The following is a 144179-nucleotide window of genomic DNA, read 5'->3' as shown; positions in this document are numbered from 1 at the left end:
CTTTGCCCGTTCGTGTGTAAGAGCTACCTTTAATAAGTTAATAGCTGTTTATCTGCTAATAAATTTCATACAAAAATTACCCTAAAAGTGTTTCCAGAAAGCAGTATAATTCATTATTTGAGTGTAATTTTGCAAAAATTTTCCGGGGGAGCATGCCCCCGGACCCCCCTAGAAAACACGTGCCTTCGGCACGCTCTATTCTCCCACGAGTTTCATTGCTTCCCTTGCTCAACCAACCAGGATACGCCACTGGTTCAAAGTAGTCTAAAGTAGATAGAGTAGCCTATCATATGGTACGCTAGTGTTACATTTGATGAGTGTTGTGTTCTTATTGTGAGTAATATTGCGTTTTTGACAATAGGCCTATATTTGCAAAGGCCAAATTTGAGGAAAATTTTGTTTGCCCTCCCAAAATGTTTTACTTTCCTACGACTATGACTTCAGGGCTCTTTCAAGGAAATTCAGCTCTATTTTGAAATTTTAAGGACTTTTAACTCTCACTAACGCCATTGGATGTCATTTTTGTACATTGTGCATGTAAATGATCGTATATTTATGATACTAGTGTTTTTTTTCAGTCAAATCTAGTACTTTTCCATGACAAGAGAGTGGCAACATTGGTTTACTGCAGGGGTGGGGAACCTGCTGCACGCGGGCCGAATGCGGCCCACGTGACTGTTCCATGTGGCCTGCGTCAAAATTTCTTTACCCAAAATATATTGAAACGACAGCTCAAAAAAGAGTGACGATACATTGAAAGCAATGTACCAAAACATTCTACTGCTCAACTTTTATCAACGCTACATAAATGCTGATGACTTTCCAGTCATGCGGAAACATGCTTTGAAATATGTGCTTCTGTTTGGAAGCACCTACCGTTGCGAGCAGTTTTTTTCCAAATTGAATCTAACAAAAAGTCGGCTTCGCTCCAGACTGACTGATAAAAACGTGGAGATGCAGTTAGGAGTTGCAATGTCTTCCGTGTCAGCAGACATCACACGACTCACCAAAAATAAAAGCTTTCAGCATTTCCACTAGCTGTGTAAGTGAAATAAATCATTGTCTACTTCGCTGGATTTTTTTCTGTAAATAAAATTTCGAAATTTTTAGTGGGCCCGCCTGTGTAATTTCTCATTTTATGTGGCCCGCAATACTAAAAAGGTTCCCCACCCCTGGTTTACTGCAACTAGTTAGCGACTGATAATATAATTAATTCAAGCTATTGACGGTGCTACTGTTTTTAGTTGAATCAGAATAAGTGTTACTGTACTGCGTTAATATACTGTATTGTTGAAGTCTGCAGCAAATTCATCTGTCGTTGGCCTATGTGGCCTACTCATCACAATTCATGGTAAGCTTAATATCCTACTGCAACCTTTACTGATAGGCTATGTGAATTTAGTGCCGATGGCGTAGTGTAATGAGAATCTTGGATCAAGTATGAGCTCACCTATGTGAATTTAATAGCCTACTATTTTACTGTTTATATGTTCAGTTTGGATCTACAACGGTAGAATTTCAATTGTTGGGTTTCTCCATGTGCTGTTCCGTGCGCCACAAAATAGTCGGTAAGAAAATAAGAATCCATTATAATTCGTCATATGTAATTCCGCATTAGGCCTAATTCGTAAGTTTTGTGTGTTAATCGTTGTTGTTGCGGTGTTGTCACAGAAACCTTCTTCACTTCACCTTCTGCTTGTTCGTCGTCGCTGTCGTTTCGTCGACAGTTGAACACAATCACTGTCACTCTGAGTGCGTGTTCGTATGTTAGGCTACATAGAAGCGTTTCGACTATTGTGGCCAGTCCTCGGAATTGCAGCACTCAAGTTTCGAAGGTTTGGTTTTAGACTTAATGGTTTCTTACATTTGTTTATTTATGATGAGCGTCCAAGGCAGTATATTCCACTCGAGGATGCGTCGGCAGCCAAGAAAGCTGAGTTCGATGGGGCCACAAACACTTTGCAGCAGTCCTATCTGCATGGAGAGCAGCTAATGCTTCATCCTAGTACTAAGTTGGAGGTATTCCGCTCCTACTGTTCCGAAAAAATCAGGAAGTTGTCAATCTGATTGGAGATGATAGGGAAACCGAACGCTCCCTAATGAAAAAAAAAAGGTTCAGTTTGACACTCGTTGCTAGGAGTGGTTGGGAAGAACAGCCAACTTACCGGCGCCATCTACGTCCTGCAAGAAGTCTGGTTCGTCACATCGTTTCGTGAGCCTACGCTCTGGAAGCACCCGCTCGGGAGCAAGCTCAAGGCAACGTGAGGTACTGATCCAACTGAAACTGGCTCAGCGGGGAAGGCTTCATATTCAAGAAGCTCGGATAGAAGCTGAGAGGAAGAGCAGACAAGCTGACCACAAGATTGAAAAGTTACAATTGGAATTGCAATCTCGGACAGAGGTGATGAGTGACGCTGATTCATCTTACGTCACTGTCGATGAAACTGGATTCACGTCACCTGGTCTACCAAACAGCAAGGCGAATGCTTCCTCCCGTTTGACAAAGATACCCTCTGTGCAATTTCAAGAGACATCTCCTCCCGTCCTTTCATCTCCTTATGCCATTAATGATGCTAAAGCTAACAAGCCTAATTCCACGTTCCCTGCAGCACGCTGGACTTCTGAAATAAATATTAATTCGCCAAGTTTGGGTTGGCAACTGAAAACAACTAAACGTGACTCGAATGAACCCAATTGCAAACCTGTGTCCCATGTCGGTGAACAACCAGAGTGCTCCTATCAGCAGCCCCAACTACCAAGTAGACATTTCTCTTATAGTGACGAACGTTTCTTACCACGACCAGAAATACTTTCATTTAAGGGTGACCCCTTAACTTCCCAAAATTTTGTTCGGACGTTTTACACACAGATCGTCCTGCTGGTACACAGCGATCAAAGGAAGTTGGTCTATTTGTTACAACACTGTCATAGCGACGTAAAGCGTTAACAACTTCCTGAAAATTTTTATATTTGTTTCCCGTTTAATACCGTGCAAAAGCTGCAGTAAAAGCACATCATTTCTGCATTATCATCACTAGTCAAAATTGCTTCATAATGCGAGTAGTAGGCTACCACTTCTCACGCCACGCCCTGTTTTCAAAACCACATAAAAGCTTTTTTTCCAGAAGACTCACTTTGAAGGTAACGCATATGGCGAGCTTGATATAGAGATAAGGCGTTAGCCTATATGCTTTCTTAGACACTAGTTTATTTTTCATAATTTCACATTTTTAATACAATTCAAATGAAAATAAAGTTTTCGGTGTCACTGGTTGTTAAAAGAAAGTAACGAAATCGTCCTATTTTACTGAGATTGGCCTCGAGTGGGAAAATGTAGGGCAGTTCCCTTTCACAAAAGTTAGGGGTGACGAAGATCGTCGCCAGATCAACTACATGATCGAACTGAGAAATCCAACGATCTGTTGAATATCTAATTCTTGCATTGCGGTAGGCAAAGTTCTGTTAGATAAAATTCGATGTCTCTCACAACAGTTTGTGAGTTTTCCGATACCTTCTGAAAACTGCTCGGAAAGGGTTACCACCTTTTATTAAAACATCTTCAAATATAATAAAAGTAACATTTAAATTACATAGAAACCCATCTCAACCCTTTATCTATCGGTTTCGTGTAAAATACCATTAATTTGCAACAACTACAGAACGGTTTCTAGAAAGTCGTGAGTTGGTTCATGAAATGCAAAAGTCGTCTTCACAGAAACTGGGATGATAGAAACACAGCTCAAGTTGTATGAGAAGGCATAGCGGAAAACATACTCGTGTAAAACAAAATCACTACTCATAGATATTACAATATTTCAAGCGTTGGTGTTTTTAAAAGTCAACCTTTAAAATAGTGAATGTGAAGTACATAAACACAAAAAAAAACAAGCACCAAATAACAAACTCAATGCAAGCAAAAAAAACAAAAAAACATGTAGTCAAAAACTTAAAGCTAACATCGATGTTAAACGTTCAAATGTCGAAAATATATTCACACTTGTCGTTTCTTTCACGTTCATTATTCGGCTACGTGGTAGGCTGACAACAGAAAGTATCGAATTGTCACTGCGTTTTACTCATAGTACCATTAGAAAACCTTTTGTTTAGTATTAATCAACAACACAATGTACTGAGTTATAAAATAACTACTTTCAATTTCATTACATCTAATAATATTATAAACTTTAAAGCAGCCTTGATTTGAACGAGTTATCAAAGACTAACGTGCCGAAACCACAAAAGTAAAACACAAAAAAGACAAAAAGCAACCACATTCCGACAGCCAGAGCCAAAAACTTAGTTTGTTTAACATTAGTTCAACGTCTGCGGACGTCAAAACTTAAAAAAATGGAGTTTCTGTCTAGATATAGGCAGAATACGATGCTGGTGTTGAATCTTCCATATACAGTGAAAAAACAAACTGAGTTGACAATGCAATAAAGATAAGACCAGCTTGAACAAACTTTCATCACAAAATCACATAAAAGAAAACCACTCCATGTCAGATGCTTATTAGCTGAAGCTAACGAAACGAAGCAGTAATTGACTCTTATAAAAAAGACGTAAGAGCGCACTTTGCATATGCCGTATATCGTAAGTGCATGAACAGTCAGTCGTAAGATGCCAATAAACATCATTAGCATAATATGCGATTTTTGTGCTTAACAAACGAAAAGAGTTGTTTCATTGTAACCGACTAACTGTAACCGACTAACTGTAACCGACTTTCATTGTAATTGCTGATACTGAACATAAAGTCCAACAATCCCATGACGTGGAATCATTCATAAACAATCGCAGAGCATTTCCAACAAAAATGTCGTCTCTTTTTAGTCGGCGAGGCGTAACCTTCAACCAAAGTCTTACCATTGCCACCCGACGGAAGCATTTTATCAAAATACATCTCCACACGTGCAAGTGGCATGAAACTGCTCATGATCGAATCCACACATTAACAGTCGATTTGAAAACAAACCTACTGACAATGAGTCAAAAGCATCAAACTGTTAAAATAACTCGACGACTTGTGTAAAAAAGCAACAACCCCTATAAAACCTACTTCAACAAGGTAGTTCTATCTTTTTTCAATCAAATATCAATTTCGAGCCTAAACGTAACCAAAAGTAATATTTCAGACTGAAATTGACATTCGATCAAATAAACCTAAAAAAACTGATCGAGAGAGCGCAATGCATTTTCTACCGATTCTACAAAGTAACACACTATGTACAATGTGCATGCTGATCAAGCGAAATGCTTGGATTGTTTGCATAACGGTAGTAAAACTATACTAACCACACTGAAGTACAGTAAGAGCCAAACATTGCACAAAAGTCAGATAAAACGGAGCGCATTGGAGCTCCACCACCAATGAGGAATATGCCGCTAAAATGGGAAATAAAATTAGACATATCAGAAACCGTTTCAGTCGACCAAACCAAGTTTTCTGTGACATGGCGAAGTGGGAAAGTAATTTGGCTTCCAGCCACGAGAGCCTGGTTCGATTCCTGGTTAAGCTGGTTGTTAAAGAAAGGTGACGGAAAAGAATCAGTTAACACAACTGTGATTTTATTGCATCGAATGCAACGAGAACCTCACCATCTTACTCCCGATAGTCGGCAACCAAGCATTAAACCATCTTTACTTTTTCTGTGGCGTAACCAGTAACCCGACCCACTAGAATAGACCCACTCTCCTATTTTAGAAAAACCACATAGCAGTTTGTTAGAAATAACACCCGAAAGCAAATCAACCATGTTTTTACATTGATTCAAGGTCTGCAGACGTTGAATCGATGTAGAAAACGGTTGGTGCTGCCTGGGCGCAATCCTTGGCCAATAGAGTTACTTCCGAAATATTGTTTTTGTGGAGAAGATAGTTTTCTTTTAGTACATCTACTTGATGTATAACCCAATGTACCGTTCCTTCCACACAACTCAAGATGTGTCACCCCCACCAAACTTCCACATGACCATCAACAATACGGGGCGCTTTTGCGCTGCAATAACTAAAAGCTTATTTTGAAATAGCCTTCGTTCAACAGCTCGAAGCGAATGTTTTTATTCTTCAGCCATTCCATGACTGCGTTCTTCACCCTCGGTATTCCTGAGGCGCTGTTCAAACCTGAAAGATCAAAAAATAAATGTTAAACAGGGTTTCCATTGCTCTACCGCAGTATGACTGCAAAATCCTGATATGTATAATAAAAAAATGGACTTAAGCTTTTGTGTGTTCCATTGAAAGTATCAACCTCCATAAAACTAAATATTACATTTTCATTTCCAAACGTAACAACTTTATCTGCACCTCTCCCAGTGATGACGAATAAATGACGTGGGCCATCTCGAACGTCCTGTCGTTGGTTGATGACGGATCTCAATGTGTCGATGGCTTCATCGACGTGGAGTCCGTGAAGATCAAGTTCGTTGGGAGATCTGCCTTCGTTCCTGCGATGTGCCACAATGTTGTTGGGTTGACGAAAAACATTCGTTACAAGACGTTGAATTAATGATACAGATTTCATTCATCGAAAAAACAGCAAAAAAATGGCAGTTTCAGCCTTGTGAAAAAATTTATTCAAGAAAATACTTCGTTTAATAAAATACACTGTCGAAATTAATAAAACAAATTAAAAGAAGCGCAATAATCAAGATGCGATAGCATACTTTAGACGTCCTTGTTCTGAAAATGTATATGCGACAAAAACGAAAAAGTATTGACTCACATTCGATTGTACGTAAGTGTGGCCGCGCGCTGATTGGCTTCTCGCAGTCGCTTCTGGTGCTCATTGGCTTGTTTGGCGTAATAGAAGGCGAGAGCTCCTTTCTTTTGATGATTGGCAATCGCCGCCTTTCTTTGGCACTCGTGGATTTGTTGTCTGAGGAATGCGGGGTTGTCAATATTTGAGGATTGATAAGTTCAAAAAAGTTACTTCAAATTTCAACAAGCATGCCTAAATTGTAGGCCAAGCATACTAGCATCAAGTGAAGATCAGTGTTATACAATATACATCGTACGATTTACAATTGTACTTCCAGAAGCCTCGTAGAAAAGAAGCGACTAAATAACTAATTCATCAATGCCAGCGGACACCAAACGGACATGACTAAACTGCAAGATCAGAGAGCTAGTAGGCCTATTGAAACATCTCAAACGAATACGCAAATTGCACAAGCTACTGACTTACCTTTGAACGTTTGCCTCCCTCCTGATTTCATCGTAACTGAGGTTCGCCTCTTCCAGGCTGGTGGGCGCTCGCTGTGAATCAAACTTACCAGCGACATTTCTCTGCAACGTCTTCCTGAAAATCTAAAAATAAAACAACAGTATTAGCAAATGAGTTACATCCCACCCAGTTGCACAAGTCAATTGTCCCACTGAACAGTTTCCAACAATATTCTAAAATTAAAATTGAAGTTGTTGATCATAGGTACCCAGATATTTGCAGAGTAAAAAAGTTTGGAATCATAGCCTGAAAGGCCTGAAGAAAGCCATAAAAAATAAGCAACACACAGCACTACGAAAGTGACCTTCGGGCTTTCTCCAGCTTTCTTACGAGACAGCAACGCGGCTCTTGAAGGGCTTGAAATCAACGAGCTGCTCTTGTAGAACAAATCCGCTCCTTCATCGAAGATGCAATTGATGGCGAACATCGTGTTTTCCAAGTTAAAATTATTCTCCTAAAAAAAAAAACATTGTAGTTTAACAAGCAAATTTTCGATCGACGTTGCATTAACAATATCTATCAATACAAGAAATCTTACGTTGAATTAGTTTGAAAATTGGTTAAAAATAGAGTAACCTGTTCAGACAATACAAACATACAGAAAATATCTCATCAAGAAGATGCGGCGGCAAAGAGTGGTACATTTCATGAAGCTCTTCTCGCTTTAGTTGGGTGGCAAGTTTCATATTTGTGAACTGAAACAACACAAACAGTTGATGAAAACGCTAGTATGAGTGCAAGACTAACTTTCACAGGAATGAATCCTCCTGCATTATTATTTTATCAATTTAAAACGTAATGCCCTAGCAAAAGCCCTGCAGGGTTTTACTAGGTCTTTCTTATTCATAAGAGCGCTAACATTGTATATTGCATAGCCCAACTATAATATTTTTTGCGTCTTAAAGACGGAATGGCCCGTTTCGGAGAAATCCCGATTCGGAGACAGCCTTTTTTGGAGAAAGCCCTTTTCGGAGATTTTTTGAAAATTTAATAACGCCTTCTGTTTATGTAGAGAATTTTGTTTTTTATTCCACATTATCGTTTCTTTTGCATTCCGACAAAGAAAAATAAATTAAATTGAAATTTAGCGAAAAATTTTCGAACTATTAAATTAAAATGTTTGCTTGACACGTATCCTGCGTCGCCGTCTGTATGCAAACTTAGAATATATTCGAATCCTCAATTATTAGAAAATTCTCATCCCTAGTTTAACTAGTCAATGCAAAAACGCCGAAGATGATTCAATCGATGTCAAATAATAACACAAACCAAAAATAAAAGTTCATGCGTCCATTTGGAAATTGTGGCTGATACCACATAGGAAGTCCACATGGACTGAGGTGGAACATTGCTGTGCCCATCGAAGCGAACGACAAGTTTCTTGATGCGGTCGTCAGCATCTCTACATTTTTTCAACTTTCGTGGCGGACTATGACCGACTATTCAATGCGAAACATAACTACAATTCTCCAAAAAAGGCTGTCTCCGAATAGGGATTTCTCCGAATCGGATTCTCCCAATAGTAACACTAAGCAGACCGTCTTAAAAGAGGACGTTGACAAGAAAAAAAAATATTGAAATGATGATAATTTTCACACAGAAACAGACTGAAAATGCAAAGTTACAAATAATTCAGTATTGCCAAATAGCTGGGCAGCCGTTTGTGCCATAGCAGAGAGCGATTTGTTGAGCATTACAAAGGATTTCAGTTCTTAAACGAGCTTTTATAAAACAGTACTTCAAATAGTTTTATATCGAAGAAGTTAGCAGTTCAAGAGTACCTATAACCAACACACTACGCCAAATGAAACTTGAAGCTTTTGTGATTCTGATATGTCATACCTGACTTGCCTGACGCTGCTCAGCTTTTTCAGCTGCCTTCTCTTCATTGATAATCTTTGTGAGCGTTTCCGCGTTCTTTGTTGAGCTAACTGACCATCGGCTGGATGCCGGGCTTTTGGAACGTTCAGGAATGGCCAACTTGACATTGGAAGTCTTTGATCTGTGAGGAAACGTCACAAGCCTTTAAATGACAACCCGACTGGCTTATCAGACGCCTGCGCGTGCTATATTTTGTGTCAATAATAATGTGCAATTCAGGCTCTTGATAAACCACGAGGGTCTGCACAAGCACAAATAAAAATTGTATCCATTTGTAACTTTCACATCGCTGATAACTCACAAACAATAGCAGAGGTTAATCACATGAACACAACAAAATTATTGTTCTGTTTTATGTAGATATGAGAGAATACATTCCTACTACTTAAACGTTAAAACTCACTGTGCTTGATCTTGGCCAGCATTTTGACGCGAACTTGATCGTGACAATGAAGAGTGTTCTTCTGCCTGTAATCTACAGAAGTACAAACGCATTAACACAAGCCAAAAAAGCTGTTAAAGAATCGTTATTTATCTTAGCTGAGCAAACTTGAGCACATTTTCTTACTTTCTGGCTAACGCTTCGTCCTTTTTGAGCTGTGCGATTTCTTCAGGAGTTTTTGAATGAGCAAATAGCTCACAAAGTTGAGGTGTATAAAAGTTTTTGTGGTAGTTTGAATTTGGCGGCAATTTCGGACCAGGATCTTGCTTGTCATTCTAAAACAAAGATAGAAGAGAATAAGTAGCTTGGCAAGAAACAACCCGTATTTTGCACCTCAAACGCAACCACACCCAAAACTGTTGGTGCAATCCTGTGACGTCAATGTGAGATGAACAAGACCAGGTCAACGACATTGAAGATATCTTACTTTTGGTTCTTTTGTTTTTTTATTCAAAGTCTTCTTCCAAGAATCGTATATACTTTGTGCAGTGGCAAGATCGATATCTACCACGCAGTCTTCCGGGATGTTTTCAACTTCACCGAAGCGATCGACCAAATTCAGCAGAAACTCCACAGGCAACTTTAGTTGAAAGGAATCTTCTACAGTAAAACATTTCAAAAAAAATGTCATAGCAAAAATATCGTTTCATCTCAACAAAGAAAAGCGATATGACTACAAGTAGACAATGCAGATAAGAGCGCCACTAACTGCATGCCATGTTCAAGCATAACATGTCGTGTACTGCATGTACCAGCGTCATGTATAGGGGGCTAGAAATAGGGGTCACAGCATAGGGGGTTTCGTTTTAACAATGGATGGTGGATGAACGGAGAGCTATATATGATTTTGTAACAACGCAAACGTCACAACAATTTGACATCATGATCACAAACTAACCTGGCTCGGGAAGGCGGCTTTCGTTTGCTGCTGCGTCAGGGAAACTGGCTTCAGATTCACATAGAGTGTCATAATAATCATCCAAACTTAATGGTGGGTCGGAATCTTTCTGGAAACCTAAGCACAAGTAAAATTGTGGAAAACATGACAAAAAGGCCACAAATTTTGATAAAGAGTAAAAGTATTTTGTTTGATGTTTTAAAAAATTAGTATGAAAAACCCTTAGTTTTGGCTTTGTGCCACTGTGGTTCGAAGACATACCAAAACGTTAACACGTGATTTTACTTTTTAAACGAACTTAAAACTTTGAGGTGTGGTTGGTTGGAAAAAAATTTACATAAACTAGCTTGGCAGTAAAAATGGAAAAGCGATCTCGAGGTAATACTGCATAATCCAGTATTTAGTACACATACCGGAAAGATCGCCATCTGTTAATCCAAACAACGATGACTCAGCAATAACGTCGGTGGTCCACTGAAGTTGCTTGTCGCATTGGACATAAATGGCATGTAAGTCTTCTGAAGAATAATCGGAGAACAGAAGTCGAAGTGTGTCAAGATCATCGTTTTCGTTTGTATTCTGCGGAAAAGGTAAAAACAGAGTGAAGAATCTCATGCGCTCTGTTGCGCCCAAAACATATCGTGTGAAAAGCCCCTAGCAAAGCCGATTTCAATAGACGCATCTCGGTCAGCAAATAAGTCTTTTTCTGCAGACGTTAAAGCAAAGTAAAAATAGACGGATTTGCTCGTTAAGATGGACCAACCAGCACGCTTTTCCTTACCTGCTCAAAGTCTTCGGTAGTTGTGCTTTTGTCAAATGTGATTTTCGTAATCTTGATGGGTTTCTTTGAAGAAGCAGGTTTGAAATTAGCAGAATTAGAAGACAGAACTTTTATGCTTTGATCTTCTATCAAGCCGTTGTTGATATTGCGAACAAGCGACAAATCTACATCTTCCGTCATGGTGGCAATTGAAAAAGTTGACTGTTTGACTTCTTGCCCTTCCTGCGATGTTGTGAGACCGGTGGAACTTCTCGTCGACTCGATGTCACTGATGAAGGAACTCCAATTGTTTTCAGAGTGATCCAGGGATTGAAGAAAATTGCTTTCTTTTTGTGTGGAAGCTTTTTTACTGTTTGTACTGGTGATCTTTCGAGGTAAACCGCCTGAAAAAAGTCGGAAAGTTATGATAATAGCATCTAATTTTCACTTTCACTGCTAAATCGAAACGTAACAATCTGTCAAGGTGCACCTAGAGATGCGCCATCAATAGAGCATGGGTCGAGTTCAAACCCGATGCAAAATCATCGCAAACAGATTGTTGGTAGCATCAAAATTTTAATGCACCGTAAAAAAGTACAGGATCACAAGAGATCGATATACACTGCATGTCGGCATCTTGTCAGACTACCCAGATAGCAAACAGCCGTCTGCAGATTTGCTGTCTGGGTAGGGAGAACAAAAGACACTGAACAATTGATGACAAACAATTTGTAAGTCACCATGAACAGTTACACTAGATTGGATTACCAGCTTACTTGGTTCATATTGTTGTTTATTCTTTTTCATGGCTGGCGTTTGTTGATTCACTACTTAAGGTATTATTCAAGATATACAAGATTGCATTCAGAAGTGATGCAGACCGGAGACTGTCTACGCGAATTTTACCTTTAGTTCTTGGCTGTTTTTCAACGTTTACATTTGGTGAATTCAACGTTTCTGAAGTGCTTCCCTTTGTCATCGACGACGCACTTGCTTTCTTTCCAGCAGCAGGCTTCCTGTTTGGTGTGTTGTTGACGAATTTCCTTGCTGGAGTTTTATTTTTTTGAGTTGAATGGTCGCTGCGACCAGAGACATTTGATGTAGCTTTAGAAAATGAGTCTGAGTGACTTTCTTTCACAACAGGCTTTAAATCCTCGTCAAGCTTAACGTGAAACCCAGGTGGTGCAGAGGCAGGCTTTGATTGTGCACCAGTACTTATATTACCCGAATGTTCATTGCGTATAGGCTGCATTGCATTCTGTATTGGTGGCTGATTCAAACATTTGATCTGGTACTGGCGAAACAACTCTGGTCCGAGAACGCGCTCAACCGTGACGTTTTTTTCAAATCTGTCCAGAAAACAAAACAACAAGGATTGATTACACAATTGAAGAGGATAAAAATCTATCCTCTAGATCAGTGGTTCCCAACCTGGGGGTAAATTACCCCCGGGGGTAATATACAATAGTTTGGGGGGTAACGCGGCACCACTATCACGCTAAAAAATAAATTTTGTTCTCCATTATGAGCAATCACTGCAAAAAAATTTTCACCTGAAGTGTGAGCTGCAGTAACAAACAATGGTTGCCACCAGGGGCAGCTCATATAAAAGGCTGCAAAGGCTTTTGTTTGTGACGCCGCAATGCATTTAGTATTTTTGTGGCGTATTGTATTCCGCTAGGCTAGTTACCACAATTGCCAGTTCCGCGGTTTTCCTGCGGAATTGGGCTAGTACATGCTAAAAACAATATTCCTTTTCTTGCAGTTATTTTTTCTAAAAACTTACTGAAAAGTAATGAATAAAACGATATAAGCCTACGGTAACTAGTAGCATAATAATTAATTTTTTTACGAAGTGAATATTAAGGGTAATATGCTATAATAGCTACGTTTCTTTGGGTAACGGCTCGAAAAAGGTTGGGATCTAGATTCTAGAATCAGACTGGCATAGATTTTCACGGTGTAAGCGACGCAATAAGATGTATTTGACATCATGCAATGTCAAGGTGATAAGTGATTAAAGCTAAGTGATAATCGTAAATTTGTATTTAAACGGTTAAACTTACTTGATTTTTGCAATTCAACAAATTAAAACGCTTTAAATTTTACAATTTTTTAAGTCATCTAATTCTAAAACGAAACTGTTCTTATTAAAAATAAACTTCGTTAAAGAGAAAATTTAGTGTATTGTAAAATGTGATTAGTTAAATACTATAAGATGTATTCATCCACACACCTTGATAGCATGTTTTCTATAGTCTCTCTTGATACGCCATGAGAATTCTTCGTCGCTAACTCACGTGCTAAAAATTATGTGTGGTGTTAAAAATAAGAATTAGTGGCCACCAGTCAGTTGCTAACCCCACTGTAGAAATAAGTCAAACACTCAGTTCTTGCCTATCACGAACAATTTATCTACACTTTGATTTCAAACAAACTTCACAAACAACACACGAAACTGCATAAATTCAACGTCAAGTAATTCCTCTTATGATCAGCTAAATATAATCGTTTCTTACACCTATTATTATTTACTGATATAGTGAACACGAACAGGATGCTTACAAAATTAACGCCACCATCACTATGTTTCGTGGGGGAAAATGCAGAGATATTACAACATCACACGATGCATTGCACGTCCTTGGTGCCGTTAACTTTTAGAATGTATATTGTATACCAAAGGTATGCTTGGAGTAATAAAAATGCACAAAACACCTTTGTATCTCCACTTGGTGTCAGGTTCGGTGATGATAATTTTGTAACCGTAGTCCACCGCCATCGTCATGTATGGCTTCATCTCCCAAGATACCAAGTTTGTGTTGTCGATGATAACAGGGCTCCTCTCTGCCACATACGAAAGAATATGTTACCTCAGTTAGCAAAAATCGGTCCTTTTTTACATTAAGTGAACGTCCACAAACGTTAAATCAATGAAAAGGTGTCATCATGCAAGCTGAGGAAAAGTAAAATTTCAATTCACTAATCCCGACTGCAGGACTTTCCACAGAAATTCGATTGCGACAGGGACAATGTAAATATATTGACGATGCCAAATTGCAACATCCAGAGCAATTAAATAAACATTTACCAATGAAATGAACAATTAAACAAACGCTGTGTTTGCGATATTTAGACTTTCTTGAGCGATTATGCGCATTCGAAAGAGTTTTGAAACATGGAATTGCAATAAGTCGCGCGTAAAAAAGCAAACAAACACAAAATAGTGGACAAAAATATGTTACATTACTTCCTCACTTTCAATGTGTGCTTCAACATCGAAACGCAACTTCAGGTGGTCTTGCGAGTTTACAAAAATTTAAACAAAAGGAATAAAACATCAAAAATTCATCATACTTTGCTTTAAACAACGTTCGGCTTGCTTTCGATTCCATTCATGAGCATCAGAAAGCAGTGTTGGGTCGAACATATATCCTCTGTTAGTTTGGAAGTAATCGTCTGTGCTTAAGATAACTCCGCTTGTGCCTGCAATTGAAGAAAATACCACCATTTCGATAGAGGTATTACACTGATCTACACAATTTTTCCAGCATGAACTTTGAAAACTGATTTCAAGGAATTTTTGGGTGTTGATTCCGCATCTAACCTATTGCATGAAATCACAAAGATTGTAGATTGGCCTATGGCAATGCTTGTCCAGTAACCTTATTTAAGCTATTTTGGCCTATTTAACGTTAACCTTTCGCTATAGCACTGTAAATGTTGGTGGCAAACGCAACGCCTGGTCTTCCACTTTTGGCAAAAATAATGTATTTTTGTTATATCTCAAAATCTGAGTTCAGATTCGGATTCAGAACCCCAAAATTACCCCAAATCAGTTTGCAAAGTCCAAACAGCAGAAAAAAAATGCTTTTTTGTAGACCAGTGTTATTGACGCTTTCTGTACAAGTAACACACAACATAAAAACATATACAGTGCTGCATTTAAGTTTAAACGATGTACTGTATTTTGTTGAGTAGGAGGTTTCCTCTTGGTATATTGTGAATGAAAACGGCTCGATTGCATTAGCGATACAGATCATGTCAAAGTTTATACTAATGGGACTAACGTTGTTGTTTAAAGATCTTGCAACAAGACATTATGTGAAAAACAAACTTACCACGAAGTTGTCTCGCTTTTGTTGATTTTCCGCTTCCTGATACTCCACGCAAAATGTACATTACATATGGCCATAGTGTGCGCTCATTATGAAAACTTGCTTGATATCCTTGCCTAGGTGTACCTCCAACGTGACTTTCACGAACAGGCTGTGTTGGATCGGCATGACCGTAGCTTCTAAAATACAGCCTTGGTGCCGGTTGTCGCCATTCTCCAGGTTCGTGATAAGCCGAGGGTGACTGACGCCACGATTGGTTGTCAGAATAACGAGAATTATAGTAAGGCATATTCATCCGCCAATCAACGGCTTGAGTGTGTAAGATTGGTGATGTTTCAGAAGATGAAGAGTTGGGTTGAATCGGTCCAACAGTGTGTAGCGGATTCTGTAATGATAAGCACGTTCTTTGAAGAGGTGGAGGATGATTAGAGGTTGTGGAATGCGGAAAAGTGAAAGTATTATTTGAACATCCGTTTATTGTAAGGGAAACTGCTGATAAACTTGAATCAATCTCCAAAGTTCCTTTATTCACTTTGTCATTTTCTCCAGATGGTGAATTTTGATCAGAAGATGCAGCAATGGAACTTTGGAGAGCATTTTGTGGCGACAAGCTAGTTCCGTGTGACGTTGATACTACAGTGGTCAAAGTTTTTGTTTCAGGGTTTGGATGAAAAGCAAATTTTCGTGGGATCACAGATGCTGCAATGTTAAGAGTTTGTTTTCTGGTGTCCGGAGAGTAGATTAAAGACTCTGGAGTTTTGGTCAGCGAATGTTTCAATATCTTCGTCTGAGAATTTTTCAGTTGCCTGCGTGACAAACATAACACTAATCTTCAAAATGTTAAATAAGGCTAAGGCGATTTTTACCCAAAGTGAATGCACATGAAACTAAACTAACATTAATGAACTATATAATAAACATAAAAACTAACGCAAATGAAACAAAAACACACATATTAATTAATGAAACATGTGTATGTAACTAACATACACAATACACATTATCTAAACTGAAGTAGCATAAGAAAATAAAGAGACAATAAAACATAATTATGAAAATTTTGCCTTGTGGAAACCACTTCGACTCGGCCAAGCGGCTATATGTTATCGCTTCCATCATAGAAATAAACCATTAAATATACAAGAAATATCCTACTTTTCAAGCTCTTTGAAAATTTTCGAAGTTTTTACAGAACTTTTCACAACAGGAATTCGTTGATGATTTCCATTAAAACAAAGCCAGATTCCATTATGTTTTCCAACAGACACGTAAGAGGGCAAGAAAGAAAACTTTGTAAGGGTTTCGTCGGTTGATTTGCTTTGTAATTTCGTTGAAACTAGGTTGTCAGCACAGTCCTGCAACTCGACAGCTCGGTCAGATTTGCTTAAAGATTGTGTTTTAACTACAGAATTCAAACAATTCTTTTCACTTGAAGCCTAAAAAACAAAGGCTTAATCTCAGCTGTTTTCATTACAAAAATTCGATAAAACTAACAAAGATTTCAGAATACTGCATGCGTGAAAACTGCAGATGTTTGAGAAACGAAGATGCTAACACCAGTTCTGAACGTTGACCTTACGATTGAAAATTTCGACCACCAAAAATCCAGTAGCCTAGCAATTGCAGCCTCTACATTCTACAAGTATGCGAAACTGCCAGGATTAAGCTCGCAAGAAGCTTTTCCACTCCGAGGATAAAAATTCAATCGAATCAAAAACTTAAATCACTAAACGGCACTCCAAAACACAAGCAAACAAAAATTATATTCGTTTGCTTCGCAATGATTAATGCTAAAGGAAAAAAGCAAGTGAGCTAGCATTAGAATTTGAAAGGTCGTTTACTTTATGCAAAACAATGCACTCAAATAACTAAAGTCTTTATATTTACCAGATGACGCAAAAATTGTTAAATAAGAAAACATCAAACAGATGAATACCCAATATTTCATGGATGAACGCTTTGGCAAGTGAATATAATAAGAACAATTACAAAACAATTTATGTCGATATACAGCACAGGCACATCACATTAAAATAGAGCACTACTTGTGTCAATTGCAAGCATTAAGACGTACCGCAAGGTCACAAGAACTCTTGCAGCATGAAAAATTAACACAACTGCACTAGTCACTACTTCAAATGGTAATATGTTTGTTGATGAACGAAAACTATGCAAACCAAAGAGCAGTGATTCTTTTATAAAAAAAAATGCATTAGTGATTAAGGCACACAAGTTATTCCAAACTAACAGATTTTTTGAAATGAAATCTCATGATAAATTTGGCCTGATAACAGAGTTGGTATGATGTAAAATGATTACTTTCAACCACAAAACAAATAACTAGAATTAATAGAACATAGACATTAGACAAGTTACATCAATCAGCGGATTTGATGATCGCTACCTAGTACCTATATACGTGTAGTTTTACATTGTGGTTAATAAACACAAATGCCACACAAAGGAGCTATACAACATAGCCAACGTTGATAACATTACTGTAATTACAATAAAGTGGCATGATTCTTTCGGTCTATCAGCCGAGTGTAGAATGGAAGTCTTGTCATCGGATGTGTTATTCGATCCAGAAACGTTCGTCTGGTTTTCAAGAGCATCGTAGGTCACAGAAGAAACACCAGACACGCCAGCCGATTCTTGTTTAAAGTCCGGTCTGTCTGAATGCGTTGCAACTGTCACACAAAAGTGGATTTAGATAGATCTACAGCATTTACTATGAATAGTATGAACTGTGTACACTGTAGAGCAAGCAAAAGCTTAGTTTTTTAACTTTTGGACTACACTCTTAACAATGAGTTAATGATAAATTTGTCAATCAACTACTGCTCCCAACAGCTCCGTGAATAACCAACAGGATGTGCAACGAAGAAAAGCCAATATCAAGCTAAGTAATTCCTCTTAGCGTATGTGCTTGAGCAGTCTACTTCTTGGACAACTCTCTCTTTCAATGGTAGCTAGTCAATGGAACTTACACTTTACCAACAAGCGAAAACCTCATAATATTAACGTACAATAAACAATCTAAATATGTAGCTCATAGAGTGTGAAAATATCAGGATTAAGCTACGAAAAAGTTTTTTTTTTTAATCTGAGTATAATAAGTGAGTAGGAAAATACAAGCCATGCACACTAAAAATACTGCATTATCAACACATTCTATTTCATGTATGTTGGAACCATGGCGACCTTTATAAACAGGCCATGACAACATGCAGCTTAAAAATTGACTGAAGGCCGATCTGTAGCGGACTAGAGTTTGACACTTGTGCTGGAATCCAAAAAGTGTCTGGTACACTAGTAATAGTAAATGGGAAAAAATTGTTATTTTTAAAGATAATTTTAGGAGTTTTGCAGTGATTTGAGATTCAGTGATTACACTTTGGTAACTTAGATTCTCAAAACTATCATTTCAAAGAGATATAAAGTCAATTTAGTTTAAATATCAAAATCGAAAATACATCGGTCTTCAATCAGGCCTCCAGTCTGCATGTTGTCAAGGCCTGTGTAATTGTGTATACATATCGCTGTGGTTCGTAGCTTGTACTGGTTTGTTTAAGAAAACTGTGATGAGAAATCAACAGTGGTAAAAAAAATATCTGCACAATGCAAGATAGAATAGAAGTCGAGTCAAACAGGCTCGCTGCGAGATGTCACGACGACAGCTCGGCCACGGTCAATTGTCTCGCATCAAGTCGGCCGCGACAGAATATCCTTTTCCCACAACAGAATTATTGGCGTGTTAGTGCTGAGGAATTTTGGTACAATGGCGTCAAAAAGTAGTACCTCTCTGGAAAACGTATATTCTTTACATAAGTACGCAACACAAAAAGTGAAACATCAGTGTAAAAAACAAAGACACAATAGTTGTAGTTACACTGCCTAGAAAATACATTTAAAAAAGTATTAGCACACTATAAAAACATCAACAACTGCTTTGGAAGCACTACAGTTTCTTACCAGGTACTTCAAGTTCTGTGTCTTGAACAGGTGAATTTGCTACTGTTTGAGTCAATATAATCAAACTTTGTAGAGCATCATTGACTGTAAGTAACAAATAAGTTGGGTCAAAGTTTTCCTAATTTGTATTGGACATCAACTACAAAATTAATAATCAATTAATCGGTACATGTTCGACTTATACCTGCATCATAATAAAGAAACATCTCGTCACTATTAGGCAGTTAAATAAAAACACTCCAACAAAAAAGCAAATAGAGTAAAAAGCAAAGACACAAACGAAAGTGTGAGTTCATCCCTCAAAAAATCAGGACAATTTGACAAAGGCTACTAAACGCAAACCCACTGAGAGGAACAGTCTGGCACCAAGCGGAATGGCCCGTTTCGGTGAATCCGATTCGGTGAGTCCGATCCTTTAACGGGGGATTTTTTCAATTTTTTTTTTAAATTATCGGGTACCGTAGCCTAATTATCATTGCCGTTTTAGGGTTAGGGGTTAGGAGTTAGGGTTTAGAGGTTAGGAACTCACCGAATCGGACTCACCGAATAGTAGCAGACCCGGCACCAAGCTAGCTACGTCAAGATGTCACGTACCACCTCTTAATGTCATCTTTTTAACCAGATGAAGCAATAGAGATTAAAAAAGCTTCTTGATCAAGACAATTTTTAAGCATTTTACTGCAACTATTTTATGTACGGCAAAATTTATTGATGGTTATTGAGACATTCTTTTAGTAATACTATTCTTTTGATTGCACAGTTGGCAAGATTACATAATATGCTTGTGTTGCGATGTGTTGCTGTTAAACAAAAATGATAAAACGAAATCATTGTAGGTCGATGAGGTTTTTACATGAATAAAAATACAACTGTAAGATCATGATATTGGTGTAAAGAAAAGACACAAAATGATCCAAAGGTAAAAGCTACAATAATTTGTGATGAATAGTATTCTCAATACACTACTTCTTGATTAAATACCCTCACCATTCTATCAATTAGTAAAAACAATTTAATATAATGAACAGTACTATAAACCAGAATATTTAAATCGCTATAGAAAAAATATTCATATTTTGGACAGCATATTGAAATTATCCAATTGTGATCCACATTAATTGCTAAAAAACATTGGTCACGCACTCTTGACATGACATCAACATTAAATACGCTAGTGAGGTGTTTCAAGGCATGTAAAAATGAATGCAGTACGGTACCTGTATTCTGTACAAGTGAAGTCTTTGAGATAAGTCATGCATCTCAATTACACAAAAATTATATATACCTCGAATACAATACCGTACATCCTGCATTACTTCACGACTAGTGAATGATGTACAATGTACATGTTGAAACAAAAATACAAAATAATCATGATAAAGCAATATGTACTGATATTTCTACACATCTATGAGTCATAAACAATACACTTGCTAGTGTACGCTCAAAAGTGTATTATAATCATAATTTTGTTTATTAAGCCATCGTACATGTGTTTGGTTAGCAATGCAATATTTAAATAAACAAAAAACACTTTCGATGACCAAAATTAGATATAAAAGCACTAAACTTGTGTGACACAAACACTTCCAACATAACACAAAGTTCCCAACTGCCTGCTTTAGAAATGAAAATTAAACTATGAAACAAAATATTCAGGAAAAATATAACAATACTGTCATTAATTATGTTTCTTGGCCAGAAACATGAAGCATAGAAAGCATTTGATGTTATCACAGCTTCAGAATGAATTTAACTGTAGTTGTAACTGCGATTAGTGAATTGATCAGCATCAAATAGAAAAGCAGACACTTGTTGGTTCATTCTTGACATTAAATTTTTGAAAGCTGTAGCGCTATTTTACAGGTATCTTCTTCCAGAAGTTTGTGTAAACCCTTCAACTAGTCAACCATGATGTGAAGATGACTTGCTGATGCTGTTTGGGGTTGTCATCATTAACACTTCCAACTTAACATCAGCAGGAAAACAAGACATGTCCATATTATTTCTAATGGCAAATGTTAGACACAGCGTTTTCAATGATGGACAAAAATCTAAAACATGAATATCATCATGGTCATGAAGGTTTTCTTCATCCATGATAATATATCTTACTTCGGTTGAAGTGAATGACGGAAAGTTAGGATTTGGACTTGTACCTCCAAATACATACAACTTGTTATTGTGCATACAGCAACATTGTCTGCGACGTGGCACTGGCGATGTGCCTCCAGTTTTGACCATGCTCCATTTTTTTTCTTCTGGACTATATTTCCACAAATCATTGAAATGCTTACGTATGGTAGAGTTAAAGCCTCCAAATATGTACAAACATCCTTGAAAAACAAAGGCTGAATGACTTCTTCTGCCACCAGGGTTAAGGCTTGTTGAGGTGACTGGTTGGAACCATGTTTGCTTCTCTGTATCAAACACCTTCAATAGAGGGTCATAGATCTCACTGCCAGAATGGTAAGGGCCGTTCTCATCACTCCGACCACCAAACAAATATATGTATTTTCCAAGAGCACTTATAGTATGAAAATCTCTCCACATAGGATCCAAATTGTTTTCATAGCAAACACGATACCAAACATGAGATGGCATTTGTAGAACATACATCTCATTAGAAAAACAATCGGCTATCTCTTCATAACCACCAAACACATATATATTGCCATTCACAACACACATAGCATGACCATCTCGACCAGAAGGACTATCACCTTTCAGTGGATATTTTTTCCATTTAAGTTTGCATGTATCAAAGCTAAATAAATGATTACAAGCACCCTCCATATCATTACGACCGCCCCACAAGTAAGCCACTTCTTCAATAGCAACAGATCCATGACCATATCTCATGTATGGAACCTGTGCTAATTCCTCATCTGAATTGCAATTAATGACAAGTTTCATCCATCTGTTAGTATATGTGTTGAAAACATGAACATCAATTGGACGTGATATCATATAATCATCATCCATGCAATATCCTCCAAACATAAAAATCTTATGCCCGACAACAATTGCTGAATGATTGACCCGTTTTGGGCCTCCATCTAGTGATATAATCCACTGAGGTAGCATCTTAAAATATCACAAATACCATCACATACAATATAAACAACAATTATTAACCTGAAAAAATATGTTACATATTCAGGCAAACTGTTTGTCACAACACTTTAACAAACATGAAAACAAAGAAACAAACAAAACTAAATTAAAGAATGTAAGACATACATCAACATACAATCTTTGCTAGTAAGATTAAATCTATGAACATTATGTTCCAACTTCTTGCACTAAATAATTCTACTGTAGTTAATGCAACTCTGAAGCGTTGTTGCTGTCCAGTCAACAATGCACCAGCTTCATCGATGCAATACATACTTTCAGCACTGTGATTAGTCAACACATTTGGTGATTTTTGTTCTTATTCCTTTGTTTTTTTGCATTGTTTTTAATGTAATACGTAAGATTGCTCCATAGACACTTCTCTTAGTAGAAAGAAATACATTCTTACTACACCGTGAAGATTTTATCAGTAATTGTTCTGCAAATCCTTTTTTAATCCAAGTGGATTTTTAATTAACAATAAATAAAAAAGAATGTTTTACTTATAAACTGTTTATATAACTTTTAAACAAATATGAAAATGTTTTTGTTGTTGTAAAATCGACTACGTATTGCATAGTCAAGGACTTTGCTATTGCAGTTTTGTGTGAAGAAGTGATTCAGATCACATCAATCCTATTTTCTACACATTTCATGGCTTTAAAGAGGCCTGGTTAAAGCTTAGTATTTGATTAGTAATCCAAATTATAGACAGGCCTCGAAATTCCGGCGGTCATGACCTCCGGAATGACCTTGAATGTCTGCCGAAGCCGACTCATTGGTCGGTCATAAATGACCGCGCAAAATTCTTGACAAAAATAAAGCTAATGCAGCAAAAATATATTTTAAATTTGAATTGTTACAATTTTTGTTTAACGCGAACAAATACGGAGCTGAAACGATAATAGTACAGGCAATTGCTTTAAAGATCACATTAGAGTGGCGTGGTTAACGAGCTGATGGCAAAAGTAGCCATTTTTACATCATTTCAACGCCTTGCAATGTTGCCTTGAAATAAAGTTGTCTGAACTTTTCGGCAGGATATGTATTCTAATTTTAACAATGAGGATTATTGTGTTACATTGATCGTTTGTTAAAAAGAAACGTCACAGAAAGCAAGTCTCAGCTGGGTTCCGCACGTGCTTAGGCGAATGTAGCGACCTTATTCACGCTGATACTGATAGAAATAGAATTTCTGCACAGAAGGGAGGGTGTTAGACTAACACTATTGAGTCACCAATGCGCATTTGTCTGGACGGTCCTGACATGAAGATTTACAACCCCGCGCCGGCAGTAATCGCTTGGCACAACGATTCTATAACGCGAAAACCACGGAATAAGTGAACGTAGTTGCTTTTGTAATAAGGAAATTTGGATTGTTGTTTTCAATTGTGTTTATTGCGTGATTACACGACTGTCATTAACGCACTGATTTATTTGCAAGCAATCTGCTCCAGTATACTTCAGGGTTAGTTAATTAAGCCATCAACCATTGCAGAGTTATTCTGTTGTAGAAAATCTTCTTCTATAAACACGACTACACAATACTGTAGTGTGATTTTGTGCAAAATCTACATGTAAAAAATATGTCCGGTTGAGATATTAAATGTCCGCTGAAAGGGTCAGTCCGGTAGGACATGCTTGACCGCCGGAAAAAAGTACAAATTTCGAGGCCTGATAGATATAGGCTAGCTTCCGAAACACAAATCCTCACTAGAAAAAAGGGTAATAAAAAGTTCATCAGTGTACTAGTATAGCCTACATCAGACCTTTTTCTTATTAAATTATGATGGAGTTTCAGATACAAGAACAAGCTGAAACAAAATCCAAAGCTTTCGTGCAAAAGTAGATTTGTAGGAAAGAGCACAAAATGAAAACCCAGCAGGTCTTCAACCATTTTTTCATTACTAAGCCATCTCCTTTATAATTTTATTGTTTGCAGAGTAGAGCATAACACTAATTCAAACTGCAAGTTGCACCAACTAGTTTAAGCAAAGGTTTAAAAAAGAAAGGGAGTATATTTACGGTACCTTTTACCATGGTGTGCAATCAAAGCACTTTGATTCATGGCAGATTTACAAGATATATACAAAAATTCTAGTTTCAAAATTGGAGAAATTTTACAATCTGGAAAAATTCCCAGGTTAGGTTTCCTCTCTGCCAAGACTGAATTCTTTCACATACCGTACATCATTCTCTCACATAGTCATTAGGCTCTCTCTAAATACCTATTGTCAGAGCTGCAGGATGTTTTTAACTAAAAACAGTATTTATTCTATCGAAATCAATTTGAAATAATAGGAAATTAAAGAAATTAACAATACCACAAGTAGCAACTGCTAAAAATTTCCCGTACCGGTAACTGGAAGCAAAACTAGCCCAGTTATAAGCAGGCAAAACTCACGGATCTGAACCCTTGAAAATTATTAGGAATTGCCGAAAATAATGAGCATTTTCAGGAATTGACAGACATTTAAAAAAGTTGTTAGAAAATAATTGCAACCCAAACCAAAATGTGCAAAACTTGTGCTATTGAAATTGGCAACCCTGACAATGGTCGAAAATGACCAACAATGGGTATTTAGAGGTACCGAATCTTTCACATTATCTTGACAGCACTCACATTTAAATCCGTTTTCAGAAAGAACCATGAACACCACATCAGCATCTAATTGTGGAAACATTTCTTGGGCTTGAAGGAAAACATAATCTTGGTTTGAAGTCATGGTTGAGCAATGAGAAAGTAGGGTATCCTATTTTTAAAAACAATATAAGAGGGGACCAAGTGAAATTCTTGAAGCATAAAAAACTTGAAGATGTGAGCTATGTCAAATACGTTCTTTGTATTAGAAAACACACAACCATTTTGTTTTTGAACATGTCCTCACGTTCAAGTGTTGTTATTTTTACTTTCTTTTTAGACATTTGTTATATCATGGCAAATATTAATTTTGATAATGAAAAATAAAATAAACCTTGAATTAGCAAAACCAAAGTCACAAAATTTCTTAGGTAAAGATGCAGCTTTTAATTAGAGTTCTCAAGGTAGTGATCTGTTTATTTTAAGCAATGAGCAACAGTTATTTACAAATTGGTTTTATCACAATACAAAAATAACAATATTGATATTGAATATTTATTGTTGTTCATACTGTTCAACCTATTTTAGAAACTACCTGTATTCTATTCTTGTGTGATATGTATTGATGATGCAACCAATTTATCACCTTGACTTATCTGCATTGCTGTACCCAAAAAATAAGACAAACAGTACAATTTCTAAACTCTTTGGTTTAGTCTAACTTGAAATTAAACTAAGGCCTTTTACAAGTAACGACAGGGTCAGTAATCAGTAGGCTAATGTGCTGGTCAGATCAAAATAAACATGTTAGTAATGTTAAATAAATACTTTTTTGGCAAAATAAATACTTTTTTGGCTAAATAGATTTTGGCTAAATAGATTTAAATTGGGCAAATTAAAAAATAGATATATATATAATATAAAACAATGAAAACTATTAATACTACAAAAAGTGCTCAATGCTAGCAAAAAGGCAAAGCAGAGCAAATTAAATCAAATATAGTTATTATAATACTATCTGAAGCCTTTACAAATTGTTTCACCTAACGGATCATCAGAAGGTCTTATTCAAATAGAATTCTATTTGATCAAGACCTTCTGATGATCCGTTAGGTGAAACAATTTGTAAAGACTTCAGATTGTAATAACTATATTTGATATATAATATATATAATTATGTAAAAACAATACTTGTTACATCATCGTTTAGAATTGAAAAACTGAATTTACAAATTCACAGTTTCCCGAAAAGTGGGAAGAAGTGTAAGGCATGATCTGTTTACAACTTCAAATCACATTTTTGTCTAAATGAGGGGTTTTCAACCTGGGGGTTGCAAGACATTTTTCCAAGGGTCATGAGACACCTGAAAATCCAATGTATTTTTGTATGATATTTTTACATGAAAAGAAAAAAAATGTTATTGCAAAAAGCAATAGAATAAGACTGCAAGCGGGATTGACTGCCTCTTTCAGACAACACAGTGCAACATGGAATGAGTGGCTTGATAGCAATGTCAAGTCGCAGATTATTATCAACAAGGACTTTCCCAACATAACAACAGACGGATGCAACCTAATTCGTACCATGAACAATTCGTACCCTCAGTTCGTACCTTGAAAAGATCAAGAGAAAAAATTAAAAAAAGCCGAAGTCGCTAATCGCAGTTTCCGCAAACATTTTAAAAGGGTTAGGGCAGCGTTTCTCAACCTGGGGGTCGCGAAGGTCCTGTCATGGGGGTCGCAAAAAATTCCGAAAAAATGAATTTTTTTTGCAGCAATCACTTTGTATACAGTAATGTCATAGCAAAAGACTAATTGGTTGCACTGTTACGAAAGAAAACGCGTAGCTCAGTTGTAGGCCAATTTATCATCGTTTGTTCAAGTCGAACGAATGAACTGAGTCAGCCTGTTTAACAGTCTCAAAACAAAAAACATTTGTCTAAATCAGATTTTAATTATTGTGCAGTTGCGTTTAGTGAGTCAGGAGTAAACGTATTTCTGTGTTTATAAATATTTCAGTTCTATAGCCTACTCAGGACTGCGATTTTTGCTTTTTTCGGTGACGAGGTCACTCGACACGCGCCATCACTATTCGACAAACGCCGTGCCTTACGAAAAAAAAAAAAAAAAAAGGAAAAAAAAAAAGAAAAAAAAACTGAGAGTCGTGTCAAAAACGTCGTCAGGTCGAGGAACAATCGGGGGGGGGGGGCATCACGTGATGCAATCATAAGAGTGCTGACTTACATAAACTTTCTTGCGCCAGGTACTTCAAAGCTAGGTCTAAAAGCGACGCTTCACACGAGAAACTCCCAAGGCGTAAGCGCCGCTATTTTGAACACTGCGGGAGAATGCTTTGATCGAAGTTCCAACGCCTGGCATCAAACATTTCGCCACACACGTTTTGTGCTATTCGACACAACGAGTTCTTTTATAAATAAAGTAACCGAAGTAGGCTACTTTAATTTTCAACGTGTTTGCCAGTTTGGATTTATGTCTGACTTATGCACTTGTTGTTCCAAAATAGCAGAAATATTTTGCAATGTGAATAAAGAATAGTAGACAGATAAACACGGTTGCAACTTGACTTCCATCCACTAAAAGGGTTTCTGTGATTACGTAATGGGCGATTTTGCGTTCACAAAAGCACACAACCCAGCTGGCAAAACCCGTCGTTTTTACATTGATTCAACGTCTGCAGACGTTGAATCGAAAAAAACGAGAAGCGAAAAATACACTAGAGTTGTCTATCATGAGTCAGGACCGCACTGTTTGATTTGTAGTGATGTAATAATACCAAAAGTAGCGATACGCACGCTGTTACGTTAAATAACTCAGGGGGAAAAGTAACTTAATTTTGGGTTGTTTCAACGTTCGAGTCAGCACAAATCTATTTAATTTTCCTGGCGGGTTACAGTGCGTACCCAGACAGCAAAAATCATCATTTTTACATTGATTCAACGTTTACAGACGTCAAGTCAATGCAAAAATAACGAATTTTGCTGCCTGCGCAACAATGCCCAAGAAGAAATTTACGTTTGTTTTACATTAATTCGACATCTAGCAACTTTGAATTATCATAAAATAACGTTAATTGTTCAACCAGGCACCGGTAACAAATTAATATCTCACTGCGAGATGATTGCCTCGATTTACGTTTACACTAACATAATTTCGGCACAATTGAGATACAGCGAGCAAACACGAGTCTGTTTGATAAAGAACTAGCTGTCAGAATCGGAATCATAAGACGCTGTATGAGAGGATGAAGCTGTCGCATCGTCACTGGAATACTTGAAGATGCAAAACTGCCCGTTCATGAACGCGCAATGCCATGTGATCAGAAGCATTGTTTTTCTTCTGCCAAAGAACCGTTTATCCAATTTTGTACTACTTTTTTAACTTGACCCCGTAGCTTTTCTAATTCCGATTTGTTTCCGTCATAAAATTCTTTACAAATTTTGCAAAATATCACACTAACTTTTCCTTCTGTTTGATAATTAATCTATAGCAGGTAAATTCCACTTTTTAACTGTATCTTCTTTCACGATGATTTATATTCGCAACGACACCGGTAAACAATAAGCATTCGATGAAAGAATAACTTTTGCGTAACAATAAGCCGGTATTTATAAGGTTGCAAACTTTTTACAGTTCACAAGAGCATTGTCAGCGCATAAAATAGCTTGTGTGATGCTCTGGGCTACCGTCGTGTGACACGCGATGAAGAAGCGCATAAAATTTCGTTTGATTGAACATTAAAGCATACGGCAATTATCGCAGCAATCCAAGGTTTGTTGATTTGGCGACGGCAATGTTTTTGTCGTTGTAGATGGAATCACTCAACCAGCGTGCGATTAAAAACTTAAAGTAAGTGACTCTGATACCACACAACTTGTGCGGTAACTCGCGGCCAAACGCTTATAATTTGACTCTTGTGACGTCATATTACTATTCCACAAACAAGCGTAGAATTTTTGGTCGTTCGACAAGAAAGAAAAAATCGCAGCCCTGAGCCTACTTACCATGGACAAGAAACGAAAATATTTTAAAGAGTATTTTACTTCATGTTTGACATTAGCCTACTTCCATAGTTAGCAACAGCATTGAGAAGCCACAGTGTGTCTTGTGCAATGAAGTTCTCAGTGCTGAATTTATGAAACCATCAAAGTTAAAACGGCATTTACAAACAAAGCATTCCAATCACATCAGCAAGCATTTGGAATTTTTTCAACGCCATGAGGCCGGTTTGAAATGCCAAACATTAAAAGTTGCAACATTCAGCAGTTCTTTAAAATTAAATGTTATTGCAATGTATTTTTGTGCTAATTTTTATAGCTTATCTAATATCTATAGAAAAGAAAGCAGGAAGGGGGTCGCAAGCTGTATTAAACACCTAAAAGGGGTCGTGAACCACAAAATATTGAGAAACACGGGTCTACGTCTTTTAGGCGTTGGTCTAATAGGCGCACACACTGTGGCGTCTGGATATTTAGGTGCGGAGCACTGTGACGCCCGTTCATTTAGGTGCTATTCCTAGTAAAGTCTGTAGATTGTATCAGCTTGGCAGGTAGGGGCGTAGGGCAATGCTTTTCACACAAAATATTATATTGAACAGGAAAATATATTGTTTTTTTAATGCATGTGCGTTGTTGGTCATGGCTTCAGTGAGTGAAGTTGCTTAAACTGGCAATGCTTTTTCACATAAAATGTTACATTGAACAGAAAAATATGTTGTTTTTTTTAATGCGCGTGTTCAGCATTTATTTGTTGTTAGTCCAGGTTTGCACCGGCGAAAGCTTTATCAATAAATTATTCAAGTTTCCAAAAATGTATGAGATTGAGTTCACTTTTAGTTAGGTCAAATAATAACTAAACATCAGTAAAAAATGTACCGTAGGCTGTACTCAAGCGGGCGGTAGGCTTAGTTTTCCGTCAAAACCCGGACTAGGTTTAATAACGAGCGAAGTCTCACCATTATGCTTGCAACTTGTAGCCAAGGTGTAGCCTATATGCCCTGTAGAAATGTATTCATGTGAACAGTAGTAGAGCGTCTTACGCGTTCTCGCCACATGGCCAATCCATCCCGAACAGAAGTAATTTATACTTAATCTAAATTACCAGACATTTTTTACACAAATCTGTTGTATTTACGCGGTAAAAACATGTCATGTGATCGACGTAGACGCACAATCTTGACATCAAATGAAAGCATACATCTTCAGCTATCCGAAGATGCAAAGCTTTGCAATAAAATTTAAAACATTCTATGTACAACTAGCAACTTTCCAAAAGGTATTTTTTCTAATTTCTAAAAAAATTAAAAATTGGCAGAAAAGTGTACTTCATTATAATTTTTACTACCCAAGCATGATACAATAATATGAAAATATATGTAGTTTAATCGAATGCCAAAACAATTCTGCACATGAGAAAAAATTTACTTCGTTTCTGCGCGCAATGCTTTAGGAGGTACAGCAGAATGATTATGGAGAAATTTGGAAAATTTTAAGCAAAAAGTTTACGTAATTTAGCCTACAGTCTTTTTGATCGAGAAATTCCAAAGTAAGGGGTTGCCTAGCCAGTTTTGACTGCCAATTCCAATGAGTGAAAGAAAAAAAATCCACTGTGTCCCCATCTTTAAGAAGTCCTCATCTGATAACTGCACCGCCAAAATATTTTTTTTAATTAGCCAAAAAAGGACAGGCAAAGACTATGGATCTGCCATCATTTACATTATTTTTTTGCTTGAAATAGGCTACCTTTTAACCTTGGACGTAGGGATACTTCCTTGGTCATCATGGCAAAAATCCCAAGACGTGTGTATACGTCCGTGGTCGCGAAAAAGTTAACTAAAAATGAACTCAATAATGTTCGGAAGCTTCAATAATTTATTGATAAAGCTTTCACCAAAGCAAACCTGGACTAACAACAAATAAAACAATAATAAATCAATAAAACAACAATATATTTTTCTGTTCAATGTAACATTTTGTGTGAAAAGCATTGCCGGTTTTAGCAGCTTCACTCACTGAAGCCATGATATAATTTTCTGGCAAGCTGCCAAGCTGATACAATCTACAGACTTTACTAGGAATAGCACCTAAATGACCGGGCGCCACAGTGCTCCGCACCTAAATATCCAGACGCCACAGTGTCTGTTAGACCTATTAGATTGTCTGTGCGCCTATTAGACCAGCGCCTAACTGTCAGCGCCTAAAAGACTTGCTCCCAGAAACACTAGGTTAGGGTATCGGTATCCGCAAACAAACAAACTGAAAAGATCGCAATAAAAAAATAGAATATTGCTGATCGCAGTTTCCGTTTTTCCGCAAACATTTTAAAATTTCTGGTAATGATCCTAAGAGTTTGCCGAAGTCGCTGATCGCAGTTTCCGCAAACATTTTAAAAGGGTTAGGGTTGATCAGAGTTTCCGCAAACATTTTAAAAGGGTTAGGGTGTTTCCGCAAACAAACAAACTGAAAAGATCGAGAGAAAAAAATAGAAAATCGCTGATTGCAGTTTCCGTTTTTCCGCAGACATTTTAAAATTTCTGGTAATGATACTAAGAGTTTGCCGAAGTCGCAGATCGCAGTTTCCGCAAACATTTTAAAATGGTTTAGTCTTTAGGGTTAGGTTGATTGGAGTTTCCGCAAACATTTTAAAATTTCTGGTAATGGTCCTAAGAGTTTTTGTTTGTTTGCGAAAAATTTCAAAATGTTTGCGAAAACTGCGAATAGCGACTTTGGCTTTTCAATTTTTTTCTCTTGATCTTTTCAAGGTACGAACTGACGGTACGAACTGTTCATGGTCCGATTAGGTTGCATCCACAAAAGACGATTTGGCTTAAAATGTAAGAAATTTGTATGCAATCGCAAAAAAAATGGTTAGCAATGTGTTTGATGGTGATAATGACACCCAAGAGGAGCTCGTATCTCTCAGAAATCACTCAACAATGGAAAATGCATTTAAAAAAGGGCTGTCTGAGTTTTGGTTAGCAATGGCTAGTTTGTATCCCGGCAATGCAAGCACGGCTATCGCTTCCAATGCCCTTTCCATCGACCTACCTGTGAGCAGGTCGATGGAAAGGTTGGCTTCTCTTCACTTCTGAGAATAAGGCCAGGAACAGACTAGCAGTAGAAGCAGGTCTGAGGTAGCTCTTACAAAAGAGTTCCACGCATTGACAAGCTTGTCAAAAGGATATATACTTATACAGCACTAACCATCTCGCAAATGCTGATTTCAACAAATGCACAATAGATTGTGCTAGTGTCATAAAAAATAAATCTGTGTTTTTTAACAGGCAGTTGATGTACGCAAGTCAGTGAACCAGTAAAAGTGCGAAAGTACAGAGCTCTTTTAATCAATAATTTGTATCCTATAACCTAGTTAAGCTTGATCAAAAATAAAAATTATCAGAAGAAATGTAGCCTAGGAATGATATCATAACATTTTGATTTCCCAAGTTTACATTAGAACCGCAAAACAAGACATAGACTTGATGTCGGCATAAATCAAATGTAATTGAATTTTACATTAATTATACGGTACTTTTATAGTACTACTATTAGTAGGGTGGAGTGAAAAAATTTTTTTTTTGACTTTCAAAAAGTGGTCTTGATATTTGGCCCCAATTATCAAATGAAATACTTCTATCATGATTTTGGGCTCTTGCACCCTCTAGTGGCCGTGCAATTTCACCAAACGAGCTGAAAATAGCTAATTTTGCCATATCTCGATAACCGCTTATACTAGAAAGCTAGTTTTTGGCTTAAATGCTGCAGAAGTAACATGTTTCTATCTTATTTCCATAGAACTTTGTCTTAAAAATGTACAGAAAAAAAGTTACAAGCAAATTATTGATTTTTAGACCGTCACTAAAAGAGTTGATTGGTATTACCAAGTTTGCAACGCTAATTTGTAGGTATTAATGCATGTTACAATATGTTATTATATATACATTGACTTTTATATCAACCTAGCAACATTTTGCTTTGGAGAGGGAACGATTAAACTTTCATTGTATTGCATCATTCAATGAATATCAGCTTTGGTAATGTTGCATCATCATAAGTTGGTGGATAAGAAGGTATCTTCTTGTTTAACTCTACAAGAAAGGATAGATCGTTCAAAAGTGAATCAGTTAATAGCAGCTTACTCTAAGAAGTAATATTATAACTGTGTGTTTGACTTATTGCAGATATGTAGTTTATCATAATATGTACAAGTAATTGAGCTGGTTAATTTAATTAGCTGAAACATTATGCTAACAAGAAAAAGATCCAAGTCTGTTGTTGCTTGCAAAAAGTTGCACGGTGGAGAAAGTTTTCAAGTGTTGATAGTTTTCGTTCTGGATTACTCCCAACTAAAAGACAAGTGATTGAACGTATGCTCAACTTTGATCACTTTAGAAAGTTGGAAACGGCTCGAATAGTTGCAAAGGAGCTACATGATAGATGGGTTTGGTGCAATGTATTTTCCATTCATGAGTTGAGTATTGCACAAAAAATCAATCAACTGATGTTAAAATTTAGTGATTTAACTCGGTATCCTAAACAATCTAAAACATCAGATCGTTGTAAGGAACTGGAAACCACTTTCTTGCAAGATGTTGATAAGCTTTTTGACATCTTTTGCTGCGATGAGAAACAAAGAAAGCAATTGAAAAGTCAATATGGCTTAAGGATGGCACCAGATGATTATGCATTTTATGAAGATCAAAAAGCAGAACGCGTAGGAAAATGTTTGGGTGAAGTTGTGCCACTTTCGTCAGCTGATGAAAGATTTGGAAGGCAGTCAAGATCAATCCAGCATCGTGATGTTTCTAACACAGGTGCCAGCACTTTATTGAGCAATTCAATTGTAGTTCAAGCGATTCAGAGTCCATGCAATCAACATCTTCTGGTAATAATTCAATTTTTACGAAAGAATCTCAATCATCAAACCAAAATCGTGTAAAGTGGACCAACTTGGCAAGAGTTTGTGAAAGGTATAATCTATCGGACCGTGCAGGAGCTGCTGTTGCAACTTGTGTTTTGCAAGATGTTGGAATGATCAACAAAAAAAATGATTCATTTGTGGTAGATCGTAGCAAGTTACGAAGAGAGAGAGAACGGTGCAGAAAAGAAATACAAGAAACAGAAGCAGAAAACTTGAAGCTTGTAAATGGACTCTACTGCGATGGAAGAAAAGATGCCACTTTAATTATGGTTAAAGCACCCACTGGTAAAAGCTATATGACAACAGACCTGGAGGAACATTTTGTTTTAGTAGGAGAACCCGGAGAATATTACCTCACTCACTTGTCCCCTCCCAATGGAAAAGGTCGTGTTTTGGCAAAAGAAATATTTGAGTTCATTTCCAACACCGAACTCTGCACAAACTTAGCTGTTGTGGGATCAGAAGGTACAGCATCAATGATAGGGTGATTCAATGGCTGCATTTGTGCAATGGAAGAACTGCTACAAAGACCACTTCAATGGGCTATCTGCTTGCTTCATGCTAATGAGCTTCCTTTACGACATGTTTTCACAGAATGAGATGGCACTACAAGAAGCCCAGATAGTTTTAGTGGTCCAATCGGTTCAAAACTAGATGGTTGTGTTCACTGGCGCCGACTTACGGGGTTACGGGGTGGCCACGCCACCTCGTAACCCCTGTGGCGGGGTGGCAGCCACCCCGTTTAGGTTACATTACTTACTGCAAATAAATGTAATTTGAACGGACGTTTAAATCTTTTTTTGGTCATTAGTTTTCGCTTCAAGTCAACGTAAAGCAAGAGGTGAACCAATACAGTATTGCGAAGAAAATGATTGTTTTTGTCACAAGCATGATACTCGCGTAACATCAAGCAAGCTACGTGAAGATTACGCAACACGTGACTACGAGTTTTTTCCTTGTTGTTGTTGCGATCGTTTTATTTGTTACTTGTCATAAGTCATGTTACATTTGTTAGGTTTACAATGGGATTTATTAATCAATAAAATACGATCTTTCCCTTGCCTCCCTCAAAAATCTTTTTTGAAAATTTTTAAACTGCTCATAATATCGCTATAAATTATGCCAGCTATAAAATACTTGGAAATAAAATTATCTCGATGATTGATAGCTCCACCCCCTAAATGAATATCTATTTTCAAGTTTCATTAAAAAAATGCAATTTTTGAAACTTTTTGAGTTTTATTTAAAAAGTGCACTTAGTAAAGTAGCAGTTTTAACGTTCTGCAAATTTACACGTTTACATGATTCTATTCGGGGAAAGCTACACCCCCTGCCAATTCCCAATAATAAAAGCAACCTTTTTCAATTACTCAAGATTTTGCATTTTGAATTATTTTCCGATTTCAGTTGGAGTGTACTGTACTGTGATATACTTCATGCAGTAATATTACGTGTCAATGCGTGACAAACTGTGAGGCGGGAATTTATTGGTCTGACATAGGAGTTGCTTGTTACATCACAGAAAAAATTACGAAAAGTCGTCCAGTAAAAGTTTTTGCCGACATTCCAGTTTTATTCAGCTTAAAGATGCCACCGAAAAAGCGTTCAAAGTTGCAGCCCTCCATTGAGTAATTTTTTGTTGCGTCTAGTCAGGATTTCAGCCAGCATGAAAGTGACCAAACGCCTGAACGAAACGAAAGTGTGCCACTGCCAAAAGGCAGCACGAGCAGTATAATCGCTGTTGAAGGGAGAAGCTATCAAAAATCATGGGAGAACGAATTCCCGTGGCTAGAATATGATAGATGCATACGATAGATTCTATCAGTTCTGTCCAAATGTTAAGTGTCAGAGCAGCAACGTAACAATAAAATTCACGACATACCTTCTGTGCTTTGTTTTAAAGTTGCTTTGTAAATTATCGAGCTACAAATCAGGTGTGAAAAGACAATTTCATCTACGAAACACGCTTAGTAAAAATCAAACAAAAACATGCAGTTTGAAAGTTTTTAGGTTGCCATATTGTGCTATCCGCCACCCCGTGCAAAAATAAAAGTCGGCGCCTATGGTTGTGTTTCTGAATGGCCAGTTGCTAAATTCAAAAGCATCTCAAACCCTCACTTTCCAGAACTACCTCAGTGTGTTGTTGAAGACTTGAGCACAGATCAAAAGTATGCCTATCAAATGTGCACAGCTGTTTTGATAGGTGTAGTTGAACTAGATCTTCAATATTTAGAGGTTGGGCCGATTGTTCATTCAAGATGGTTGACTCTTGCATGTCGAATATTGAGGTTCTATGTGGGACAGAGTGAGCCATCAAACAATCTGAAATATCTTGCACAATTTTGTATGGAGGTGTATTTTCCATCGTGGTTTGAAATCAAAATGCACAATTCCATCGTTGATGGTGCTAAGAATTTCTTTAATATTGTTTTCCGTGTCACAAAGCTGCCAAATACACGAATTCGCACCATTGCACTATCTGTGTTACAAAGAAATGCGTATTTTGCACATCCAGAAAATGTTTTGCTGGGAATGCTTGGTGATAATGATGAAGGCCTCCGAAGACTTGCAGTAAACAAGATTACAGCTATGCGTAAATCAAACGCACAATACCACATTCCAATTGACAACTTTGAAGGTGGATATGTAAATGAACCCAAACCTCAAAACAGCAACATTGACACCAACATCAGATTGTTCCAAATTCCAGTTATCAACATCAAGGCTAAATCTTTCCACCAAATTGTCAACTTAAACCTCAAAGATATCGAACAGCCGCCAGCAATCAAAAACTTGTCAGACCTCGAGCTGGAAAATCTGAGAAAATCACTATTAAGGCTCAATCATCCTTGCCACAACCAGGCAGTGGAAAGACATGTGAAAGTGGTGACTGAAGCATCTGCTCATGTATCTGGATTCAAACGCAGAGATGGCCTCATCAGACAAAAACTAAAGTCCCGAAAGCTGATGAAATTCTTCAATACCAAACACGATTTTAATGTTTGTGCAGACTAATACTGTGAGATACTGAAATTACCTTTGAAATTTTTGTGTTTTCAATAGGCTATGGAGTTGTGTGATACAAACCCTACAGCAGCATGTCGGCAAGAATGTGAAGGACTGATTCACATTAAGTGCTTTGACTCCGATATGACACTTGAAATACAAATTAGATATGCAATTGTGCACTAGGGTGGTCCTTAAAAATCATTTTTTTGAAATTTACTGCTCCTAACCCTTAAAAAGTTTCGTCCTTACAAAAAATGAGGTCTTGCAAAATTTTTTTAAATTTGAAGATAATTTAGAGGGTGCACAAGACCCCTCAAGTTCCGCATCCCCCTAAAAATGCAAAATTTGGATATCTCGAAAACCGCTTGAGCTAGAGATGTGCTTTTGGTGTCTAAAGATGCAGAAGACAAGGTTTTCTATATGCCTATCTAAAGTAGAAAAGCAGTTATTTTGAAAAAACTACTTTTTAAGGGTTTTGCATGTAAGATTCTCAGTTAAACAATAGTGTAGACCAAAAAACATAATTCTGCAATTTACTTTTCTAACCTGTTAAATTGTGATGTTACAAGTAAACAAAAAACAGTGTTTAAAGTGACTAGAAATCCAGCGACCTAGGCACTAGGCAGCAGATACACAATGTTCATAATCTTTAACAACCTGTAAGTACTGTTTTCATGTCCTTAAGTCTAGCTGAGTTCCGAGCTAATGTAAAACTTCATGAAATTCATGTAAAACTTAAAGCTGAGTTCCGAGCTAATGTTCCTGTGGTTGTCAACTGGGATGGAAAGCTTCTCAGAGACTTGACAACCAAACAGCATGTCGACCGCTTGCACTTTGCAGATTATTGTAACTGGTAATGGGGTTTCTCAGCTGCTGCAAGTAGCAAAATTGCCAAACGGAACGGGATCAAAACAAGCAAAAGCTGCTGTAGAAGCTCTCAATGAATGGGGCCTAAAAAGAACAAGTGATTGCGCTATCATTTGACACTACTGCTTCCAACACAGGGCGAAAGCTTGACTCATGTGTTCTCATTGAACAAAAGCTGCAAAAAGACCTATTGTATCTAGCATGCCGCCATCATATTCATGAGCTGCTAGTACAAACAGCTTTTACCACAATCATGGGAAGCATTGCTTCACCAGATGTTCTAGTATTTAAAAGATTTCAAACACGCTGGGAGTTTATAGACACGACAAGGTTCGCCACAATAGCTGAAAACAAACAAATAGCTGCTAGTCATCGATGTGGATTTAATAGCTTGGGCTGAAAAATGTTTAAAGGAAAGAAAAGAGTTACGATTTACTATTCCTCCGAGGGGTGTTCATTTTATGACTCATGGCCCAATGCATAAAGAAATGTCGAAGATTTTGTACTCATTAAAAGTTTAGATGTTTTATGACCAGTTTAAACTTACAGAAAGAGAAAGGAGTGGGCTCTTGCAAATGTGTATTTTTGCTACAAAATTGTACCTTAAGGCATGGATAGAATCTCCTGCTGCGGCCCCGAATAACGATCTAGATCTTTTAAAGCATATTCCAGTATTAACACTGCAGTGTCGAATGCTGTATCATCCACGTTTTCCTCCCACCTGTGGTATCTGTCTGAAGAACTAGCTGCTCTTGCCTTTTTTGATCATTCTGTGTCGGCCCAAACCAAAAGACTCATGGTTAAAGCAATACAAAAGCGGGAAGAAACTGAGGATGCCCCTTAACGACTGACCATCAATTCTGCAATGACTGATCGACTGGAGTTGTCTGACCAGGTTAATAAGGGGTCATTGTCACTGTTCAAAGAACTGGACATATCAACTGAGGTTATGGAACAGGATCCAGAAACCTGGGCAATCTGTGATGCTTACTGTGAGGCATCAAAGGTAGTAGACACTCTAACTGTCACAGATGACCACACTGAGCGAGGTGTAGCTCTCATAAGAGGGATATAACCGCATCCTCACTCACAATGAAGAACAGGTTCAGTATCTGATGCAGGTGGTTGCAGACCTTCGGAAACGATTTCCAAACTGCAATAAAGCCACTTTAGCTGACAAGCATGTGTTGGCAAACAATTAACAATGCGGACAGAAAAATTATGTGATTTTTTTTATGCCAAAGCAATGCGAAAAGCTAGTTAATTTTGCGGTCAGTGATATTCTGATAAAGCCCAATAATTTGTCATAATGCTAAGCTTATGCTTTGTATGATATAGTTTACTGCGCATTTTTTTTCTATTTTTGATTACAAGAAGTGATTTTGTAGCTTTTTTCAAAAACAAATTATCGAGTCTCAGAATTTAAGTGAATTTTCTCGTAAGGACCACCTTACCCGACCCTGTTATTTGTGCAAGGACCACCCTATTACCCTACAACACATGTTTGCAATGTTCTATTTGTTTACTTGTAACATCACAATTTAACAGGTTAGAAAGGTAAATTGTAGAATTGTGTTTTTTTGGTCTACACTATTGTTTAACTAAGAATCTTACATGCAAAACCCTTAAAAAGTAGTTTTTTCAAAATAACTGCTTTTTTACTCAAGATAGGCATATTCAATGTTCAGAAAGCATATAGAAAACCTTGTCTTCTGCATCTTTAGACACCAAAAGCACACCTCTAGCTGAAGCGGTTTTCGAGATATCCAAATTTTGCATTTTTAGGGGGATGCGGAACTTGAGGGGTCTTGTGCACCCTCTAAATTATCTTCAAATTTAAAAAAATTTTGCAAGACCTCATTTTTTGTAAGGACGAAACTTTTTAAGGGTTAGGAGCAGTAAATTTCAAAAAAATGATTTTTAAGGACCACCCTATTGTGCACACAATGAATTTAGTTTATTTGTGAATTTCTAAAACAAAACTATATTCTTCAATATCGAAGCCGAACTGCGACAGTGTGAATCAGCCATTAAAATAGTGGGTTTCCCGAAGTCCATTTTGAAATTAGACTGTTTTATTGATTCTTTGATTGCTAAGATCAAGTGTATTTACACTAGAAGGGGTTTTCATTTGTTTGAGTAAGTTTTTAAAAGTAGTTCTAATTGATGGGGTTTGTTTCATAGTCATAAAAGATCAATCATTATAGACTTTTGACATCGCACCCACTGCATCAGTACTTGATTTTGCTTTAAAAAATCAATAATTTGCTTGTAACTTTTTTTCTGTACATTTTTAAGACAAAGTTCTATGGACTTAAGATAGAAACATGTTACTTCTGCAGCATTTAAGCCAAAAACTAGCTTTCTAGTGTAAGCGGTTATCGAGATATGGCAAAATTAGCTATTTTCAGCTCGTTTGGTGAAATTGCATGGCCACTACATTTTTCCGCAGTTTCCACTAACCGCAGTTTCCGCTTACCCTAACCCTAACCATAGACTAATCTATGCTCTAACCCTAACCCTCGCTGATCGCAGTTTCTGCAAATATTTTTCCGCAGTTTCATTTTTCCGCAGTTTCCGCTAACCCCAACCCTCGAGTTTGTTTGTGGAAACTCCGATTAGCGAGTTCGGCATTTTTTAATTTTTTCTCTCGATCTTTTCAGGGTACAAACTGAGGGTACGAACTGTTCAGGGTACGAACTAGGTTGCACCCTTTTATAGGAGGTCACGAGACTACGTTACTTTACTTAGACTACGTTACTTAGACTACGAGACTAGGTGATAGCAGTGCAAAAAAGGTTAAAAACCACTGATCAAAATTTACAGGACAAGCAGTTGTACGTAGCTTTTGTGAGCTTCACATACATCGTTTCGTTTTCTACTGCATCTCCCACGGTGTTCTTGCTTTCTCTCACAATCTTCAGGATTGGAACTCCACCAAAGTGCTTGGTCGCCTTCTCACAATTGTGTTACATCTACATAGTTTTGCGTCTGTCTACTTTGTTACGTGCCGTCTATATTCAATGTGTTGTGGCCATGTATGTTTAATCACTGACAAATTTCTTAAGCTGGAATATCTTGTCTATGCTTAGAGAAGTATCCTTCCACAAATAGACTTCAATAGGTTTTCAGACATAACTTTACCAGTTCATTACTTTTATTGCATTCCCCGGAGCTGGTATACAAGTCCCCCTCCACCACCCTTGGCAACTCATGACAAAGAGGAATTGATCAAAACATGTGAATTGAAATGTGTGAACAGTGCAGCAAAGGTAAAGTAGTTTCACCCTATATGTTTGGTTGAGTCCTGTCTTTGTCATGAGTTGCCAAGGGTGGTGGAGGGGGACTTGTATACCAGCTCCCATTCCCCTTGCCTTCCTAGTCAATGGACTGGGCATCGAGTTTGAAAAGCAACTTCCACTGTCGAGTGTCGATTGCCATTCATGCACCCACAAATCGGCTACGGTATCTCTTAGATGAGCTTGAACTCGCAATAACATTTTCTGGCTTTTGATTTTTTATCAATTTTATGGTCTCAATTTATCAAATATTCAGCTTTCTGTTACACGTGGTGTTTTATATGTACGCTGTTGTTCTAATATTCTAAAGCAGAGGTGACGAACCTGCGGCCAGCAAAACAATTTGACAATCGCTCATGCATTAAAGACAAAAGATATCTCAAAGCTGTTTCATGCCTTCTCTGGTACACCTTTCCTTTGCTAGTTGCTACAGGTCGAAGCTGACAGATGAAAATCTTTATGTGCAGTTGAGAGTTGCCACATCGTCTGTTCGACCTAATATTGAACGGTTAGTCAAGCAAAAAACTTTCTAAAAATCCCACTAATTTTTGATTGATTGATTGGTTTATTTTGTTGTGCAATATTATTAACAGCAAAATCATTAAATGATGCAGCACGCTTCACGAACACAATTGAAACAAAGAAAAATAACAATGTACACTGCATGTACACTGCTATGCAACAAAATTCAATGCTCAAATGTTATTTTTTAATATTTTATGCTTCAATGCTGCATTAGATAGCTTCAGCTGTATGATTCGCATGGGCTTTTGTTTGTTGTTTGAAAAAGACAATTCATTAACTGATTTTTTGTTTCGAAGCATAATGGTCGAAACATTTCGTCAACTTGAGCAAAAAGGATGTGGAGTCAAAAAAAGCAGAAATCATACTCATATGAAAGCAAACGCTTGAACTGGAAAATTAAACTTAGAAAATTAAACTGTCTTTAGTGCAAATACTGTTGCTCTATCCTTTTTGCTCAAGTTGATTTGTTTTTACTTTTACTGCTGTATGTTTCGATTCTGCGTAAGATGATTTCAACTGTGTGGGTTTTATTAATTTTCTTTGCCGTTTGTTACTTTTCATGAATAATATCTTGAGTCGCTTCTAAAAGATTTCATAGTAGGTTACGATTAAGAAGTTATGTGGCCCGATAACTCATGTGTAATTGACAAAGTGGCCTGTGACCCGCAAAAAGTTCGTCACCCCTGTTCTAAAGCTTTGCAAATTGCAATATGAAAATTAAAATCAATTTACCTTTAAAATCAATTTACCAAATCAAATTATTCGGTAGGAACATTCTTTTTAACTCAATTTTTAGATTCTTCAATTGGAAACTCTATCTTTTGCTTTTGTGATTTCTTTTCTTCAATTCAATTTATTTTTCTTTGTCAGAATGCAAAAGAAATGATATTGTGAAAAAGAAATACAGTAACAAAACTAACAAAAGGAAAAGGTGAACATTTGCTTTCTCATTGCTTTAAGAATTGGCGCTCCTGGAACAACTGGAGCGCCAATTCTTAAAGCAATGAGAACACGACTGAACCCAACATCACAAAAACAAACTAATATACACAGTTACACACACATATTGAAATTACGTAACGGACTATCAAAACAAGGACTATTTACAGATTTCATACAGAAATAAAGTGTTCGCAGCAACGATATTAAGTAGCCTATATATTGCAGAACAAATACATAATATGGCAGCTCATTATATATCAAGATAAAATAGTTAAAAAAGCTTTGTTTTTTATATTAATTTCCTGCACATGTAAGAGCATAAAAAGCATGATGATATAGCAGCATGATTCTGTAGCCTTAACGAAGTTGCCAGGTTTATCATTCTTACTTGATAACCTACTGTATTAGAAATAAACCAGAATTTAGTTATAAGAGTTAATCTTGTTTTACTTCGTGTGAAAAATATCTTATGTTATCACAAACACAACCAAACTTGTAACAATGTAAGTTTTTTTACTTCTTTTACAGTTGAGTTTAATTATTTTTTATTTGTTCCATTTAATTTTTTAGAAGTGAAAGAAAACTCTTGGTATATCGAAAAATTACAAAAACAAATATGAACAAAATGAAATAATTTAACAATAATTGTGCTGTATAGAAAAACATTTCAAGTTTAAATTTGTTTTTTGACAAACTGCAAATGAAGAGTAGGCTACACACTCTCAATATATTCAATCCAATTTAATTTATTTTTCCTTGTCGGAAAAAAAACAGCAATGATAAAGTTACCAATAGTTTACGGGAACAAACCAACAAAAGGAAACGTATTATAAATCGTATTATATACCGTATTATAAATCGCACATTATGCAGCATAACTTAAAATAGTTGTTTTTCTCAAATATTAAATCTTGTAACACTGAAACATATTTGACATTGTTGTATCAAGTTGATTTATACCTAAGATAATCTAAGAAAAGGTCATTTTTTTGTGTCTAAGAAATCTAGCAACTCTAATTCAAATAGGTAAGAGCAAAATAAAATGGCTGAGGGAACTGCTTGTCTGCTTCTCTTTAATTTTTGAATATGTATATATCTGTTGAGTGTGAACTGCTAGTTGGTCAATTGGTTTTGATAGGATAATTTTAGTTAAAGTCTCGAGTAGTTTGACATAAACAGACAAACAAGACATCTTCATTGTGCTGGAAACAAGTTAAAGGCTAACTTTTCGAAGTGCTTCATTTCTATCAAAAACTTGTTATTTCAAGCGCATTGTGTTTCTTTTTGTGTATGTAAACTTAGGTATATTTCTTTCGTGCCTCCATTAAACATTTGGGTGCATACAACGATGCTTTTCATATGTTGCATGGCTTACCTCGCTATGCTAGTGTTCGCACTATTCAAATTGAACAAAATGTCTTGACCTTTGCTCATCATCATAATCCATCGTCGGTTTGTTCCCCACTAGTGGGGGTGGCCGATTGTTTCCGCGCAGCAATTGTTTTTATCCCTTTTCTCCATTTCACCCTGTCCCTTGCATCTTCCTCCTTCAGTCCGATTTTTTTAAATTCATCCTTCACTTGTTGTTTCCACGTTCTTCTTGGACGACCGCGTTTCCTCTTCCCATCCACCTTTAGATCTAGTGCCTTTCTAAGAAAACTTCCTTCCTCCCTCCTTATCACATGTCCATACCATCTTACTCCATTTGCCCTTGCCATTTGGTCTATAATCTCTCTCATCTCTAGCATATCCAACAATTCTTCAGTCCTTTTTTCCCTTCTCGTTTTCACCCCACACATTGCTCTCACCATTGACCTTTCCGTTCTTCTCAGGATTACCAGTTCACTCTCTCTCAATATCCATGTCTCGCTACCATATAGCATTGCGGGCCGCACACAGCTCCGATATACTTTTCCTTTCATCCTTAGTGAGAATTTTCTGCCATACAACATTTCCCCACATTCCCTGAACTTTGCCCAGCCCAATCTTGCCCTTGTTGTCACCGCTGCTTCACATCCACCACTTCCATCTATCCGATCACCCAGATAACAGAAGTCTGTCACTGTTTCGATGCCATGGCAGAACTCATCATCATGGCCTTCCACTTCATTCCTTCCTTTACTGCATTTCCCACAAACAAAACACTTCGCCAATCTTGTTGCGGCTCTCTTGACATTAGCACATCTTGCATGTATGTATACCCACTTTCCACATTCCTTGCATTGCATTGAATTTCTCATCACTCTCTTGCCACATATTCCACAGGGATCTACTTTGCTCTCAACAACTGTTCCTTCTGCTCCACTCACCATCACTTTTGCTGAAGTACGCAAATCTATTTGCAACTTCATGTAGATGTCAATCTTTAAAAATTTGTTACATGAATGCTCTCTGCAATTTTGACGCTCTTGTCCAATCGTCATTTTCAATAATGCCATTCGCAGTTTACTCTTTGACAGTTCTTCGCAATAGCATTATCTGTTAACTGGGATATTGAGGTGTATATATATATTGTTTGTTTTATGCATGTTTGGTAGTAATGGACCAATTGGTCTGATAAAAATAAATAATAGACAAATAGTAGACAAATTTTGAGTAATCAACATATAATATTATTGTCAAATAAAGTTTAGGAAAAACAAGATTTACTCAATGTGTTCGCCATTTGCGTCAATAACAAGTCGAAGACGCTTTGAAAACGACCTGCAAGAGTCACGAATAACTCTTTGAGGTATTTAGTTCCAATTTTTTTTCAGATTAGCCTTCAGCGCTTCCAAACTTTAATGGTGTTTAGTCGAAACCTTGTTCTCCAGGTAAGACCAGATGGTAAAGTTTAGGGGGTTTAAGTCTGGGGATGAAGGCTATTCTTCTTTGGAAATGAAGAATAGCACATTGGCTGAAAGACAGTTTTGCGTTCTGATAGCTTCATGTGAAGGGGCAGAATCTTGTTGGAACGTTCAGTTACGTTTTTGAAGTGTTTCTTTGCCCAAAGCAACAATAAACCCTCAAGAATATCATTTTGGTAGTTTTCTTGTTTCAAGTTCACTCCTTGATCCACAAAAATCAATGGACTCCTTCCTGATTCGTTGACTGTGGCCCACACCATCACTGATGCGGTCCCTTGTCTCCGAGTGACTACCTAGGTTTCCACGTCACCATCTCTTAACCAAACACGATCATTCTGACGTTAAAATGATGCTGGACATCAAATTTCTTCTCATCACTGAACACAAGGTTTGGCAGCATGTCTTCTCCTTCAATGCATGAGAGTAGAATTCTGGCTCTGGAGAGACATTTTTCAATATTATTGGCATTTAGCAACTGTTTCTTGTGTTTGAATGGGCTCATCTTGAAATTCTTCTAGAGAACTGTGAACATAATCCATAGGCCACATTCTCCTCCTTTGCCAGTTTTGAACTGGATATCACTTGTAACATTAATTATATTGATCACCCTGTATATATATATATATATAGGTGATTAGTAATTATTATGGCAAGTTTTTGTTCTAGTAAAAAGGTGAAAAAATTGCATTAATTTTTAAGGAAGTTGTGATAAAAAGTTGCATTTATGTATGAGCATTTCAAATCGCAGAGTTTTATTCATGTGAGTTAACCTATTCACATACTGGTATAATTCCAAATGTTTCTACACATTGTCTGTTGAAAATTGATGGTCGTCTTTCTATGGTGCATTGCTGAAGCTTCACACTATAGTACACAAAGTTGATTGGTAATGTAATACTGTAATGCCACTGTAATAAATGGATGGGACCAGGGATGGTTAAAAACTTTTTTTTGTCTTGGTTTTTTAATTATTTTTGTTACGTTTTTTTTTACACTATTTCCAATTGTTTTATACAGTTTTTGAAGTAACAACTGTTTTCATTTTTCATAACAAAGAACTGCAAAAGAAAGTGTTGAATTATAGCTGCTGAATAACTTATTATCATATGTAGCGGACAACAGATAACTTATCTTATCCGTCCATACCTAGCTGTAATACACACTAGTTTGCTTACAATACATTAGTTTGCTGCAGTTTTAACTAAGTTCTGTACGTCTTTAAAGTCTAATTGGTGAATTTGCAGTTTAGTTGACTGATACAAGTTAACTAACTTATTGACAAAACAAGTGGCGGGTTTCAACACTAAATTGGCAAATTCTTTTAATTTAAATTTAATAAACTTGACTTTTCCAAGTTAGTGTGGTATGGTATGTATCTTTACCTTTTTGATTATTTTATCACACTGTACAGTGTACGACTGTATGTGTACAAACTGTACACTGTGTGCAGTGTGTGGATCATTGGTGAAGTTAAAAAAAATTTTAATAAAAAGTTTAGTGACAAAGTTTCATTTTGGTAACTTATCGATGTCTTGATTATTTCAGAACAAATATTTCAGGGAAGCAAGAATACAATTTTTAGCTACCGGTAGCTCAACTTAATTAGTTAAGTTTGGGAAAAAGTTGGCTTGTTATCATGGCGTGCGTGTTGCAAGCTTTGAAACAAAACCAAGTGAAACATGGTCATTTAGCTGATACAGTTTAACCAATTAAGACCAAGATCCAACTTTTAATTATTTGAATATTTTAACAGTTATAATATATATCTACCCTCAAAATGGGTCTGCTACTATTCGGTGAGTCCGATTCGGTGAGTTCCTAACCTTTAACCCCTAACCCTAAAACGGCAATGATAATTAGGCTACGGTACCCAATAATTTAAAAAAAAAATTGAAAAAATCCCCTGTTAAGGGATTGGACTCACCAAATCGGACTCACCGAAACGGACCATTCCGCTCAAAATAATAGGATAGGCTTGTGGACAAAATTTATTCACCCCATTATATATAATTATTCTACACAGATTATAACTCAAAATATGTATTAAAGCTTTGGTATTAACAAAAAGTTTGTATAGTAGTGATGCACTGGAGGAAAAATCTTGTCCTGGCATTCCGGCTAGAGAATTGTAACTCTAATCGAAGGCCAGAGGATCCTCCCTTGGTACGGTAATATCTACGGTACTTCATATCAAATAATCAATATTCCAACTGAACGATTTTTGGTCTACTATTCTCAACAAGCAGTAGCGCACTTTTAACCACTTGCGGACGGATTTGTTTACCGACAGCGATGCCGCTCAGTCGGGATTAAATTTAACATTTTCCGGTGTTTCCCCTAAAGAACAAGACATAGTGTTTCCAAAAATAATTTAAACATTTGAATTTTCGAAAGACTTATATATATATCTGCCATCCGTCTTTTCGTCATGTACCAAAATGCGTAAATATACGTCCGCCGTCTTTTCGTCATGTACCAAAATGCGTAAATATACCTCCGCCGTCTTCCAGCAACACTTTTTCTTTGTGTAGGCTATAAGTACGTAATCCAAGCTGAAGTGGTTAAAGAAGATACTTTATGGCAATATTTAGGCTCCTTTCAAAGAGTTCATCAACTTTTAGTTAGCTTTCAAATTTGGTAATGATACAAAAGGTTAGGGTGGATTTCACCAAGGTGATGAACATGACCACAGGCCACTTACCAAACAACTCTGATTGGTCAACATAACATCATGGTTAATTGGTTATAAAGTGATTTGGCTTAATCTATAATTGTTAGCAGTTTTACAATCAGACTTTAGGACGGAGCCACTGTTTGGACTTTGGAACTGTAGTTTGTTCCATCACTAATCTATAGGAAACTCTTTACCTTTCGATTGCTTGTAATGATAATGGAAGTATGACCAGTAAAGAAACAATTGTGATTGCTGTGTGTTCTGCAACTTTTCTAAATAAGATTAATATTTCATGAGTAGTTTTAAATTACTTTGAATTTGGTATTAAGGAGGTTATTTCTAATTAGCCAGTTCTTTAAAACTACTGTAGTTCCAATAAATTGTGATACCAGAATAGAAAATCGTTAAAGAAACATTTGCCGCTGCTCTACAAGATAATGGCTTTCTTTTTTACATGCTTTCATTTTACTTTTTTGAGTTCACTGCTAAAAGAAGTATATAATAGGCACTTGGCCCACCTTGGATTATTTCACACTGATCAAAGAAATATTTAGTGCAAGGATTCTCACAAAAAATTGTAAAGTTTTTAAACAAAGTGTAATTTTATCAATGCTTCAATATAATTCAATAGCCTAATTTAGAAAGGATTTAAAATCAGGAAACATGGTTTAATAATCAGAATTTATTTTGATGTACGGTCCTTTATTATTACCATTTTTTATCACTCAATTCATATCATAAAAATTTCTACGAGGTCCAGCCAGAAATTGGTGAATTTTACCACAATTTAAACAATGTGAAATGTAGCAGAAGCTGGTTATTTTCAAAAGCAGCAATATTTCTATATTTGAGACTGTTGCAGCACAGTAGGGGAACGTTCAAATATTACGTAACGCCTTCGAGGGGGAGGGGGGGGTTTATGCAAAGCGTTACGTTAGCGTCACATCGGGGGGGAGGGGGTTCAAGCAAAACGTTACATAACGCTTTCGAGTACGGAATGGTAGTTTTTTGTGCTGAATTCGTAGTGAAAAAGCGTTACATGGGGGAGGGGGGGGATTGAAAAAAGCGTTACGTTGGCGTTACATGGGGGAGGGGGGGGTCAAAAATTCGGAAAAAAAGCGTTGTGTAATATTTGAACGTTCCCTAGGTATCAGTCAACATAAACTTTCTTTTTAAAAAACAAAAAAGTTATCACAATATATGAAATTCAAATAGTTTGCAGTAAACTGTATTTTTTGTTTGAACAGCTAGCCTGTATATATTTATTGTGTAACATTTTGTCTTTTTCATTACCTGATATTGATGTGGTTCAGTTCGCTAATTTGAAGATGAATTCTAATGAGCGAAGTTCTCCAGTACGATCTAGAACACTGGAATACAGGTATTGGTGAAATCCATATACAAGTAATTTAAAGGATCTGTTTTATTGCATTTAAATCTTCAACTTGTTAGTTTATTCTCATTAATGTTTCATGGAAACTAATGGTAATATGATGATAAAATAAATGTAGAATGAGTAAATGTGACATTTGAAACTTATTTTATGTTTAAAGTACCAGATGGTAGCGTCACTGGGAATATTTAACCTCATAGTTTATGAAGTATAAACCCCACTTGTGTCCTTTTCAAAGCAATAAATTTATTGGCATCATTGTAGTACTCGTGTGTAGTAACTGTACCATTCTATTTGTTGTTTTGATGTAGCAGTAGCACCTCTCATATTCTATTTAATAATTTATGAAAAAAACTATATTATATTATTTTACCTTTAATGCATTGCTCACATTGTTTGATTTCCTTTTTTGCTATTGATACACTTGTACTAGCTTGTTTAACATGTACTTGTACAATCATATAATTTCAAGACCTTCCATTTACCGACCCAGTAATTATTTATGTTATACATGTTTGTCAAACATGTTTGTCAAGCCCTATGGCAAGGTTTTGTTTTAAAAAACTAAAACAAGTGAAAAAAGGCGTAAGAGCAGTATTTAAAGTCACTCTTTCTTCAGAATCGCACACTTGGGTTTTACTTTACTAAAGATGCCATACCACACCTTCTATTTAAGTTACTTAGTAAGCAAAATTTAAGCTTTTCAAACTAACAAAACTTTGAATGGACATTGGACAGTGTTTTTTTTATTGGCAGATACAGTGTTTTTGTGCAATAGATATTGATTTGTCAGGTTCAAATGAAGCTGTTGTAAGAGTTTGGCGGTCTACAAGTGTAAACTAAAATAAAAATGGCTTTAAATGTTTTCCGCTCGCTCTTCTCAATCTACTAGTAGCATTATTTGTTATAGAGTTCATGTAATGATGTCACTTTTTTACAAGAGCTTTAAAAGTTTGATATCACCAAATTCCCAATGCTTGTAAGTGAAGCAATATACTGTATTACAAGTTCTATGACTTGAATGTAAAGCATTATATATTATACAACTTATCTTGCAACAACGAATTCTTGAATTATGTTCTGCACAACTAATGGCTGGTTTGTCGAATGCAACCCTGCCTGTGGGACTGTGGGTGCAACTTGTAAGTTATACGTGCATAAATTTATGCATTAAATTGGCATGAGTCAAATTCTTTTTTCTTATTTTGAAAAGAAGATTTGCTATTTATTTTTTGTACACATAAAGTGCATTTTTTGCTACAAGGCTTTGCAATATTAATGTCAGACCATATTGACCAAAGAAATATTTTGTGCATTGAAAACATGCCAAGAAAATAACATTTTAGTCTTTTAATTGCATGTGGTATGATGTCTAAGTTATTAAATTTGTAGAGAAAACTGCAAAGCTCGTCTTGAACTTGAAATTAATCAGGGCATTTTTTTCCCCAGGCAAGCAATGAAAGACTTTCACATCATGTTTCCGTCGCTGGAAAAAGACATTATTGAATGTGTCCTTCGCTCAAACTCTGGTCATGTCGATTCCACTATTGATCAGTTGCTGCAACTTACTCAAGAAGGCATGTCTGACTCTGGGAGAAAGTAAGGTTTGCATCGTAAATAGATTTTGCAAGGCTGACGTACAACACTGACACTTTTTCTCACGAAACAGATAACATCATCAATTCATCATATCTATGACACAATTAACACGTGTCCCATATGTTACATATCAAAAGAAAATCTTGCATAGATCTTGTTTTGAACAGCCTTGAAAGTAGATTTAATGAATTAATCTATTAATAACGAAAGTGCATGTTGCTCGTCGACATTAAGAGCCATCAGCCCATCATATCAAGCAATTCTTATCGATTATATTGCAGCATTCGATCACTTGAGAGGTTGTATTACACTTACGATGAAAGCACACACGCGAACGGCCGCTTTCCTCCAGAGGTATGCTGATGTTATGGCTTCTTTCAACAAGCTATTCTTTGGTTTGTTTTACGTTTGTGAATGTCAATGCACATCTGACAAACAGCTGTAACTCAACAACTGTTGGATTAGAATGTTTACTTCCTCGTCCAGACTAACCAAGAACGTCTTTTTTAAATTGATTTGCTTGATTCGTTCTACGTCTGCAGACATCGAATGTTGTTTGATAAAGTCAAACAATTCAAAATTTGTATTTTATTTATTTTCAGTATTAATATTATAGTATTAATAAGGTTATATTTTGAAAAGACTGATAGACTATAAAAAGACTGATAGTGAATGGTGATAACAAACCACATGTGAATGTATATCACATTGGTGAACTGGTGGCAGCAGAGAGTAAATGCAAATAAAAGGAACGGGTTAGCAGTATAGCAATCATTGACGTTTTATTTCCGGACGTTTTATTTCCAGACGTTTTATTTCCAGACGTTTTGTACAGCACAGTTCATTTTGAGTTGAATGTACCAAGAGTGATAGGAACATTGACATCCATTCCTATCATCATGATTAATGCTCCTAAGTGCTGTGGTATTCTGAGCATTCCAGTCATTCAGTTACAATTCTTGTACCGACACCATTAAAGAAAAATAGCATGTAGCCTACTTGAACTGGTAGAGTTGAGTTCTAAAAAAACCCATTATGAAGAATTTTGAGCAAATAAAAAAAATTGGATATTTCATCAAACGACAGTGCTCACCATGCTGATGAAAATGAACCTCAACCAGGGTTGGTTGATTTAAATCAAATGATTTAAATCATTGATTTAAATCATGATTTAAATCAAACAATAAAAATCAAAAAAATCAATTAAAAAAATCAAATGATTTTTTATTTGCTAAAATAAAAATAAATAACATCAACAAACGTTTCACTGCTTCTCTGTAATACAAAAGTTATATTTTAATACGTAAGGCTATAGGCTATGCATGTTTTGAAAGGCAACTTAGTTTACTTGGCAGTTCACAAACAGAGTTGTTCACTAAACATAGTTTTTAAGCGAGTTTTTTCCACTGTTGGTCTGGTTCAATCAGAAGTTCGAAATCCATTGGGTACTGCAAAAGCTGGCGAGCTTGTATTTATGTACAAACTTTTCAATGCAAAATAAACTGCAATTTTTGTGTCATCTGAACTTTTATTGTTTTGGTATGGTACGTCGGTAACATAATTATATTACACAGTTAAACTTTCTTTGCAAAAAGTCTGGCTGTAGGCTATGCATCAGTTGAGCAAAACAGCAAAGTGATGCGTGCTCAAACGTAAGGAAAGATCTTAGTGTAGTGAGATGACAGTCTGAGACGTACCTCAATCTCGATATGCACATTATGATTTAGTATAAAGCAACATATCACACCTACTTAAAAATATGTGCAATAGACAGGCTAGCCTACAATATGATAATAAAAATGATTAAACACTTGCAAAGCAAAGCCTTTCAATCAATCAAGGGGTTAAAAATAATTCTGCTATCTTACTAAAATGATCTCTTCCCCCAAGTAGACTCGACGCTTTTTTATATAAAAAAAATCAAAAAAATCTGATTTAAATCAAAAAAATCCGATTTAAATCAAAAAAATCGGATTTTTTTGATTTTTTTAAAAAAATCATGATTTTTTCCAACCCTGACCTCAACACTTATATGTTTGCATCAAGGGTTTTCAAAATATGGCCATTTGAAATCTGCAGTGTTTCTTCAAAAATTTCTAACTTTTGGGGGCCTTGGGTCACTCCTAAACATTAATATTTTTTAAAAATATTTTACACAAGGTGTTTTTGTATAAAATGGAAGCTTTTGGCAGGGTAGCCCGTAAAAAGTTCAGAAGTTGATCAGTTTGAACAACACTGATGTACTTTGGGACTTAAGTTAAAAATGTATGTGTATGTAATGGTTATTACGGGAGCAAGTCTTTTAGGCGCTGACAGTTAGGCGCTGGTCTAATAGGCGCGCACACTGTGGCGTCTGGATATTTAGGTGCGGACCAATGTGGCGCCCGGTCATTTAAGTGCTATTCCTAGTAAAGTCTGTAGATTGCATCAGCTTGCCAGAAAATTATATCATGGCTGCCGTGAGTGAAGCTGCTTAAACCGGCAATGCTTTTCACACAAAATGTTATATTGAACAGAAAAATATATTGTTGTTTTATTGATTTATTATTGTTTTATTTGTTGTTAGTCCAAGTTTGCGTTGGTGAAAGCTTTATCAATAAATTATTCAAGTTTCCGAACATTATTGAGTTCATTTTTAGTAAACTCTTTCGCGACCACGGACGTATACACACGCCTTGGGATTTTTGCCATGATGACCAAGGAAGTATCCCTAACGTCCAAGGTTAAAAGGCTTATTTTAAGCAAAAAAATGTAAATGATGGCAGATCCATAGTCTTTGCCTGTCCTTTTTTGGCTAATTAAAAAAAAATATTTTGGCGGTGCAGTTATCAGATGAGGATTTCTTAAAGATGGGGACGCAGTGGATTTTTTTTCTTTCACTTTTTGGAATTGGCAGTCAAAACTGACTAGGCAACCCCTTACTTTGGAATTTCTCGATGAAAAAGACTGTAGGCTAAATTACGTAAACTTTTTGCTTAAAATTATAATATACATAACGTTTTGTGTGAAAAAGCATTGCCGATTTAAGCAGCTTCACTCACTGAAGCCATGACCAACAACGCACACGTATTAACAAAAGAACGTATTTTTCTGTTCAATATAACATTTTGTGTGAAAAAGCATTGCCGGTTTCGGAAAAAGCATTCAAAAAAATAACATTTTGTGTGAAAAAGCATTGCCATTTTAAGCAACTTCACTCACTGAAGCCATGACCAACAACGCACACGCATTAACAAAACAATATATTTTCGTGTTCAATATAATATTTTGTGTGAAAAGCATTGCCCTACGCCCCTCCCTGCCAAGCTGATACAATCTACAGACTTCACTAAGAATAGCACTTAAATGACCAGGCGCCACAGTGCTCCGCACCTAAATATCCAGACGCCACAGTGTGCGCGCCTATTAGACCAGCGCCTAACTGTCAGCGCCTAAAAGACGTGGACCCGTTATTACATGGTAGCACTATCTTGCAGTCGTGTTGTTTTGTATCAACATTCAATCAGCCAGGATTGATAATTAAGTGAACATCTTTTCAACCATCCAGTTGCATCCTCGTGTGAGTTCGAACCATCGTCACCATCCTCCCAAGTACACCCCTACCGCTGACTTTGAACCTCCGCCTTCTCCCTACACATTCTCCACACAACCAGTGCAACCCTTTTCCTCTAGAGATCAAGAACAGAGACTTGCGACTGCACAAAAACATTATAGGTTCGTGTCATGTTTAAATATTTGCATTTAACAAATGTGTATAGTCATCGAGATCTTAACTTACGTAGCATGTTTTAATGTTTCAAGAGATTGGAATCCCCCGTTGCTTGGCACTTTACCACACGATTTTCTACGCATTGCATCAACTAAGCGCCAAGACAATCCAAAAAAGGTAATTAAGTTCTGCAATCTTAATAAAGTTCTGTAATCGAACTTGCGGATTGTTGTTGTTTATTTGTCAATCATTGACATATTTGGCAGAGAAGCATCTTGAATTCTGCTATGCCTTGGAAGCTGCTTCATTGCCTTAAATTGTTTACACAATTACATTTATAATAGGTTAGCTTTTAGTTTAGCACTGGTAATCTCAGACGGGCCTCGTGGGACCTCTTATAATTTGTTTTCTCCTTTAATTTGACTTTGGTTTCACGCATAACACTATATTGTTTTCTAACAAGCTTTAGAAGTAGCTCATGGTAGTAACGCGTCATTCAGTTTTTCAAATTTATTTGTGGTTACCGTAAACGTTTGTCTCATTGGAAAACTTGGAAAATGCACTTTACGATAATATTTGTGTCAAAAATGGTCAGATCACTTCAACGCACCATCACGTCCACTCATCTCGACCCTCGCAATCGATGAGAGCTCATCATCAATCCTCGTCTCGTCAGAGCTTGCCCGGTCAGGCCGCAGGCAAATCCTCCCCGACTTTCGAACGTTCCAAACATCGGCCATTGGAACGGCGCAAGACCACAGGAGAAGTGAATGTGGTTTTGGGTCCAACAATGAGAAACGAGCGCACGTCCCAGCAAAGGTTTGTCATCAGCTAGCAAAAAGTCCATGTTTTTTGTAGTCTGCGGACGGTTAAATATTGGTTGACTGGGATATAGTGAGAAGTTTCCTTTTTGCTTCATAATTTATTTACTAATAGTTACTGTTATTTTAAAAGCGACATCCATTCATCCATGTTTATTGACGTTTTAAAAGCAAGGATCGATGCATTGTTCATATAAGTTGTAAAATGTAGTTTAGTTCGTATCGTTTTCGTTCTTTTATGATCATTCACTTTAACAACTAGTCAAGTTTTGACAAATCCGAAAAGGAAAGCACGAAGTCGTACGCTGGTTTTTTTTTCGCTGACACTTTTCGGTCATTTGTCCGAAATGACTTGAAAAAATTCGGTCATTTTTTATTTGTTTCGGTCATTTTTTTTGAGAAAAATATTTCCTTTCAAGTAGCTGATACAAACCAAAATTTGCACTTCCTGACTAGCTACAACATAGGCGCCAACTTTTTATGCTGTATTGATACATAAAACAATAGATAAACTAGCGATCGGCAGCAGGACAACATTTTTTTAATGCAAACCGCAACAGCTTCGCGATAAATAATCACTAGAACGAGGAGGATGCTACAATTCCACACCAGACAAAATCTGTCATTTTTACATTGATTTAACGTCTGCAGACGTTGAATCAATGTAAAAATGACTGATTTTGCTGCCTGCGACATAGCAAAAATCTACCATTTTGTGTCGATTCAATGTCATCAGATGTTGAATGCACCCAAAAACAACATAATTTGCTACGTAGACGGAGCGTGCGTTTAGCTTTATGCGCTTGCAAACAGACTCGATGTTGCTTTCGAAAGTCGAAACCTCTGCAGAGAATTGTCGCGGCAGTGAACCGCTCGCTGTGAAAATGAACTTAAAGTCTCGGCACGACGTAACCACTTACCAACGTAACAAGGGCTGGTACAAACCGCATTGCGCACATGCGGAATAATCAACGCAACAACGGACTCGCGCAAACTGCATGGCGCACACACGACCGTTGCTATAGAAACCTGATTAAAGGCGGGAATATGCGCATATTTTGTTTTATCTGCAACACGAAAACAGGTCAGTCATAAAGTTGAAAGCAGGTCAGTCATAAGTTGCAATATTGTAGTGAAAAGGGAGCTATAATCAAACGTCTCTCTGTAACTATTTTTCAAGGGCTGTTTACGGATGTCAGCAACTTCTAAATTTATTCAAGGTGACGTGCTGTTGAATTGATGTAAACGTGAATGATTTTACTTTCAAATTTCTTTTTTGTGTCAATTTGCTACAATTTTTAAATACGCAATACTTTCTTTCGTATAACTATTTGTATGAGAGAGTGCAGACTCGACGACCTCCTACGCCTTCAGGGCTACGGTCTTTCGCACTCTCTCATTGGATGCACACTGTCAGTTTTTATTTTATGTATGTTTCGGCGTTTCGCATCCAAACAAAAATAAAATGACCATCCATCCATCAACAGGTACATTTTCAAGCGTATAATCAAGTTAGTATTTGCATTCCATTTTCAAGACATTGGCATTCCATTTACAGTATACCTTTTACTTTTTAGTAAATCTTTTCGTCTCTTGTTTCATGGTAATAAATCTAATTCGTTGCTGAACTTTATGTTGTGCTTAGCTTAAAGAGTCGCAGTCCATCAACCGCTAGTTTACGCAGACGCATGGCATGTGTTTGCTTAACCGAAGTGGTCGAGTTTTGTTTATAATAATTAACGGTAGGTCGAACGTAGCGATAACTCCGAGTGTGGCCATAAAAGCAATCCTAGTGTGACGACATAATTATGTCATCCATCTGCGTGACATTTTGCTGAATTTACGTTGCTGCTGATGAAACACGCTTTCGCCCCCACGGCCAAAATAACAATTAGGCGCCTATGAGCTACAACATTAAGTTTCGCTGAGAAACGTTGTCGTGTTTTATCTGAGAAAACTTTCTTCAACGTTCATCAGCGAAACTCAACCGTGGAACACCCGAATTGACTATATATTTTTCGGACATTTTGACCGAATTGACTATTTTTTTTTCGGACATTTTTCTAAAAAATCGGTCAATGACCGATAAATGACCGAAAAAAACAAAACAGGACTCGTACGTTGATATAGCTTGTACGCTGGTCTGCTCTTATAATCGACTTATAACACAAGTCAAAAAAAAAAACTTTTTAAAAGTAGTTCGGATTTTGAGAACTGATTTAGAGTAGTTTTGGCTTGGCGAATCCCTACATTGGCTGTACTGTACTTCTATCACATCAGATGTTTAAAGCATGACCAGCAAAAATTGTTATTTTTGGGAAAAAATGACATAATTATGTTGTGCGGTGCTATAGCCAAAAGTGTGTGCCAGAGAGGCCAAAGTAGCTTAAATAAGTTTTTTGGCCTTAGTTTTGCTTCAGTTTTTGTGATTTGATGCAAAACATTGGCAAAGAGAGTGCCCAGTTGTTACGTTTAGCTTGCCACTTCTTGTTTGTTAATAATTTTGCCCTAAACACAAATTAGCACCAATGTTCATGGTCGTATTTCAGCTATTTTGCCCCCTGGCACAAATGACTGGAAACACAGCATTACCTATGCGTAATAAACCTAGCGGTAAACATGCCTTTGTGGCAGAAATAACAACTTTTTGTGATCATGTCTCAAATATCTCATGTGATAGAAAAAAACTGAGCTCAGATTTGGATTCAGCACTAGCAAAATTACGGTAAACTGGTTTTCAAAGTTTAGGCCAGAAAAATCATGTTGACCGGTGTAATGTGATCATCAGCCTGAAAACTTCACAATGCACTCAAAAAATTCCTTCAAGTACTTTTGAGTTGTTAAAGTGTTCAACTTCTTACCATTCATTGTGCTATACTGACTGCAACACAAAGAATGTCTGCATGCGTTGATCAACGCTTCTGCAGAAATTGATCATTCAAGTGGCAGCTTGCATGCCCAGCCACTTTACATTTGAATGAAAAACACTCATTAACACAACCGAATAATTTTTATCACAAGGATGGTCATGGTTGAAAATCGTAAGGAGCGAAAAGTTTCCTCTCATCGTCATCAATCACTACGCAACACAAGGTTGTATTACTGGATTTTGCTTTAATTAATCATTTTTATGCAAACTATTAATTACTTTTTATTTGAGCTTCATTGTCATGAGCTATCTCATTTTCATACCTGGGAAACGTAAATTCATTTATTTAGCATAAAATGAACAATTTTCAACCAACAAAGACTACAACCTCTTGATATCGTTTATGTTTTGTAGGCAACCTTAGTTTTACAGTGCAGAACCATAATTTTGTTGGCGTTTTTATTGTTGATAAATTGGATTAAAACAGTTGTTTAAACAAATAACTTCAAGGCGATTGTGTTGTTTAGTTCTTTGTATTTCCTTGTAAACACACAACTAAACTGAATTGTTATCTTTTACTGACACCTTCGCCACAATTGTTACATTTTTGTTCTTACGTATGTGGTTTTGACCGGTTAAAACTGGTTAACTTTTGCTACAGCATTCAATTTACGTTCGATTTCACCATAATTTGTGGTTTGTAGTCAGCGCTTTCATCTGCGTTTGAACGACTCTCTGTTTGTTGTTCCTGTAGACCAGGGGTGGGGAACCTGCGGCCCGCGGGCCGAATGCGGCCCGCGTAACTGTTCCATGTGGCCCGCGTCAAAATTTCTTTACCCAAAATATATTGAAACAACAACTCAACCTCAAAAAAGAGTAGGCTCTGCAGTCTGCATTCTCGGTATATTGCGAATGGCCTTCTATGACTAGTTAATCCATCATAGAAGGCCATTTGTAACAACAATGTGTATGTCACAATGTGACCAGTTATTGTTAATCGGTCAGTTATGCCATTCGTGAAAAGTGTTTTGCAGAGTAGCCTTCTGCTCAAATTTCAAAATTTTACGTTGTATAATGGCTTCTGGAAAGAAAAGAAAGATTGGTGATGAAGGCAGAATGTTCCAGAAAGTGCGGACAAAATTTCGAAATTTTTAGTGGCCCGCGTGTGTTATTTCTCATTTTATGTGGCCCGCAATACTAAAAAGGTTCCCCACCCCTGCTGTAGACCCACTTATTTATCTTTACGTTATCGGCCAGCTGTGGGAAGTTTTCTCATCAATGTGCTTTGTATACTCGGTTGAAGTTCTTCTTGCGGTAAACATGGAGCGCAAACATCAATTTGCTGTTATTCCTAAATTAGTTGCAGATTTTGCTGTTGATTGAAGTTGCTTGTTAATTGTTACGCGTATGTGTTTGCGTAGCATAAAAATCTTGTACAGGAAGAATAGGAAAAGTGGTTAGTGGTTACGTCATACGGAAGATAATTTATCTCCTTTCTACTCAACGACCAGCAAGCTTTGCCCTTTTAATATCGACATTCGTTCTTAGCTCAAATTCCAGCCCTCGGCGTAGAAATAGCGAAGAACAAAGTCAGTACGTTGAAGACCGAAAATTTGCTTTGCTTCTACAAAACGAGGAGTTCCTCAAAGAACTCCGTCGGAACGAACAATTCTTACAAGAACTTAACAAAGGTAAGCTATTCGTCATCTGGCGAGTGAAATTCGAGTGGGCAGTGTATTGATCTCGTTTTCATTCAAAAGTTGGTGGATGGATGATCAAACCATTGTTGGCTCCACAAACACTTGCATCATTTGTATCGTTTTCGTTCGAAAGAAGATTTGTTTACTCGTTATAATTTTTCGGACAACAAATCAGTCGGTATTTACAACATCTGTAGACACTGAATCAATGTAAAAACGACTGATTTGCTATCTGGGATTCATCTTATTTATTTCACTATGTGCTGTGTTTTAATTGAAGAGGGTGCGGTGATAGTTTATTCAATGATTGCGGTTAAACCCCAGACAGCAAAATCCGTTATTTTTACATTGATTCAACGTCTGCAGACGTTGAATCAATGTAAAAATGACAGGTTTTGCTGTCTGGAACGTTTGTAACATAGTTCTCACTAAAAAGACAGCTATTCTAATTTTCTTAAAAAGAGTTCTTTGCTTGTGCTGAGAAAGAGATAAAATATCTTGTGAATGAAATTAGATACAGTTTTTTGAACATTCCACCACTCCGAATTAGTCAGGTGACTGCTCGATTGAAAATTGTTTTTCTTGACTTCATGCTAACATACATCTTGTTTGCCAACACTGGTCAGAAATAGTTAACAAATCGTTTCGCGTGTGTGATTATATGAGAAAAAGGTTTTACTTCAGTGAACATTATAGTGATTTACAACTGAGCGGTGAAGGCCCATCCAGCAGTTGTGTTATTTTTCACATTGATTTAACGACCGCAGACATCGAATCAATGTAAAAATGACCTATTTATTGGTTTGGCAAGAACAGAAACACTTCATGTGAGTCGGTTGGCAAAACCGTAATGGTTTTCTCTGTAGGATTTCACTTTGTGTTTGCAAGATAAGCTGGTTTTGCCAACTAAGCCCCAACTACAGGGTAATGTAGTTTAACGTCGATTCAAACGTTCATGACGGCGGGCATCTAAATTCTCATGACGAAGAACTCCCTAGTCCACATGGTAGGCACTTTAACATTTCCCACTCGTCGAAAGCGTACTCGCGATTCAGCTGATTTTAGTCATGTGACTCGACACGTGATATTCTGATCGAAAAATTTTGATATAAAGAAATTTAACTGAATGCTTCGCTACAACCAGCGTTGCCTAATGGTTTGGGCAGAGGAGTAATAATTTCGATTTCGTGGGTTCGATTCCCACCCTCTGCTAATACTATTTTTTCTTCTGCAACTAAACTGAGTGCAAGAAGGATCTTAATGACTGCAATCAATGGAGTTTATAAGGAAAATTGTGACTAAAACACAAAGCAATTTCACATTGAAAAGCAGGCGCTCTTCGACGAGTGGGTAATGTTAAAGTGCCTACCAGTCCACATCGGTTTGGAGAGGTGTTGCCAGTTGCCACAATAATTTCTATTAATTTATTTTTAGGTGGCAACTCGCGTGAAAACAATCAAGTTTCCGCGGCAGCCTCTCGCAATGTAAGTTGATGAGTGTTCTATAAAATAAGCGACTGAAATATGATTTATAATTCAACCTTTGTCATTGCGTTGTTTAATCGAAAAACTCAACATGCAGCCTTAAAACGCGACTGCAGTGTCCGGCTGCTGCCCCAATCCCATCTCGTAATATTTGATGATTTGTTGTTTAGTTTCAACCGATATCTGTTGATCCTCTGCAACAACTGCCATCCACCGCTCGTCATACAAATGTGGCTTCAAACGAAGGTATTTTAGTTGAAATGTTGTTTAGTTTATCGCCAGATGAAGTTGAGCACTTTTTATTTGGAATATATACTGCACAAGTGCACATGCATAACAACTATCGTTTTGTTTGCTGGGAAAAGTGAAGCGACCACCTTTTCGGTGATATGTGTCTTGTTATGAAAGCTTTTTAGGTTTGGTTATAGAAGCAACACTCTGGAGCGTTTCAAGCCTGCAGAAATCACTTATTAGAATATACACTAGGCCTATACAGTATAACAAAGCAGGGAAAGAGGGAAGCTTATAATTTTGTTTTACTCGAATCCTTGTTTACTTTGTGCTATGATGTAATGTACATTATAACTAATACCCCGAAACAAATAAAAGAAACGTTTGAACGCACACCCAAAATGCATGGTTTGCAGGATGACAAAATCACTTCAATGTAGCCAGTTTGGCCTTTCTGTGGCTAGATTTTAATTCTTGGCTAATGGTTAATTTTTTTCAAAAAGCATTTTGATCAGGGATGTTTAAAACATTAACATTTCTAAGATAATCGAAATTTTTGAAATTTAGTTTCAGTTTAACACTTCTCTTTCCAACAAAATCCGCTTTTCTTTCATTGTGAAATTGTAACAAACCCAAAGACTCATAAAAAAAATTTGCTAAATATTCAGTCTTTTGTGGATGCAAAACTTTTGTAGGTGTTTTAAAGTGTTGTTTTTTTAGTTTTGGGAGAGAGTTTGCTTTCTTGTATCAAAGACAGGCAAGACACAACAATACAACAGGGTTGAGCATCACAGTATAACAATATATTTTACATATTTACAAATAGATTAACAGTCAAACGTTTTCGGCTAATTTAAGCCCTATTTTTTTATGTAGCTCATTTGTATTGTATCTGAAAATTTGTGATTTTTTTTTGACATAGCTCAAATTTGTACAATTTTCTCATGACAACTTGGCAACTCTAATGTAAATTTCCATACCGAGTACTAATAGCCTGCGCCTATATTGTATTTGCAATACCATCATATTATTATACACTATAACTTTGTAACCAGTTTTATGAGGTGTATATTTACTGAGTTCTAAATTTAAAACGAATTTGCTTCCTATTGGGTTAACTGAGTACCACTTGTAAATTTCAAGGAAACAACCTTTTCTTTTATTCATCAGCGTACGGTAACTCACTTGAAATGCCTATTCCAGACAATCTGAGTTGTGAACCTGTCGTCTTTACCTCATTAACATTATCACTGTGACTTTCAGAACTAGTCAATTCATAGGCCTTCCAATCATGCAAAAGCTAACAATTTGGACAGCAACACTTTCAATCTGACAACTCTTTTTCAACATTTGCACGGAAGATTTCTCCCAATGTTCACATAGCATTTGAAGAATTTTTTTTTTGTAATGAAATCTCTCAAATTGTTTTTGGTGCTATGGGCATGTTTTGAGGAGGAATGGAGGTGATGTTTTAAGAATAGCGCTGAAGTTGTGAGTGGATGGTCGTAGGAAACAAGGAAGACTCAAGAAAACTTGGAAAAGGCAAGTTGAGGAAGAAAGCAGCAAGGACGTCTTGACAAGAGAGGAAGCTTTGGACAGATCAATGTGGAGGCAGGGTGTGAAGACGATTGCAGCATGTCGAGGTGGATCTGGTCACCCTCGGTAACGGGGGCATTCCGGATTAAAACTGGAGTACTGCTACTACAGTAATATCATAGCACAAAACTAGACAGGAAGGAACCTTTTTTGAAAAAAAAGCTCAAGCCTTACACTCTAATTGTAGTGCTTGCTTATAAAACTAAAAGCTACTTTTTGTAATGAATGTTTTTTTAGATTGTTGTCAACATTTTCTTGTTAAGCTTTCTCAATTTTTATGCAGGGCATCGTGATGACTCAGAAGACAAGGATTTCAATGACAGTTTGAAGCACATGAGCAAATGTAAGCGACTCTTGTGATTAAGCTTTGCATTTAACAAAACATTTTGTATAAGTCTTGTTCGTAGGCTAATTATTCCATCGTAAAATGATAAACGCAGATGAAATTTATCATCGTAAATTTAACCTTACTTCAGCTAAAGTTTTCCATTGTGAAAATCTGAACTGTTATTTAATGTACATTTAGAGACCATAGCAATATGGTCGCCATGATATAGACGTACTACCAATTTACAAAACTTTATTAACTTTTACAAAATAACGTAACTCTGAATCAAACTACAAAGTAATAGCAATTAGCCCATTTTACAATCGTTCGTTTATCCAAGATGGCTGACCTTTTGTCCAAATTTTTCGACAAGCATACAACTGCTGGGGCTGAGCATTTAACAACCTAATGAGGAAAAGAAAATTGTAAAGTTCTCCGGAAGCGACAAATTGCGCTGATCTCAACTTATTGATTTTTCAGCCGCCAAGAAAAGCTTCAATGAAATAGCGAAAAAGTTTTACGCCAAAAGAAAGTCTTACAAATCATTGGGCGACACCATAGATCCAGTGTTTGCTAATTGTAAGTCGAGTTTTGATAGGACTGCGGTTTTTCAGTCACTTATTACGAAAGGTAGTTTGTTTGTACGAGCTCTCTTTAGCCATGCAAAATAATTACTTACGATAATCACATATAAATATACCTTGTTGCTAGTGTCCTCGAATCTTCACAATCGTATCAACTGCTGATATAGATAAAAACTATTGTTTTAAAATTGTAAGCTGCGCTGCCAATGTTGCTCTTTTAATCCAGGTTCTGTTAATTATCTATGGCGCTATTATCTTTGCCCCATTTGGTGGCTCATGATATTTGAACAGCCACCAGACGTAATACTATATTGCTGCTGACGTTCCCACGATATAAATCTTCAATTCTTTTCCTCAGGTGAAGACGACTCTCGGAGATGATTGCAACCGATCGTTGATTTTGTAAAATATCGTTATTGCTGCGGATGTTCCACTTACTACTATTTCATATAACGAATCTTTATGAATGTTTGTTCATCAATTACTTTCGCTTTCTTGAAAATAAACACCTTTATCAATTAAGTGCAAGTACTTTCAGTCTCCCATTGCTTCATTTCAGAATTCGAGAACAGTGAGTACGGCAGTCAATTCTATGTCACATACGCTGTAGGCTAGGACCTCAGAGAGAATTGAATTTATGGCCATATGAAAATAACAATGATGCAACTGAAGTGAAACGCCAACCAATATAGAAAAATATATATTTGCGCTAAAATATGATCGCGATTAACGCAACTTGTTTCTTTGTAGAGATTCCAAGACGTTCAGGATAGCATCCAATTCGTACTGGAATTTCGCTATGAGGTGATTTTTTTCGGAAATCTGAAAAGGAAGTTTTGTATGTTTTCACTTTTAACCTTCCCTGTAGGTTTAGCAGTAGGCTACCGTTCTCAGTATCCAACTCACTGTGTTATGTAAACTCCCAATCTCCGCTTTCAAATATTCATCCGCTGTAGTGGAAACGACCTTGTCCAGTTTATCTTCCCTAGTTTTCTGCCGATAACTGAGAAGCCTGATTTGAGATTGGAGCGACTCAAGATGGCGCAAGGCGACATTCGGCGAACCTAGCCGAGTTTCCTGAAGCTCATCCAACAAATTTCTAACCTGAAAATTAAAAAATCTCTGCATCAGATAAACTAGTGGAGTGATAGTTGTGGTAGCCGGTTGATTATGTAACAATCGACGCAATTAATTAGCGCATACCTGAAGTTGAAGAGCTTGCTCGCGTGCTTGACAAGAGGAAAGATCGAGGAAATTCTGAGAAAGCTTCGACTGGTTATCCGCACACTTTTGTTCAAGAAAGGCCTTGGTACACCTGGAAAAACAATGGGGAAATGACAGCACCCTGTGTCAGACAAATAAGCTTCAACGAGATGTAGCTACCGCTATTGTAGCTGCCCATAAGCGATTGATCAAATAAGTTATGCACAAAGAAAGTCTACGTTACATGAGTGAAAGTTTCACAACTGACATCATTATACACCGGTGTAGTGGGTGAAACGCAATGCCCGTTGTGCTGGCGAGGATTCAACGTTGTGTTGACAGCCGGTGCGTTAATCGTTGGCAAGTTACTTACTCGAGACTGTGCAAGGCTTTTTTATGACTCTCTGTCAGCAGATTCATATCAGCCTCATGCTTTTCTTTCATTTCATTGCAAAGTGAGTTTGATTCTTCAAAACGCTTCTTCCAATGAGTTACTTCTGTTGTCAACTTTTCCTAATATTTCAAAATTTAGTTACACTAAACACATGCTAAATAAAGCGTCAACGAAAAAACAAATTTGCGGCAGCTGTTGAATTTCTATTTCAATAAGGGAGTGCTGGAAAGTGTTTTCGATTTTCCAGATTTTCAAACAACATAAAAAAAATCTAACACGATCCTAGGGTAGAAATAAAATTATTAAACGTTCGCATATGTTCAACGATACAAATGGCTGATAAAAAGCAAAATGCATCAAGCCGATTTTTTGTATGGAAACTACGTTGGTCTTCAAAACACTGCTAGATTAGTCCTATAGCAGAAAACGCTCGTTCTGCTTCAAGTGATGCTGGCGGAATGTTCAGTAGCGCATTGCAAACACCGGAAATTATTGGCGCAACACTAGGAAGCTGAAAAATCAAAAAAAGTCGCTCGAAGCCTGGCTATGAACTCGGAAGTGCAAAGCAAGCTAGTATGGTTCAACTGGTAGCCTTGGCTTACCTGCATTTCAAGAAATGCTTGCTTTGATTCAGTGGAAGGCGCCACTTTAACGTTATTTTTTTCGATCACATCATGTATCGACACGCGTTCAATGAAATGATTGGGATAGTACGCCGCATCTGCATACAACGACAGCTTAACAAAGCAATGGTATATTACATCCGCACCACTACTGGTTTTGAAGAGTGCATGCTGCCGCACGGCAGTTGACGAACCTGGAATAATTACAACCTTCAATATCGACAATTGGTTTAGCCACAAAGTTGTTCTTTTATCCTCACCGTTAGAGGCCGTGGGACGAGGTCTTTTCTTCACTTTGGGTGTGGAAGACTTGGCAATGTTTTCTAACTTCGAAATAGCCTTTCTTTCCTCTATTTCCTTTTTAAGGTTTTCAATCTGAAAAAAAAAGAACGAATAAAAAGACATGAGAAAGCAAATTGCCAATTGAAATAGAAAAGGTTGAGATCGTAAAAATTATTCAGTTAACACCTTGAAATTTTTCGAAAAATTTGCATTGTTTCTGAGTAACCAGTCAAGCTCTGGCGATACTCACTTGTACTTTTAAATGGACGTTTTCTTGGAAGACCAACTTTCTATTTTCTTCTGCGCGTTCTAGCTCCTCGGACCTCTGGCTGTGCGTCTTTAAAATTTCCAATTGTTGACTGAGATTTTCTACACGCTCCTCGTAACCACTGCTCATTCTGTGACGACATGACAAAAATAACCTGCACTATTCACCGCAATGCAAAACCAAACAAAAGTGTTGTGTGTTAAATGAACATAAACTAATTCACATCGTTAGGCTGATGATTAAAACAACACAAAAGTGAAGTTATTTTTGAGCCAATACGAACAAGCTGTCACAGCTCAAATTTGGCATAAAATCCCAACGCATGACACATCCAGAACGCTTGAAAAGAAAGTTGGAATTCAACTACAAAAATTATTGTATACGTTTAATAATATCTCCAGAAAGGAACTTTGACAGAAACAAACAAACGCTTCAGATAAACGATTCAAAACCTTTACAGTTTCAAAACTGGCAGAATTAGAAGTTTGAAAGGTCTTTTTGGTCCAAACATCATATTTTTCCTAACCAATGAAGCGACTAAAATATGTGCAGATAACACAATCATATTTTTTCGTGTGGGGTGTCTGTTTCAAGATAAGCTGACCATGCAGAATATTTTTTTTTTATTGCGGGGTAATTAATTTTTGGAAACTTCTTTAGTTGTAATATGAAAATAGAGTAGTTTTAATAGTCTAAAAGTCGTCTTGCTCTACTCTACAAGTTTTTATCACAAAATAAACCCAAACGAGAGCTGATGTAAACAGTTGTGAGGAGCAGCCAACACATGAAGTCAAACAACATACTTTTTGTACATTTCGTGAAGGGATGACATATTATGAGAAAATTTTTCTTCTTGTTCTCTTAGGCGTTCCTCCAGCTGCTTGCACCGTTGCTCCAGGAGCTTCTTCTCGCTGTCGCCGTACAAAATTTCCTTCAAGTGGTCACTAGTCTGGCTTCTGGACATTATACTCTCCAATTCCTTGACCTAACACATTGAACAAGGGTTTTATTAAGATAGAAATACTTACGTCTGGTGTGACGAAAAAAACTAAGGTACATAAGTCCTTTACTTCATCACAGGGGCGGATTCAGCAAATAGTTTTAGAGGGGGATTTCAATAAAACAGAATGATGCGTAAGTCTACATTAATCCTACCTTGAAAATACATCATGATTTAAGTTACATTTCTGTGTTTAGGGGGGAGGGCAATTGCCCAATTTGCCGCCCCCTCCCGGATCCACCATTCACTTAATCAAACGTAACAAAATTTACCTGTCGCCTAAGGTCTGCGATGATTGTAGACTGTTCCGCTTGTGAGTTTTTCTTTGAAGAAACTTCATCGTTGTATTGAGCAACTTCTTTCCGAAGAAGATCCAATTCTCTGGTATCTCGTTCTAGCCTTTTGCATTTGTCTTCCAAAATGATTTGAGTTTCCCCGTACCAAGCGAGCTTTCTCTTCAGATCTAACATCAATTCAGCAACACAAACTTTTTATATGAAGTGTTGACCCTCAAGAAATTGCATGCAGGAAAAAGCGTGTGCTTTACGATTAAAAAGACACAAACATGAAAGCTTAGCATTACGTTAAGACTACCCGCTCTCAGAAATTCAATTTAAATATTGGGTTGGCATCTTAAAAGTTTTGCACTTTTTACTTCTACTTCAACAAATCAACGTATATCGTGCAAGGTCAAACTTTGTTGTCTTAATTTGAAACGCACCATCTAAATACAAACTGAAATAAGATGTAACAACAAATAACTATAAAGCATATTGCGTTCTAAAAAGTAGACATCAATATTACTGACCTGCAGTATCATCTAGTTTTCCAGCAGCTTGTTTCATTGTTGTACTCAAAAACGATTCCTGAAAAATCACAAATAAAAGGTTAAAGTGGAGGTAGGGTATGAAGGGTGATTGTGGCACGTGGAGGTGGATCCGGCCACCCTCGGTGACGGGAACATCACCGGATTAAAACTGGACACACATACTTGGATCGTCAATGTGATTGACAAGCTGTGTGTTGCAGCATCATACCTCAGTGGTCTGGACAAATCTGCTCGTGTTTCTGGGGCGAATATTTCTTGAGTCCAACAAAAGAGAATTCTGTAAAGTAGTGATACAAATCTTGCAGTTACAAATTACGATTCGACAAAAACAAGACCCAATAAACAGATACAAAGAGAAATACTTTGTCCTTCACAGGACAATACATTGATAATAATTTGCTTATTTTTTTCCGTTGGAAGTTTATTAATGCAATGCTAGCTACCTTGTCTTTGATGATGGCGTCTTTGGCATCGAGTTCTTCTTTTAAACTCGCCACTTTGTTCTTTAGCTTTAGGTTCTCGTTAAACATCGCGGTTTCGTTCTCTCGATGCGCAGTCTTTAGTTTTGCCATCTCCTTATAAAACTTTTCGTTTTCCTAAAAAGCATGGTGTCGTTAGCAGGAAGCATTGCAAATAAGGTTTAATGAAGTCCATATATGTCATATGAAAATTAATGAAAAGCTATGAAAAAACAAACAGCGTATTATGATTTCAATACTTAACCTGTTGGTATCCTTTCAGCAAACGATCTTGCTCCAGTATCTCACGCTTCAATTGGCTTGTTTCCGCGTCTTTGTTGTCTTGATTAAGTGAGTCTACATAAAATAGACAGCAATATTAACGAAGAGTTAGTTTCAAGCTAAAATTACTACTAGAAGCAGCTCATGCGATGTCACAACCACAAAATATAAAATTTAATGAAAAAGAATAAGCCAATCTCTCACCTTTAGCGATCAGGTCGACCGTTTCACCGTCAGCTTTCAAGTTGTTCAGTTTCGCCACCAACAAGAAGCTGTGTTGCAAAGTCGAGTTACGGAAGCTTTCATATAAAACTTACTATCGGTAAAATTATTTCATATCAAAATTGTGTAAAATAAAAAGGTTTTAATATACTCGTGTCATGCAAGCTATTAATTAGCCGTTATGGATGGTTTTGAACACGTTTATTGTTTAGGATAAAGCATATTACGGCAATAAACTACGTTTTCCGCGTAAAAAAAACATGAGAAGCACACTCAATTTGCACCATGTCTTTTTTGTTCTTAGTCAAAATATCACTTAACCTGTGGGATAACTTGATTTGTTATGCTTGTAGAGTAATAAAGTAAAGTTTCCATAAAATTTCTAATTTTAATATTCGACAAAATTAATCTAAAAATTATTACTTTTCCTTGTCCGCTTCAGCTTTCTCGGCCTTGAGCTTGGAACATTCAATCTCCAAGATATTGAAGCGTTCTGCTAAATCTTTGTATTGAGGCTGAAGACCGACAAAATTAATTAATCAAGAAAATTATCATGTACAAGTTGAATCGTTCAATTTACTTCATGTACAATCATGGCTTCATAATGACCTGCTTACATCTACACTGACCATAGATATTCATTCAAGCGTTACTTACATCGCTGTGTGCAGGAACGTCCGGAATATCATTGGTGGGAGATTCTACAAAGCAAACAATGTGTAGGAATTAAGGATGATCGAGAGTGAAGGACAGTGGCCATGTGGTAGAATCTTTCTACTCTTCAACGACCCTAGAAACTTTGGTGCAACCAGGGCATAATTATACCACTGGAAAAGTAGCCATGTTGAGATGCACTTACTGGCGGCAGGCAAATGAAAGGAAGGTCCAGTAGAATATTCGATTTCTTCAAAGGTTCTTACTTTGTACGTGTCGGTTGCAAAATTTTTCAATGGAGACAATGGCATGACGTCACTGAAATACGTGGTGTTGCATTGAACATGCTGATGATATATTAATCGTAGGCGTAGATTATGTTCTGCAAGGTTCACATCGTCAAAGTACTATGGCTATATTCTAAAGTTATGGTAATGAATCAAAACAACTAATGTTATTCTATGACTTATTTATTATTGAAATATAGCCTATAAATTAAATTTATGCAATCTTCAGTTCATGTCTGAAAGTAGTATAACTATTTGTTTTGTATAAAAAAAAGCTATCACAAACAAAATGAATTACACGTCAAATGATATCAAACCTGTCTTTTTTTTCATGTGAGGCTTGTGAGGATGCCGTGTTGGACTTAAAGGTCAAAGTAGCAGCTTTTCCACCTTTGGACTTCTTTTTCGGCGTAAAAACGGCTGCAATGAGCAGAACATTGTAATTTAGTTGTAAGTTCCTCAAGAATAACGACGTAACTGCTAATTGAAATTAATTGTCATACCCACCTTTCGTTTTCTGCTTGTCATTCGCTTTGGAAGACGATTTCCACGGGGACACGACCCCATAGCCAGATCCATGCACGTGAGAATATAATCGACTTGATGTTTTGCGAGGAGAACCGTAAGATGGAGATTTAGAAGAAGTTCTGGTCACTTTGCTATTCTTCTTTGTGGAAGACCCACTTCGATTCTTGCTTGTCTAGAATAAAAAGGAAGTTGTACAGTTTTCTATATAAAGGAATGTAATACCTCACGTTTTCTAGTTTGAAAGAAAAACTCATTTAAACTTAATTACTTAACTCACCGGAGGCAGGAAATTCTGCCAACCTTGTTGTATCGAGTTTCAACCACACTAACCTTCGATTTAGAAGTGCTTGAATAAACTTGGCTCATCATTGTCTCCGTTTCATCGCTTGCTCGAACACTGATGCGAGACTGATGAGGAGATGGAACAAGTGGAGCCTACAATCATCGTGCCACAATGTGCAGAGCAGCCACAACCCAGACCGCAAAGCAACCGTTTTTCACATTCAATTACAGTACAACCAATGTAAAAAACGGTTGATTTACTGTCTGGAAACATACAAAATGACACAAATTCTGCCTTGGTTTTGTAGTTTTACTTTTAATGTAACCATTAATTTTAATCATGAATTAAAATCATAACATATCAGTAATCGACATTTCACACCAGCAAATAAAAATTATCTTATTAATTTTATAATGGTAACAGTCAGCAAGGCTTGCACAAAATTAAGCTACTTTGGAAATGCAAAATCACTCCTTTCTTCAAAAGTTTAAAATGTCACTTTATACCGGTAGTCATTACATATTATAGCTCACTTGCATGAAGTTGGGGGCAGCTTTTGTTTTGTTGTCAACAAACAGGTTATCTTCAAACTCATCTTGAGGATGCACATCAACAGTCTTGTCGTCAGCAACTTTCTGATTTAACAAACAAAAGTTGATTATTTTCTCATCATGATCAAGTATATTGTTTATCATCATTAATGCGATTGAAACGAAAAACTCTCTTTCATGATCCATGAGTGATATTCCAGGATCTCATCAGTCAAAAAATACCCAACAAATTACTTAACAAAATCGTGTAAATCTGTATATGCTATGAACCAGAAGTTTATGTTCATTGTTTACAACTTCACATAAAAACTATGAATACAAACAGTTGTGAATTTGATGCAAAATTGAATATTGTTTGTTGATTTGTACCTGAGTATTTGTTGCAGAAGGTAGCTCATGACTGTGAACCGGAGATAAGTCAAAGCCATACACAACATTTTTATGCTTCATGAACGGCCGAGCTGGGGTTGAAGTATTCACATTCTCATTTCTTGTTTTGGATATGTCTTGCAACAGACCCCCATTCTGCTCTGTATCTATAGAAAGGTATATATGTAATAAAGGATACAGTAGGTCATCAAATAAATGTATCCAGCAAAATGGTCAATGTGTGACAACTGTGACATCTCTACTCTCTAGTGCAGACTGCGGTATTCCATACTTAATGATAATTGTAAAAATATAGTAATAAATAATTTGAAGTTAAAACAATTTTCAGTACCATATAAACAAACAGACTCCTTGATTGCTACAAAAAAATCTTAAAACTTAGGTGAAACAAAAGATTGCAACAAATACATCTCCAATCAATCTAAACGTTATGAACCTGCCAAATTTGTGGACAAAGTTTGATTTCTTGTTGAAGCAAACTCATTGTTGGTATGTTGTTGAAGTGAGGAACCTCCTGTTGTCAGCAGTGATACATTGCCTAGCAAACCTCCTACAAAATTATTATATAAATAAAAATCAAATACACAGTTGAAAAACAAATGCACACAATCGTGTATAATACAGTTTTAACTACAGAACCTTTAAATGCAATAATTTATTAATAGATATAAACTTCGTATAGCAAAGAGTTATCAGTCACATATGAACTTGTAATGATTTAAGTAATAATATTTTATTTGAATAATGACTTTCTGATGACTCCCCTTGTAGGGTAAAACAGGCTGTAGAGGTTTTGGAAAGTAATAACTATATTTGATGAACTTGTAATGTAATATTTTTGATGTTAATACATTTACTTGATTACTTAATTACTTTATATTTGATATAATTTGACTACACTACAGTATGTCAAAATAATTAATAACATCATGCAGGGAAAAAAGGACTGAAGAATTGTTGGATATGCTAGAGATGAGAGAGACCATAGACCAACTGGCAAGGGCAAATGGAGTAAGATGGTATGGACATGTGATAAGGAGGAAGGAAGGAAGTTTTCTTAGAAAGGCACTAGATCTAAAGGTGGATGGGAAGAGGAAACGCGGTCGTCCAAGAAGAACGTGGAAACAACAAGTGAAGGATGAATTTAAAAAAATCGGACTGAAGGAGGAAGATGCAAGGGACAGGGTGAAATGGAGAAAAGGGATTAAAACAATTGCTGCGCGGAAACAATCGGCCACCCCCACTAGTGGGGAACAAACTGACGATGGATTATGATGATGATGATGATGCATATGATATGAGTAATTTTATTTATTCTTACCTGGACCAGACTTCAATCCTACCCCAGTGACATCCTATGTAAATAAAAACAAAATTATTCAGAGAAAATATACAGTGTAGTAGGACATAATTTTAATATAACAACTACCCACTATTTAATTTGCTGTGGTGCCAGCAATATGTTATAGGCTACCAAAACTTGTAAGTAAATTTTAGCTTAGAAACCAAGCCGAGGTTCACTTCACTAGCAACTAGCATTAATTCCACTATACCTTTTGATCCATAGGCTATGTGTGACTCAGGAGTACATCCAAAAATTACCAAAAGTCACTGCAATAAAATCGTTTACCAGACAAAAGTTCATAATCAGCAAGATTTAATATTAAGACACTGTATGTAGCGATTATCTGGAATATTAGTAAATGTGCAATTGGATAGGAGGAATTGTAGGGAGCGATTGTAAAATTATCATAATTTCTTTCATTTAAACAGCAAAAAAAATATTACTGAAGTCAGTTTATTCAATATTTTAGAATGCTGAATATTAAACCTGCCAATAATATACAAAACATTATAGCCAGCTTCCTCTAACTTTGCCTAATTTACTTGGAGCAAGTCTTCTTTCACAGGAGTTGGCATACTGTCATGGGCAATTGCAAATGTTTGAAATGTACAACACGTTTGGTAAATAACCATTGTTACATAAAAATGTCATTCATGTTCCCCAGTTAGGAGACAAATAGTAAACCATGTATCCAAATATTTTGTATGGCTGTATCATCAATGGGTTATTTGCCAGAAACAGCACATGCTTGAAATATGCACGTTATACGGTACATACACTGCAAAAGTTGTACAAAGTTCTCATAGTGACAGGGAGACAACGAGATGACCATATGGTCTACATGTCAATTGCCACCATGCAGCAATGATGTTCTAGTCATTTAAAATACCAAAATAATGCAAAAAACAACGCATATAACATATATGAAAAAATAATGTAACAAGTTGAAATAACGTCAACATAAAACTCCAAAAAACTAACAGCGGTTTATCAAGTTGCCCACTTTACCAGTATAACATATCACTATTCAATAATTGGAGCTGGAATACAAGTCCCCCCCCCCCTGGTAACTCATGACAAAGAGGAATTGACCAAAACATGTGGATTGAAGTGTGTGAACAGTAAAGCAAAGGTAAAGTAGTTTCACCCTATATGTTTGGTCGAGTCCTACTTGTATACCAGCTCCGAATAATTGAATGTGAACCTGACAAGTGGATTTCCATAACACATATGGTGCACCACAGCTTTGTAAAATTAACTATTTGATTTCTTTTTTAAAACAGTTAAATGATACAGTAGTTCTTTCAAGTTGCTTGGAACACTACAGTGTTAGGACTGTGCAGTATTTTAAACTGATTATCCTGTTTCAGTATCAAGCACGTTAGAACGTTCACGTTTTGTCGCTTATATCTTTTTATAAACATCTTCCATGTTTGAAATTATTTTTTTTCGTTGTGACAATCAGAAAACAGAAATAAAAACAAACCAAAGTGAACTGAGACATATCTTCCCAAATCCCACCACAATTCACAACCAAAACAAACCAACCGATTTCACTACAGTGTTGCCATATTTGAGACGAAAAATGCATTTTAAATAAAAGATAAATTAAGTATGAACCACTTTTCTTGGATAAAATTATACAGAAACAAAATAGAGCTAGCACTTTGGTAACATTTATATTTACCGTCTTATGAAATTCTGTCTGCTTGATGAATGTTTTAACTACTTTGGCTATCTGACTCCACTAAACCTTTTCCACATAGTTGTTGTTCATATTGTCGAGTTAATTATAAGGTGTTCACATAATTTTGTAGGCCTGATGAAAATGAAATTAAACATTACGGAATAATGAAACAAATTTATAATTTAATACATTTCAACAGTCGTCCAAACTACACTAAGTGTTTTTTCTCTCTCTCGCGTCTTGAGGCCAAATGTAAACTGTTTTTTTATTGTCGGCTCCTTTTCTTCTATTTAATGTGGAAGCAGCTTAGTACAGTATAGAATAGATGGAAAACCACAAAATCTTTTAAAAAAATGACGTAATAATGGATTGTTCATTGAAACTAATCAAAGGTTTTCAACTTAACTTTTTGAACAAGTTGGATTCTATATCATATCAGGAAACTTTCCACTGGTATCAAAGATGATATCATTCCCTGAACAACTTAAAAAAATGAATTTCTTGAACAACTTATAATAAATCTGTGAGTGTGAGGCATTTAAATTTTAAACTTACGGTACCTTTTTTGAAGCTTCACTGATGGAATTCAATTTTTTTCCCAAGATATTTAGCTTATTGTTGGTTTTGTGTAATCTGTTTGTTCCTACAACACAACCTACGTAACCTCCAAATCGACAAACACAACCACAAAACTACAACGCTCAATAAAATACTCTGGCGCAAAAATTTGGAATAATATACCAGATGAAATTCGCAAATCCTCCTTCACAACTTTTAAAAGATTGTACAAAAAGAAAATTATTGACACATATTAGGCAAATGCTAAATTACTAATCAGACTTGAATTGTAACACAGGCTACGTTGACCTACCTGAATTTTTTTAAATTTCTTATCATCTTGGACAGCTTCAATGTTATTTATTTATTAGTATGTCTTTTTCTCAATTAGCCAATTATAATTAAGTTATCGTTGATGAGTTAAGGGGTGGCTGCTTGACTTGAAGACTTTGAATGGTCACTTCGCAGCCTCCCGCTGTTGTGATGCTTTTATCATTTTCTTTCTTTTGCTATATAGGCTACGTTGTGTTTTGATTCGTTATGCATCTTTTTTCGCAGCAGCCAATAAACATCTATCTTTAAACTTTTATAGTTTTGCAAATTTTCCTTTGAATGCAGCTTTTTATATGTAGATCAGCTTGCGTTTGAACAGAATAATTCTAAACTTGTGTTAGGCCTATATAGGCTACCTGTATATAGTTTGCAATATTTCACCTGTTTGCGAAAATAATACAACACTGAAATAAATGAACTCATTCTTGACTGAACTTTAATTAACTTAGGGACTCAATGTCGTCTGCTCAGAAACTGTTTACGGTATTGGATAAAACCCGAAGAGCGCCAAGGCGCACAGAAGTTGGTCAAAAACCCTCACTGCAAATGGTGTCAAATTGTTTCAAAAAACAAAGTTTTTAAACTTTTTTCTGCCGCAGAAGTGCAGATACGTCTTGGACTCTTAAAATGGTCTTGGGAAAACGTCTCTTCTGCGCATTTTGACACAAGTTCTGTCACTCTATGATACGTGGTTTCTGTAATAACTTACTGTACGTCCAAATGACGGCATTCGTTTCACCCAAAGGGCTGTGCCCTGAATCGTTATGAGTATGACGTCTGAATGAGCTAAATCTTTGTGTCGACTTTTTACTCAAAAGCTCATGTCGGCTGCATAGCCGAGTGGTAAGAACACTGGAACGGCAATCGAAAGGGCGCCGGTTCGACACCGCTCAAAAGCATGCGGCTGTGTCTGTGGCAGGACACTTAAAGGCATGCTTGAAGGTGGACACGAAGATTGGCTTCCTTGCCTTCCCGTCCACTTAATCTAAATCTTCAACCACCGGGTGTAAGCCTGGATAGGCCTACGACAAAAAAAAACTACATAACTGCTGGCTTTTTACATGCCAAAAATACGAAACACCGTAATGCTGATAAACGAAAAGTTTATTTGAATTATCGCTACTGCCAGTGTATTTTATATGATTGCATTAAAAAAGAAACCAACCAGTACGGTATTAGAAAAGTTTATTTGAATTATCGATAGGGGAGACCCGGGAGAGTTGAGCCGCAAGGAGGGTTGATCCACCCCTAAAAAATGCAATTTATAGTATTGAAATCTAATATTTGGGTTGCTCTGCGTGACATATGCAACATTACTGCCATTTTGACTCAATCAATTTTGTAGTTATAGGCTATTTAATATAGCTTGTTGAAGTAGTAAGTTTACAATGTGAAAATCAAATCTAAAGGTGGATTGCTGAGTTACAAGTCTTTCATCTTATAGCCACAAAGTAGTGGCAGATAGTTTCCTTGTAAGATGTGTAATATATTGTCAATGTGATGCCTTTTTATCATGATAAGTATTATCAACTCTGCAGCGCTGTTTTAATAAAACTCTCAAGTTTTACCGAACAAGGTGACATAAGAAGAGTTGAGCCATTGGTGTCTAGGAGAGTTGAGCCATGGCTTTTACATAGTTTAGGTAGGCAATGGCTCAACTCTCCTCAATACTATTGGTTTACTTATTATCAAAATCAGTTTTTTCTTATTAGATTTATTAAAAGCTTGCAATTGACCAGAATAACGTAAATGATCAAAAGACTTGCTCACAGCAGGGGGCCAGAGGGCAATTGTAAACTCAACATTTTTCTTTTGAAACGTGTGTGACGTCATGATAATTGGATATTAATGACAACAGTATTTATTATTATTATTGATTCAATTATTTTGCTGTCAAACAATTTCCAAAGGGGCACTTCCTCTTCTACACTAGCCTATCGCTTGGAGTGACCACAAACGGCTGGAAAAGCGCTTCGGTTGCAATTTGAAATGGGTTAAACTACTTTTTAGACCAAAAAATTATTGGGGCCCGTCATTGATGGCAGATAAGGGGACGTTCAAATATTACGTAACGCCTTCGAGGGGGAGGGGGGGGGTTATGCAAAGCGTTACGTTAGCGTCACAACGGGGGGGGAGGGGGTTCAAGCAAAACGTTACGTAACGCTTTCGAGTACGGAATGGTAGTTTTTTGTGCTGAATTTGTAGTGAAAAAGCGTTACATGGGGGAGGGGGGGATTGAAAAAAGCGTTACGTTGGCGTTACATGGGGGAGGGGGGGGTCAAAAATTCGGAAAAAAAGCGTTACGTAATATTTGAACGTTCCCTAATGTTACCGCAACACCACCATTTTGAATTGAATAGTGAAAAAAATAAATCTAACAAGTGACATTGTAACACTGTGTAGGCCTACTGAATAATATTGGATAATTTATTTTGTATTAGATCTTTTGTGTTTATATGGTTTTGTTAGGCAATGGCTCAACTCACCTTGAGACTATGATCAACTCTCCTTCATCCACGGGAGAGTTGAGCCAACTGACTTTTTTATTTCATCGACAAAATACACATATATGCAATAATGTTAGATTAATTTCCTTTTTTATGTATGAAGGTGAATGGTTACCCTTTAGTTTATCAAACAAATTATTTGTGTAACCTAAAAATTTCGATAGATATTTACCAAAGTAGAAAAATCGGCTCAACTCTCATGGGTCTCCCCTACTGCCAGTGTATTTTATATGATTGCATTCAACAAGAAACCAACCAGTACGGTATTAGACAGACCTTTGAAAAGTTTGCTTTCTTTATGAAACCAATGTTTCTGAGGCTATCGTTACCAACTAGGAATAGAAAAGTAGCCTATTTAAAATGTTTGTCCAGAAAACATTAACACAACACGCTAAGTTTTTTTTTTAACATTCTGAAATATTTTGACAGAAATATTGTACTTGACGATGAATGATATGTTTACAACCATTCGAGTTAAAAATATATGATTGGAAGATAGGTTAACTCACTGTCTGGCAACTGCAACAAAAACAGTCAGGGCTGGATGCACCAACAGTGGATCATTATGTGGCCGATAAAGCTGACGTCTGACCAGGTAATCGAAAATCAGTTTGCTCCAAGTTTATCGGTGGACACACAGGAGCCCCCTCTGCTCTTCAGCACAGTGCTGTGCACCTGCTTAGTGAGCATTGCTCACTGCCACAACATCGACACTGCTATCAATAATGCCTACACAGTACACAGTGACCTATGGCCTGCATCCACACCATTGGACGATTTCCTTATTTTTGGTGGGTAAAATCCGTTGAGCTTTGTCGTGAAGCCATTGTGTCTCGATGAGTGTTGAAGCCAAACCACCTTCACTTCAAAGTTTCTGCTCCTTCAAACGAGCACCCCCGACTGAAATCAAGATAGCCATCTGTGCTAACAGCTCAACTTCTCCTTAATAAACTTGAAAAAAAATCTCCTCGGTTAATAAGTGAACCATAAATGAAAGTCAGACTCTGTTCGTTCATCCCCGCCCTACAGAGGAATGTGTGGGTGCGTCTCAACCACCTTCGTACGACGTCGCGCTTTTCTGTTCAACCATGCACCAATGGGAAATGGTATCTTCCTCTTCTTGTGAATGTGGATGTGGTGCTGAGAAACAGACCGCACACCACATTATCAACGGTTGTACCATCTTTAACCAAACTAGCGAATGAAAGGTCTGCAACTCTGCATGTCTTGGGTGATGAAAGAGGTGATGAAAGAGAAAGAGTTGCTGCTCTCTGGTAGCCTTCCAGCGTAGTCTGGAAACACCGTAAACTTGGGGTGGTTAAAAGACTAAATTCACCAGCCCAGAAGCTACTGTAGCTCAAACGAAGATAAGTCCGTAGATCGGCGATTCAAGTCAAGTTGCGGAATACAGTTGATGCAAAGCAAAAAAGGTAGTCGGCGAAAGTTGTTCAATCGGTGAATGATCTACTGTTCGTGCATCCAAACCTCAGTCTTTCTCGGCATTTTCGCTACTGGTATTGTGGTTATCGGAGCCAGCAAACGTAACTTCTCTACATATAGAACAACTTGTTTGCATGGAAGAAAAGTCATCCAACAGTAAGACTGGCAATAATAAAACACATTACACCAACCCAAGCATTTTTGCAGAAAAACACACGATTTTGCTTCAACGTCTCGTTGGACTTAGCGACGGTGACGGTCACGATCGGAATGCCTCGAATAACTTCCGCCGCTGTCCCGATCCCGGCTCCGATCACGATACTCACGATCATCGTAACGATCACGACTTCTCGATCGGTCTCTATCTCGATCCCGTCTACGCGACTTGGACTCACGATGACGTGGCCTCTCTTCTCGGTCACGTGATCGATCACGTTTTCGTCTGAAAAGGAGTTTTTTGGATGACTTTGCAGAAAAGCAAATCAAAAAGTTTTGACTGCATGGCAACCGCACATTTAACAGATTTCGTATCCAAGTTCGATTGTGTTTGCACATGCAAAAGCGTTAGGATGAAACTTTGGTCATTGGAATAATGGACTTACCCAGATCCACCAGAGCCAAAAGACTTCTCTTCGATGCCGTGCAAACAATCTTGCAATGAACCAATCAAAACTTTCGCACGTTCATCACCAGCCACCTTTGATTGTTTTATCAATGAAACCGCCGTCACTAGCGTTTCAATCGCGCTGCCATATTCACCTAAATTAAAAAACACCAGTCTTCAGTCAAATTTTATACATAAGTTGAAATGCCCAGCTTTTAGTTGGCTGCGCAAAGATCGGCAGCTCAAAGACTTACCTGAACTAGCATCAGACACCGCCCTTGAGATGGCGCTGCTGGACACAGCTCTGTTGCGTACCATAATTTCTTCAATCTCTGGCTCAGTCAAAGATGGAGATTGAGACCTGACATCTCGTCGATATGATTCCTGGCGCACAGCTTCCGCCGGGGGTGGCACTGGCAGTGGAGGAGGGGGACCGCTGACGTTGGTCGGAACGGAAGCAGCAACTGCAGCCATTTGGGGTAAAACGCTGGGTGGAGGTATTCCGATTGGAGGCGGTAGACGAGCGCTGGCTAAACTTGATGGAGGAGGAATTACAATCCGTGGTGGAGGTTGGAGAGATAAATTTGGTGGCAAACGAGGAGGTGGACCCGATCTTAGAACTGACGGAGGTGGGATACCAGGGGGCGGAACCTGAGAAATCAAAGGACGGTAAAGAAGCAAGCATGTTGAACACAGATTAGTATAACATGTTTTCGGCTGTGTTCACGAAGAGGAAATTTTGTTAAGCACTAGTTTGTTATTGCTGCTGTTATTCTACGTTAGCACTGAAAAAATATAGTGTTACAATTTCTCCTCAGTGCATAGAACCAAACCAATAAACCAAAATTTTCCGACTTACGGTGGAGCGTTCGAAGTCCTCAATGGTTATTAAAACACTTAGCCAGGTCAAATTCAGACGTGCACCGAACTAACACATTGAGTAACAAATTTATGATAAAATATTAAACTGCTATCAGTGTTATGCGAAAGATCAATTTTATTTAAAATTATATACTACACAACAAAATTTCGAATAGTTTCAGGCTATCAGCTGTATAGCAAAAAGAAATATAGAATACTAAACTACGCAAACAAAATTTACCAAAGTACGAAGAGGCGGTATTCCATGTGGAGGCACTCCAGGAGGAGGAACAGCCATCGCAGCTCGAGGTGGAGGAATGCCAATAGGAGGTGGAATCCTTACAAGAGTTCCTAATCGAGAAATTTCAATTTTTTTATAATTTTAATTTCAATATAAAAACTAGCACAACTAAAGAAACCTGAATCGAAATACGTGTTTTGCAAAGAGAGATTACGCACATAAAAATGGTGATCGAAACGCATTTTTTTCAAACACGTTTGGTACCATGAAGGATTGAAGGTATAAAAAATGAATTGTTCTTAAGCTGTTTATATAACATTGGAAAAATTCTATTCAAAACACCCGTTTAAACAATAAACACAGGTACGTTTTCTCAGTGGGATGGAATGGCCAACAATCGAATGGAGAGTACAGTTTTTCGCTTGGACGGTTGATTTGCAAACTTTTGGCTTATAGTTTAGAAGTTGTTCATTTATTCATCAGATCAATTACTTGAAGAGTGAAGTTACCTGGAGGTAGGAACGGAAGCGGGGGACCACGAGGCGGAGGTTGAGATAAAATTGATGCATGGACAGCAGTTGGAGCGGATGATGCTGGCCATGATACTGCAACTTGAGTAGTGCCAGTAGCAGCAGGAAGCGTTGGTGGAGGTTTCGAAAACTGAGGAGCGGATAAGGCTGGAGCTGCAGGGGCAGGACTTGGAGCCTTAGGAGGAGGAGGAGCAGATCCACCGGATTCTGAAACAAATGGGAGCAATAATTTACTGGATTACAGACAATATTTGTACATGCAGTCTGATTATTCCCTTCCAACACTGTGCTATCCTTGTTTTTGTTTTGACAGAACTCTTCCACTCAAAAATGTTAACACTGTGGCAACTTTATGCGATAAAAATATAATAGTTTAATCACGCGCAACAAAATCATATACTGCACGGTGTGTCATGTATGCAGCAACGGTTAAAGCTTTAGCAAATAAAATGTAAAAACAACTTAACATAAAGCCCGAAAGGTCAACTTTTATAAGTGGAAGAACTTCAGTGTGACGTGGCAGCACTATGACATCGATTCTTGGTAGAGCTTATAATTTAAATCATTGATCTTAACCCTACGTTAGTACCCTGGGATGTAGAAACACCGTTAGTACTTCGGGGTGTTTCAACACCCCATCACAAAAATTAGTGTTTATTACAAACAACATGAACATATTGGTCTCCAACATTTATTTAATGAAAAAAGGTACACAGCAAGACACCATGAAAGGTAACTCAAACTTGAAAAGGACGGTTTTTTCTGTCCCCATATCCAAATAGTCATTACTCTGATCCATCAGCATTTGATGCAGAATCTTGGCAGGTAACGCAAAGCACAAACAACTTACTGTGGTCACTGCACACGTGTTTGCCACAATTGGTACACACTGTTTTTACTTTACGGTCTCGTGACCTCACACATAATGCACATCTCTTTGCACATCCCGATGATGTCGGTGTCTGTGAAGGTGTTACGGATTCTACTGTCTCTGGCAACATTCTTCTAATTCCCCTTCTGACTGCAGGGCCTCTGAGAGAAATTTTCACTAGGGGTACAAAGAGTCACTCCGGGCCTCTTTTGTCTTGGGCAAAACACGTGATGTTTGCTTAGGCGTATTGCACACCACACAACATTTTACTGCACAATTGGACATCTATGCGCAATAATAGTAGGCTATCAGGCTGCAATAAAACTATTGTTTAGTGATTTGTGTTGTGCATATCATGTAATCTGTCCCTCGCCAATTTGTGTATCCGGCATTGAATTCGTGTGTCAGTATTGCTGTTGATGGTGCTGTTAACAGGGGTCCCACTCAAGGTTTTCCTTTTTTTTTATGATTTTATGCCAAAAAAGCCAAAAATTTTATGATTTTTTTGGGCTATTTTATGATTTTTTTTATGATTTTTCATCAAAATTTTATGCTTTTTTTATGATTTTACATCAGAGCTCGATGTTTTGTTATATTTAATTTTTTTAAAGTTTTTCTTATTAGCCTACATTTTAAGCATAAGAAGCGATTACGGAAAAAACAGTCAATGCAAGTCATCCCGTCAAAGCTTTTGTGTAGTCATACAGCTTTTGTGTAGAAGTAAAAAACATAATATAGGCCTAGGACTTACTCGACTAGCGGCCAAAGTGACCCTTTGGAAAACTATAGCGGCCATTCACAGTATAAGTTAGAGCAGCCTCTTCACAACACTGAATTGGAAAATGATAGGATGTAAACAAAATTTTCAGACATCTTCAATCGGATGAAACTGTACCATAAAATCCAAATAATAAATCAGCCAGAATCGAAATATAATTAAGTACAAAAAACCTAAAAAAATCAAGTAAATCAAACAACCACAGTGAATCAAGAAAATGCAAGCAAGTGAGAGAGAGAGAGATACTGATTGCAAGTCAGCACAATTTGGGCTACTTCACACTCACAGCAAGGCAGTTGAAACATTTCACGAACAAAATAGAAATGAAAGAAATAAGACTGAAAATGGCAAGTTTGTTCAATTTCAAAGTCACCTTAAGTTGTTGAGACAAAGTTAATTGGTAAAGAATTCACTTTTACGATCTTTTCTTTTTAATTTCAGTTTGGAGCCTAGCAAGTAATTTCTCACATTTTCTTTTGCGATCACGGCCGATGTCAATGCTTGCTTCAGCTGCTTGAAGAACTTTCCGATCCAACGCTTTGTTTGACAATGCCTCCTGAAGCTTTGCATGCCCATCTCCAATAATGTCATCAGCAGCTTTAATGCTTTCTTCAGTTCTTCGAATTTCATCTTCAATTGTTTCGATTCTCTTTTGTTTTTCTGCCATATTGTTGGCTTCAACAGTAGCCTGAGCACTTTCTTTCTCTTTTCTCAATTTTTCTTTCAGAGCTCTTTGCTGCTCAAGGTCAGCTACATACTTTGCACGAGCACCCTTCACTTCTGAAACTAGTGTTTTGTTAATGGGAAAGTTTACCTCGTCATCATACCGATTTAGTTCATCTTTCACCATTCTCAGCGCAACAATTGTGTTTTCTTTAAGAGTACAACCATGTGAATCAATCAAAAGTTTATTAATGGAGAAACCTCTTTCAGGACTGGCATTACCGTGACTTAATGTTAGAACACACTTTGCCAGACTAAACAGTTGCGCATATTTTTTATCCCAGCATCATCTAACAGGCCTCCAATTTTTGTCCAATAATAATCAATTCTCTTGTAGGAAGACACTTTTGGTAGGGGTGTCAAACCACATTTGATTAGCGCTTGAGTCCAGTAAGAAGATTGAGAATTGGTGTTCTTGCTACTTTCAAGATCAGTCTTCTTGTAAAACTCATCTGGAATGTCCTCAGATTGATACCGTAACCACTGCAGTCTTACCTTATCACAAAGCTCTTCTCTTGAAACAGATACATCAATTGCAAAAGCATTTGCAAGGCACTTTTCAAGGCAATTGGAGACTGTCCAAGTTAGATTGGCGATAGAAGTTGTAGCTCCAACATCATTTCTTTTTTCTGGGTGCAAAAATTGTGCCTGCTTGATAACAGATGAATGTAATGGCAAATGATGTAAAAGATAACTTGTAGCAACCACAAAAAAGTTTATACACTCAGATTTAAATTTCTTCTTGTCAGCTTCAGTAAGGACTGCAACATCACTGAGTAAAACTTTTGCTCGTGTTCCAGCATCAATCAAGTTCAACGGCTTGTGAAGTTCTTTGTTTGAGACATCAAGCAAAAGATTTTCTGACTCTGTGGATGATATGCTTTTTTTTTTTTGATGAATTTACTAAGCAAAGCCGTGATCAGATAGCACATTGCTGAGTAAAGAACGTGAATCAGTGGCTCTTCACATTGGAATAGGACTAAAAACCGGTCAAAGTCACCAGAAGTAAACGATACAAATGAAATATAAGCTTCAGTCAATGGATCCTTTAATGCTTCTGAAATCCTTTTGTATCTCAGGGTGGATGCAATGTTTGACTTGAAGTTTTTTTGCTTAGGCAAAAACTGCAGGAAGTAATGTTTTAGATTTGGCCATTGCTCAACAATTCTGACAGCAACATATTTCATGGAGAGCCATCGAGTCTGAACATGTTGCATGGCATATTGAGCTGTAACTTTAGTTACCCCTTCCAATGATACATAATCTTCACGACGTGCACTTGAAAGTTTGAAAAAGAAATGCACTTCATGGAAAAACCCATCCACATCAAATGAAAGCTTTAATATTCCTTTACGAAAAGCTGTATGAACAGGATGCAGGGAACAATAAATAATTCAAATTAATTCTCACACATTGCGAGTATCTTTGCTTCAAGAACGCCATGATAGCACATTTTGCTGGCCTAGTTTTGTTTGAGTTCAACCGCTCACGTCAGAAGTTACAGTTTCTTCTTCGCACAACTGGATATGCTTTTTCGTCCGAGATAATCAATTGCTGGCGCTGGCGGACATTAGCATATTTTTAATATTGATTCAATGTCTACCAGCGCTGAATGTTCATTCGCTTACTGAGTTTTTGTCATAAATATGAAGTTAGGAGTTTTTTGCCATCGACCTATACCCGAGTATATAGTATACGTTACGCTCCTTATCTAATTCCAGCTCCACAGGCAACGCTGGACTTGATTACGCAACCACATGTTATCCTAAATCAGCGCATTCCACAGACGGCCATCACAATCGGTATTTTATGGTGTCATCATGATTAGAACTTCACAACTATTACACATCACACTATTACAAAATTTTTGATTTTTACATGCTCAGTTTTCCATCAACTAAATTTTATGATTTTTTATGATTGCGTCTAAATTTTATGCTATTTTATGATTTTTTCCAAATCAAGCAAAATTTTATGATTTTTTGCCGAGTGGGAGTCCAGTGTTAAGAGGTGTCGCTTGTACAGCTTTCATGTAAAATTTTAAATTAATTTATTTATTTCTCTTAGATGTAGCCTGTAATTATTCCTCATGAGGACACCATGTGGTGTCGAAAACGTCCGATTTAGTAGTTTTTTTTGTGTGTTTAATAAAACATGTTAAATCCGTTAATGTTACTGAGTGTAAAATGTATCTGGTATCTACAAGTTAAGCTCTCTACCAAGGCTCAAACATAACATCTTGTTAACACATAATCAAATTAATCATCTGACCAATAACCTTTCTTCATTAACTTTTAATTCACCAAATGCAGGCCTGTAGCCAGATATTTTCAAGGGGGGGTTCCCAAATTCAAAATATGGACCTTTTGATAACACTTTCTTCTTTGCGTGTCCCCAAGCAAGCAATCAAAACATAGGAAGTGGCAGTACATAATATATACTATATAGACCAACAAACAAAACAAACTTCAAATTGTCAACATTACAAAAACGAAATAAATAAATAGGCAACAAACAATTTTCACATTAACAATAGCATATCTACAGGGGCGCCGGAAGCGGGGGGCAGAGGGTGCGTATGCCCTTTCAAGGTCATGTAAGCTACTGCACATTTTGCAATAGGCTATAATAATTTCTGCTATTCTCTTTTAGCCTAAATTGTCTACGATATGGGAGGTTCTACACCAGGAATCCGCAAATTGTGGGTTGCGACCCAAATTTGGATAGCGAGACCATCTACAGTGGGTCGCAAAAGGGTTTAAACTTACTATAAATATAACTTGTATGTCAAAAATAAATACAATCATATTATACTCTTTGACGCACTGAGCTTCGTCTTTCCACCTAAAACATCGGGAAGCTGATCGTGAACTACATGTTCAGACATTTATCGGTCATTGACCGATTTTTTAGCAAAATGTCCGAAAAAAATATAGTCAATTCGGTCAAAATGTGCGAAAAAATATATATATAGTCAATTCGGTCAAAATGTCAGAAAAAATATGTACGCACGCAAATCGATTTCAGTGATTGCAAAGAAGCTTCTTGCGCCACTCTACGATTTTTTTGTCAATCGGAAATACAAGACGTAGGCTTAGTGTTTGAACGTTGATCCAATGTCTTATTGTATGTGATAACGTAAATACAGAAGTAACATTTCCCAAACGTGACTGACGTGGTGATTTCAAGTGTGACGCAATGTTGCGTTGCCTTGGAAAGGTCAAACCGCTTGGTAGAGATTGATCGGTCTGTTCTGTCAATCGAGACATTTTCTCAGCATGTTGCATATATTATCAATTGTTGAGCTGGTGGTCAACCCTTTCGAAATGTTATTGACCAGACCTCGATAAACAACGAAGTATCCCTTTGTACGTTGATCCAATGTCTCATTGCTTGTGATAAACGCAAACATGAAAATAACACGCTCAAACACTTCAACTTCCTAGAAATGCCACTGTGTTTTCAAATCTTTCCTTCGAGTCGTGGAAAAACTTGATCTGTCAGTCGGGAAATTATCCCAGCATGTCGCATAATGTTGTTAACTTTGGAGCTGGTGATAACCTCTGTGAAATGTTTGACTCCACATCGATAGATAATGATTTTGTGTGATGGTTTTTGCAACGTCGTACTCCATTGAGTAGACGCAAAAAGCCCTACAAAAATATAACTGTTTGTAACTTTTTAATGAGCAGGTGGGAAATCATTTCAATTTAGCTGGAATTTTTTCGTTTTCGTTAAGTATTGAGTAGCCTCAGGGACGTATCCTCAATGGAAGCAAGGGAAGCCTCAAACCCTGTCACAATTGAAAAAAGAGAAGATGTTATTTTTCAGTAAAACGATTTCGTAATTTCTTAACCTGAATACGAATTAAAACAGCTTCCAACTCCGGCCTCGACACTGAAGGCGGCCATCGCGAACATGGCCGCAATTAACCTACAAAAACTGACTTTGTCCGCTAGGTCTCGCACTTTCGTCGGCCGCATTTGTCCGCCATGAAGTTCCGAGAAAATTTTACGCAAGCGGTCTTGTGAATAAAGTAGCCTACTTTGCCACTTATAATCACAAAGGATTAGAAAGCAGTCAAAGCACCCGATAAATCACAATACACACTGTCTATGCTTGAATTGTTAACATTATTGATTGCGAACCAGGTGACAATTGGCGGAAAGTTTTAACAATAGCTACGAAGCGTGGCATAGATTGGCCAAGTTTGGCAGCTATTAGAACGCAACCGTACAACGTGGATTCAGTTTGCTTTCTCGGATGCGAACTCCAACAAGAAATCGCTTGCGTTGTTCAACTGCAGATACCAGTAAACTTATGTGTTTGAGGTTAAATGCTGCATCATATAAAACATTCAATTATGACGTGGCATACGCGCACTGGCACAGTAACGCGAAGCCAGCACGCTACAACGTGAGCGGTGAAATTGTTGAGGAGTTAATTCACTTTGTAATTGCGAACCATTAGAGCGTAACGTGTTTTTTTATTTGGTCATTCTTACTTGTTTTTATTCCTTTCCGTTTTTTGTTTGTTCTGTTGTTTGTTTGTTTTTTTTTTGCGTTATTTTTGAACGTGTGTTAGTGTGCAATAAAAGATGTCTGCAGCCGGGTGTTGCAAGGTTGAGTTTCGCTGATGAACGTTGAAGAAACGTTTGTCTGTTCTAACTTTTCTCAGATAAAACACGACAACGTTTCTCAGCGAAACTTAATGTTGTAGCTAGTCAGGAAGTGCAATTTTTTTTTGTATCAGCTACTTGAAAGGAAGTATATTCATCAGAAAAAATGACCAAAATAAATAAACAATGACCGAATTTTTTCAAGTCATTTCGGACAAATGACCGAAAAGTCTCAGCGAAAAAAAAAACCCAGGTTCAGAACAATGAAAAACCTCCGTCCTTCTGCCGCGAACCAAAATATCTTATAGGGTGTCACTAGACAGATCGCTCACATACCACCACCATTTGATGTCACTGTGCAAGAAACTGACATCCGGCGCTGCGCTACTCAATCGCCTGGCAGGCTCTAGCTGGGGGGTGAGAGCTGACACTGCGTATAGCAGCCTTAGCCCTTGTCTACTCTTCATCAGAGTACTGGGCACCTGCTTGTAGCTGCAGTGCTCACTGACACAACATCGACACAGCCATAAACAGCGCCTTGCGCACAGTGACCGGATGCCTGCGTCCCACACCATTAGGACAATCTCCCCATTCTCGTTGGTATCCAACCCGCTGAGCTTCGTCGTGAAGAAGCCACTCTGTCTTTCAGTCAACGGGCACCGGAGCCTAACCATCTTCTCCACCACAAGATCTCTGCTCTCTGACTGAAATCAAGACACCCATCCGTGCTAGCCGCTCAACTTCTGATCAACGAAGCTGATGAACAAAACATTTCTGCGGCTACTTGGGCAGACCATCTATTGAATTCTGAACGAAAGTCAAGTAGCCTATTACCAGACTCCATTCGTTCATTTCCTATGCCGACACATGCTCCATAGACCTGACACTACAAAGACAGGTATGGGTGCGCCTCAACAGTCTTCGTACGGGCGTCTCACTTTTCCGCTCAACTATGCACCAATGGTGAATGGCCTCTTCCTCCTCCTGTGAATGTGGTGCCGAGGAACAGACCGCAGACCACATCATCAATGACTGTAGAACGGAGTGGAAGGTCTGCGCATCTTGGATGATGAAACGAAAGACTGGCTGCTCTCTAGTAGCCTTCCAGTGTAGTCCTGGAACATCGTGAATCTGGAGTGGTGAAAGGATAGATCCTTGGCTCCAGAGGCTTACACGGCGACGACCACAGTTAGTAGGTCCATTCGCTTATTAAGCCCAATTTGGTCCATTCCTGAATTACTGAAAGTATAGGAGTGTAGAAACCCCCCCCACCCCGCTCAATTAGCCCAAAATTGTCCGGTCCCGATGTGGGCTTAATAAGCGGGGACGACCGTATTGAAATTGATAGTAAATTGCAAAAAATTTTGCGCAAAATTATATGCTTCTGAAACGTTTGGGCCGCGAAGATTTCGAACGATTGTCTTTTGGGTCGAGCCAACAAGTATTTGCGGACCCCTGTTCTAAACAAGCAACAATATATTAACATGATTATTCAGAACTATCTGGAAGGTTTCAGCTGATCATAGGTAGATCCTGTGATCGTATGTACTCTACACCTTCTCCAAAATGTGGACCTTTTCGGCTCACAGGGGGGTTCTCGGGAACCCTGAGAATCTCCCTGGCTACGGGCCTGCCAAATGCCTAATAGACGTAAACAAAGTCACTTTTTTTTTACTGCAGCTCTGCTCCTGCTCCAACTCCTAAATTCATTTTGAAGCGAAACAAGCGTGAAACTACCTTTTTCAAATGGTTTTTAAAAAACACAAAACCTCCCAAAAACACCCGTGCTTTTTGCCCGGTTTTATCTCAAACCTGCTTTTGCTAACTATGAATGCAGAACATGTGGACCTCATAGACCCTGATATGAAGACATTACTCTGGTTACAACAATTAGGAGATGTTGCCTGAACTGCTGCCTCATAAGCAAGAAGAAGAAGATGATTTAATTTAGGGTGCTTCAAACAAAACATTTTTGCACGTAAAGCACTGAATCACCACTTTGGGCCCCTAATGTGCTCGCAATGCACTCATTTACCTTTCCGGGCCCTTTTGCTACATTACGGGTCTCCAGGGCGAAAGAATAACAATTTTTATGCTTGAATTTAGTCGTTTAGGATGGTTTTAACCAAACACTTTTGCGCGTAAACTATAAAATCAGAATTTCGGGCCCCCCAATTAACACAGGCTTGAGCCCTCAAGGGTACGCCGTACCCTCCGTGCCCCTCTCTCATAGGCCTTGCTTCTGAGATCCCTGTGTAGATGAATGTTCTGCAATCTTCTCTTTAGAGCATCTTCGATGAGCTGCATACATATGCCCTTGATAAAAATGCGGCGCTTTAGCTTGTTTTCAGGGTTATGACAGTAAAGTATGTATGCATTTATGGTTGAAATGTTCAGCAAAGACTAGAAAATCGTTAAGGGCCAGCGCCGGCTATTTCTTGCAGTGTCGTATTCCCCTGACATTTGATCAACCGTATCAACTCCTCCTTTGGTCGAGTTGTAAAAAGATATAATTTCAGGCTTCTTCATGTCACCAGACTCCGGATCAATTTTGTTATCATGATGCATGCTACTGAAAAGTACAACGTTTTTCTTTTTCTTACCTTGAGGCACGTGGGAGACTAGTGTCACGTCATCAGGGTTGTTGGTATTTTACCCGACCCAAAAAAACCCGGGTGGGTTTTTTTAATAAAACCCACTTAAAAAAACCAAAAAAAACCCATAAAAAAACCCAGAGCATCATATTTGTCCAGTTTTTATTGGAAAATTAAAAAAATTTACAAAAACACTACAAGGCACTTACAACAAGCTTTAAATTAGGACTTAAGGATGTGATTGTGAAGTAATTTCCAAGAATAAACTGAAAACGCAGTGGATATTGCACAGTACACAAAAATCAAGTAATGTCACTTTGTGTATACTACACTAAAACTCATTTATGCAAGAAGGCCTTATAGTTAAATTGGTGAAAGTACTACTCTACTGTAGTCTGTATATATGATGTGAAATGCAATTTAGGAGGCTATTTACCAATTACAGATTCTGGATTCTAACGCATGGCTGTTTCAGAGCATTTGCCTAATTGGCCACGCAATCGCTCAATTGCTCATCCATTACTATATATAATATATATATAAATGATAAAAAATATTTAAACATGATGGCATAAATGCTCCTTGCCTTCAAATCTAAACAAATGATGCAATAATGTGATTTCTACCACAGTAGCATCAACTTGGTATAGAAATCAGTGGATGATGCAACATCCAACTTGATCTTGAAACTAATGGATAATGCAACATTCAAGCAACAACAGCCCTAGTGCATTATTTTATTGAGTTATGCAAGCATGTACTGTGAGTGACAGGCACTTCACTCGTAAAAAGTAGTTTTGAGGTGAAATAAGCATGAATCTACCTTTTTTTGCATCTTTTTAAAAAAAAACCAATAAAACCCAAAAAAATCCGGGTTTTTTAAAAAAAAAAAACGGGCGGGTTGGGCTTTTTTAAAAAAACCCGGGTTTTTCTCAACCCTGCACGTCATCTCTAAATCCAAACATACTGTCACATGTAACCCTGTCCTTGACTGATAAAAATTCTTCGGGGATCTCACGTTTGTTTTTGCGAAGTGTTCCCACAGCAGACAATTTATGGTCCTGAAGTAGACTTACAACTAGTGGGTAAGTGGTATACCAATTATCAAATGTAACATTTCTGCCTGATCCTGAGATTTCCGAGATAAGTCTTGTAACTACAGCTAAAGATGAATTTTCAACTTTGAATGGTCCATCAGGTTGTTTTCCTACATAAACTTCCATTTTGCAAATATAATAAGTTTTAGCATCCGCCATTGCTTGTATCTTTATCCCATACTTTGCTGGTTTGTTTGGGATATATTGTCTGAAGGGACATCTGCCCCTGAAGGACACAAGCATCTCATCAATTGTCACAAACTCCGATGGTGAATAGTTCCTCAAACAATTTCAACAAACATCTCAAAAAGGTCTCTTATTGGGGCAAGCTTATCCAATAGTCTTCTTGAAGGCCGGGTAGCTTTGTCATCAAACCGCATGCAACACAGTAAAAATCGGAAGCGGTGCAGTGACATTGTCAGTCGAAACACTTCTATGCCAGTGCCATCACTTTTCCACAAATCATCAAAGTTCATTCTGTTGCTATGATAGGTACCAGCTAATAGTATTAGACCAAGAAAAGATTTTATTTCTACAGTATCAGTGTCCCTTGCTTTACTTTTTTGAGTGTAATTCTCTCTCTTTTCACTGATAAACAAGTTGGTCTTTTCAACTAATAATTCAATCATTTCAGGAGTGATAAATAGTTCCCAAAAATCAAAAGGCACCTTTGCATTTAGGGCTGATCCTTTAGGTCCTACTCTTCCGCGGAAGATATTCTGAGGTCGGGTACGAACTGCTGAATTAGGCATTTCCTTCTGCCACCTTTTTTTTGTTGTCTTTTCCCAGCCATCCGTCACACTTTGGTTGTTTCTGGCATGGCTGTTGATCTGGGTCATCAGATTCTGATTCATGGCAATCAGAATCAGAAACAACTTCATCTTCTGATACAAAAGCTGATTCTCCTTCACTATCATCTTCAGCATCACTTAGAATGTCACATTCTTGCAACATGCTTTGTATCCTCTCTATATTCCTAGTGTGACTATCCATTTTATATATGAAAAAATAAGAAGAACAAGGCCTAGGACTGTAAAATTTTCAGATTTTTCCCACCTCTAATATTTAGGAAGGTACTGAAAAGAAGAAGAATGTAAGTGCTTCCAACTCAAAACAGCAAACAAATTTATTACCCTGGGGTGCTGAAACACCCCAGGGTACTAACGTAGGGTTAAACAAATGCATTTGAGAGATGCAAATTGCAAAGCTTATCTATTAAGTATTAGGTGATTGTTCAACAACTATATGATATATGATATAATATACATTACAATGATGAACTGTTGTACTGTACCAGTACTGTACTTACGAGCTTTAGATTGTTGTTCAAACTGATTTAAACTTTGCCTGTTACAAGGTGTGACAACAGGACTCTGGCCATGCAAATCTTTATGAGGAAGCTTCTCCATGACGACTCGAGAGGATGATTCCGATTGTAAATGGACCAGCGCAAACCTAAATGAAATCAGTCCCATCGGTTTTTTAACGAACTCGGCCAGGACGATGAATGGTTAAAAGAAATAATTTCATCATGGTGAGTAAAGTTGGCTATATTATTTCAAACGATATCACATAAACAATTTTTCACAAGAAAATTGAGTAACATGATATACGAAAAAAATCTATACCCTTTCGACTGTCCATTGGCTCGATTTTCGTAAAATTTTATCTCAAGCACATCAGTTACTCCGACAGCAGCAATAGCCTTTTGCAAATCTTTATCAGTTGTCCACTGCAAAAAAAAACAACACATTAATAAGATGAAATAAAACTGTAGATGAAAATAATCATTCATGGATAGAATTTCTCACACTGCAAACTTACCCATGTCAAGTTTCCGACATATATGGATGCCTTTTTCCCTTGATAATTATATTGCAATCCCGCAGATCGTGAAGAGCTTTTATGTCCATTGCTACTAGCCTGCTAAATATGTGAAAAATGACTTAGTAAAGTATTAATCATATATATTGCAAATGAAGAATGGGATTGCTACTTTTCTCTTCTTTTTGTTGGTTTAAAATTTGGTATTGATAAGAAACTACTCCATAATTTTACACTATACAGTAGTGAATAAAGTACCCTTAAATGAAGAAAATTGTTTAACACGACGTACATAAAATTTTCAAAGCAAAAGTTTGCTATTCTAGAGATATTCAAATTTCAAGAAAAAAGTAGTTTTGCCTGAACGCAAGTTATTTTGATTCATAAACAAGATGGGCATTGGGCATGTGCAAGCTGCAAGGTAGACGTGATTGTTTTGTTATGAAAAGATGTCTTACAAAGACTTATACACGAGTCAACCACCAGAGTGAGAAAATCACTCAACCTCTTTAAAAACATAGAATACTAACTAATCTGTCTATAAGAAAATTTAAGTGCTTTATGATATTGTTACTCAACAGTACAACTAAGTCCTCAAATTACCACCTCAATACTTTGTGACAGGTTTTTAACTTAAACAAAGAGAGTTTCCCCAGTGACAACAATGTTGAAAAATTAGATTGAAAATTTATGAAACACCCTGAAAGAAAAATGGAGATGCTTCAGTTGGACATAATATGCAATATGCTAAGAACAACATTCTAAATTAATTTTTTATATCAAAAATCACTATGAACTAAAACCCTACATGCAATATCGATAAAAATACAACAAATATATTATGAATGCGGGTCTGCTACTATTCGGTGAGTCCGATTCGGTGAGAGCCTTTTTCGGTGAGAGCCCTATTCGGTGATTTTTTTGAATTTTTTTTTGAAAATTATCGGGTACCGTAGCCTAATTAAAACCCCTAACCCCAAACCCTCTAACCTCAAACCCAAAAACCAAACCCCCTAACCTCAAACCCAAAAACCAAACCCCCTAACCTCAAACCCAAACCCCTAACCCCAAACCCCTAACCTCAAACCCCCATCCCCTGTAACGGCAATGATAATTAGGCTACGGCGCGCAATAATTTAAAAAAAAAACTCACCGAATAGGGCTCTCACTGAAAAAGGCTCTCACCGAATAGGGAACTCACCGAATCGGACTCACCGAATCGGGCCATTCCGTATGAATGCAATATGCAACAACTGGTTGACTGTTTGCAGTTTGCACACACAAAACACATACTGTATATACAAATCTTGTGAATTTATCAAATACCAAAAGTCAAAACTATAAAAAGTATTATATTATACACAATGTTTAGTTAAAATTCTAATAATAGAATATGTATTTTTGTGAACAAAAATAAGGGTCTACTTTTTTTAAGTACATGAAACTGACGAATGACCTTCTGCTTTTAACTACAGCATAGCTATTCGGTTCATTTAATTGGACACTAAAAAGAATTAACTTGAATGAAGGGGTAGAGTTAAAGCATACTTTGTAAATATATTGATCTACAAATACTTTGTGTATTGCTTTGTGTAACATATTCTCTGGACATTCTACATTGAAAATGTTGAGCATGTAGTACAATCTATTGGCAAAACTGCATGTAATAAAGAGAAAAGAAAAAGTATAAGAGATATATTCTTTGAAATTAAAAATTATAAAACACATCCAAGAAAAAATGTCTGAACCATTTTGCTTCATGTCAACAGCTAACAACATAGTATAATATGCACCCACGGCCTACTAGAACACGGCCAAATATGTTGCTATTTGAGAAAATTTCTAAGAGTCTGAATTGTTACAATCATAGCTATGACAAACCTATCATCTTCCCATTTCCAAAAGTAAGTAAAATGAGCAATCTTTGCATCTAGACATATTTTTGGCTTGTTTTTCCAGAGATTAGATATGTATGTTAAGCACAACTTATGCAATAATAATGTAAAATATGTAAATTTTCCAACTACATGCTGGAGGTAGTCTCATCATACAGTCGTTAGGTTTTTTGTATAGCAGGATTTTTTGACAATAGCCACATTTTACTTGCAAAATTAAACTTGGTAGAAAACAAAACAAACTAAAATTTAAATTAGCACATCAAATGAACCGCTTACAACATAGAATTCACAAAAAATCCTTGATATTTTAAATGCAACATGCAATTTCACCAAAAGCGACACACCAAACGATACTACCTCCAGGTTGCAGTTGGAAGATCTTACATTGTTATTGCATAAGTTGTGCTTAACATACATACCTAATCTCCGGTTAAACAAGCCAAACATATGTCTAAGTACAAATATTGCTTATTTTAGTTTACTTACTTTACTTCTGGAAATGGTAAGATGACAGGTTTGTCATAGCTATAATTGTAACAATTCAGACTCTTAGAAATTCCCTCAAATAGCAACATATTTGGCCGTGTTCTAGTAGGCCGTGATGCACCCATAACGCATTAACGATACCCATGAAATTGCAAAGCATAACAATTAGAAACTAATCAAGCTACCATATTACATCGTTGTTTATGTCACAATCACTAAGTTGAGATAGAAATACATTACATAGCCTAATAAATTCGGGTCCACGTCTTTTAGGCGCAGACAGTTAGGCGCCGGTCAAATAGGCGCGCACACTGTGGCGTCAGGATATTTAGGTGCGGAGCACTGCGGCGCCCGTTCATTTAGGTGCTATTCCTAGTAAAGCCTGCAGATTGTATCAGCTCAGTTTTGGCAAAACCTAGTCGGGGTTTTGACAGAAAACTGAGTTACTCTTCACTCAAGCCTACCACCAACTTGAATATAGGCCACGGTATATTTTTACTGATGTTTGGTGTAGTTATTATTTGACTTAACTAAAAGTGAACTCATTCATGTTCGGAAACTTGAATAATTTATTAATCAAGCTTTCACCGACGCAAACCTGGACTAACAACAAATAAATGCTGAACAAGCGCATTAAAAAAACAATAGCCTATATGTTTCTGTTCAATATAATACTTTATGTGAAAAGCCTTGCCGGTTTAAGCAGCTTCACTCACGGAAGCCATGACATATTTTTCTGTTCAATAGAACATTTTGTGTGAAAAGCATTGCAGTATAAAGCAGCTTCATTCACTGAAGTTATGACTAACAACAAATAAATGCATGCGCATTAATAAAACAACATATTTTTCTGTTCAATATAACATTTTGTGTGAAAAGCATTGCCCTACTTGCCAAGCATCTGTAGACTTTACTGGGAATAGCACCTAAATGAACGGGCACCGCAGTGCTCCGCACCTAAATATCCTGACGTCACAGTGTGCGCGCCTATTTGACCGGCGCCTAACTGTCTGCGCCTAAAAGACTTGCTCCCATAAATTCATATCCTTGATAAAAGCATTTGATGCGCACAAAATATAAATACCATAGCAAACAAAAATATAAACACTAAAAAGGGATGTAGCAAAGACATGTTAAATTTTGTATATACCGGTACATGTTTTTCGGACAGAACATTTCCTTCTCAGAAAAGAACAGTTAATGCCATAACAACTCTGCACATCATCACTGTACTTGACTACCAGTAGTACTGGGGAACCACCTTGAAAATATTATCACATTCGCCACATGGTGTGAGCCAGAAATACTGCCCTTAAGCAATGCATCATTGTTGACAATGGCTGACAATTAACTCAGAAATTTTCAGCACAATGTCGCCAAATCACAGACCTTGACAGTACACATTGCCATCAAGCAACTAATCACAAACTAGATCACAGCTTTGGTTGACAATACTCTGGTTCCTGCAGTAATGCAGTATGAAATGCATACATCGGTATGAAATGAGATAAGACTTAATATTTCAGGACTAAATGTCCAAAACATTCATGGGCATGTGAACAATATTTTGGGCCATCATAATTTGACATTACATCGTGAGGCGACATTCATTCACCATCATTATGCCAAGAAAAAATAATTATTTGAAACACAATACAAAGTGCGACTTGTGAACTGATGCAAAGTTAAAATATTCCATAAAAGATATTTATTTTAGCGTATATTATATATATATATATATTTATATTGGCAAATGGCAACCAAATAGTTCTGTTAGACTTGTTGAGCAATGCACACTTATTGGTTGTAAACCAAAAAAAGTGTTCTATGTCCGATCACCATGCTTTTAAAAAAAATCTATTTTTAATTTGAAAAGATAAACTTAAGGCATGAGTAAGAACAACACTGGCATAGTTTAATATTTCAAAAATTACAAGTCATATAGGTAAGATCCAGACTCAGAGGTGGGCTGTGTGTAGCTGATTTATACAAAGCATTGAAAATTGATCAACAAATAATAGCACAAAAAAGCTGTTGCATAGTTTACGTAATTGGCAATATTGACACCACTTTAGGTCTGCATTGAAGTCTTTTACAACTAAACACAGTTAAAGATGATCCATAATTATTTACACCTTCCATTAGAATGCACAAATTACAAGAAAAGCTTTCGAGTCAAGCATATTTGAAGAAAGTAATTTACACTAACAAGAACAAAATGGTTGGATCACTTCAAAAAATGTAAGTTTTGGCAGAAAGCAGAGAAACTACAGTGTTTTTAAAACATTTTATGGTAAATGTAAAGAATACATTTTCGATTCATTTCATTTCATTGAGTTTTTCTCAAAACATCACACATTTGAAGTAATCTACTGTATATACCAGAGATCAAATGAAATGCTCCAAAATTTTGTAATTGCACAGAACAAAATAATTCAATTAATTCATTGCAAATACTGTAGTAATATTATGCTTCAAAAAGCGCAAGAAACTCACGCGAGATATACTTGTTCTTGAAGGTTGCAACATGTCATCATATAAGTCCATGCCGTTGTAGTTACTGTCTTCCTGTATATATATACACAAAATAATGAATCTTTTCATCAAGGCTCAATGGAAAACTTTTTATCAAGTTGCAGCTCACAGAAACATTTTGTAACCAACATCGAAATTTCAAAATTTCTAGCATATTCTAATATTGCATTGTTAACAATCACAAAACCAATTGAAGGGTTTAGAACGAAAAGTGACTAAGTCACATTTTCACTCGAATTGAGTTAAGTACAAAAACGTAATGCTTTCATTGTCCTTTGTCACCAGACACAAAAATATTTTGGTATAAAGGTTGCTAAGCCATCATTTTCGAGTACAGGTTTTGAGCGGAAAGGTAATTTTTTCTTCTCAAAGTAGCTAAGTCCGTTCTGACCAATAGCGTCGAGTCATTTAACCACGTGACATGATTTTTATTTTGCTTTTTGATGGGGTTCCATTTTAGATTTTTAGAGGATATAAAGTCATTAGCTGGTTACCGGTTATTTAGACTGGGACACTGCCTCTGGTTTAGGTAGGGTAGGTGAAGGATTAGGATCATTGGTAGTGTTAACACGGTAGTGTTTTAATCAGCTTTTAATTGTAGATATTTTGCAAATAAGTTTTCAAATACCGGTAGTATTTATAGGCCTACTGCTTTCGAATCAAATTCAGCAGTCCACAGGTCCAGTTTGCAAGAAGTTTAGCCGTGCATACTTCAATATTCATGGGACATGATTAGGCTATTCGATGGAGTGTTGATGCCAGCAGATAACGAAATGAAGTACACTTAACCTAAGATTAAGTAGCCTATTAGATTGGACTATTATTTTTATAACTTATTCTGTAAAGGTCCTAGCCTATCTACCAGTCTTCTTTACTTCTATACTAGCCTACACTACTAATGAAGGGAAGAAGGTTTTGAGAGTGTACCCAATTATTATTATGTAGTCTAGTAGGCCTAACCCAATTATTATTCTACTGTACATTGCCAATGAAGGTGGGGAAGTCTCTGTACTTTACCTGTTTTTTATCCAATTAATTACCAGTAACAGTTATTATGTGCTACTAGCCTAATTTTTTCAAGATATTTCTAACCCAAAATAATGCTTTGCAGATTATTCCAATGTCATATTAGTACGAGGTTTGAACAAATATATTTAAATAGCTTACTTTACAGTAGTATCTGGAGAAAAAGATGGCAAATTCTGTTAGGCCTATAGAACACTTAAAAGTGCTTAAGTCCATCATTTGTGTCTAAAAGTGCCTAAGTCCAGCAATTTTGAAGAAAAGTGCATCAGTCCAAAAAAGAATATTATCAATATTTTTTGACAAGTTCAACTAAAAAATCAATTAATAGTGCAATCAGAGCTAGGTTGGGGTCGTAGACACTGACATATGGTAAAAACAAAAAAATCTTTTAAATCTTGATTTTACAATGCAATTGAAAACTGTACATGTCCATATCTCCTTGGTAGTATTTTGTGACTAAGTCACTTTTCGTTCTAAACCCTTCAATTAAACAAAGACAAAACAGAACAGTGGAATGCCCATATTTCAACAAAAACATGTAATATGCAACAAATGCATAGGCTAGCCACTCCAGTAGCCAGCCATCAAACTCTTATATACCGTACCAATGTACCATGTGAAATTGCAAGCACAAAACACACAATAGCCTATTGTCTTAATTTCTATTCAAGGTAGGTCCAAGGTCCATCTACCACACGTTTTCAAGAAAGTAGTATGTCTGTGATTGCAATAGCTGCTGATTTGAAGGTCTCAAGGCAGCCATTAACAAAGTTACAAAAACAGAAAATATTATTACGCAAACATTCATTTGCAACCACTGTATATACAACGAAATGGCCCATGTCGGGGAATCCAACTCAGATAATCCGATTCGGAGACAGCCTTTTTCAGAAAAAAATGATTGTGATTTCTTAAATCCAGCAATGGCTTTTATTTTTTAGAGAATGTATTGTGTAAGGATCATTTGGGTAAGCGGCATTTGTGTTTACCTTCCCATACTTATGCGAACAAATGTTAAAGTCTGACATAACTCCCCTGATAAACACAGCTAATTGCTCTGTAGGCTATCCATAGTGTGGTGAAACATTATAAGGCATTTCTTTACTTGCACATAAGTTATGTGACAACCAGGTATTCTCGCCATTTTGGGGAGTTCTTTTAGCACAAATAATATTGTTTTGCTGTATCGATGAGGGCTGCAGAAGGAATGGTTAAGGGCCACATGCGGTCCAATGATCTGCGGTTGAGAATCACTGCTTTACACACTAACAAGCTGTAAGAAACAGCTTCCTATGCAAACGTCACAATACTAAAATAATAGTCAGAGCAAAATGATGTCACAATTTTAACAGTTAAACATAATTTTATATCATGGCAAATATGGGCAAAATTTATGAAGATTTCATAATACTTAAGTGCATACAAATAAACTTGTACCTGTGCAAACTCATGATCAACATCTGCATAAAGATCAATGTCAACACCGTCAGTCATACTTTATGCACCTTACGTTCAAGATCTACAATTGCCAATACACAAAATAAACCTCTTAAATCTATGACAGTAATATTAAGTCACTTCTGTTTATTACAGCAGCATTTCTGTGTGGGCAACTATTAAATAGCCAATTAAAGAAAAAGTCTCCAAAGTTACAAATTACAAGAAGTATGGTTGCACCTAGCTACAAACATCTAATTGGATTGGCTCATGATACAATAGCAGAATTCGAAAAGGATACCGGTACTACATTAAATGATTTATAGACAACCTTGTCTGTAGCAAAAAAAATATTATCAATATCGACAAAATCAGAACAAGTATCAGCCGACAGCCATTTGCCAGATGTTTTGATACGATTATCCAATTGATTTGTTTAACCAATTTACTCAAGAGGTATTATATATTGCAATCAGGCGTTATTGTTGGGAATGCGCGACTGCACATGTGCTAACTCGATGGCATTGGGCCTTACAACTGTGTGGTATAATCTTATGACTGTTTGCAAGTCTGCTTAAACTCGGAGGAGTTCATTAGTGCTTTGTTACTCAACGCAGTGCAAGTGCATTGCCAGCGATCGGTTGTATGGTCAAACCATTTTTCCACAAACTGTGGCAATTTGACTCCGTTTATCTGTAACGATCTCTATGATTGTGAAGAAAGGGGCGTTCTTCCCGGCTATCAGCACAAGGCTGAGCACTCACTAGTACAGCGAGCTGTTGCGATTCGCTAACCATAACGGTGTAGCTTCCACGCTAGCCATTCAGACCATCCAATCAACAATATGTTTCTCGGCAGCCGATTTGTAGCAAGAATTGACAAGACACGTGTTTCGCCCATGAGGCTGGGCTCGTCAGTATCGCACCACTAATTCTGCCACAAGGGTATTCGACCGCCGCTTTACCAGTCAGTTTAACTCTTGGGTCAAATCATTATATTTCAACAAGAAAATTGCAATTTGTAACCCAATGTCTCAAAAACTCATGAATTTTTGATATAAGGTGGACTTGAATGATCTAAATCCGATAAAAGAAATTTCAGTGAAATCCATCGAGAAATGGCGAATCTACACTGATTTGATTGTACCACTAGAGGCGCTGTGTGCGATAAGGTAAAAATACAAATATTGATAAAATTCGCAGTTCTAATGCTAGGAATGTGGCGAAAACTGGTAATGTACCATTTTTGAGGGTGTAGAATTCAAAAATGAGGTCAAATTAAGCAAAAAAGACTTGCAAATGGGTCAAAACTGGGATTTTATTTTCAAAAGTGACCCATTTCAAGCGCGTGCCCTCCGAAAAGGGGACGATGTTTCAAAAAAATAAAAATAGTAAAATGACCTTCGGGAATCAAGGAATCATGTCCAATATTCAAAATAGGTGCCCCAATGTGTTTTATAGACAAATTTTAAATTTAAAAATTGCAATGAAAAAAACTCTGAAATAGCACAAAATACTGTAATTTAGTGATCAAATTCAAACATGAAAAGTTTTTACAATTTTTCATACAGTTTTTACAAGTTTTTTACAACTCATTGGGGCACCTATTTTGAATATTGGACATGATTCCTTGATTCCTGAAGGTCATTTTCCTATTTTTATTTTTTCAAAACATAATCCCCTTTTCGGAGGGCACGCGCTTGAAATGGGTCACTTTTGAAAATAAAATCCCAGTTTTGACCCATTTGCAAGTCTTTTTTGCTTAATTTGACCTCATTTTTGAATTCTACACCCTCAAAAATTGTATATACATTACCAGTTTTCGCCACATTCCTAGCATTAGAACTGCAAATTTTATCAATATTTGTATTTTTACCATATCGCGCACAGCGCCTCTAGTGGTACAATCAAATCAGTGTAGCTCCGCCATTTCTCGATGGATTTCACTGAAATTTCTTTTATCAGATTTAGATCATTCAAGTGCACCTTATATCAAAAATTCATGAGTTTTTGAGACATTGGGTTACACCCGTTGTTGAATTATAATGATTTGACCCTCTTATCTTTGTGGAAAGAAAAGAACCAACAGAAAAAAACACGAAAGATAATGTAAAAATGTTTGAAAAGTCGAAAGCAATACAATACCACTAATAGCAATATTCAATCTTCATCATTTAACAGTACGGTAACTATGCATATAACTATATTTAAATAGTGTGATGTTTTCGGCGCAAAAATTGAAGAAGCACATGTTAATAATGTTAAAACCGCAATATTTATATTTGCGACCAAGACCATTATCGTACTATATATAGTATATACACATTTTTTCAATTATAGTTATTACTATCTAAACCCTTGACAGCCTGTTTCACCTAAAGGAGGATCGTCAGAAGGTGCTTATTTAAATAGAATAAATTCAATAAATAGATTTTATTTGAATAAGGACCTTCTGATGATCCTCCTTTAGGTGAAACAGGCTGTAAAGGGTTTAGATAGAAATAACTATATTTGATGTAATTCGCTCTGCTTGGCTTGGCATTGAGCACTTCTTGATTAATAGTTTTCATTGTTTACACATTTTTTCTATTATTTTTTGATTTAATTCTGACACATTATGAGTATCTTTGCTTCAGAACCGTCATGGGAGTCTTGCACATGTTACTGGCCTAGTTTCATTTGATTTCAATTGTCTTGATTTTGTTTCAAGGTGATACTGTACTTCTCCAGCTGTTTTTAATGATTTTGACCGCTTACCTCAGGAGTTATATTTTTCTCTTCTTGCTAGTGGACACACTCTTTTGCCTCAGTGCAACAATTCCTGGCAGACGTATATAAGCTTTTTTACATTGATTTAACGTATGCAGGCAGGTGTTGAGCTGTTGAATCAGTGTAAAAAATGGTTGATTTGCCAGCTGGGTGTTTACAACCAACAGGTTTCAAAATTTGTGTCCGAATTTTTCTTGCTAACGCAATTCATGTTTTGTTTGATTACTTCGCCAATTGCAGACGCTAAATTGTAAAGCTGCAAAACTTTGCGGTCAAACTATTTTAGTTATTTTTTTTTTGGATAAATAACATAAAACCTATCAAATAAAAATCTGACTTAACAATAAATAAGCTATCAACCTAGTACACCTGATCAGACTATCAATCAAACTGCTGTGCCAGCCTTCTTCACTTAACTGCGTGTGACATAAAATAATAGTTTCACTATGGTGTCAGGCAAGCACGTGCAGTAGAGATAAAAAAAAAGATTATGGAACGGCTGTATCTATGGCGCCGTAGACATAGCTACTTCCTTCTTTTAATAATTACTATCATCACACTATGTACAGTTTTCTTAAACATAAAAAGATTCTTTAAGAAAAAGCAAATATATAATCTTAAAGTCTTTAATGTTAAGATCAAAATTGACATGAAGTTAGTTTGTTTTCACAATATGTGGAACTCCAATTTCTTGAGATTATATCGCTAAAAATCGAACTTAAATGCAATAAAATCTTTCACATTTACAAGGCAATGTTGCTTCATTTTGATGGTTGAACTCAGAAGTAACAAATGCAAACTACGGTACTGCTCTGTCTAGCAAATGACTGAATCTTATTCCCCATCTTACTCAGACTTATGTGTTAGCAGTCTATATCAAATGTTTCGGATGCAACCTAGTTCGTACCCTGAACAGTTCGTACCCTCAGTTCGTACCCTGAAAAGATCGAGTGAAAAAATTAAAAACAGCGGAAGTCGCTGATCGCAGTTTCCGCAAGCATTTTAAAATTTTCCCTCTGAAAAGATCGAGAGAAAGATAGCACAAAGCCGAAGTCGCTGATCGCAGTTTCCGCTAACCCTAACCCTCGCTCATCGCAGTTTCCGCAAACATTTTTCCGTAGTTTCCGCTAACCCTTACCCTAACCATAGAGTAGTCTATGCTCTAACCCTCGCTGATCGCAGTTTCCGCTAACCTTTACCCTAACTCTAACCATAGAGTACGGTAATCTATGCTCTAACTCTAACCCTCATTGATCGCAGTTTCCGCATTGTTCAGGGTACGAACTAGGTTGCACCCAAATGTTTCACTCCACACACACCGCTTTCAGTGTCAGGTAAGGGCCATCGGGTTTTAGATTGGCCCGGACACTGGGCAGTCAAGTCAGTCACCAGACCAGTCAACCAGTGGTCACATCAACAAAATTGAAAAAAACGTACCATAGCTTTTATCTAAAAAAAAAACCGATTAGCTAAAAAAAAACAAATGTTTATAATAGCTAGTAGAAAAGCTTTGAGATGTCTACTACACTTTCTGCTATCTTTAAACTTTGTACCACCCATCGACTATTCAAATACCGGTACATTTCATTCTACAATGTCAGTTATTTTCTGTAAGTCTTTTTGTCCTTGGAGTCGTTTTTCATAACGTTGATGGCAAACAGCCAAACACCCTCCATTACTTTGTTCACCAATTTTGTTTTAGGTTCCCAGGTATGACAGTTTCGCCTCGCTCCTTTCATGGTCTGTTTTGCTATCAACAAATCTTTCACAAAACTAGTGATACTCACTCAGCAGAGCAGCCTGGTAAAACTGCAATTAAACTTGACTGAAAGTCATTACTGGTACTCAAACCATAGATATCTTATATATAGATATGCAACTCAGTGGTGCGTAAGATGTTTGAAGGCTAACAGCGTAGCTATGGCTGTATGCATTGACTTCAAACTTGGCACAGCAAAACAACTTTATTTTTAATATATTTTTTTGGTTTTTGTTTAAATAAAACTTTCTTCGTTTTCAAGTTGACGTATGGATTGCTTGTGATGACGTCACATTCTCGTTCCGCTTGGACTGCTTTATGGAGATTCTGGCGATTGAAAACAAATCACAGTCACAGAGGGTACCTCTAAATACCCTTTGTCAGGCATTGTAGGCATTGTCGGGCATTGTCAGGCATTGTCGGGCATTGTCGGCTTTTTGGGAGGTTGTGGAGCATTTTCAGGAGTTGTCGAACATTTTCAGGGGTTTCAGGTATTGTAGAGTAGGCTAACTACTTTCAGGCATTGTTGGGAATTTCTAGGCATTGTGTAGGATTTCCAGGCATTGTCGATCATTATCAGTGGTTGACAGGCTTGTGAGGCATTGTCGAACATTTTCAGGCATTATCGAACATACTCAGGGGTTGTCGAGCATTTTCAGGGGTTGTCAGGCATTGTAGAGTAACTATTTTCAGGCATTGTTGGGAATTTCCAGGCATTGTCTAGGATTTCCTGGCATTGTCGATCAATGTCAGTGTTTGACAGGTTTGGTAGTCATTATAGAACATTTTCAGGCATTGTCGAACATGTTCAGGAATTGTCGAGCATTTTCAGGGGTTGTCAGGCATTGTAGAGTAGCTACTTTCAGGCATTGTTGGGAATTTCTAGGCATTATCTAGGATTTGCAGGCATTGTCGATCAATATCAGTGTTTGACAGGTTTGGTAGTCATTATGGAACATTTTCAGGCATTGTCGAACATTTTCAGGGATTGTCGAGCATTTTCAGGGGTTGTCAGGCATTGCAGAGTAGCTACTTTCAGGCATTGTTGGGAATTTCCAGGCATTGTCTAGGATTTCCAGGCATTGTTGATCATTATTAGTGGTTGACGGGTTTGTCAGGCATTGTCGAACATTTTCAGGGGTTGTCTAGCATTTTCAGGGGTAGTCAGGCATTCTAGATTAAGCTACTTTCAGGCATTGTTGGGCATTTCCTAGCATTGGCTAAGATTTCCGGGCATTGTCGATCATTATTGGTTTTTGACACGTTTGTCAGGCATTGTCGAACATTTTCATGCATTTTTATTCCCAGCTTTGCATGCGCAGCAGAATGATCCCTTTCTATTTTGCGTAGGTTGTAAACGTATTTACGGTATACACAAACACAGCAGCGTTTAAATGACCTGGCTATCATAAGTATCGACAATGCCTGACAAACCTGTCAAAACCTGGTAATGATCGACAACCCAAGAAAACGTTCGACAACGCCTAACAAACCATCAACCACTGAATATGTTCGACAATGCCTGGAAATCCTAGACAATGCCTGAAGATGTCCGACAATCAGTGGCGTAGCTAGGGGGGGGGAAGGAGGGGAGGACCGCCCCGGGCGGCACGTCTGGGGGCGGCAATTTCAGACTACGATTTTTGATTTTGATTATAATCTGATAAAAAACGCATTTCATTTTCACACAGGGCCGGATTTAGCTAATGGGGGGCCCGGGCACTTTTAGATCAGGGGCCCCCGTGCAAAAAAATTCGCCTACGGCGCGAAACACTCCCTCGACGTCTACAGTAGCATCAATCCAGCACTGCACAGCATTTTGCAGAAACCACAAAAGCTAATAGTAAAAAAATTACATTTTTTTCACGTAGGGGGGCCCTTTAAAAGTCGGGGGGTCCGGGGTACCTGCACCCTCTGCCCCCCCCTAAATCGGGCCTGTTTTCACATGCTTTTTCTTGAAGGGGCGGCAAAATCTGAATCCACACCGGGCGGCACATTCCCTAGCTACGCCACTGCCGACAATGCTTGCCAGAAAGAATCTAAAGTACTTTATAATGCCTGAGAGCCCCTGACACCTAAAAATATTCGACAATTCTTGAAAATTTCCGACAATGACTGATAATGGTTGACAAGCCTGTCAACCATTGATATTGATCGACAATGCCTGGAAATCCTAGACAATGCCTTGAAATTCCCAACAATGCCTGAAAGTAGCTACTCTACAATGCCTGACAACCCCTGAAAATGCTCGACAACCCCTGAAAATGTTTGACAATTCCTGAAAATGTTCGACAATGCCTGAAAACGTTCCATAATGACTACCAAACCCTGTCAACCACTGATATTGATCGACAATGCCTGGAAATTCCAAACAATGCCTGAAAGTAGCTACTCTACAATGCCTGACAACCCCTGAAAATCCTCGACAACCCCTGAAAATGTTTGACAATTATCGCTACCGTATATCTCACCCTAAAATCGTTCCGGCGCCCCTCTATCTCAGGTTTGTAAACTGCCTACAACAAGCTTTAATGAGTCACTGGAAATAAGCTTAAATGATAGTTCCAACGATCATGAAACAGAAGTTGCATAACCTACGTGAAGAAAGATTATTGTCTTGATTTTTCATAGTAGGCTATTCTGTGAAAACTTGAAATATATGATACGCCATCAAAAATATTCCAAAGGAGCTCAAAAGCTACCACTCGCCAAGCCCAAACCGTACAATAATAGCCTACCATAGATACGCTAGCCAAGCTGGCAACCTTGATTGTTGATTGTGTCCATAAAGTCAGTCGAGCGTGACGATAATTCCACGATTGCTGAGTTGCATATCTATATTTAAGATATCTATGCTCAAACTGAATGCTTTATTTGTGATCAGGAGGGGGAACTAGCTTATAGCTTTCAAATCAGACAGAATTTATTTTAGGTAGGCTACCGTATTATGTTGTAGCGAAATAATTGCTTAGAAAGGTTAATTCAGCTCGCGATTCCTATAAGTTTATGCAAAATCAATAGATATTTAAGAAAAGATAAAAATGCAGAAAAAAAAACAGATATCAACGTTTTAAAAAAACAACAACTTATAAACCCAGACGGGTAGCAAAAAACCCAGATCTGGGTTTAAAAGCCCAGGAATTGGAGCCCTGCAGCGCAGTCAACAGTGCACCACGTGAGTCCAGAAATCGTGCAACAAAGTTGCCATTCAAGTCGATGTTGCCAAAGGCCAGTGAACACCAGTGAATACCTACAAAACAGCTCCAAAAATTCTCCTTCATAGTTCAATTCTATTAAATTATATTTTTCATTGCTAACGCGAACATGAGAACAACGACAAAGCAAACACATGAGTTTGGCACCAACAAAAGGATGGCGAAAGCACATTCTTTCGCAGAGTAAAAGATGACACTGATGGTTGAATGAGAACCTGCAAGACTTTTCAAATTAGCGATATTTCTGAATGTTAAAGCTTTGGTAGAGATAGAGCTTCGGTAGAGAGTTTGTCTTCTTGAACCATAGGCATACGAAGCCGAGCAACGTGATCAAGTTTAACATCTTCAAGTTTATTACATTTACATAAACATAAAACTACGCAACAAATTAAGTATCGAACGTTTACATCTGAACATCTGACATCATACATCTACACATCTGAATAAAATACAATGGTTAACTAAATCTATAAACAGGAAAAGATAAAAACTGCACAGTACTTCTGACTAGCTCAAACTCAACGTTAGGCTCCACGAGGATCAAAGGTAACTGCATCAAAAGGTGTTAAACAGATCACATGATATGGTAGAAAGGCAAGGTGCGAAAAAACTAATTTTAAAATACAGAGAGCAAGAAAGACGAGCCGCAAGCAAACAACTGTCTGTTCAAAAGTGGATTGTGACGTTTTATGTACAAGGCTTCTAAGATCTTAGTTTGATACTCAGACCTGCCTCTGGACATGATCTCAAATTGCTTGATAGAAACGTTATTTTGACATTCTGTACATGAGAAAATGTGATCTTTAATTGCGCTTTTCTGTACAGAATTCAAATTCAGGTGTTCTCCAGCTCTAGTCGATAAATGTCTTGTTGACATACCGATGTATGTCAGGCTTGCATCACGCAAACAACTGAATTTATAAACGACATTAGGACATAGAGCAAAGGGCGTAGGCGACTTCAGCTGGAAATATCTGCCTACTTTGAACGTTCTGTACACAAGGTAAATGTCACAATCAAATTTCTTTTTGACAATTTTAGCTAGATTTTTTGAAAATCTTACCGAATCTTTTCCCAAGAATGGTAGGCTACATCAAAAAAGTTGCTAAAATCGTCTTCTTCGGGTTTATCTTTCGGTTTCGTATCCAAAAAAGCTTTTAATATTTTATCAAAAAAGTATGACGGGTAGGGGAAGCTCGGGTTAGTTGAGCCACTGGGTTAGTTGATCCACCCCTTTTAATTCTTAAATTTGGTGAGGTAACCATATTTTATCGTCACGTGATCTTAAAGTTTTTCATCGCGTGGTCTCCCGTCTGGTTTGAGTTGACGATTGATATTATTTGTGGTGCTGAAGTTAAAAAGTTGTGTTTTGACCTTGGAAAGTAGATTTTGAAAATAGAGGTATGTCCAATAATATTTTTTTTGCTTGATTACTGAGACAGTTTCATTTAATTTGTTTGGTAGCTTACCAAACAAGCTACGTTCTGAATAAAAAGCGGCATGGTGTGCCATGAAGTTTTGCTGTAGTTTTAACATTTTCATGGCGGTATAGTTAAGGTGTTAGTTGAGCCACTGCCTTCGGTGTTAGTTGAGCCAGTGCATAAAGGGCGTTATAATGCTTACAATACCTTCAAACACCTTACATAGATTGCAGCCGTTGGATAAGTCTGTTTACGGTCCAATAAATCTCTTTGAACTACATAGAACTCAACAAAAGCTCATAAACGTGGTCAAGCTATAATGAAATGGTGTTATTTGGATGCCGTAGCAATACCTTCATTATTTTATCTGCAAATTGAGTTACGAGCGACTCTTGGAACAATTGTTAACCTGTTTTGATACATTGATATTATTACTTTAAATATAAACTAAGGCTTGGAAAAGAAACATGATTAAATTTGTGTTTTCAAAAATAATAAATGAGGCTCAACTAACCCCAGGCTGTGGCTCAACTAACCCTTACCGTGGTGTTAGTTGAGCCATTTGACTACTAGTTTTTAAACACCTGTGGACCCGGTTGTCGTCGTTCGATAAGGCTTGTACTTCCTACAAATATTGTTTAATATACGCAGAAGGTAGAGCACTGTGAATGAAGAAATAAAAGCAACTCATATAAAAAAAATTGCAAAAATGTAAAAAGTGGCTCAACTAACCCGACCTTCCCCTATCCATTTAAATGTAGCATATTTTTCAACTTGTTAGTTTCATTGTGGAACAATAAGTCCGTCGAGCAAACCAAACGGGCACGAGATAAAAGACATAAGATTAATCTTTGGTAGAGAGTTTGCTTTGTTGAACCATACAGAAATAAAACAAAGTAACTTCAGCGGGTTTAACATGATGTATTACATACACAAATATAACATAATTAAAAATAAACTCTAACGTTTTCGACACGTACGTGCGTCCTCATCAGGAATTACATATCTGCAATATACATAAAATGAAAATTGTAAGGTAAGATGAGGAATTAGGGTGCTTATTTTTTTTGCCAAAAAAATATTTTTTCTTCTGCCTGTGTTTAAAGTGTTCCTTTTGGGGAAAAAACACTGTCTGCAAAAAAAATTTTTAAAAAAATGATCCCTAGGGGGTCCTCCGGAGCGATTGCATGAACCAGTGTGAAAATAAGCATTTTTGCTTATAATTTCCTTATTTTTGATGATAGCCGATGATAGCTTAAAGATTTTGGTGTCTATCCCCACTAATTCAACTACAAAGAATCATTTTAGTTAATAAATAAGTTCTTGCACTGCATTGGGATAACAAAATGAGCATTTTTTTACTATATTTATTAATATTTTTCAGATTGCTGTAGGTTAACTGAAGCTTATAGCTCACTGAGTAGGCCTACTGGTAAACCTAATAATAGTTTTTTTTTGATATTATGATAAAATGAGTGTTCTGTTTGATGAGTGTGGTTCAGCATCTGGATTGAGTTCTGAAAAAAAATCTTCTGCTGTTGAGGCATCAATGTCAAAACCAACTCGTAAAGCAACAAAAAATTTTGGTCTAGGTGAAAGCATTTCAATTGCTGATGCTGAAATTACTGGGGCAAGATTGCCAACCTACAGCCAAGTCATCCGTTGTTACATGTATTTGCAGCAGTATGAGCCAGGACAAGCCAAGTACATAATGGCAAATTCCGTTCTATAAGAAGGGCAATATTCCCATGATTCGAGAAGAAAAAGCGTGGAAAAAGATAATCCAAGCAGTTCAAAACAATGCAAAATTGAGGACAATTCCAAACAAAAGAAGAATTAAAAAATTTACCCTTGAACCCTATTCGGACTAACGGGTGGACGGGTTCCGTCCATACCTAAAACTTTCATCGATTAGGCTACATAAAAGTTAATGGCTCAAATTAGCTGAAGTTTTATGATTTTTCCTAAAAATTATTCATCTTTGTTTTAGTAATAAAATGACATTTTTAAGTGGGATAGTTTTTTAGTTATCAGCAGTTTTTGACACCCTACTCCTAAAATTGCCAGGTCATCTGAAAAACTTTATCATCTTGTACAAGCAAGTTAGCAAACATTTGTATTGTTTTGTGCCTTCCCAGATTTACTGCGTGACCTACATGACTACTGACCATTTCGGATTACATGCATGACTGGACCGTGTGCCTTTTACGAAGATATTAACGATTTCAGGAGATTATGACGGAGACATCAGAAAAATTAAAAAAAAATGACTACTTTTAGCAAAAAAGCAATAGCAAATAACTAGTAGAGTATGTGTGTCCACTTAAAATTTTAACCAGTTTGTCAATAGTTTTGCTTTAACTTTGCGAAAAAAGCAACCTCGTAACGTTTTTATATCAAAAGTTATTAGCAAATGAAAGTGTGGATGGAATAAGTCCACACGTCAGGCCATTACTTTACAAAAATAGCTTAGTCCGAATAGGGTGAAACGCTTGAAAAAGAAACCAAGCTTCTTCAGAAAACATTTCCACTGTGGCCTCAAAATGCAGAAACTCTTATAACAAATCAAGATGATTTTCGGGAATTTTTACACCAGATCTACTTCAGTCGCAAAAGCTCATATCTGTAGCAGCAAGAATCAAATGACCCCGGCACAACAACGAATTTACACCAGATCGCTAATCGAAGAAACTGGAGGTGACCCGACAAAGCTAAAAATGTCATATAGTTATGTGGACAAGTCTCGTCGCAAAGTGGCCCAAAATATTGCTACTTCAACCAAAGAAGTTTGGAAGCCTCCAAGAATATTGTCCTTGCACTGGGATTCCAAAATTCTGCCAATGTTGAACAACCCAAATGTTTCAGAAGAACGACTTACAGTTTTAGTTGGAACCCCGCACGAAACAAAGCTTCTTGGTACTCCTGCATACCCACCACAGTCAGTCGGTAACAGGCAAGTTGGGAGTAAGGTAGCTGGTTTGATCATGCAGTTGCTTCAATCATAGAATTGTGCCTCAAGCATTGTCAACATGGTGTTTGACACAACAGCAAGCAACACTGGTCACCTTACAGCAGCATGTGTTTGTATGCAGCAGCAGCTTGGTCATGCGCTTTTATGGTCTGGATGTCGACACCACATCGGAGAGATAACTCTCAGTCAAATTTTTAAAGATCTTGAGATTGAGGCATTAAAATCGCCTGCTGTGTCTGTGTTTCTGAGATTTAGGAAGCACTTTAGCTCATTGGATACATCCATACAGCTAATGGATATTTCAAGCTCAGATTTGGGTAGAAAAACAGCACATGCAATTGAACAACTGAAAGAATATTCTTTGTCAGTGCTACAAAGCGATTTTATACCAGCAAGAGATGACTACCATGAACTGATACAGCTGTGCACTAAATTTCTAGGAGGAAATATCACTTTGAATTTTAGAAGACCTGGAGCTTTGCACAAAGCACGCTGGATGGTAAAGTTGTTGCATTCTTTCAAGATCTGCCTCCTTGAATCAGCCGTTAATCGATTACCACCTAGTACAATTGCAACAACAACACAGCTGAGAAAGTTAAGACAGTTTATAAATTGTGCAGCTCTAGTATATTGTCCTTGGTGGTTTTTAAGCAGTTCTGCTGTGGATGCTCCATGCAATGATTTGAAATTGTTCAAATCAATCTTGCTTTATGCTGATGTCGATGAGTTGGTGTCTAGTAGTGCAATGAGCGCATTGCAGAGACATCTGTGGTACCTCACGCCAGAGATGATTCCTCTTTCCCTTTTCAGTTCAGAGCTTTCCAATACTGAAAAGGAAGAAATTGCACAACAACTCTTATTGCATAAACCTCTTAAACCGCTGATGTGCCCATCAAGTCGCTATGGTACTGGATTCGGAAAGCCAGGTTTTCCAACTTGGCTTACATCTACCACCTCCTTGAGTGAACTTATTACAGAGGATTCATGGTTCTTCTTTGAGATCATGAAAATTGATGCTACGTTTTTACTTGAAAATGCTTCTAATTGGCCAAGTGCAAATTCATACCAGAGAGGTCTTCAAAATGTTGATGCTTTAAATGTTGTGAATGACTGTGCTGAACGAGGGGTGAAACAGGGTGCAGACTTTTACCTTGTGCACATTCTGAGGATCATTTTCAAAATGTTCTGCAAGTGGTGGAGAACGACCGTAGACAGATTCCAGACATTCGAAAAAGCTCCACATAATTTTTGCTCCTACTATTTGAGTAACTGCTAGTGCATTCATTGCTATTCTTGTATCATTTTCATGTTAGTTTTGTGAAGTTTATTCGTTCTCATATTTAAATTCAATTTTTTTTGAAAATTGATTTTTTTTTTAAATTACAAAATGTGTGCAAATTGTCAACTCAGGTTGGTTCAAGAATCTTTTTGTTAGCATAAACGACATTCTTGTAGTCGAATTAGTGGGGATAGACACCAAAATCTTTAAGCTATCATCGGCTATCATCAAAAATAAGGAAATTATAAGCAAAAATGCTTATTTTCACACTGGTTCATGCAATTGCTCCGGAGGACCCCTTAGGGATCATTTTTTTTTCAAAATTTTTTTTTTTGCAGACAGTGTTTTTTTCCCAAAAGGAACACTTTAAACACAAGCAGAAGAAAAAATAAATTTTTTGGCGCAAAAAAAATAAGCATCCTAAATTGAGGATTGTGAAGAATGTGAGGAATGTGAATTGTGAATTGTAAGGAACGATGAGCCACAGCCCACAGGCGAATAACTGCCGGTTGGGAGACGGATTGTTACGTTTGATTCTTAAGGCTTCCATGATCTTAGTCTGAAATTCAGATCTGCCTCGAGAGATGATTTTAAATTGGTCGATCGAGACATTGTCAGTGCACGTTTCACAAAAGGCGATGTAGCCTACTCTTGCACTTTTGGTTGTTAAGTAGCCTATTGTATTGGATGATGCTTTTTAGAATCTGGACAAGAAAGCGGAATACTGAAAAGCAATATACAAAAGAACTTGCTGTTAGAGATTTTGTTGTGGTTCTAATAGTAATCTAATTTAACAGCAGAAAGAGAACATACGACTAGGCTATGTAGGTATGAACAGATCACGGGGTGGAATGATGAAAGAGCCTCAAGCTCACTTGTTGCAAAAAAGTCTATCTAAAACATAGTGTTTAAAGAAAACGATGAAGGGTCTTTTCAACTTAGTTGTAAAAGTGACCAATTATCCAATCCAAAGAAGCTGGAGGAACAGAACGAAGAGAAAGCGATTTCGTACACTAGGCCCTATTTAGCAGCTGCCCATCGGAATTCAGTTTAAAGTAACGTGTGTTCATCACTGCATATTTGAAGTGTGATAATTGCTGTGGTCATCGTTTGTGTTTTTTGTTGTAGCCTATATTCTTAAAATGTTTCGTAGGCCTACCCGTGCATATTTTACTGCATGCTACAGTTTTTCAATAATTCGCCTAGCTTACTTGTAAAATAAAGGTTCATGAAACCAACTTGCGAAACGCGGATCAAATTACCCAAGTGTGGCTCAAATCACCCCAACATACAGGTGATTTGAATGCCTTGATAACTTTAATATAAATTTTTATACTTTTCGTTACGTGATATTTCAGTTGCCAATCTATTTTTAGTTTGATAAAGTATTTAATTGTGATGGACACGAAGCAATAGGCCTAACTTATAATAATATCGATGCTTAGGCTAGTTAGTGCACAGTTTTACGTCTTTTGCTCCCCACATTGCGAGGGTTGGATGGTAGGCCTACTGCAGATATAGCTAATATCAATAGTGTCTCAACCAGTAGCGGCGCCACGGGGTGGACTGGGGTGGACATGTCCACCCCACTCCTATTTAGGGTCAATTTTGTAATTCGTCGAAATCCGATGAGAAAACTTGGGGGGTGTATGCAGGGGGTTAGGGGGGTCTAGTGACTGCGTCATAAATTAATTTCAACTTCTTACGTATAAATTACTTTTGCAGCATTGACATACAAAGAAATGAAGAATCTTCAATTGTTATCGCTCTGTTGTATTGATTGATTGTAGTCTAATTTTACTATTTTGAGGTGATGGCTTTTATCACACCTGAGACACAAGCTTTATAAGACCTAATAGGCAAAGGTTTTGATGGGGCCACCAACATTTCAGGCAAGGATGAAAGTGTACAGCAACACCTAGTTGCAGCGAGTGCCAAAAACTGTCGGTATATTTTCATTGTTTTGCACACCAATTAAATTTTGTGCTTGGGCGCAGTGTTAAAAACGTAGCGACAGTCAAAACAATTTTTAAAACAATTGGTAACATCTGCCACTTTATGGACTGTTCTCCCAAGAGAGATTTTTTGTATGAAGAGCATTTGAAAAAGGAGGGAATCACGTCTGAAAAAATTGCATTGCACTCTTTATCTGATAGGCTACTACAGTAGATGGTCTGCACGTTCAGATTATCTGGATGGGGTTTTAATGTAGCCTCTATCCAGCACTGCTGTCAATGCTCCAACAAATGTCAAACGAAGGTAATGATGTAGCTACTGGTTTGTTGTTCCGCATCAAGCAATCTGAATTTGTTACTGCTAGTCTTATTCCTCATAAATGCTTTTTGTTAAGTAAACAGGCTTCAGATTATTTAAAAAGTGAAGAAATGGATCTCACCACTGGGGTTATTGCTATCAACGACTTGACAAGAGCATTTGACTCACTGCGTTCAGAGGAAGATTTTAACAAATTGGTTTTCAACTCATCGCTGTTTGCGGATAGAAATCAAATTACCCGTGAAACCACTACGCCGGCTAAGCGATGCCGCTACCCACCAAGCCATTTCCGAGATGGTAAGATATTATATTGATAGGTTGCAACAGTCTTTTTTGGAGTGAATCTGGATCCATTACAGAAAAGTTAAGAAGAGATTTTTCTTCATCCTTTGACAGAATGCTAAATGAACTTAAAAAACGTTACTCGGATCAAGCATGTGAATTAATGTCAAATGCAACTGCATTTTATTTCACGCACATGTCTCCATCAAATTTGCCTAAAGTTGAATATTTAGTCAAATTTTATAATTTCGACGAAAATCAGGTTGGGCAGCAATAGGATCTTCTTTTTTTGAGGTCAGCTAATTGTCACAAGTGGAAACTAGAATTTGAAAAGCCCCAAAGTGGATTGACCAAGACCGCGTGGTTGTGTTCGCCTTTACTTTTGAATTTGTGTGGACAAAACGATCTTAAATCATTTGTAGGCTACAGCAATTTGTTTCAAATTATTGCTACTGTTGCTACTTTGCCCATGACTGTGGCATCTTGTGAACGTATCCACAGCAAAGTTAAGACAATAAACTATTATCTGCGGCCTGCCATGTCATCACAAAGACTTGAACATCTGCTGCAGATCAGCAGTGAGCGAGACATTGTCGATAACACTGGTCCTCAAAAATTGGTGAAAGCTTTTAAACTGACCTGTGAGCGCAAAATAAAAATTTAGTGCAGTGATTCTTAACCTGTGGCTATGGGTAATATTGGGTAACAGCTAGGTTTTTAAAAATTATGTTTAAGGGACAACCCAATAATTTTTTATGAGGCCGCCTATCATTGCAGCAGCTCCATGACATAAAATAACGACAAGCTTGCTAACATCAAGATCGTAGTGGGCAATTCTATGGACCGCAGATGAAATGTATGGGAGCGTTTGGTCCCATTCTATTATTTTGTTCATAATTTAGAGTGCGCTCAATGGAAAACCAGCTTTTGCCTCCTTTAAATTTCCTTTGTTTATTTTTCAATAAATTTCGCAACCGAGCTGCAGTGAGTCACATCGCAATCGGTAATCTTAGCGACCATACTTTACGGTAGTATATTACCTCGAAATATGTTTGTCCACCCCACTCATTTTTGGCTGGCGCCGCCCCTGGTCTCAACTAACCAACTCTCCTCGATAGTGTTGTGTAGTCTTTTAGAAAAATTTGGAAAGTTTGTGAGAGTTATTCTGGCTTTCCCCAAAAGTAGGTTACAAGGCACATTTTATCTTATGCCCCTATAAACACTGACATAGGTTAAACCAGGGGCGGGCAACTTCTCCAGTCGGCGGGCCTGATATGGGAAAATGAAGTAGGGGAGATGTGGGACCAGTGGATCATAGGGACCAGTGACTCAGGAGCTTTTTTCCCCTTTCCATTTAAAATAGATATTTGAAATTTTGTCTGTGGTAGGCCTATCGACATATAACGTCATCTTTATCTACGAGTTTTTGAACAAGACAGAAGTCTGTGTAAGATTTGAGACAGTAAAACGATTTTTGAGGCAAAAAATAAAGTTTTCACATCTAATAAAATTTTTATTTTGTACTAGAGCAAAGTGCTTATGGAATGTGGTTTAATAGAAAAAACTCTCATTGCATTTTAGTTAGGTGATGGCAAATAGCAGACCTGAAAAGCTAGTCCAAGTTTCAACTGAGACCATGCTCAGTGCAAGTGGCCGCCATGGGGACCAATGGTTCACAACCTGGTGGGGACCAGCTGAATGCTGAATCAGCAGTATTGTTCGCCTACCGAGTAAACAATTACAGAGATAAGCAAATTTCTCAACATCTTTTACGGCATCTCCAAACTTTAAAGTTGGTTGTAGCCTTAAACGTATTAACCATGCAATCATTAACTCGAAAGTGATGACGTCAAAATGGCTTCTAAGGGACATAGGCAAGTAGGCTACTTTAATTTCCTAATATACTTTGATTGCTAGAAATATAAATTAAACTGCCAGACCATGTAAATAGTAATAAAAATGAATAATGCAGATAAAAATTGCATTTGTATTGGACGGTGCTTGAGTTCTTCTTCAACAAGATGTTTTGAACCAATGGTCCCCAACCCTTAAACCAATGGTCCCCATGGCCATGGGTGGGGACCGATGGTTCACTTGAGTTACATTTTTTGCAAGCAAAATAAACAAATTTTCTCTTCTTCCATTTTTAGTTAAATGCTGTGGTATGTTGAAGGATACGGTAGCCTACACTAAAGTTCATGTTAAGACTTCTAAATCTCATTTTACGATGCAAATAAAACCTGCACATGCAAAAACGTCAAAAGTGACCCAATGGTCCCACATCTCCCCTACTTGGCGGGCAGGATTCATGAATCGCTACATTAATCCCGTATTCATCAACCTTGACAAGGAATAAATCGTATTTAATGTACGGTAATGTAAACTTTAAGTTTAAAGCATAGAGACCAAAAACAGTATTTAATGAATTTATTAACAATTAACGTAATGTACTTCAATAGCTGCTGAAGTCAATGAGACATCTGTGGTCGATCAAAGTTGTCAACCAGTTCTTTAAACTCTGGCTGCATGTGGGACGTACAGGGGCGCCGGAACGATTTTTGACTGGGGGGGCAAGATTACGAAAAAAGGGCACTTTTGTTTACTAAAAGGCCAATTTTTTTCAAGTTTTAAGATAAGATATAGCGATAATGCTAATCTATCAGCTCACTATGTATTGAGTAATGATAGCCTACAAGTGTCCGGTATACAAAGAAGGGCAATGGCATCATGCTATGTTATAATGGTGTAAACTACTGTCAAGCCTTAAAGCAGCCTGCGGCCATGGCCGCTAGGTAGCCTAGTGCTTGAATGACCGCCGGTGCTACCTCCTAAATCGGCCAAGTTTGGCCGCCGGTCTCTTCTAGACAATTATTAAATTTCGCAATAGAATGATCGTGGATTAACTGTCGAAAATATGTAGTATCAAAGAGTGACGCAAAATTAGGTCAGCGCGTCATAATCGCCACTGTTGCATTGTGCAGGAATATTTGTTATTGATGGAATATATCCGAATCCGAAGTGCTAATTTACATCGGCTGGCAATATTGTCGTTTTTATGTCGATTCGATGTTGTCGGACATTGAATCGTTGTTAAAAAGGAGAACTAGGTTAGTTGACATCTGAGGGGAAAACATTTTTTGCAAAAATTATGCTATGCTTCTTTTAGTAATGTCCTTCACATCATTGAAATACTTATTTTATTACCTTGCCGTCATCGTCAACACATGTCGAACGTTGTTTTTCGTTGCTAAAAAGAATTTTAGGGGAGAGGCGAACTTCTTTAAAATCAGCCACTTTGGAGACACTCGTGCGAGTGTCGTTAAATGGTCCCGCAGTAGGCCTACTGGATTACAATCCTGATAAAGCAGTTATTGCGTGGTGCAACAATTCTATTGTAGGACGTCGCTCAGGCCCAGACTTCAACAACGCTAAGTGATCATTTTAGCATTGTTGCAAGTTTAATTCTATTTACTTGTGCTATCGTTATTTTCAGTGGTGGATTTCCAGAAGATTAGCTTCCGGAGCGCTAGTTTTTTACTTTCCAAATGCGCTAGGTGCCGTAGAAGAAATTCAGAAATATGTCTTTATAAGACTTTGAAACAACACACTTGATGTACCTAAAACGTTGCTAAAGTAAGTATCATAGTTTATAGATGGTATAGCGTTGTTCAATACAAATATTCATATTTTAGTGAAACAATAATACAAAAAAATACAAGTTATAGCCTAGAAAAAAGAAAGAAAAAAAATTGTTTTTAGTTTTTTCCACTTTTGATTTTTCAAGCTATAGCCCACAAATTTTAAGACACTTATCGTATTCAAAATCATAAATCCTCTGGTGACTTCGGGTCTCAATTGCCGGGTTACGTCCATGGCGTAATCAGGATCCAACATACTTCACTGGTTAAAAATTTCTCAGTGGAAGACGGTTCATTCGTATAAAGAGTAAACTTGAAACAGTTACAGTGTGTAGAGAAGCACGGTCAGATGTCAGTATGAGGTTCATTTGTGAAAATCCGCGCTCACACTCGCTCGATGAAATTGGAAGGGATTATAGTGACGTTATCAAATTTTGAAGACTCTGGGATCTTCTTTTCGTAGTTATATATTCACGAAGTCCTCTCACAGCAGCTTCGCGTTCATCTAAGCGCAATCTCTTTGCCACTTCAATGATTTCGTTTTTTCCGTGTGTCATTACTGTGTCCTTTGGCCAAATAGTTGAATCAAGTATTTATCAGCTGTTAATAAATGACAAGTCTGTTGAATTCAGCAAGCGATCTTGGATGGAATTTCCTAAGTGATTATACACCCTTCTCTGTTGGGTGGAAAGTACCACCCTTTGGTAGGGTGGAAATGACCATCTTTCCCAATAGCCTATGGGGTGGGAATGAAAAAGTAGAAGTGGAATTTTTAGGACACCCCTAGAAGTAGTTAAAACTACACTTTTTGATTTACAGTGTAGAAGATGCGGGGATTGATTAGCAGGCTATTTCTGCAATTGTTTACATGTAAAGGAGAGTGCTCAACAGTGCCCCGGGTACCTACAGTGCCCCTCCCATCGTTTTTCGCAATCCGTTACAAATTATACACTGAACCGTGCTTTACCATGGTCACGTGGTCCGTAGAAGCTGCTGAAACTAAGTTAGGCAGAAATAAGTCATTGCTTGTTGTTGGTAGAAATGAAAGTTTGTTTTAGGTGGTAAAAAGTAAATTTTCAGAACTTTGTAACTTTTTTTGTTACAGTTTTTACAGTGGCTTCAGGGATGCTTCACAAGTTTTTCATGCTCGGTCAGTCACTAAACTAGGTTTCAGTAATAACGTTTCAGATCGTAGGCCTCGGTAAAAAAAACTGACGCCATTTTATCTTGTAGGCCCGTGGTTCCAACAGTGCCCCACCCTAAGGTCTCCAACAGTGCCCCGGTGGAGCACTGTTAGAGACCTTAGGGTGGGGCAATATTATAGCTAGGTGGTGGCGAGTTTTTGGTACGGTATGTTTTTTAAGTTTCGGCTGTGAAAGAAGCTTCCAGTGCCTGAACTATTGTGTAGGCCTATTGCTTAGTAATTTTGTCTGTCAAATTTGGTTATTTTGCTCTATAAACCAAGCCATTTCTTGTGAACCACATGCCAGCATAGGCCTACTAAAGTGTGTTGTGTCTGTATCTTGTGTTAATCATACCTTCCATGTAGGCCAAATCAATGATGTCTTTAATCTCCTGCATTGCATGTTCTTTCACTGATTGACTGTTGAATAAACACCTTCCTTGTCATTGCAATTGGTAGTTAAGTCATAACACCAAAGCTTTTAAAAAGGTCTAATTAAATCACCTTGGGCTGTTCTTTTAACTACAGCTCAGTGTGTTCGTATGGTTCCTTGGAACCTATTCGCTATCTTTCGTTTAGGCACAGTCACCACGACGGCTAGATAGCGTGTCCCACATGTTATGATAATTGTTGCTGTTATATTTTGTTTTGTCTTGACCTGACCATATCCAACAGTGCCCAACTTTGACAGGTGATTTTTAACGCCTGATTATGAAATTTGTGTAAAACGTTTAAACTTTTTTTTTTTGGAAATACTAAAGAAAAGGAGGAATTTTCATAATAGAAAAAAAAAATTGAAAAAAATTATTTTTTTGATGTCTAAACCTCAATTTTCCAAAACGTGGGGCACTGTTGGACACTCTCCCCTACACCTTTGAACTCTAAGTTTTCTTCAGCATCCTTAGCAATGCCATAATGTCGTCCAGATTCGTTCCTTCGTGTTTCAAATAATTTTGCAAGATTATTAAATTTGTTATCTGCATCTCAAATAGTAGCCTACATGCTCTGTTTTACAGTTCAAGGCTTAGGCTATTTCGGATAATTCTTGAGAGTATTCGTACATCAAAGCCAAGTCCAACAAGAAATCCGTGGGTGTTATCTTCGACAAGAGTCCTTGATATTTCGCACATTCCCGAGAATCTCTTGTGTCGCTAATAGCCCCCTTTTTGAAAAATTCGACAAGTGCTGGGAAATCATTCCAGACGGCACTAACTGTGCGGAAACTCGAGGCTACCCAACGTGTGTCCAGTAGGCCTACCCTTCCGATTTTCAACAACTGCACTTCAACAGCCGCTGCACATTCACCCAATTCCCTGCTATTGTTAGGAGAAGCGTGGTAAAGGCTATAGCGTTTGTCTATAAAAGATCGAAATCGATTCAAATTACTGACTGATTTTACAGCATGACGAACCGATAGTTCCAATCTATGGTTGCACAATACCATACCACAATGTCTGGAAATTAATCATGAAGCGATTTTGCTACACCATTTTTGTGACCTATCATCACAGCCGCGCCATCACATACAACACCAATCAAACAAGAAGATAAAAATGTTGTAGACATGCCATATGATTTTAGGCAGCTTTTCAGGGAATCATAGATGCCATTTGCCGTAAGAATAGCGAGCTCAACAAGACAAATACATTCACAGGTTCGCTTCCGTCAAGACTGGTACGAAGATATATTATCAGAGTGAATACCCGATTTAACGTGTTCGACTCATCAAGAATTATGGATATACTTTTATTGAACAGGGCAAAGCATAATAAGAGTATAAAATATTTGAGCTTCCGGAACGCCGTTCCGGAAAAGTCAATTTTTTGATCGAGCTTCCGGAGCGGCGCTCCGGCTGAAATCCAGCCCTGGTTATTTTTATTTTGGCCTCCAAGGATGCAGATTTGGCCGCCGAGAAGAAGCTCCCGGTAGGCCAAGATGGCTGCCGAAAAAAAAACGAGTTTTAAGGCCTGTACTGTGTTGCAAAATTTTGTGTCATAAATATTATTTTGAGGCAAAAATGAAAGATTATAATTAGGCTAAAAGCGAATAGCAGAAATTGTTATATTGCAAAATGTGCAGTAACTTACATGACTTTAAAAGGGCATCATTGCCCCCCTGCCCCTTCATCTGCAGAAAAATTGAGGGCAGGGGGCATCCGCCCCCCCGCTTCCGGCGCCCCTGCGGACGTAGAAACCTTCAGTAAAGACTGCACGTGAACAACAGTGAGATTGGATCGCAGCTTTGTCTTCTTAATGTTCATGGTCGAAAATGTTTGCTCGCAAATGTATGTAGACCCGAACAGAACAAGTAATTTCATGGCAATCTTTTTCAGGTTGGCAAACTTGGATTCCTTCAGTGACGCATAAAATTTGTCAATGCCTTTAGATAGGAATATCTCTTTCAGGGTAGAGTCACACTGCAAATCAATCAATTCCAGCTGTAAAGCATCCGACACCTTTTCAAAGTCAGTTGTAAAGGGTGATGACAAGATATCAAACTCAGCAGAAAGTTTCTGGAAGTCCGCAAATCGACGACTAAATTCATTATCTAGTGCAGATATCACATTGGTGTACTTCTCAATTGTCATCATCTGGGGTGCCATAATTTCGAGTGTTGGAAAGTGTGTTGTGATATTCTGATTGAGCTGGCGAGAAAACAGTTTTAGCGTCACCCTGAATGCCTTCACTGTTGAGTACATTTCGTGAGCAAAAGTGCTCTTCCCTTGGCTTGAGACTGAATGAGATTCTTACAAGAGACAAAGAAAAAGGATGGAAGGGCCCGTTTATGACGGAACATAACATGCTTGTCACTTGACTAAAAACCGAAAACAAAGAATCAAAGAACACAAAGAACTAAAGAATAACTAACAGTCACTATTATTTGACGTAGTAAGCAAGTAGTGGGGGATTGCGGCAGAGTGTGGCCGCGGGCCACATTATCATGTATAGACTGGAAACTGTCTGCGGTCCGCTCAAAATCCGGTCGCGGGCCGGGTCCGGCCCGCGAGCCGTAGGTTGCCCGCCCCTGGGTTAAACTGATTGTTAACCAATATGACACTATAGCCGATATGCCAAGCGTATTTGCACAACACAAGCAATATTGGAATTGATTTGGTTGTTTACTTCACGCAGTTTAAATGCATAAGACAAAAACAGTGTGAATAAAGGCAATAGTTTATAAAAACGTATTTCATACAAGCAATAAAACAGTAATGGCAAATATATTGTCAGAAACTTACAGATCGCAAAACATTCTTGATTATGTCAACGAAAAAAAGACTCACGATTTGTTTTAATATATTTAAATATAGCCTATGTCAAAAAGTACCTTGAGAAGAAAACCACATGAATGAGAAATAAAAACACATCAGTTTTACACAAACTTGCAATGAACATTGTGGATAGCAATCGCTTTAATACGTATCACATTTTTTCGTTTTTTTTTTTCTTCTAAACATGAGATCTCTATTATTTGCAGTAGAATTGCCATAAAATAACAAATTTGCAAAATGAGCCAAGTACAGAAGTACTGTAGTTGGAATAGCAGTCAGCTAACAAAGTTAAACTCAGATTCTTAAATCACGAAATTTGAAACAAAATAGGCCTAACGAAACGGCAGGAAATTATTTACCAAAAATTGTTCACAAACGTTTCTCTTTCGAAAATTTGATGGCACTTTTGGTAAAAATCGATTTGACAGTTTACAAAAAACAAACTTGCATATAAGAAAAGAAATGGTAAAATCGTTGCAATTTGGAACGTTTCTCATCATACAAATTTAGAACATTTAAATATCTAAATAAAGTTAGATAACAGACACTTCAAATTTTGGCTGTTTCTTTTTGACAAGATAGCTTATTATTACATAAAGCTGGCATATGAAGACATTATTATACTGGTACATGAACAAATTTTTTGAGTTGTGTATAAAAAAAAACGACAATATGAGACAATAGAAAAATATACATTCAAACGGACAACAGAGCCTTATGAACTTATAGGAAAATATCAGCACACTATAGTTATTCCAGGCATTGCAAGAGTCGTACAAAGTTGGAACTATTTGAAAATCAAAATTTACAAATCAATGCTAAACTTAAGTAAATATTTTCTTACTTTTATAACAGCAATCGATTAAGACATATGTTACAATAACGTTACGACTTGCAGTAATCAAAAAATAGCAATCATTCAATGATGCCCACATAAATAAATCAAGTTCTGAAAAAACAGTTTAAAATCTGCGGAGTTAATACAACTCGCATTCACCAGAAGTATACATAAAAAAGCAGGATTAGATTCACTCGACTTTTACATGAAAGCAAAAAACAGGTTTCTTCTACAATATTAAGCTAAACCACCAAAAAAGCACCTAAAAAGTAGAGTTTCTTATCCATAATTTTGTAGAGCTATGCGAAAGCTGTTGAAGATCCTTCTCTAGTGAAGTTTCAAGTGTTGTGAGAACTTCCAGCTTAAACAATTTACGAACTACTGTAACTAATGTCCTTCCTGTTACGGCAAAAAGCAACAAACACAATTTAAAAAAATAAACTTGGTACATAAAAACTGAGAACATGTCGTATTCAAAGCAAAACTGTAGATTTCAATGGCGCTGCTGCGCTTTCCTTTAGAACAGGTTTCCCATCAATGCATTTAGCAATAGTTGTGTCAACTTTAGCTCCCATAACACCACAGCATTTCATGTGCAAAGCGTTTGGGTGAAGGACTCCATAACAGCAAAAGTGCAGTCGGGGATCGTAGAAACGATTTCCACAGCAGCGGATAGTTTCTTTTTTACTTGAGGATTTTGACCTAAAAGCAAAAATAACAAAAACGGTTAGTGACATTACCCACATGAATATTTTGCCGTAGTTAAGCATGTCATTGCCGCTTGAAAGGTCATCGGTTCGAAACTGATACAGAGCATGCCTTTGCAAAAGACACTTTGCTGCTTGCTGCAAGACGCACACAAGGATTTACTTCTCTTACCTAACCGTCCAGTGCATCTATTCTAAAATCTTTATTGCCAGTTGTAAACCACGATTAAACAAAACCCAGCATCTGTCGGACTCTGTCCTATTCTATTCACAGTACGGTTAGCTGAGAATACAACATATGATCCTAAAACTAGTCATGGCTTCCAATATATTGTGCATTAGATTTAGAAACGTTTCAAAATTCGAGAATGCCAAATGCTGAAGTTAAATTATAGTGTCATCAGTGCATTAAATACGTGTATACGATGATCTGATCTTTCGACACGAAACAAAACGACCTACGGTATTGTTCATCTCATCTGTAGCAACGTGATAGATTTCAAATGATGTCATGTAACACTGCAAGACTCTCGACATGCAAATTACCTCAAGTTTCCGCCGCAACACAACTTATACACAGAGTTGTAACCTTTATCCACACAGCAGCTGTCCTGTTCTGGTAGCAAATTGCACGAATATAATTTGCTCACTGAAAAACGTCGCAAAATTAGAAGAAAATTTGTGTGTCATTGGCTGATTTCTTGAAGTTTTTGACTTTACTATGTTTGCTAATGCTCGTCGGTAACGCAGTAACAGGGATGGATTCAGCAAGTAGCTTTAGGGGGATGGGGGGATTTAAGCACAAACCGAATTTGAATGATGACAATTACGTATAGGTTTAGATAAATCCCACCTTGTAAACACACCGTAAATAAAGTTACTTTTCAATGTTTTAGGGGAGTGATCGATCCCCCAATGGATTCGTCATTGCGTAGTAATGTTATATTATTAGATGCAGGAAAAATGAAGTAAATTAACAAACGTAAGATTGGCTACACCTTAGTTCAAATAATACCAAGGTAACAGTAAATATTTGCTTTGTATTTAACAACTTACATGTATGGGTGCCAAGATAAATATCGTCAAAATTTGGCTTCTCACCACCTAAAATATATAAATTCAAGTTCGAAACAATGATAAAAACACTGATAAATCTCAAACAAAATTCAATATATATATTATAAACATAAAAAACAACAAACTCACAATATTTTCCAGTGTCAATATTGAAGAGTTTCGAACTGTAAGATTTTCTATTTCTCAAAAAGCATTCTCCAGCTTGCCTGTCACATTCACAGATCGATTGTTGGTATTTAGTGTTTAAATCTGCACCTGCAATTAAACCTTGTTGAGAACTGTAATACAAGCATGATGATAAATTTTGAACATCGAGTCACTTCCAATACTTTTAGTTAGCTGTGGCAGTTCAGCCCTTAGTCATCATCATTCAAACTGAAAGCAACAAAAAATAACAAAATGTTCCAATATTGTATATTCAACTTTTTCTACACTGCATGTCCAATGTCCATGTTTCAATGCCACAATGCCATCTTTCTTGGCTTTGTTTTTATTTATACATTTATAATATATATATACCACAGACACATAAAAAAATTGAATATTAAGATAAATGTATAAATCTACTTCAGACACTGAAAACTTAAAATTATGGGAAAAGGCCCTCACCATGCACAACAGGTTATGGCTTTTTTTCCTGATAATACAACAATTTACTAATATTACAATTAAAAATTAAAATCAACTTCTTGTTTGCTTACGATTGTTAAGTATTTAGTAATACATGTACTGTACAGTATGGTAGCTACAGTAAAGAAAATTATAGTATTTCAGTCACATGGTATATATATAATATATATACCATGTGACTGAAATATATATATATATTATATCAAATATAGTTATTACTATCTGAAGCCTTTACAAATTGTTTCACCTAACTTTTTTGCTTTTTTTTTTGTTGCTCTGCTTTGCTTTTTTGCTTAGCATTGAGCACTTTTTTGTAGTATTGATAGTTTTCATTGTTTTATATATATTATATATATAAAATCAAATATAGTTATTACTATCTGAAGCCTTTACAAATTGTTTCACCTAACGGATCATCAGAAGGTCTTATATATATACCAAATATTCTATTTGAATAAGACTCTTCTGATGATCCGTTTGAGGTGAAACAGACTGTTAAGAATTCAGATAGTAATAACTATATTTTGATATAAATATATATATATACCAGTGGTATATATATACAGTACACTTCTATCTAATTCTAATTTCTAAGTATACATACGACAAGTGACGTTATTGCCGATGCACTCAAAGTTGTAATTTGAAAAGTAACTTCCCACAGTCTTCTCTGAAAGCGTTTCAGCACGATGATCAGCTTTGTCATAGCAATTGTCATGATAGAAACAACACCTAAAAATTTAACAACCTTTTCATTAAAGCATAAAGGGCAAATGATCTGTTTCAAGCTTATCAGACAACTTGAGATAAAATGTTTAAACTAAATTTTAATATTGTAACAGAACATCTTTGCTGTTAAAATGACAGTCTTACTGAAACTAAAATTAAATTCACTAAGAAAAATGGTAAGTGAAAAAATTAAATAAAAAAAACAAAAAACATTTTTGTATCTCAGCAAGCTTTTATTGTAATATGGTTAACTTTTAAATTGGTTAATATGCTAACCATTTGCCAGGCGAGTGTTAGTTGAGTAAGACAGACAGGCTTGGCTGCAATGAATCTGTATTAGCCTAGATTTCAAGAAAAAAAAATGCTGGTTTATAAGAAAATATTGATGTTCAGTTGCTATATATACACATTGTCATGTCTTTTACAGAAAATAAAACAAACAAACCCTATCACAATTTGCAAACAACACAAAACTTACTTGTCTGTGTCATCCAAAGGCTGTCCATGGCCTCTATATCCACAATAGCAGCCATAATCACCATAGTGAGAGAGAGCATTTGACCATGGTTGGAAACAATGGATCACAGATTGAAAATTATATAAACTCCTTTTACTTCTACTGTGAACTTTACCTAAAATATATTATAAAGCTTAGTCATTACTGTAAAGAAAATGTGAGTTAAGTATTCAATAAAAAAAATTATGTAATAACTGGAAAAAAACGCTTTTTTTCACAAGAGGTTTAAACTTGCACAGTTTTGAAACCAACAAGACACCTCTATAAGTTAACATACGGTGTCAGATGACTCAGCTACAGACTCTGTCATCACCCGAAATATTCACTTACATTGCAGTCTATATGATACACACACAAAACCAATTTAACTTATAAACAATCAGCAGCCACAACGAGCATGAAATGTTCTGACAGACAATGATGTTGTCAGAAGTGGGCAGTAGCAGTGTAGCACGCTACTTTTGTAATGCCACTAGCACCACTACTTTCTTGGTAGTTGCAGCGATGCTACATTTTTACAATGCAGCAATAGCGGAGAGGCGCTACATTTCTTTCAGTTGCACTCACACTACTTTTCAATTTGAAGTTTAAAAAAAATGACATGTGAAGATTTTTATGATAATTCATGATATAATCAAAGCAGAAATCATTCAACCAATTGCGGAAAACCAAGTCACAATGATACCGACAAGAGTGACGCCAACACCAGTCACCACGCTGAGGATGAATTATTTGGTGTGTTGGTGCCACCGCATAAAACGTGGGTACTGAAAGAAATGTCAATTGGGGAATCCTTTTTTCAGACAGAAGCTTATCCTTGAGCTTTCCCAGTGCTGATTTAAAACGTCTGTTTATTAAATAAAAAATTCCCATTCCTTCCAATGCTGCGGTGGAAAGACTTTTCTCCGTTGGTACTAAATTACATTTGTTTTATGTTGTTTAAACATACTTAGTTAACAGTAGTTAATTATGCTTGTTATCTTACCTAAAGCTAGACTTCACATTACAATACTGCCTGATTTACGAACTGCTTGATTTACGGATTTCAAAATGAAAATGCCAACCTTACAGCGCTTGATAACAACACAGTCCAATGGCTCAAGTGCCTGGATGAAATAACGTGATTGCTACCACCCCATACGCTAGAAGACACTACAAAGGTCATGTAATAAAAAACTCACTATCATGTTCTTGGGGTGATGCTATCCATGATTGTAGCCAGGAATGGACGCCTCCATCAACTGTTGCAGCAACCCATAATAGAAGATCAGCTATGAAAATTGTGGTTATCCAGCGCATTTCAATTCAAGTATTAAATGTAGGCCTAGTCAATCCACAGACAGCTTATAGGCTACACAACTAAGTTGTCTTAAAATATGCAACATAATTTTCAACTTATTGAATTAGCAATTAAAACATGTCTTGGCCTACACAATCTACCGTAAGTCACCTATAAGGTGTAATAATGCCCTATATGGTACCATACCTAAGATTGCCATTAATTTACCAATATGCAAACTCTACAGAGTAGTTCTAAGTTATTAAACAGTTGCTGGGCAAGTCAGCTTTTAACAGGCCTCGAAATTCACGGCAGACACAGCATGTGATGTCCGCGAGAAGTACCATCTAGATGGGTCATATTTGTCTGCCGAAAAATAACACAGAAACGAGAGATACAATTCGTCATTGCATAGCACGAACAATTGTTGCGAAAATATAATTTCCAGCACATTCTAGCGCGCATCTACAAAACGTGAATAATGGATCCCTTAGCTCAGGGATGTCCAACCTGCGGCCCACCTGAGATTTTTGTGGCCCACCTGAGATCAAATCACTTTCACTCCAAATAGTATTTCAAACTTCATGGAGAAAAAAAAACAAAATGTCAACTTTATAGAAAATGAAGAATGGTTGAATCATTTTTCTTTCTTAGTTGACCTCACAGAAGTGCTAGCTGAGCTCAATTTGCATTTACAAGAGAAAGGTCAGTTGTGTAGTTCAATGTTCGAGTGAATAATTAGCTTTATCAGGAAATTAAAACTTTTCATAGCACAATTGAAAGCTGGCAAAATTGTCCATTTTCGTAGTCTATCTTAAAGAGCTCAAGACAGGTCTGTAAACTATAAAAAGTATGCTAAGTTATTGTTCCAGACAATTGTTCACCTAATCAAACGTCATATAAAAACCGTTCAAGTCTACTGAATATTACGTCATGGAAATTCCTAAAACATGTGCCAAAATTGCACCATCGTTCGTAAGACTTGTGTCAAACCTGTTTAAACCTGTTCCAGTTTGAAACCTGTTCAAACATGAAATATTGCGTCACACTAACTGCTGACGTGCCTTTGAGTTATCACAAATTTTTCTGATTCATTCTTGAAGTTGTTTGTTGGAAGTCGGTCGCACATTTAACTGGTTTATTTGGTGCTTGCTAGCTGGTTAAATTCTCCGTCTTTTATCCAAGTAATCTGTCCTGTAGTGACAAGTTTTAATGGTGTACGGCATTGCATCTAATTTTCGATAGCCGCGGGCTAATTTTACAGGAATACACTTTTTGAATAGACGTTTCGAGGAGTGTTTCTTTTTCGGTCACTACATGCAGACAAACGGATCCGGGAACTTTATGTTACCATTTTCCCACGAAGAGATTATGGTTTACCGCTGTGACCATAAAAAATAAAAGACGATTTTTGTTAGCTGGTAGGCCAAGAAGCACTTGAAGGCATAAAAATAAAAGACGTGTTTGTTGTCAGCTAGTGCAGAAGAACTACTTAGAAGTACAAGAAATAATAAAAGAAGATTTGTTGGTTGGTAGTCTACACTCTTACAGAAGCAAAGAAAAGTAAAGACATTTCTTCTCAGTTTGGTACTGAAAAAAAATAACTTTGACATTCATTGGCAAGAAAGAAGATTAAAGACAATCCATCTGTGCTTGTAGATTCAAGTGGAAGAATCCAAGCAAGTTTTGTGGACTTTAGGACTTCATACCCGTACAGCTACGGTATTGTGCATTTAAATTCTTTTTTGTATTTTTTACGGTCTTTGCAGTTAAGTTTTTTATAAATACTGTAGCCTAATAATTTTGTGTGTTTGTGTAACTTAATTTTTTTTTTTTAATTGTTAAATTTAGCCCCAACATTTAATATGTCTACACTCGGTGGCGACAAGGACTCGACTGATTTTAAGCCTGATGATGTTCTTTGCGGTCGGGCAGGCCATTCTGGGGAGGGACCCAGTAACGATGAGGCTAAGTCAGTTCGAGAGGCCCGGCATCTTAGACGGGATATTTTGACTCAAATTGGGAAACTTTCTGTAGCCCTAGGTTCTTTGAGTGATAAGCAGGAACTGTTAATTTTTAGATCTAAGTTATCTACTTTAGAAGAGGAACTACGGCATTTCCATGCTCTTTTGACTAAAATCTTTAACTCTGCAATCTTGGCAGAACTTCGTGATAGGGTAGATCCCGAATTTAACTCGTTAAAAAATAACTTTGAACAAAAAGAAAGTGAGTTCTCAGATATGTTGGATGCTGACATACATCCTGAGGATAGCGCCTCAAATGTAACCACTAGGATGTCTAGGACTTCGTCTCGGATAGTGGCACAAATTAACCTGCAGCTAAGACGAGAGGAGCTCCAGATACAAGCTGAGGCCGAAGCGAGAGCTGAGGCCATTCGAGCTGAGGCTGCCGCGAGAGCTGCTGAGGCCATTCGAGCTGAGGCTGCCGCGAGAGCTGAGGCCGAAGCGAGAGCAGCTGAGGCCGCCGCGAGAGCCGAAGCGAGAGCTGCTGAGTTCGCACTCAAAGACGCTCAGTTGAGGGCTAAACAACGTAAAGAGGTAGTTTTAGCTGAATATCGATCAGAGGTGGGCTCTCGGCGTAGCTCTAAGAAGGGCTCTTCTAGGCATTCCAGAAATGAACATCAATCGCAGTTTAATTTACATAACCTTTTCCAAACGCCCGTTCAACCTGTGAGTGGACCAGGGCAATCCACACGTTTTCCAGCTGTTTCAGGAGGTCTCGGGGCCGCGGCTAAGGGTCTTCCGAATGCTGTAGAGCCAAGGTCTGCGAATTACAACCGAACTCCTCCCCCAGAGCGTATAGGTCACGGGGCCGCCATTAGTAGTAATGCTTTGCCCCCTTCACAGTTTTCTGCGCCGCTAGGTTTTGATCGCCCAGCTACACGTAATTTGAGTGGTTGTGAGAGGCGTATCGCGTCTCCTGATTTTAAAGTGTGTGAGGATCGTGATCGGGCTGTGCATGTGACTGAGCCCACTCAGCCCCTTAAGGGATATAGCTTGTCTTCTCCCGCTAAATCGAGTTCTCAACAGCAGGATTGCTTTTTTGAATACCAAAATAGTAGGACGTTTTTCGATAAGGCGGCCTTGATTGGTTACGATGGTAATAATATGCCATTTATCTTCTTTAAAAATCGTGTTACGGCCTTAATGGCAGCTTCGCCCTTTAAGGGGACTTGTTTGACTTTGTTACAAGCAGCTTGTGTTAGAACAGCTGCGCAAACGATTGCTAATTTGGTTTCTGACACCCCTGGCTTGTCAGAGGAAGACAGGATAGAAATGTCGTTAGCTCGCTTGTCCCAGCGTTTTGGGGTTCGTGGAGGTCTCTTTGCAGAACCGGAAATTAGAAAGTATCGCTATGGTAGCAAATTGACTTCGACCTCTTCCAGTGATCTGAAAGAGTTTAAAGATGAATTATCGCAGTGTTTGCTTTACGCGCAAGCTTATGGTCAGCGTGACAAATTGGAAGGACGTTTTGTTTTGGATTTGGCTAAGCGACTCCCGTTTGACGCTAAGCAGCGTTATCTTGACTTTTTAGGTGATCAGTATGGTGGCACTAATGAGCCTACTTTTCAGAGTTTGTTCGATTTTGTAGTACGGGAGGAAACGCGCAAGTCGACTGATTTTAGCATTATGCTAATGGGCGATTCTGGTGAGTCGCAGCATTTTAAAAAGTTTGGCAAAGGAAAATTGCCTTCTTGTCCGGTTAGGCAGACGTCGGTAAAACCCCATCATAATGTGATTTCAGGGAGTTCGCAGTACTCGACTGCTGTTGGCGCACCGCGCGGTGGTGTGGCCAGACGTAGTGACATACCGGCATGTTTTTGTTGTTCGTCACGTGGTCAAGTTGAATATCATTTTTTGTCTAATTGTAAAGAATTTTTGCGCTTGACACCTAAAGATCGGAGAGATGTCATTGTGAAAGCTGGCAAATGCTTGAATTGTTTGCGCCAGCATATGGTTAGGGATTGCGTTCATGCAAATAACTGTCGTAAGTGTGGGCCTAACAACGATAGGAAACACTATTTTCTTCTGCATGATTTTTATGTGACGTCACGTGATTCTCTGGATTCGGTCGGCAAAGATGATAGGCCTACTGGTGCCAGAGTTCCTGTGCGTAATGTTAAGATTGGAAATGTTAAAGCAGCTTTTAACCGCGTTACTGCTGCTCGTGTTTTGAATCCAATGACTGGCAAATCGAAGTTGGTGTATTGTCAGCATGATCCTGGTTCGCAGTTGACGTTTGTTTCGAGTGATTTGGTGTGCGAACTTGGTCTTAAACCGTACGATAAAGCGTCGTTTAAAATGGATACCCTGGCTGGTCAGAAACCTACTTGTGCTAACCTTGTTAAACTCAACATCCAGTCGTTAGAGACAGATGAACTGTTTTGTGATATAACTTCGGTGGTTAACCCAGCTTGGGCTGACGATGTTAAAACTTTACCGCATAAACAAGATTTAAATGGTTTCCGTCATTTTCATGACGTGAATATGTTTCATTTGAATGATTGTAGTACTGTAGATGTACTGATTGGCAACGACAACGCTTATTTGATGTGGGCCAAAGAGGAGCGTGTTGGTGAAAATCGTAGTGAACCGCATGCTTTACTCACTCCTCTCGGCTGGTTGGCTTGTGGTGGTAAGTCACCCTTAAATGAAAGCGTTGCTAACGTGTGCAGAGTGCAGACGTCTTCAGAGTCGGATGTCATCTCTGGCTTTCAGCGTAAAATTGAGTCTCGTGATATGGAAATAGCAGACCTGAATAAAGTCATTCAGGATTTGACCTTGCAAAATGAAACCTGTGAATTGTCTCGCAATGACATTTTGGCTAGAGAACTTGTTGAACCGAATATTGAGTTGAAAGATGGTCGATTTGAGATACCTGTTCCGTTGAAGGAAGATATTGATCTACCTAACAATAATTTTGTGTTGGCGTCAGATAGAGTTGCTGCTTTAAGGAAGAAGGCTTTAAAACAACCTGAACTTCGTGATTTCCTTACTGACACCATGAAAGATCTTAAATCAAATGGCTATATTGAGCGTACTGGTGAAGCAGGAAATGTCAAGGGATTTGAATGGTATTTACCATACTTTGTTACATCACAATTAAAAAAGCGCATTGTTTACGATGGCAAGTCTGAATTTCGAGGAACTTGTGTTAATGATGTAATGTTTTCGGGTCCTGACTTGTTAAACCCTCTGGTAGATGTCTTGGCTAGATTTCGGCTTGGTAGATTTGGTCTCATGGCTGATGTGACTAAATGCTTCTTTCAAATAAAGTTACCTGAGTCGCAAAGGGATTTGTTTCGTATATTGTGGTTTGAAGATGATGACCTTGAGAGTGGTAGGATGGTACCCTTTCGTTTTTGTGTACACCCTTGGGGAATAAAGAGTAGCCCATATATCGCTTGCTTGGCTATAAAGAAAATGATCGAGCAGAATCCCAGCAGCGCTGGTGAATTGACTCTCTGCAATATTGCAAATAATATGTACATGGATGATTTTATATTTTCGGCTGATAGCTTAGAGGAAGCTCAGCAAATCACTCATGAATCAATTGCTTTGTTTGATAGCCGTGGGTTTAAACTTGGAAAGTGGAGTGCTAACAAGGAGGCTATGATTGTCTTGTCAAATTTGGATAATGAGATGCTTTCACCTTTGATTCGTGACATTGACTTTCAGACTGAAAATATGACTTTGCCATCAGCGAAGACATTGGGTTGTGTGTGGCAAACCGAGTCTGACGAGATGCGTATCGCATGTTCCTTAAAGCCCTTAGCTAAACACACGCGCCGAAGTATGCTCAGTCAGCTTGGACAAAATTTTGATCCGCTAGGCTTTGGAGCGCCATTTTTTCTAAAAGCACGCCTTATACTTCAGCAATTGGCGATAGACAAGTTTGATTGGGACACCGAGGTCCCTGATAGCTTTGTTAAAGAATGGGAGTCGTGGCTTCGCTCTTTGGACCTGCTTAAGGATTTTTCGTTACCGAGATGGTATTTTGCAAACTCTGGTGTGTGCAGTCCGGATGATATTGTTTCATATCAATTGCATGGGTTTAGTGATGCTTCGAATCAAGCTTTCTCTTCTGTTGTTTACTTACGTAGACTGGTTAACGGAGTTCCGAGTGTGTCTTTCGTTCTGGGTAAATCTACCATTGTTGTAAAAAATCAGTTTTCTTGGCCGATAGCTAGGAAAGAGCTTGTTGCCGCTTTGAATACAGCAAGACTCGTGAAGCAGGCCTACGAGGCATTGAAGATGCCCGACTGCCTTAAGTATTTTTGGTGTGATTCTCGTACTGTGTTGCAGTGGGTTAAAAACCCTGATTTACGTTTGAATAAGTTTATTACGCGTCGAGTTGAGCATATTTTATTGTTGTCTGGAGCCCAGGATTGGCGTTTTTGCCCTACCGATATGAACCCAGCTGATGTTGGCACAAGGCCAAATCTTATTACAAAGAAAGAATTTCGAGAGTTGTGGTTAAATGGTTCTAGTCTTCTCTACCAGTGTGAGGAAATTCCATCTGTAGAAAATGCCACTCCAGTACCTGTCCATAGCCTATATCTTCGTGACAAAGAGGAGTCGCTTGACGTTGGACAGGGTGGTCTTCACAGATTGATCGAGGCCGCACCTTCTTTGTATGTTATGAAAAAGAGAATCGCTTATTTGGTTGCTTTTGTTGAATTTTTGTGCTGTAAAACGAGAAAGCGTAGCTTTGTGAAGCCAAAACTGGATGCATCTTATCTTAACAGTGCTTCAGAGTTGGCTGTGAAGTTTGTTCAGAAGAGCGTGTATGGCGATGTGGTACATTTAATGACCAAACGATCGCCGGATGCCCTTGAGGAAGTGATAAAGCGAGGTAGTGTTGGCGCTTCGCAACGTGAGAAGGAACGCTTGAAAGAATTACGTTCACTTAAAAAGTACAGACCTTGTGTAGATGACGCTGGTGTAATCCGCATTGAAGGGCGCTTAAGTAATTCTCCCGAGATCTCTCTTGAAGCAAAGCATCCGATTGTTTTGCCTTCGAAGCACCCCTTCACAAGGCTTGTTGTACTGTCGCATCATAATGGAAATGCGCACTGTGGAGTACAGCACACTTTGTTGTCTACGCGACAGAAGTTTTGGATTGCTAATGGTAATGCCTCCGTGAAGAGGTATCTTAATGATTGTGGTGTATGTGCGATTGAGAAAGCACGGCCTATAAGGCAGCTCATGTCTGATTTACCTTTGTCTCGCACAACTGCGCATAGGAAATCCTTTTTTGATTGCGGCTTAGACTATCTTGGACCTTTAACCTTTGTTGAAGGTAGAAGTCACAAAAAAGCTTGGGGACTCTTGTTCACATGTATGGCATCTCGCGCTATTCATGTTGAGCTGGTTACGTCATTGTCGCTGAGTGATTTTTTACTTGCCTTTACAAGGTTTACAGATTTACGTGGGCAGGTTAATGCTATCTATTCCGACAATGGAAGTACCTTTCAGGCAGCATCAAAGAAGTTACCCGAGTTGATAGGATCAGCTGAATTTCACAACGCCCTGAGACAGAGATAAACTGGGAATTTATACCTCCGTATGCTCCGGCGCAAGGTGGCGCCTGGGAGGCAATGGTTAAACAATTTAAAATTGCATTTTTTCACATTTTGGACTCTTCAATTCGTAAGCCCAAATTTATTGAACTGCTTACGTACACAGGCAGTGCCGTTCGGATCGTGAACGAACGCCCTTTGGTACCTTTGAGTGACGACCCTAGGGATTTTACTGTCATCACCCCTGCCTCACTTTTGACCCCATACTTAGACCCATACTGTGTTGTTGGGCAACCACATGATCGTGACCAATTAAGAAGGGATTATCGGTTCAATTTGTCACTTTCTCAGCAGTTTTGGAGTAAATGGATCGATTTTTACTTGCCAGGTCTTCAGGGCCGGAAAAAATGGCTAAAAATGGCCGAGAATTTGGAGCCTGGTCAACCTGTAGTGGTAGGTTCTCTCCAGGACATTGGTAAACGTGGGAAGTACCAACTTGGGAGGGTGCATGAGGTAGTTCCACAAATTAGGAAAGGGAAGCCTGTGGTTTGTAGAGCTAAAGTTGCCGTCTGCAACTATGATGAGAGTACGGGGAAAGTGAAAGTAGACTATGTGTTGAGGGATATTTCGTGCCTCGCCCCCGTAAAGAACACCTAAGTGTTAGGGTTTGAGCCTGGTTTTGTCTGCGGTGGCCGACACTTGTCTGAGCCCAGAACAGTCGGTTATTATCGCAACCATTGTATATAGCGTCATTTTTTGCGTGTACCTACTACCTATGGTACCAATTTCATGTATCGTCGTGTTTATTCTTATTGCTGTTCATTCTTTGCATGCCCTTTGTATTTGCGTATTAACTTAAACGTGAGTGATTCAAACAATTTGTGTATCATGTGTTTTTATTCATTGGCTCACAATTGTCGTCAATTCTTTTTTAGTTATGCCATGTCAGACTGTCATAACTAGGGGCCGCTATGTTCCAGACAATTGTTCACCTAATCAAACGTCATATAAAAACCGTTCAAGTCTACTGAATATTACGTCATGGAAATTCTTAAAACATGTGCCAAAATTGCACCATCGTTCGTAAGACTTGTGTCAAACCTGTTCCAGTTTGAAACCTGTTCAAACATGAAATATTGCGTCACACTAACTGCTGACGTGCCTTTGAGTTATCACAAATTTTTCTGATTCATTCTTGAAGTTGTTTGTTGGAAGTCGGTCGCACATTTAACTGGTTTATTTGGTGCTTGCTAGCTGGACAAATTCTCCGTCTTTTATCCAAATAATCTGTTCTGTAGTGACAAGTTTTAGTGGTGTACGGCGTTGCATCTAATTTTCGATAGCCGCGGGCTAATTTTACAGGAATACACTTTTTGAATAGACGTTTCGAGGAGTGTTTCTTTTTCGGTCACTACATGCAGACAAACGGATCCGGGAACTTTATGTTACAATTTTCCCACGAAGAGATTATGGTTTACCGCTGTGACCAGTTATGTGAAGATTTACTTGAAAAATTTAGTCAGATTTCTGACTTGAAAAAGATTGAAATTGAATTAAATTATTATTTAGTGACCCATTTTCATTTCAGTGTGATAAAGCGCCACCCGAATTCCAACTTGAACTGATTGAACTGCGAAGTCAAGAAAGTTTGAAACTTTTCACAGAGAACACATTCTCCCTTTATTTTATAAAGAATTACATTCATGCAATGAATTTATTAAATTAGTTAATTTGTCCAGAAAACTATTGTGTATGTGAGGCAGCACGTATTGTTGCGAGCAGTCATTTTTAGCCATGAAAAACATCAAAACTGCAGAAAGAACAGACTGACCAACAAACACTCAGCAAACATCCTAAGAATCAAGACAACGTCCTTTAATGCAAATGTTGATAACCTCTTACTGTAAAACAATGCCAAACATCTCATTGACTTTGTATTGTAGAAATAAATCTTTGTTTCTTTCTATGTGTGTGTTATTTGTTCCTATTTTCAAAGATGAAATTAATGGTTTTTAATTGTTTCTTTATGTTACTATTTTTCTTAAAATTTAGTAGTCCTGCGGCCCATTGATTTATTTCAAGTGACAATGCGGCCCACTATAATAAAAAGATTGGACATCCCTGCCTTAGCTTCCATTCAAGCAGGAAAACTTTTGATTTTTACATTGTTTCAACGATTGATGACATTGAATCAATGTAACAAAGGTGAATTCTTCACCAAGAATCGATGGGAGATTGGAAGTACCGTACTTCTACACTAATCACGCGCAACTTAGTTCCAGTCTTACGTTGCAATGTCTGGCTTTGATCTCCGCGTAATATTGATAAGGCAAGATTGGTTACAAAATTTGTTAAGTTTTGATATACAGTAAGACAGAAAAGGCCCAGGGAAAATTCACTTGATCGCTCACATGACACGCAAAAATAAACCTAAAGAAAAAAGCCTAGTGAAACTTTGCACAGCAAAAATTAGTAGAGTTAGTGTAGAAGTTTTCTGACTCGCGCCCACGACCTCCACCAACGGAAGTTAATCAGTTATGCGGCGTATTAAACAACTACACGGCACACACGCTTTGACTCTTGAAGCGCACGTCGTTAGTCTGATGAAAGCCTTTCAGAGTGACTTCGCTGAAATTTCAAAAAGCCTTCTAAACCGTAGCTATAGTTCTCAAATGGCGAAGAATCATCAAGATAAAGTGATTAAGCATGACAATCGATGCTAAAACTGGTGTGTCCGCCGTGAGACTTAATTTGTCCGCCGATATAGCTGCTCAGACCGGACACTTTTGTCTGCTGTCAACAAAAACGAATTTCGAGGCCTGCCTTAACACTAATAAGTGTGAGTTTTGGCAATTAAGTATTGTTGCTGGACCTGATGTACTGAAAAATTTACAGTCATGTCATTTACATTACAGTCATTTACATTACATGTAGGCTTGCCCAACTGAAACGAACTAAAGTCAAGTTGAATCAGGGCTTCCACAATTTTACTTTCTATTTCTTCATCAACCAACCATTTCTTCTTATTTCCAATTTACACAAAACTTTGAAGTATATAACGTACAAACGTAGGCTATATATACGGTATATATACCTTCTGAGTTCTATAACTAAACATTAATCAATAGCCTACGGTATACATCATAGGGTGATGACTAAATTTTTTTTTTTGAGGAAATCAAAAACGCCTGCTATGAGAAACGATGAACTTTTTTATGTGTACCAAGAATGTGAAATTTTTTTTGGAAATTTTTTCAAAAACCTCCCCCACCAATTGATATTTCTGACGTCACCTAAGTATATTTTTCTCCTTTTTTATTCCTCATACATTGTTTAAACTTGTTACAGACTCCTTACAATACTGAAAAGGTGGCCCACAGTATGGTGAAGATTTTGAAAAAAAAATTGTCGAAAAAAGTCAAGGGGGTTCTGAGATTTTACCCTTTTTGTCATTACTTTTCGCAACAGTGCCTCTAGCGGAAATTTTTTTAATTAGTGTAACTTCAAGAATTCTTAAGCGATTTCGACCAATTTTTTTGTCAGATGGTTTATTTTTGATACTGGGTGACTTGGTAGTTTGTTAGTTGTTACATTTTTACCACTAGATGGCAGTAATTTGTTTTTTTAGTGTAAAACTTGCAAAATCCTCAAATCGACTGCATGATTCCCAAATTTATCGTATATTTCCATGTTCTTTTGCAATGTTTCAATATAATCAGTAAAAATTACTCTACTTATTTTCCTAATGTACTACACATGAGTCACAATCAGTTACTTAGTAATATGAATGGCAAATTGTATTATTGTGACAAAATCATTTAGATGCAGTACAGGTGCACAAAGTATTAATACACACAATACTTTGTCCTTGACAGCTTCACAATTTGTTGCATGCAACAAATTTCACACTCAAATATTTTTCTTTGGTGCACTTCTTATGGAGTTCTTCCATCAGCTTAACAGCTCTTTCAGCAATCATCTTCGAGCGAGGGATGTCGAAAACAGAGCAATCCTGGTTCCAATGTGTTTTCAGGCATTTCAGTGCACCGTCACACTTAACATAAAACATATTTGTTAAAGCCTAATTTACTGTTGGTATTGGTAGTCCGGTATAACCTTGAACTATTTCATAAACATTGTT

At 37.4% G+C, this 144179-nt stretch overlaps 7 protein-coding genes across 8 annotated transcripts; 1 reads left to right on the top strand and 6 right to left on the bottom strand.

The window, feature by feature from the left end:
- Window positions 1-3530: 3530 nt before the first annotated feature.
- LOC145779291 (uncharacterized) lies at window positions 3531-15388 on the bottom strand. The gene is made up of 18 exons (XM_082590833.1): window positions 15328-15388; window positions 14564-14692; window positions 13925-14053; window positions 13443-13509; window positions 12113-12555; window positions 11228-11610; window positions 10860-11025; window positions 10447-10563; window positions 9976-10148; window positions 9675-9823; window positions 9510-9581; window positions 9068-9227; window positions 7825-7920; window positions 7530-7679; window positions 7187-7308; window positions 6725-6877; window positions 6307-6446; window positions 3531-6123 (listed from the first exon to the last, which is right to left on the bottom strand). Exons 1-18 carry the CDS (start codon window positions 15386-15388, stop codon window positions 6008-6010), a joined length of 2826 nt encoding a protein of 941 aa, XP_082446959.1. The 3' UTR covers window positions 3531-6007.
- A 52-nt stretch (window positions 15389-15440) lies between these two features.
- On the bottom strand, window positions 15441-25777 carry LOC145780232 (uncharacterized). The gene is made up of 7 exons (XM_082591935.1): window positions 25593-25777; window positions 25040-25169; window positions 19300-19383; window positions 17833-18014; window positions 16480-16760; window positions 15513-16130; window positions 15441-15450 (listed from the first exon to the last, which is right to left on the bottom strand). Exons 2-7 carry the CDS (start codon window positions 25140-25142, stop codon window positions 15441-15443), a joined length of 1278 nt encoding a protein of 425 aa, XP_082448061.1. The 5' UTR covers window positions 25143-25169; window positions 25593-25777.
- Window positions 25778-49347: 23570 nt separating this feature from the next.
- On the top strand, window positions 49348-64932 carry LOC145779439 (CUE domain-containing protein 1-like). 2 transcript variants are annotated; one of them, XM_082591029.1, is made up of 13 exons: window positions 49348-49477; window positions 50939-51088; window positions 51370-51442; window positions 54636-54802; window positions 54890-54974; window positions 55393-55616; window positions 58640-58711; window positions 60036-60178; window positions 61622-61671; window positions 61842-61917; window positions 63782-63841; window positions 64307-64405; window positions 64769-64932. In XM_082591029.1, exons 1-13 carry the CDS (start codon window positions 49425-49427, stop codon window positions 64789-64791), a joined length of 1275 nt encoding a protein of 424 aa, XP_082447155.1. In that variant the 5' UTR covers window positions 49348-49424; the 3' UTR covers window positions 64792-64932. The 2 variants fall into 2 exon arrangements, with proteins under 2 accessions (XP_082447155.1, XP_082447156.1); XM_082591030.1 differs by lacking the exon at window positions 58640-58711.
- A 162-nt stretch (window positions 64933-65094) lies between these two features.
- Window positions 65095-74354, bottom strand: LOC145779438 (centrosomal protein of 162 kDa-like). Its single transcript, XM_082591028.1, has 25 exons — window positions 74218-74354; window positions 73986-74019; window positions 73101-73214; window positions 72644-72810; window positions 72257-72358; window positions 71771-71875; window positions 71420-71612; window positions 71230-71332; window positions 70831-70943; window positions 70629-70672; window positions 70395-70486; window positions 69954-70021; window positions 69733-69824; window positions 69453-69605; window positions 69218-69286; window positions 68989-69046; window positions 68453-68643; window positions 67984-68165; window positions 67163-67310; window positions 66891-67005; window positions 66610-66728; window positions 65987-66126; window positions 65614-65725; window positions 65317-65514; window positions 65095-65232 (listed from the first exon to the last, which is right to left on the bottom strand). The coding sequence occupies exons 1-25, from the start codon at window positions 74227-74229 to the stop codon at window positions 65137-65139; spliced, it is 2820 nt and encodes a 939-aa protein (XP_082447154.1). The 5' UTR covers window positions 74230-74354; the 3' UTR covers window positions 65095-65136.
- Window positions 74355-77680: 3326 nt separating this feature from the next.
- LOC145779456 (cleavage and polyadenylation specificity factor subunit 6-like) lies at window positions 77681-102775 on the bottom strand. The gene is made up of 10 exons (XM_082591051.1): window positions 102658-102775; window positions 100156-100227; window positions 95276-95377; window positions 95080-95183; window positions 94761-94906; window positions 82750-82977; window positions 82241-82350; window positions 81393-81789; window positions 81137-81293; window positions 77681-80976 (listed from the first exon to the last, which is right to left on the bottom strand). Exons 1-10 carry the CDS (start codon window positions 102712-102714, stop codon window positions 80778-80780), a joined length of 1572 nt encoding a protein of 523 aa, XP_082447177.1. The 5' UTR covers window positions 102715-102775; the 3' UTR covers window positions 77681-80777.
- A 17475-nt stretch (window positions 102776-120250) lies between these two features.
- Window positions 120251-126049, bottom strand: LOC145780231 (general transcription factor II-I repeat domain-containing protein 2A-like). Its single transcript, XM_082591934.1, has 2 exons — window positions 125642-126049; window positions 120251-120349 (listed from the first exon to the last, which is right to left on the bottom strand). The coding sequence occupies exons 1-2, from the start codon at window positions 126047-126049 to the stop codon at window positions 120251-120253; spliced, it is 507 nt and encodes a 168-aa protein (XP_082448060.1).
- A 503-nt stretch (window positions 126050-126552) lies between these two features.
- On the bottom strand, window positions 126553-132574 carry LOC145779535 (uncharacterized). The gene is made up of 7 exons (XM_082591141.1): window positions 132398-132574; window positions 131178-131331; window positions 130575-130702; window positions 129470-129595; window positions 129320-129367; window positions 128810-128912; window positions 126553-128258 (listed from the first exon to the last, which is right to left on the bottom strand). The coding sequence occupies exons 1-7, from the start codon at window positions 132513-132515 to the stop codon at window positions 128030-128032; spliced, it is 906 nt and encodes a 301-aa protein (XP_082447267.1). The 5' UTR covers window positions 132516-132574; the 3' UTR covers window positions 126553-128029.
- Window positions 132575-144179: the final 11605 nt, after the last annotated feature.

This window comes from Aplidium turbinatum, chromosome 11, assembly GCF_918807975.1.
Source record: "Aplidium turbinatum chromosome 11, kaAplTurb1.1, whole genome shotgun sequence".
NCBI lineage: Eukaryota > Metazoa > Chordata > Ascidiacea > Aplousobranchia > Polyclinidae > Aplidium > Aplidium turbinatum.
Note: the sequence above shows the minus strand (reverse complement) of the source record. Positions and strands in the feature narration are given on the sequence as shown.

What these genes read in the sequence shown, in the direction of transcription:
- LOC145779291 (XM_082590833.1), bottom strand. Translation starts at nt 15,388, where the DNA reads ATGTACATTTTGCGTGGAGTATCAGGAAGCGGAAAATCAACAAAAGCG. An exon ending in AACAGATGGCGATCTTTCCG is followed by an intron (nt 10,564 to 10,859) that starts GTATGTGTACTA and finishes ACTTGTGCTTAG; the next exon opens with GTTTCCAGAAAGATTCCGAC. An exon ending in ATTCGTCATCACTGGGAGAG is followed by an intron (nt 6,124 to 6,306) that starts GTGCAGATAAAG and finishes TTGATCTTTCAG; the next exon opens with GTTTGAACAGCGCCTCAGGA.
- LOC145780232 (XM_082591935.1), bottom strand. Translation starts at nt 25,142, where the DNA reads ATGACTTCAAACCAAGATTATGTTTTCCTTCAAGCCCAAGAAATGTTT. An exon ending in CACAGAACTTGAAGTACCTG is followed by an intron (nt 18,015 to 19,299) that starts GTAAGAAACTGT and finishes TTTGTGTGACAG; the next exon opens with TTGCAACGCATTCAGACAGA. An exon ending in ATTTTCAAAGAGCTTGAAAA is followed by an intron (nt 16,131 to 16,479) that starts GTAGGATATTTC and finishes TTTGTCACGCAG; the next exon opens with GCAACTGAAAAATTCTCAGA.
- LOC145779439 (XM_082591029.1), top strand. Translation starts at nt 49,425, where the DNA reads ATGAATTCTAATGAGCGAAGTTCTCCAGTACGATCTAGAACACTGGAA. An exon ending in CTTACAAGAACTTAACAAAG is followed by an intron (nt 60,179 to 61,621) that starts GTAAGCTATTCG and finishes ATTTATTTTTAG; the next exon opens with GTGGCAACTCGCGTGAAAAC. An exon ending in CCGCGGCAGCCTCTCGCAAT is followed by an intron (nt 61,672 to 61,841) that starts GTAAGTTGATGA and finishes TTTGTTGTTTAG; the next exon opens with TTTCAACCGATATCTGTTGA.
- LOC145779438 (XM_082591028.1), bottom strand. An exon ending in GCTGAAGCGGACAAGGAAAA is followed by an intron (nt 70,022 to 70,394) that starts GTAATAATTTTT and finishes TTTGCAACACAG; the next exon opens with CTTCTTGTTGGTGGCGAAAC. An exon ending in AAGCATTTCTTGAAATGCAG is followed by an intron (nt 66,127 to 66,609) that starts GTAAGCCAAGGC and finishes TTGAAATATTAG; the next exon opens with GAAAAGTTGACAACAGAAGT.
- LOC145779456 (XM_082591051.1), bottom strand. Translation starts at nt 102,714, where the DNA reads ATGACTGACGGTGTTGACATTGATCTTTATGCAGATGTTGATCATGAG. An exon ending in ATGTCGGAAACTTGACATGG is followed by an intron (nt 95,184 to 95,275) that starts GTAAGTTTGCAG and finishes TTTTTTTTGCAG; the next exon opens with TGGACAACTGATAAAGATTT. An exon ending in TACCGCCTCTTCGTACTTTG is followed by an intron (nt 81,790 to 82,240) that starts GTAAATTTTGTT and finishes TTGATTTCTCAG; the next exon opens with GTTCCGCCCCCTGGTATCCC.
- LOC145780231 (XM_082591934.1), bottom strand. Translation starts at nt 126,049, where the DNA reads ATGGCACCCCAGATGATGACAATTGAGAAGTACACCAATGTGATATCT. An exon ending in ACGTGCAGTCTTTACTGAAG is followed by an intron (nt 120,350 to 125,641) that starts GTTTCTACGTCC and finishes TTTACTCGGTAG; the next exon opens with GCGAACAATACTGCTGATTC.
- LOC145779535 (XM_082591141.1), bottom strand. Translation starts at nt 132,515, where the DNA reads ATGCGCTGGATAACCACAATTTTCATAGCTGATCTTCTATTATGGGTT. An exon ending in TATTGACACTGGAAAATATT is followed by an intron (nt 129,368 to 129,469) that starts GTGAGTTTGTTG and finishes TATATATTTTAG; the next exon opens with GTGGTGAGAAGCCAAATTTT. An exon ending in TGTTGCGGCGGAAACTTGAG is followed by an intron (nt 128,259 to 128,809) that starts GTAATTTGCATG and finishes TTTTGCTTTTAG; the next exon opens with GTCAAAATCCTCAAGTAAAA.